Below are 144179 nucleotides of genomic sequence, written 5' to 3' on the forward strand. Positions count from 1 at the left end.
CCCTCTTTCTTTTTCCCCCTTCCCTAGTCCAAATATGGTACTATGCCTTTTGAGAAAACACGCCCTTCCTCCTTATCCCTGCCCTAGGATGACTACAAAACAGTTCTTTGATCTTTCCTGAAAATAGATCATATAGTCTCATATCATAAGCATCTTCCCCAGACTAAAGAAAACAGATGTTCTTTTCTCTGGTAATGCAGAGACATAGGGAACCGATGGAGTCCATCCATCTTAGGACTTTCCCCTGTTTTTGACCAATGTAGTTCACCAAACCTTGTGTAAAGTATACAGCTTTTGCCAGGTGCTGTGGGCACAATCCTGTTATACCAGCACTTGGGGAAGCACAATCAAATGGATCTCTGTGAGTTTGAGGACAGCCTGATTTACAAAGTGAACCCAGGACAGCCAAGGCAACTCAGAGAAACCCTGCCTAGAAAAAAAAATGCAACCTTCCTCAATTCTTTGGGTCTTAATATTTCATACCTTCCATGACATAAAAAGCTTATATTTGACATATTGGCCTGTTCCTTGACTTTCTTACGTGTATGATACTTTCCTATTTCCAATCAGTATATTTATTGAATATGAATTTTGATAGTGTAAATTGTCCTATAGTAAGAAAATATGAACCTCAATAGGTAAAAAACAAATTCTGATGATATTTATCTGCAAAGACAGTTTTTTTTTCTTTTCAAATATTCTTTTAGTATTTATTTTCTGTTTTTTTTTTTTTGAGTATGTGGCATGAACATGTTTTTTTCATCTTACTTACTTTTCTCTTTCAACAGTTAACATTTGGTGTGTATTTATTCATTACTTCCCTAAAGCTCTGTATTGGGGGGTGGTGCCAATTTTATGCAATGAGTCCTGTGAGAGTCCTGCAAGAGTCAACTCACAGAAAACTGTCTGTGTTGTGAACTGACTGAGACTCAAGGGATTAAAATCTACAGCTATAGCTTTACAGTTATTTTCTCTAGTGCTGACGCTTCCATACAATGCAGATAGTTTAAACTGGTATATCATAGCTACACTTGTGCTGAGTTCCTAGATTTCTGAATGGTGTGTGTGTGTGTGTGTGTGTGTGTGTGTGTGTGTGTTTGTGTGAAGTTCCATGGTACACATAGGGAAGTCAGAAGACAACTTTAGGAACTTGGTTCACTGAGAGTCTCTTTGTCTCTATTTTTAAATTATTTTACTTTATTAATTACAGTTTATTCACTTTATATCCCAGCTGTAGCCCCGTCCCTATCCCCTCCCAATCTCACCCTCCCTCCCTCTTCTTCTCCTATGCCCCTCCCCCAGTCCATAGATAGGGGAGGTCCTCCTCCCCTTCTATCTGACCCTAGTCTATCAGGTCTCATTAGGACAGGCTTCTTCGTCTTCCTCTGAGGACTGGTAAGGCTGCTTCCCCCTCAGGGGAGGTGATCCAAGAGCAAGCCCATGAGTTAATGTCAAAGATGGTTCCTGGTCCTATTATTGGGGAACCCTCTAGGATACTGAGCTACCTTGGGATTCTTCTGTGCAGGGGTTCTAAGTCATCTCCATGCATGGTCCTTGTTTGGGGTATCAGTCTCAAAAAAGACTCCTGTGCCCAGATTTTTTGGTTCTTTTGCTCATCTTCTGGAGCTCCTGTTTCCTTCAGGTCTTTCTATCTTCCCCTTCTTTCATAAGATTCCCTGCACTCTGCCCAAAGTTTGGTTATATATCTCAGCATATGTTTTGATACCCTGCTGGGTAGAGTCTTTCAGAGGCCCTCTGTGGTAGGCTCCTGTCCTGTTCCCTGTTTTCTCTTTCTTCCGATGTCTATCTCATTTGTCTTTCTGAATGAAGATTGAGCATCTTACCCAGGCTTCTCCTTCTTGCTTAGCTTCCTTAGGTGTACAGATTTTAGTATGATTTTCCTATATTATATGTCTAATATCCACTAATAAGTGAGTATATACTGTGTATGTCTTTCTGCTTCTGGGATACCTCATTCAGGATGATCTTTTTTAGATCCCACTATTTGCCTGCAAATTTCATGATTTATTTGGTTTTAATTGCTAAGTAGTATTCCTGAATGTCTTCTTGAAAGCACTTAGTGCTGTGAATTTTCCTCTTATCACTGATTTCATTGTGTCCCATAATTTAGGTATATTGTTTCTTCATTTTCATTGAATTCTAAGAATTGTGTAAATGTACCACAAATTCTGTATCCCTTCCTCAACTGAGGGACATCCCCTTGCTGACCAATATTAAAACGATAGTTAAGAGGCCAAGGAAATGGTTCAGCTGGCAGAAGCACTTGCCTCTCAAGCAGATGACCCTGAAGAAGGAATTCAATACTGAAGATCTGAAGTATGTTCCTAGAACCTGTGTTGGAATGAGAATGTTCTGATCCTTCTTGGATACAAGACCCCTTACTCCAGGATTTTGCCAAATGACTTACTCAGACCTACCCAGGAATCAATGGCTCTCTAAGCCAATAAGATGATCCAACTGTAGACCAGGGAGGCAGCTGCTCTCTAAACACATTGAAGTTTTCCTCCCAGTGACTGGAGACATTGTTTTCATGGTCAACTTTATGTCTGGCTTTATGTCCTATAAATAGCTCTGTCTTCTCCATGCCAGCAACAAGCCCTGCTGTGCACCAAACCCTATGGTAGGCCCACTATTTGAGTTACTTTTTCTGCATTTCTTTTCCTTACAAAGAAGGAAAGAGTGAATAGTTAATGTCACCATCAGATTTTATGAGGTACCCATGAAGCACAAGTCACAAACTGGGTATTCGAGGAGGAAGGTAGATGGTTTCATTTTCACTGTAGTCTTTAGTTTTGTCAATATGGTAGAGACAATTTAGATTAACATTAAAGTATTAATGCAAACTGCATTTTTGAAGTGTCTATTACCTGTCTCATCCTATTTATCACAGCTTAAAAAAATAAGGACTTTCCTGGCTTATAAAGCTGAAAGTACCGATGAAGCAGGGATGGAGGTCTGACTGCCCTAATCTCAAAGCTCTCTTGAATAAGTTCCCCTGTGAGAAGCTTTAGTCTTTGATTCCTCCTGAAAGAGTTTAACACAGCGATGCTATGCTCTTCGCTCCACATGTTTGCATGTATTTTCTAACTTAAAATTTGATATTCTTCATTTTTTTCTGTCACGATTTTAGCCACATGTTAAATAAGCCATTTCATTAAAGGAGATTAGCTTCATAATGTAAGAATCTAAAATTACATTTACATAAATTCATTGTCTGAGTTCTCACGCTTTTACTTGACTATTTTGTAACTGTATAGCTAGTAAAATACAGAGAAAGAAAGGCTTCTCCCTCTGTGGTTCACTTGATATTTTCATTAGTAAAATTTATTTTTTAAAACTCTTAGTGTCGACGTAGGGTATAAAAATTTATCTTGATTATGAAGAAGAGGATTTTTGCTTATAAGTCTCCAAAGTACTGATTATCAGAGGGAGGGAGGGTAGGGTTGGAAGGGGATGAGGGAGGGGGGATACAGCTGGCATACAAAGTGAATAAACTGTAATTAATAATAAATAAATAAAATTTAAAAATATTTATTTATTGGATGTGCCCTCACGCAGGCATGCACTTTAGTATGCATTTATGCACCAGATGGATGCAAGACTCTGTGGAGGTCAGAAGGGGGAATTGGATCTCATGGAATGGGGTTACAGGTGCTTGTCAGTCACCTGTGGATGCTGGGAAATTACCCCGGGGTTTCTGCAAGAGCCTTAAGTGCTGTTGCTGAACCATCTCTTCTGCATCAGATTACCTTTATTCGTCATTTTATCTGTTTCCTATTTATAGATGCCAATTTGTATCTATTAAAATTTACAATTTCTAGTAATGTCTTTCTGTCACTAGGCTCTTATTTTTCTTTTTTCTTTTTTTTTCTCCCTTTTGGTTCTTTTTTTTTTTTTCCTTAAACATCAGTTTTAAAGAAGGCATGGTATTTCATTTAACCACGACCATATTGAGTGTATTTTAGATTCTTTCCATATTTTTCTTATTTTAAGCAAAACTTTCATGGACATTGCTTTTTAGACACAGCTGTAATTCTTTCCTTGGGGTAAGTTTCTTAAGAGGGAATTGCTGGATCAAAGAGAAGAGGCTATGTGTGACTTTTGCTGTGTGTTGCTCATAAGCCCGCTGCAAAGATGTGGCAGACTTCTCCCCGCCCCCCATCAGCAGCTGTCTGATGAACTGGAAGGTACATTATAAGGTCCCCAGTGGCACTGCTGAACCTGGAGCTGTGGTGTTGTAGATTACCAAGGATATCAAGCCTGGACGACAGGAAAGCTGTGCACTAGTCCCGGTAAGCACAGGGTGATTATTCCTCAATTTCATTTTCCCCACTGTGTGCGTCTCAGCACTCGCACTAAAGAAGCGCGCTGTGTTGTCTAATTTTATGGCAACTTGACACAAGCTATAGTCATCCGAGAGAAGAAAACCTAAGTTGAGAAAATGCCACCATAAGACCAAGTAGCAGGCAAGCCTGTGGAGGCTTTGTTGTTGTTTGTTTTTGTGATTAATGTGTGATCGACTAGCCCATTGTGGGCACTCCCACCTTGGGACAATTGTCCTTGGTTCAGTTGAAGACAAAACCAAATAACAACAACAACAAAAACAGGCTGAGCAAGCCAGGGGGAGCAAGCCAGTAAGCAGTACTCCTCCATGGCCTTTTCAGCAGATCTTGCCTCCAGGTTGCTGCCCACCAATTTGAGCTCCTGCCTTGCTTTCCCGCAGCAGACTGGGATGCGGGACATGTAAGCCAAATAAACCTTTCCCTCCCCAAACTGCTTCTCACCCTTGTGTTTCACCCCAACCACAGTGACCCTAACTAAGATACACACGTTGACTGTCCCGAGTACACGTGCATGCGTTAAGTTACACAGAAATAGACTCACGTCAGTGCTTGAGCGAAGTTTAGTTTGTTTTCCGGCAGTGCTGTCCTGTTACATATGATGAGCATGAAAGGGCTCCGCTGGCTTAGAGTGAATCGCCTCAGGCTAAAAAGAAATTCTGCAGGGTTCAGTTGGACTTCAAGTGCTGAGCCGATCTGAATTGGCTTGTTGAACCAGAGGGTGAGATTTGTAAATCAAAACATCAAAATTAAAAAGGGGGAGATGGGGAGGAGGGAAGGGCACATCCTATGCATGACAAAGAAATTAAGAAATAGCAAACAGTTATATATTTCTAACCATGTTCTAATGTCTATTTTGACAGTTTTCTCAAAAAAGTGTTTTAGTAAATGTTATTTTTTCTATTTTAATCTAGTTAATTCACGTCTAAAGCACATGCATTTGTAATTCATAAAATATTGTCTATTCAAATCAGTAGTTTGTTCTAACTCTTGCCCAACTACTCTGTGATTAGTTTCTCAATTAAAAAAAATTCCTGTTTATGAGTTTTTTTGTCCACATATATGTCGATGTACTGCATGCATGCCTGGTGTCCAGAAGCCAGGCGAGTATGTCAGAAGCCTGGAACCAAAGTCACATGTGGCTTGGTTGCTGGAAATTGAACCCAGGTCTTCTGGAATAGCAACAGTGTTCTTCATTGCTGTGCCCTTGCTCTGGTCCCTAGCCTCTGGATTTAGTAATGACTTTTTTTCCCCCCTAAAATACTATAATCTGTATTTTTGGTTTATGGTAAAGATGAGTAATTTGATTTTGTGATGTTGCATAAAAGGGCCCACAATTTAAATATATGACATTTTATCGTGGACATGTCTAGTCTTTAAGGTGAGCATAAAATGTCAGTTATATCCTTGGGGCATTTAAGAATTCATGACACAGTTGCTATATCTTGTATCACAACTGCACTGTATCGCTGACTATCTTCTCCACAGCTGAACGTGGCCAAGTGTAAAAAGTCAGGCACTGGGGCAGCTGTGCTTAGGTGAGATGTCTCTGAGATGAAAAGATACCAGGGAGGCCTTTTATTTAAGTCACATTTACTGTTTCTACCAAACCAGGAGCCTGTCACTTAACACGACTGCTAGCAGAGTCGGCCTTGAACAGCCCGAGCGTGTTACACAGTCACGCCTCTGTCCATTAGGCTACAGCGAGGCGGGGGCGAGTCTGCAGGAAGCTGCACTTTAGGTGGCAGGATAAGTCTGGGCCAATTATCTTCATTGCAATAAAAGCCAGGATATTTCTTCAAAGCCGGAGTGTTAACTGAACAGTGGATAATTTAGCTGTTAATAGCACCTACTCCACAGGTGTAGAGACACGAGGTTCCACGAGGAACTACTGATGTAAGCCAGAGCTCAAACCCAGGTATGCAAATGCAGCCCCACACTCCTGTTCGTTATTGTTCTCTTCTGTGAGTACGCCAGTTCGACAGCCACAAAAGGACAGTGTTTGAGAGTTAAGGAAGACAACGTTGTAAAGTTAAACTAGGGCTACGTTATGGAGTCTTAAAAATTCTCACTTGTAATTTTTCAGACCTGTTTCATCTTGTGGAGATAACTGCCAGATTAACGTCACATCCTCTGTTCCCCAGCTCGCTTGATAATAAGAATTATATGGGTCTAGTTAAACGGATCCTGGATGAAATTTATGATTCATGAAGTTAGGCAGGAATCTTCAATCTGCTTTTTTTTTTTTTTTTTTTTTTTTTTGAGACGAGGTTTCTTTGTGTGGCTTGGCTGTCCTGGAACTCACTCTGTAGACAAGGCTGACCTTGAACTTAGAGATCTGTCTTTCTTTGCCTGCTGAGTGCACGAATCATCTCCTTTCTTCCAATCTGAATCTTTATGATGAGTTTCATGCTGTTCTTTGAAGAGTATGTCTGAGAAACTGGCTAAGTATTTTTCTAGCTACTTAATAGGAATCCCATCTATTTAGTTTGGAACAATGCATTAGGCAATTCTAATGAGGAAGGTTCCTCGGTGTGGAGAAACCAAGCTTCTGCCTTTAACACGTTTCCTTAGTATCTGGACCATTCCTGAGCATCTCTGAACTGATTATTGTTAGGCAGACACCTTTGTTTAAATATTATTGTGTGTGTGAGGCAAATGCTTTCAGTGCATGTGTGTAGAGGTCAGAGGACAACTTTTGGGAGTCAGTTCTTTCCTTGCATCATGGCATGTGAGTCAGGAAAGCCAGCAGTTTCAGCTGTAGAATCATTTTGATGTCCTTCATCTGATCTAATAGTACATTATGATGTAATTTTTGTTTTAATAAAATAAAGTTTTAAAAAATATTGATAATTATCACATGGTCACATGGTGTTTTTTTCTTGGCTTTCCACATTTAATGTGAATTTTCATTCTTTTTTGAGTAGGAAATGCCTTGTTAAAATGTAGTCATATATGACTCTCAATAGGTTTGCATTAAATCTCTGAAAAATCAATGACAGGTTCAATTTCACTCAAAGATGAACATTTTTAATGCTTGTGCATTTAAACAAGATATCTGAAGCTCAAAACCTCACTTTAAATGGTATTTTAGAAAGCAAGGAATTTGAGTTTTAAATTAAAAAATTAGGCCCCATGGTTTTCACCATTTGGTCATAGGAAAAGTATCCAGGATTTATTAAGCTTCTCAACTTTGCTGCTGTCCCTGCTCTCTAAATGCCTAGTAGCCTTGGGTTTCTACATGGAGTATTTGTTGTGGTAATCCCAACAAACTAAAAGAGTTCTTAAAGGTAGTGCAGGTTTCTGTTGAGACCTATCCACACAAGTAAAGGTAGAATTAAAAAAAAAAAAAACTGTACAGGGATATCTCGGCACCAAATAACTTGGCTGAAATACTTAGAGATTTGAAGCAATTAACACGTATCTATTACTCAGAGAAAAGCCACTATCTGCCGATCTTGGCTTTATTTTTAAATCAAGCTCCAGACATACCTTTTGCCTGAATACAAAGACATAAATTTATGGAGAACCTGTGATTAAGCCTTTAAAGCTTGAATTACCCACACAACATATTTAGTTTTTCACTTTAGTCTTCAGATCCTGGCCCCGTTTTAACGTCGGCGGCAGCAGCTTCTCCAGGACGTCTGCAGCCTGAATTGGGAGTGCTGTTTTTCTATCTTGAGAAACTGTGAAGCTTAGATTGGGCCTTCTGAATATAGTGTGTCATGTGACTCAGATCGCTGGCTGTTAAGCACCCACCTTTGAAACTTGTTATGCTCTCAGCCCTCACCTTCTCTTTCCTGATTTGAGCACCCTTCCAGTCTATTCTGCACCATTGGCTTTTCTGCTCAGTTTACTTCAGCCTAATGTTCTGATTTTTTTTTTTTTTTACTTCTACAGGACAAGAACTAATGCTCTAATTTTGAGGGCTCAAGGACCATTTTTGCCCATTCTTCATCAGAGATTGCACTATTCAAGTACTTTGCTTCTTTCAGATGAATGCCCTAATTTGTTCCTGTTATACAGACAGAGAAATCTGAGTTCTATATTAAAAAGGTCTCATCACCAGCTCCAGACACCTTGGGATATAGAATACAAAGAAAGTAGCATTGAATGAATGAAAGAGTCTTTGACATTAGGATGAAAGTCCCTAAGATAGAACATCAAGGTGAGCTATTTTTGAATAGACAATCACAGAGGATTTCCAAAGGTAAGCTAAGTCATGTCTTTGTGTCCAGTGAGAGCTAAAATTGAAATTACAGGAGACTAAACTCGAACAAATGAATATAAAGAACTATTTGGCAAACAAAAGATGCTAATAAGTAGATATAGTCCATGATCTATATAGCCCCTGTTACTATAATCAAACAAGTTTAGTTATAAGCCATATTGTAACTAGCAAATCCACTCACCATTTGTGATGAAATAACTAGCTACCCAGTGTCACTTATGAGGTAACAACATTTATGTCCCCTTCTAAGCCCCTTTCCCAGCTGCTTACCAGCTTAGTTCCCACAGCTTGCTAAGCCTGCTCTTATTGAACCTAGGCCCATCATTCCAAGAATAGTACCTCTCACAATGTACTAAAGCCTCTCCATTTGGTCAGTAATTGAGAAAATGCCGTACAAGTATATCTCTTTTTATTTATTTGCTTTTTATTGTTTGTTATTATTAGTTACATTTTATTAACTCTGTATCCCAGCTGTATCCTGTTCCCTTATTCCTTCCCAATCCCACCCTCCCTCCCTCAGCTTCTCCCTACCCCTTTCCAAGTTCACGGATTGGGGAGGACCTCCTCCTCTTTAGTCTGGCCCTGTTTTATCAGGTATCTTCAGGGCTGACTGCAAAGTCTTCCTCTGTGGCCTAGCAGGACTGCTCTTCCCTTGGTGGGTGAGGAATCAAAGAGCCTGCCATTGAGTTCCTGTCAGAGATAGTCCCTGTTCCCCTTACTATGGGAAACCAATTGGTTATCGAGCTACCACGAGCTTCGTCTGAGTAAAGGTTCTAGGTTAGAACCATATCCATACATGGTCCTTGGTTGGAGAAACAGTTTCAGAAAAAAACCCTGTGCCCAGATATATTTGGTCCTTGTGGGGCTCCTATCCTTTCCCTGTCATAGTAACTCCCCTTCTGCCGAATGTTTGATTATGAGTCTTGGTATCTGTTTTGAAACGCTGCTTGGTAGAGTCTTTCAGATGCCTTCTGCGGTGGACTTCTGTCATATGTCCAATGCACATCTCATTTGTCTTTCTAAGTGAGGATTGATCATCTTACCTCGTGTCTGCTTTCTTGTTTATCTCCTTTAGGTGTATAAACTTCATTATGTTTATTATATCTTGTAGGTCTATATAAGCGAGTATATACCATGTTTGTCTTTCTCCTTCTGGGATACCTCACTCAGAATGATCTTTTCTAGATCCCACCATTTACCTGCAAATTTCATGATTTCCTCATTTTTTGATTGCTGAGTAGTATTCCATTGTGTAAAAATACCACAATTTCTGTATCCATTCCTCCGATGATGGACATCTGGATTGTTTCCAGGTTCTGGCTATTACAAATAAAGCTGCTACAAACATGGTTGAGCAAATGTCCTTGTTGTGTACTTGAGCAAATTTTGGGTATATACCTAGCAGTGGTATAGCTGGGTCTTGAGGAAACATTATTCCTAATTGTCTGAGTAAGCGTCAGATTGACTTCCAAAGTGGTTGTACCAGTTTACATTCCCACCAGCAGTGGAGGAGGGTTCCCCTTTCTCCACAACCTCTCCAGCATGTGTTGTCACTTGAGTTTTTCATCTTGGCCATTCTGATGGATGTAAGGTGAAATCTCAGGGTTGTTTTGATTTGCATTTCCCTAATGGCTAATGACGTTGAGCATTTCTTTAAGTGTTTCTCTGCCATTCGATATTCCTCTATTGAGAATTATCTGTTTAGCTCTGTACAGGTATATCTCATGGAGGCGTTTTTCTCAACTGAAGGTTTTTCCTCTCTGATGACCCTAACTTGTGTCAAGTTGACACACAAAACCAGCTAGTATAGTACACAAGTTTCATGTTCACCAACAATAAACAAGAGCTCTATTTCCTCTTCATTCTTAACAAACAGAAGATGCTGAGACACATAGCCAAACTTTGGGCAGAGTGAAGGAAATCTTATGGAAGAAAGGGGAGATAAAAAGACCTGGAGAAGACAGGAGATCCACAAGGAAACCAATAGAATAAAAAAATCTGGGCGCAGGGGGTGAGCAGAGATTGATGACTCAGCCAAGTACCGTGCATGAAGAGGACCTAGACCCTCTGCTCAGATGTAGCCCATTGGGCAGCTGAGTCTCCATGTGGGGTCTCCACTAAGGGAACAGGGGCAGTCACTGGCATAAACTTGGTTGCTTGCTCTTAGATCACCTCCCCTTGGAGAGGTGGCCTTACTAGGCCACAGCGAAAAAGGATCCAGATAGTCCTGATGAGACCTGATAAACTAGGTTCAGATAATAGGGGATAAGAACCTCCCCTATCAGTTGACTAGGGGAGAGACCTTGTGTAGAAGAGAAGAGGAAGGGAGGGTGGGGCTGGGAAGAGATGAGGGAAGGAGCTGCAGCCAGGATACAAAGTGAATAATTGTAATTAAAAATAATAATTATTAATAATAATAATGAAAAAACCAAACATAAGGTATTTCAGTACTCAGTAGTCTCTTTGAGTGAAAAGGCAGGGGCATTTTTATTACATTTCATTAGAACTTCCCTGATGTCTAATGATATCTGGGATTTATTGATTTATTCATTGTTATTTATTTTTGCATCTCCTTTTGTAAAATTTTTAATTCATGTTTTATTCATTTTCAAATTGACTCTTAGTCTTCATTAGTTAGTGCTTGAAATTCCATACAACAGGCAGGATCTTTTAAAAATGTAAGTTCTATAAACATGGCTCTCCATATTTCATCATTCATTTGGTAAATGATTGATTTTGATGAGGAGGATTTTTAAACTTGTCATGAATCTCATTTCTTTCATTGATTCTTTTATGGTATTTTACATAAGAAAACCCTGACTATCCACAGTTACAATGATGTTTCTTTCTGTTTCTAGTGGCATTGATTTTTTTTTTTTTTACTTTTTTTTAAATTTTTCATCAATTACACTTTATTCATTCTGCATCCCCCCATAAGCCCCTCCCTCCTCCCATCCCAATCCCACCCTCCCTCCTCCCTCTGCTTGCATGCCACTCCCCAAGTCCACTAATAGGGGAGGTTCTCCTCTCCTTTCTGATCTTAGTCTGTCAGTTCACATCAAAAGTGGCTGTATTGTCCTCTACTGTGGCCTGGTAAGGCTGCTCCCCTCCCCAGAGGGAGGTGATCAAAGAGCAGGCCAATCAGAGTATGTCAGAGGCAGTCCCTCTTCACATTACTATGTAACCCAATTGGACTCTGAACTGCCCTGGGCTACATCTGTGCAGGGGTTCTAGGTTATCTCCATGAATAGTCCTTGGTTGGAGTATGAGTCTCTGGGAAGTTCCCTATGTTCAAATTTTCTTGTTCTGTTGCTCTCCTTGTGGAGACCCTGTCCTCTCCAGCTCTTACTATTTCCCAGTTCTTACCTAAAATTCCGTTCTCTCTGCCCAACAGTTGCCCATCAGGCTCAGCATCTGCTTTGATAGTCTGAAGGGCAGAGGCTTTCAGAGGCCCTCTGTGGTAGGTTCCTAGGTTGTTTCCTGTTTTCTTCTTCTTCTGATGTCCATCCTCTTTGCCTTTCTGGATGGGGATTGGACGTTTTAGTTAGGGTCCTCTCTCTTCTTTGTTTCTTTAAAAGCACAGGTTTTAGTGGGTTTGTCCTATGTTGTATGTCTATATGAGTGAGTATATACCATGTGTGTCTTTTTGCTTCTGAGACAACTCACTCAGGATGATCCTTTCCAGATCCCACCATTTACCTGCAAATTTCATGATTTCCTTATTTTTCATTGCTGAGTAATATTCCATTGTGTAGATGTACCACAATTTCTGCATCCATTCTTCAATTGAGGGGCATCTGGGTTGTTTCCAGCTTCTGGCTATTACAAATAAAGCTGCTACAAACATGGTTGAGCAAATGTCCTTTTTGTGTACTTGAGCCTCTTTTGGATATATGCCCAGTAGTGGTATGGCTGGATCTTGAGGAAGCGCTATTCCTAGTTGTCTGAGAAAGCGCCAGATTGATTTCCAGAGTGGTTGTACAAGTTTACATTCCCACCAGCAGTGGAGAAGGGTTGCCCTTTCTCCACAACCTCTCCAGCATGTGTTGTCACTTGAGTTTTTGATCTTGGCCATTCTCATGGGTGTAAGGTGAAATCTCAGGGTTGTTTTGATTTGCATTTCCCTAATGGCTAGTGAGGTTGAGCATTTCTTTAAGTGCTTCTCTGCCATTCGGTATTCCTCTACAGAGAATTCCCTGTTTAGCTCTGTTCCCCATTTTTTGAGTGGATTACTTGGTTTGCTGCTTTTCAGCTTCTTTAGTTCTTTATATATACTGGATATGAGTCCTCTGTCAGATAAAGGGTTGGTGAAGATTCTTTCCCAATCTGTAGGTGGTCGCTTTGTTTTGATGACGGTGTCCTTTGCTTTACAGAAGCTTTTCAGTTTCATGAGGTCCCATTTATTGGTTGTTGCTCTTAGAGCCTGTGCTGTTGGTGTTCTGTTCAGAAAGTTTCCCCCTGTACCAATGAGTTCTAGGGTATTTCCCACTTTTTTTTCAAGCCGATTTAATGTGTCTGGTTTTATGTTGAGGTCTTTGATCCACTTGGACTTCAGTTTTGTGCAGGGTGACAAGTATGGGTCTATTTTCATTTTTCTACATGTAGACATCCAGTTAGACCAGCACCATTTGTTGAAGATGCTATCTTTTTTCCATTGTATGGTTTTGGCGCCTTTGTCAAATATCAGGTGTCCATTAGTGTGTGGGTTTATTTCTGGGTCCTCTGTTCGGTTCCATTGATCCACCATTCTGTTTCTATGCCAGTACCATGCAGTTTTTAAAACTGTTGCTCTATAGTACAACTTAAGATCAGGGATGGAGATACCTCCAGAAGATCTTTTATTGTAGAGGATTGTTTTAGCAATTCTGGGTTTCTTGTTATTCCATATGAAGTTGAGAATTTTCCTTTCCAGGTCTGTAAAGAATTGTGTTGGTAATTTGATGGGAATTGCATTGAATCTGTAGATTGCTTTTGGTAAGATGGCCATTTTTACTATGTTAATCCTACCAAGCCATGAGCATGGGAGATCTTTCCATCTTCTCATATCTTCTTCTAATTCTTTCTTCAGAGATTTGAAATTTTTTTCATACAAGTCTTTGACTTCCTTGGTTAGGGTTACTCCGAGGTACCTTATGTCATTTGTGGCTATTGTGAAGGGTGTTGTTTCCTTAATTTCTTTCTCAGCCCTTTTGTCTTTTGTATACAGGAGGGCTACTGATTTTTTTGAGTTAATTTTGTATCCTGCCACTTTGCTGAAGGTGTTTATCAGCTGTAGGAGTTCCCTGGTAGAGTTTTTGGGGTCACTCACGTATACTATCATATCATCTGCAAATAGTGATAATTTGACTTCTTCCTTTCCAATTTGTATCCCCTTGATCTCCTTCAACTGTCTTATTGCTCTAGCAAGGACTTCCAACACTATGTTGAAGAGATATGGAGAGAGTGGGCAGCCTTGTCTTGTCCCTGATTTCAGTGGGATTGCTTTAAGTTTCTCTCCATTCAGTTTGATGTTGGCTATAGGCTTGCTGTATATCGCCTTTACTATGTTTAGATATGTGCCTTGTATCCCTGATCTCTCCAATACTTTGAACATGAATGGATGTTGGATTTTGTCAAAGGCTTTTTCAGCATCTAGGGAGATTATCATGTGGTTTTTTTCTTTCAGTTTGTTAATATGGTGGATCACATTGATGGATTTCCGTATATTGAACCAACCCTGCATACCTGGGATGAAGCCTACTTGGTCATAGTGGATAATATCTTTGATGTGTTCTTGGATTCGGTTTGCAAGTATTTTATTAAGTATTTTTGCATCAATGTTCATAAGGGAGATTGGCCGGAAATTCTCTTTCTTTGTTGAGTCTTTGTGAGGTTTAGGTACCAAGGTGACTGTGGCTTCATAGAATGAATTTGGTAATATTCCTTCTGTTTCTATTTTGTGGAATAGTTTGAAGAGAATTGGTGTTAGCTCTTCTTTGAAGGTCTGGTAGAATTCTGCGCTGAAGCCATCTGGTCCTGGGCTTTTTTTGGATGGGAGACTTTTGATGACCGCTTCTATTTCTTTGGGGGATATAGGTCTATTTAGTTGATTTACCTGGTCCTGGTTCAGCTTTGGTAAGTCAAATCGATCAAGAAAATTGTCCATTTCATTTAGATTTTCAAATTTTGTGGCATATAGACTTTTGAAGTAAGTCCTAATGATTGTTTGGATTTCCTCAGTGTCTGTAGTTATATCCCCCTTTTCATTTCTGATTTTGTTGATTTGGGTGGTGTCTCTCTGCCTTTTAGTTAGCCTGGCTAAGGGTTTGTCGATCTTGTTGATTTTCTCAAAGAACCAGCTCTTGGTTTCATTGATTCTTTGAATTGTTTTATTTGTTTCCAATTGATTGATTTCAGCCCTGAGTTTGATTATTTCCAGCCGTCTACTCCTTCTTGGTGTGTCTGCTTCTTCTTTTTCTAGGGTTTTTAAGTGAGCCATTAGGGTGCTTGAATGAGCTGTCTCGAATTTCTTTTTGAAGGCACTTAGTGCTATGAACTTTCCTCTTAGCACTGCTTTCATTGTGTCCCACAAGTTTGGGTATGTTGTGTCTTCATTTTCATTGATTTCTAGAAAGACTTTAATTTCTTTCTTTATTTCTTCCCTGACCCAGCTGTCATTTAGTAACAAGTTGTTCAGTTTCCATGTGTGTGTAGGCTTTTTGTTATTTCTGTTATTGTTGAGGTCCAGCTTTATTCCATGGTGATCAGACAAGATACATTGGATTATTTCAATCTTCTTGTATCTGTTGAGGCTCGCTTTGTGACCCACTATGTGGTCTATTTTGGAGAAGGTTCCATGAGGTGCTGAGAAGAAGGTAAATTCTTTTGTGTTTGGGTGTAAAGTTCTGTAAATGTCTGTTAGGTCCATTTGATTCATGACCTCTGTCAGAGACATTGTTTCTTTGTTTAATTTCTGTTTGGTTGACCTGTCCTTTGTTGAGAGTGGGGTGTTGAAGTCTCCCACTATTAATGTGTGTGGATCTATATGTGCTTTAAATTTTATCAATGTTTCTTTCACAAATGTGGGTGCCCTTGTATTTGGGGCATAGATGTTCAGGATTGTGATGTCTTCCTGGTGGAATTTTCCCTTGATGAGTATGAAGTGTCCTTCCCCATCTCTTTTGATTAATTTTGGTTGAAAGTCTATTTTATCAGATATTAGAATGGCTACTCCTGCTTGCTTCTTGGGTCCGTTTGCTTGGAAAGTCGTCTTCCAACCCTTTACCCTCAGGTAATGTCTATCTTTGTGTCTTAGGTGTGTTTCTTGTATGCAACAGATTGCTGGGTTTTGTTTATGTATCCATTCTGTTAATCTGTGTCTTTTTATTGGAGAGTTGAGTCCATTGATGTTGAGAGAGATTAATGACCAGTGGCTGTTAGATCTCTTGATTTTGATGTTGGCTGTGGTCATCAGGTTGTGTGCTTGGTTGCTTTTTGTTTTACTGAAGTGAGGTTATTTATTTCTTGTGTTTTCTTGAATGTAGCTAGCTTTCTTGGGTTGTATTTTCCCTTCCAGTGTCTTCTGTAATGCTGGATTTGTTTGTAGGTATTGTTGAAATTTGTTTTTGTCATTGAATATCTTGTTTTCTCCATCTATGAGGACTGAGAGTTTTGCTGGGTATAGTAGCCTGGGCTGACATCTGTGTTCTCTTAGGGTCTGCATGATATCTGTCCAGGCCCTTCTGGCTTTCATAGTCTCTGTTGAAAAGTCAGGTGTGATTCTAATGGGTTTGCCATTATATGTTACTTGGCCTTTTTCCCTTGCAGCTTTTAGTATTTTTTCTTTGTTCTGTATACTTACTGTTTTGATTATTATGTGGCGGGAGGATTTTCTTTTCTGGTCAAATTTGCTGGGTGTTCTGTAGGCCTCATGTATTCTAATTGGCCTCTCCTTTAGCTTGGGGAAATTTTCTTCAATGATTTTGTTGAAAATATTTTCTGGGCCTTGGAGAAGTGAGTCTTCTTTTTCCTCTATACCTATTATTCTTAGGTTTTGTCTTTTCATATTGTCTTGCATTTCTTGGACGGTCTGTGTCAGGAATTTTTCAGATTTAACATTTTCTTTGACAGATACATCGATTTCTTCCATTGTATCTTCTACACCTGAGATTCTTTCTTCCATCTCTTGTAGTCTGTTGGTTATGCTTACCTCTGTAGTTCCTGTTTTCTTCCCTAGATTCTTCCTTTCCATTATTTCTTCCATTTGTGTTTTCTTTAATTTTTCCAATTCAATCTTCAGGTCTTGAGTTGTTTTGTTTACTTCCTTCACCTGTCTGATTGTACTTTCCTGTTTTTCTTTTAGTTCCTTCAACTCTGTTTCTTTCATTTCATTCAGTGTTTTAAGCATTTCCTTTCTAAAGGCCATAAACTGTTTGGCTGCAGCTTCCTCTATTTCTTTACGGATGGCAATATTCTGTTTGAGTTTATCTTCCTCTATGTCTTTACGAATCTTATTTGTTTCCTCTGTTATCATCTTCATGAGCATACTTGTTAGGTCATCTTCTTGGATTTCAGTTATGGTGGGGTGTCCAGGGCTACTTGCCCCTGGGTAACTGGGTTCTGGAGATGCCATATTGCTCTGTCTTTTGTTGCTTGAGCTTTTACGCTGGCCTCTACCCATTGTGTTCTTAGGAGTTTGGGGTTATTTTCTGGTGGTTCCTGGGGATCCTGTGGTGGAGAGAATCCCCTTTGCAGAAAGCTGGATTTTCCTGAAGGATGTCTTCTCAGCTTTTTGGGTATAGTCCCTGGATGGCTGGTGTTTTTTCAGGAGTTGCTCACCTCAGGGATATAGACCTGAGTGGTAACTGTGGTCTTTGTTAGTCGAGAGGGTTCTCCTCTCACCCAGGGAAGTCCTGAGGGCAGCTGCCCTGTTTCTGGGTTTCTTGTTGCAAATTTAATGATCAGCTGCTGTGACCCAGTTGGACATCAGGCGCGCCTCAACTGTTTGTGCTTGTGTCTGGAGCACAGCTGAGTGCTGGCGCCTTGGCCCCACTAGACTGCTAGACTTTTTCTAGGGAAGGATTGGGTGATTTAGATCAGTACAGTTTCCTTCCTTCCTCGTGGATTCTCTGGAGACACGGACTCCTAGTGTCTTTTTTTGCCCTGGTGCACACTGCTCAGTGTCCGCCAGCTGGCTGGCCACAGAAATTGCCTGTGCCTAGAGCACAGCTGTGTGATGGCGGCTCAGTCCCTGCCAGCTGTCTGGTGCGCAGAAACTGCCTGTGTCTGCCTTTGTGGCTTTTGGGAGTCTGAGTGGCTCCCTAAGCTGGGTAATTTTCCGGGGATCTTTTCAGGTTGGGGGTGAGCTGAGTGCTCTGAGATCAGACCCGCCGTTTCTATCTCTGGCGGCGAATCAGGCGCGCAGGCAGGCAGGGCTCTGTGCTGGAACCTGGGTCCCCGGCTCTGGCTCCGGGCTGGCTCCTGGGGTGCCCGTGGAACCCGCCCGAGTCTTTTCCAGGGGATGTCTGGGTGACCTAAGGCCGGTCCCAATCGTTTCCTGTACCCTGGGGTTATCTCTCGACTGAAAATTCCAGTCTCTGATAGTGTGGTGCCCAAGGTTCAGTCTGGGACCGTGACCAGAGACACTGGCTTGTGGCTCTGGGCTGGGGCTGGGGCTGGGGCTGGCGGCCGGCAGCCAAGCGTCTGGTGGAACCGGGATCTCTTCCGCGGTTTAGCCGGGTGAGTTAAAAGCTGATTGAATCCCCCACCGTGGGGTATCCTCTCACCTGGGAAACACAATGACTGTGTTTTATGGCCGAGAGTTCTGATTGCTGTTCACTGTGCTGATCCTGCTGTGCTGCTGCTCAGAATGAGAGTCCTCCCGGCGCCGCCATCTTGCCCCCTGATTGGCATTGATTTTTTTATCTACTATTTGCATGCCAGTTTCTGTCGAGTATTCACAGGCTGGGATAGTGTCAATTTACTTTTCCTGCAGTACCATTTGATAAAAATAATTTTCACATTAAACTTGTTTGGAGGGCATGTAAAAAGATGCGTCACACCTGGAGCAGCAACAACTACTTGCATGGCAGGACAACCCTAATGGCACAATACCAGAGCGGCACACATACGTTGGTGGTAACAAACAGGTCTCTAATTGGAATTAAGACCCTATCAGAAAAAGAAAAATTGTGCTTGGTACTGGAAACCTAGTCAGCTGCTTAGGATTGGTGAAGTTATAGTTTTTGGAAGGAAACCAATGACCACCACAGTATTAAAACAGCACAATCCCTACCTATGTTATAAAACATTTGGCGTTAAGCTCGCAGATAGATGTAGTTCTCAATTCTCAGGAAGAAAACTTCTCGCAACAAATGAAGACATTATAGAAAACCCTAACTAATCAAAATGCAGAGTTTTGGAGCCCAGTCCTGATATACTTCCACACCTAAGGCTCAGGAAACATTGTGAAATAGAGGAAGGAAAGACTGTTAAGAGCCAGAGAATCAGAGTTTTATTATGAGGTTATGTTTTAGGAAGATAAGAAGCTAAATCCATAAAGTGTGACCAACATGACTGCCGAAAAAATGAGCTGAAACAGAACAACACTTTAGATATGATTAAGCAGATTGGGCAAAGCCTACCAGGTTTCAAACCTACATAAAGAAACATAGACAGCCAAGGAATGTTGAGAACAGGAAAAATATCCCCTCTCCGACCCCAAAGAGCACACTAGTTTGTCATCTAATCTCAAAGAGTCAGTCTTGAAACCAAAATATATACATACAACTAAACTCATAAACCAAACAGGTTATTTAGGAACGTATGTAATTAGGAATGTGTGTATGTAACAAGTAATCAATAAATAGTTCATGAATTTGAAAGAGTAAAGAGGGCTATAAAGAAGGGTTTGGAGGGAGAAAATGAAAGGAAAATGATTTAATTATGTTTTTATCACCCCCAAATAAACAAATAATCATAAAAGGAATACTATAACCTTGATTTGATTACAAAGAAGCTAAGTCAAATTTTTTTCATATTTCTGTTCAATTAAATTCTAGGTTGCATGAAATAACTACCAATGAATTAAAATTTGAATTTTCAATTTGGGAAAAAATGTAGAGTCATTTAATAAATGCAGATGTATTTCTATAACATTTATGGAATTTTTTCCAAAACTGTCTGGTAGACTGCCAGCAACTGATGTTTATAGCAGCTTAGTGCGAGTGAGCTCCCTAGTCCGTCCCCCCAAACCTCCATCTTCATCCCATAGAGGAATTTTAATTCAGCAACATGGCTGCTCTGACAAGAGATCACATTCAAAGACCTCCTAGGTCTGTATGATCTGGTTGGAATACAAACACACTCTGGATTACAGTATGATCTGGCTCGAATACAGACATATCCTTAGTATAGACCTTTAATCCTAAACAATGAAGGCATGGCTAGTTTGTAGAAAGAAGCAGCCATGTTTCAAAGTGATGTCTAATTGAGGGGCAGACAAAGTGACAAATCATAGAAAGATTTGAAAGACTGAGTCAGAGATAGGATAAGACAAACTCTCATAAGAATAGAGAGAAGAAATAGAGGTGAGTTAAGAGACCAGCACAGAGAGGGAGGAAGGAGACAGTTTTACTGAGACTATTTTACAGAGAGAGGTTGTAGAGAGAAAAAGCTGGATACAGGTGTAGACAGATGAGACAGAGAATGAGAAAGAGTCAACAAATTAGAACAGATTGCTAGGGTTTGAGGCCAAGCAGAGCAATTCAGTCAGAAGCTAAGAAGCCAGTTTGAATCAGTCAGCTTGGAGAGGTGTTGAACCAGCCAGCCAGAGTTCAGAAGAGCTAGAAAGGGTAAGCTTATTCAGCAGTAAGCCTACAGTGGACAATTACATCAGGTGAATGAGAGTTCCTTTGCCCCTCACCCCCCAACACCAATTTAGCCAAGACTGGCTTCTGCTACTAGGGTTTTCATTTTCTTAAAAAATTTTACAAAAAAACTTGTCAATTATGTTATAATTTTGTTGTGATGATGATTTTGACGGTTAAGTGTTTTGGGGCCAAATAGGGAAGAATTAGTATCATAGTAATAATGAGTCTTTCACTTCATTTGTATCATTTCACTTTTTGTTCTTTGTTTTTTTAAACAAATCAGCTTCCACTGATTTAATTTTATTTAATGAATTTTTAACATTTATTACCATCTGTTAATTGTATAAAATAATCAGTTTCATTATGACATTTTCATATATACAGGTAACATACTATATTCATAGTCTCATAGTTAAATCTATAATATATATTTTTTGAGGCAGTATCTCACTGTGTAGCTCTGGCTGTCCTAGACCTCACTAAATAGACCAGGTTGTTAAAAAACTCATAGAGTTCTGCCTGCCTCTTCTGTCCAAGTGCTGGGATTAAAGGCATGAGCATACCTGTTGATGTGATATATATATATTTTTTATTTTGCTATTTCTTCCTCCCCTTCCTCAATCTAATTCTACATATGAGAGAAAATATACAATTCTTGTATTTATGAATCTGGCTTATTTTGCTTAATACAATGTTCTCTGGTATCAACTTTCCCCTGCATTTTGTTATTTTATTATGGCTGAATAATGTCCCATTGTGATGTGTATGTTATATGTCATTTTTTTAATATTTTGGAGATACTAAATATCCATTTATGGACATTAAGACTGATTGTATAGTGTCATAGCTGGATCATGGCATCATTTTGTGTAATTGTCTGATGAACCTCTGTACTAATTTCTCTGGTGTCTGCTATAGTGGCACATATCAGTAGTTCCAATACCTGGAAAAAAGAGGAGTAAGTGTCAGAACCATGGATCACGGTCAGTTTGTTGTTCCTAGTGATTTCCAAGTCAGCTAGGACTGGGCAGTGAAACCTAAAGAAACCAAAAAGCAAACAAGAGAAAAAGTTTTCCTTCTTTCTTTCTTTTATAACTTGAAATAGTGACTGTGTAGTATTAGTATTCCTTTGAGTTTTGAATGGAATTTACCTTTGCCATCCTGTTGCCTTCGAACATTTATTCTAGGAATGCTCTAAAGCATTTTCTAGGGCGGAAGTAGCTCACTGGTTATAAGGTTTACTTAACATGTGCAAAGCCCTGAGTTTAACCGCTGGGCCCACACACAAAACAACAAGCAAAAGCTCTTTGCATCACATATTGAAATATGTAGATTCTCTGTTTCTTCTTATGCCAGTTTTAACAATTTGCCCTGATAGCTTGTGTTTCAAGCATGATGTCTATTTTCTGTAAGTCTCAGTTTTAATGCATGAATTAAACCCTGTTCAATCTCTGTAACAGCTATTGTGGTGGCCCCTTGATCAATTTCTAATTGATAATTTGCTCTTTGATCTCCTCTCCTGTAAGGCCACAGAGAAAGAGGATCCAGACAGCCCTGATGAGACCTGATAGGCTAGGATCAGATAGAAGGGGAGGAGAACCTCCTCTTTTTAGCAGTAAACTAGGGGAGGGGCATGGGAGGAGACGAGAGAGGGATGGTGGGATTGGGAGGAGATGAGTGCGGGGGCTGCAGCCGGGGTCCCAAGTGAATAAATTGTAATAAATAGTAAAGAAATAAAAAAAATATACCATACGAACATTGTTTCCCAATAGCAGGACAGCTCCGTCGCTAAATGGGTGATCCCCAGGTCCTAGCAGCAAGTCAGTCCAGCCTGGAGCCTCCCTGATTCTAACAGGTTAGGCAGGTCACCTTTTCCTTCTGGCTTTTCAAGATACAGATGGCAGAGTGGTGAGTGTGGTTCGCAAACTGCGCAGGCCTAAGATGGCCCTAAGAACCGGCCCTGCCTGGCACTCTAGTTACCCCGACCAGCCGATGGGCAGCATGCCACTCATGTGACATGATGACAGAGATCTGACAGATTCTTTTTGACCATTTTAACTTCCTATTTCGGCTCCTATGATTACTTACTTTTCATTTCACACTTTGAGTTGAATCTATTCTTTTCATAGCTTCTTAAGGAGGATACTTAGCATTCTTAAATTTTCTTTAAAAAATCCATAAAATTCCTGCAGTCCCACTCAGTTTTGTTATTCTATCGGCAGTTAAGATTTTCTTTTTCCTCAATTTTAAAGTGTTATTTATTTTGAAACATTTAAAATTAAAAAAATATTTAACTTTTTTTTATTCCATATCTAGTTTTGTGGACTGATTTGATTTCCAATTATTGGGGAGCTCCTGAAAGTACTCTTCTTAATTTACATTTTTAACTTCATTGGATAAATACAATACAATCCTTGATTTTAAATCTTTCAAATTTTTAAGTGCATGCATGCGTGTGTGTGTGTGTGAGTGTGTGTGTATGAGTGTGTGTGTGTGTGTAAGCATGCATATGGGTCAGGCTGTGGAGTAAAGCTGAGATGGACTATGATTCCTGACTTTACACGGGTTATTAGAGATGCAGACTCGAGTGGTGGACGCTTTAATTTCTGATTCTTCTCTTTCTATTACCATACTGTGTGATTTCCATGTCTACAACATACTGATATTTGTTTTACGGTACAGCCTATGGCTTTCGGTAGTGAATTTTTCAGTAAATTTGAAAAGATGGTATATTCTTTTATATATGTAAAACACGAAATGTCTCAGTGGGTGTTTTTTGATCTTCAACATCCAGTCGATTGGTAATGTTTTCAAGTAATATATTCTTTTGTATTTTTTACCAGTTATGATATTAGTTAATATCAGTGCCATGTCAAATCTTTGTAATATTAGATTCACTTTTCTTCTCTCTGGAGCACATTGTTCCTCAGATTTCCAAGGTCAGATATCACTGCTATGAGGCAAGTTTTCTTCATATGAGACCACACCCTCTTGTAGGCACTGGTTTTTCAAATACTCCTTTATTTGAGGGTTCCTTAAAGCTTATACCTCCCTTCCAACCTCCCAACCCCAGGTAGTGGATAAAGAAGGTTGTAAGGGAGAGGGAGCTTAGCCTGCTTTACTTCTTCCTACTGGGTAGGGTCTTAGTGTTCTTTTGGAGCAATACCAATATCCATCATCAGCAAATCCAGAAGTCCAGGTAACCAGCAAGCCAGCAAACCAGCAAGAGCAGCAAGCAGTCCTCCCCCATCTCTTCCAAGCTGCTGTGCCTTCTTCCTCTGGGCTGTCATATTTATACCTCTCAGAATCCTCAGAATTCAACTAATTCCAGCTGGTAAAGACCAGGCTCCACAAAAGACAATTAACAAGTGTGGACAAACCAAAACCCCTCAATTGGTGTGTTAACAAAAACATGTTTACACTCAATAAACCAAAATGTTCACAACACCCTCTTACTGTTATAAAATTTCTTTTGATTTATTTTACTGAACCTTATCTGCCTAATATTTATAAACTATGGAGAATAAATATAACCTATTTTGGCTTTCCAGTGTTTCTGAGTTTGTACATTTAAAATTAGTTATTTAAAAACAGTAGATACTTGCATAATTTTAAAGAGTTTCATGATACCTGGTGATGCATAGAGTGCTTGCATTATAGTCAAGAGACTTTGGATGGATTCTTTTTAGGACAAAGACAAACAAACAACAACAACAACAAAAAACCTGTCATGACAATTTCTAACTTTTAAAAAATTATCTGTATTTCATCAGCTTTCTGGAATTTTAATATGTATCTATTGGAGTTTCATTATGGCTGTTTTTTTACTCTACTGTTTCTATTTTCTCTTATCTTTGAAACTTGGCTTTTAAAATACTTAGTACTGTTGATGTGTGTGCACAGTATGTGAGTGGCTGTTTGCATGGCTGAGGGCCTGTGGCATCGGTTCCCTCCTTCCACCTTCGCATGGTTTTCTGAGAGAACTCAGGTCACCAGACTTTTGTGGGAAACACCTTGCCTTGCGATTTTGATAACCTCACTTGCTACCATTACTACATCTTTATTGCTTTACTGTGTCATTCCTTTCCTCAAATGAATTGTCCAATAAAACCCTTTAGACTTGTAAAAGACATTTTTAGCATCAGAAAACAATCTTTTGTTGGTTTTACACTTGAGTTTTGCAAAAAGTAAGTTATTATTGAGCTAAATAAAGCCCTTTTGGGATTCATAGATTTTATGGTTTATTGAACTCTTTAGTTTTTTTTAGAAAATTTGGACAACTTTTCACATTACTGCTTCATAGCTTTTGTTTGTATTTTCTTTTTGGTTAAAGAAGAAACAAAAGCTTCAACTACATTTTATGGTTGTTCTGCTTTACACTATTTCACAGGGCCTTTGTAATTCTGTATATGTCTGTCATTCCTAATATTTTTGTTATGTATATTTTTTGAGCCTATGAAAGATCCGGCACAGTGTCGCCCTGATAGCCTGCTTTGGGAGTCAGTTGGAACTTTGTGCAAAGCATGAATGTTTTTGTTAGGCCCCAGATTTTTCTCTCTCTGAAGTGGAAATATCTAACCATTCCTTATCTCATCTATTATTGTTCACTTAGAAATTTGAAATTACCTCCCATTGATGTTCTGTTTTTTGTCTTTGTCACTCAAATCTTCTTGCCTTGCCTGATTTTGCTCATTAAGAAATCCTAGAGTATTATATTTATCTCATTCTGAAACCAAATTACTGTGGATTGGGGATGTATTCATACCACTCTCAGTTAAATACCATTTTTGAGTCTTCATTTATATCCCATTTGCTCTTAGCTTATCATTGTCAGACTTGGTAAGTTACAACATAAATACGGGCCTGATACCTGAGAGTTTTCGTTTTTACTATTCATATTTTCCAACTTCTAAAAAGAATAGCATATGTCTTTATTAACTGGAAGTAGTCACTTTTCCTGTTCTCCCTCTAGTTTTGCATTTCTAGGTTAGAATGTTTAACTGCCTGTACTTTCCCCTTTCTTCTTCCAGAGAGGCCATTTTAAAACCGTTTACTCTGCTATCGCTATAACGTTACTTTTTACTTGTACGGTTTCTGAATTTCTCTGACCTGTGGCTGTGTCTACTCCACTTCAGACTTGGGTGATTCGTCATTATCTAAATCAATGTAGAGTGGAGCTCTGGACGGTCCCGCTGATTTCCCCTGGTCTGTGCTTCTACATCTGTCTCTAGGCATCACAGTGTCTTAAGATGCTCAGCTTTACTTAGAGGGTTTATCAGTGTCACCTTTCCTCTTAGTTCCTCCGCCCTTTATGGACTATTTTCTTGTTTATCCACTTCATTTTTGGTTTTGTGCTTTGAGAGTTTTGTGCCACATGTTTTGATCATATTCAGATACATTGTTTAAAAAACTTTTTTTATGTGACCTGGATTTGAAATCTGATAGGTTCAAACTGAAAGACGGCGAGTTGTTCCCCCCAACATATCTATCAATAGCCAATAGATCAGAAGTAAGGAACAAGGATTCACTGATTTTCCCCCCTTCTTTGACTTAATTAACAATAGGCTCAGTTTTGCTTGGGGCCTCATTACAGTGATTGTTAGTTAATAGTTGTAGTATTTGAATAAAGTATTGTTCCATGCTCCCCAACAACAGGATTTTCAATTCTAAGATTAAAATTTAAGCTTTCCACTCTGTTCAGCAGCCCTAAGTTACTTTCTTAGCTTATCAGTTTTCATTGAGTCCGTTTTCTAATCCTCGTGGACTTTTCTACTAAGCATCTTCCGAGGATTCATTGCACTTTAGTCCATTCAGTTGAACTGACTGATGAACTCAAAAGAATTATAAACAATTGTGCTAATTGCTCAAGATCATGTATTAACTATTTTTCTCAATTTTAAAATCATGTGATTTTTAATTAGCATTTTCCATATATAGCATAATCAATATGGTACAATGGTGATTATTTTCTTCCAAATGATAGATCAGAAGTAAGGGATAGAGACTGATTTTTTCCCCCTTCTCTGATTTATTTATTAATAGACTCAGTCTTATCTGGGCCCCATGTGCTAATTACAATGCTTGTTACTTAATAATTGTAGTACTTAAAAAGTATTGTCTTTCATTCTCAACACTGGGTTTTCAATTCTAAGATAACATTTAAGTTTTTTTCTCTCTGTCTAGTAGCCTTGTTATTTTTTAGCTTAATTTTTCAGTTTTCTTCGAGAAGTTCATTTTTGATTATTCAACAAAATATTGAATTAAGAATTTATCCCTACTTATCCCTAAGTAATGTTTTTAAAGAATTTTCCACGTGTATTTATCTGTTTTGAATTAACATACACAACTATGTCTATTTTTATTGTACGATATGATGGTTCAACTATTATTTGAAATGAGTAATTTGAATAATTAAAACATACATTACTTCATATTGCTATCACTTTTGTGGTAAGAACATTTAAAATCCTCTTCCCAACACTTTTCAGTAATTTATTTTTTTATTTGTAATTTTGTGTCCTTTGCCCAACAGCTCCCTAACTCACAACTCATTTTATTTTATTTGAACACAAAGTAAGTTGTTGCCCCTTGATTGTTGACTGGGGGAGACTTTAAGGAAAATAACATTCAGTTAATTCTGACTGAAAACATTGAAACACACAGCCTGAATCCATCAATCCACATCATCACCAAGGCCAGAAGAAATCAAGGCCATGGCAGGTTTTACTTTTTTTTTCTGTTTTTTAATATTTTTTTTTTATTTTTAAACAATTTTATACATTCACTTGTATCCCAGCTGTATCCCTCTCCCTCTTTCCCTCCCAATCTTCCCCTCCCTCCCTCATCTCCTCCCTGCCCCCTTCTGAGTCCACAGAGAGGGGGTGTCCTCTCCTCCGTCTGGCCCTAGCTTATCTGGTATCTTCAGGATGGTTGCAATGTCCTTATCTGTGGCCTAGCAAGGCTGCTCCTCCCTCAGGGGGGAGGAGAAGCTCATGCGTTCATGTCAGAAACAATTCCTGTCGCCCTTACTAGGGAACCCACTTGGATACTGAGCTACCATGGGCTATGTATGAGCAAGGGTTGTAGGTTATATTCATGCATGGTCCTTGGTTGGATAAACAGTCTCATAGAAGACCCCTGTGCTCAGGTATATTTGGACCTTGTGGGGCTCCCTGTCCCCTCTAGGATATACTAATTCCTCCTTCCTTCATATGATTCCTTACACTCTGCCGAAGGTTTGCTTATGGGTCTCAGCATCTGCTTTGATACACTGCTAGGTAGAGTCTTTCAGGTGCCTTCTGTGGTAGGCTCCTGTCCTGTTACTTGTTTTCTCCTATTTCCAATGACCATCCCCTTTGTCTTTCTAGAGGAGAATTGATCATCTTACCCCTGGACCTCTTTCTTGTTTATCTTCTTTTCTTATGCTTAAAAAAAAATCAACACAACTTCATCAAACTATTACTTTCCAAGTTGACGAAGTAGTATGAAAAGATGATTATCTGCCCTTAAACTTACAAGTACAATGTACATGATTTTGAGAACAATTTAATACATTAAACCCCAGGATACAACTATATTCTAAGACTATTATTTTAAAGGAACGGATCCTTACAAGACCAAAATGACCCACATACCACGAGGCTTGTTTAGCCTTTTCTTCTTCTTTCAACAAATGTGCACCATGGAGTTTCAACAGCAAGTCTGATGGCATGAATATGAAAGCTTCGATTTGCAAGGTACCAACCATATCTAGAACCCAGGAGGCCAATCAGACAGTGGGTGCCATTCTAATTAAATGATCAGGTGCCTTCACAACACGCTGGGGTGCAGCCTCGCAACTGTCTATTAAGTTTCTTCCTTCTTGATGATCAGAGGTCCTATGTTGTCTCCTGTCTCTTCGTTGTGTTTTGTGTGAGGCCTATCTCAGAATGGGAAATTTTTGGACCCCCAGCAGTGGCAGAGCATGGCTGTATCTTCTGGATCCTCCATGGTATGAACCACCTTTGCATTGTCTTTCTGGGCCTGACGGTTCACCATAGTTTTTGGTGCGATTATCTTTTAACATAGAACTCTTTGTAACTGAGAGCAGCTGTGTCAGTCGCAAATGTGAAGGCAGCAATCCACTCAACTCGTACAGCAGAGTCGGAGTTGAAGGCCACGGTGTGGGCAGCAGGAAGGCCGCGGCAGGACCGCGCAGGCGAGCTCTGTGGACCTTGGAGATCTGGGCAAATGTGACCTCGGGAACCCACTTACTCACAACTCCTTTTCTTAACCACCCAATCACTTGTCTCGAGTAATGATCAGTCTGCTATTAAACTATAAAACAGAAAGAAATATTGACAGTAGAATCAACAGGGATGAACCTATTGAAATGTAAAAGATTAATAGAAACAACTCTCATGCAATTTTATTCTTATGTGAAATGTGAAATAGATTGCCATAGATGTAAGATATGTAAGGAGCTATAAGAGACACAAAGATGACTGTGCCCAGAAATAACCAACCACTCTCCTGGAACCAAGATTTCTGCCTTGTTCTCCAGGCAGACAGTTTGATACAGAAAACTTAGAAGTCACAATAATAATGAAGCTATACAAATGTATCTCAGGCTTTGAACTAGGTCCAAATCAATTGCCAGATGTAGAATTTTAGTGAGAAAACCACTTAAGAAAATTCTAGCTCCCGCTTGACATTTCTTTTTGATATTATATATATATATATATATTGAAACACTACTAGTAACATAGTTAACTATGAATTTTAGTTTTGTCCTATCTGTAGAATTTTGAATTGAGAAATATTCTTTAGAATAATGTGGATAGTAACAATTCCTTTAAAATATCACTTGTATAATGGCCCTAAATACGGATAGTGTGACTGGACAGCGACTGTAGACAAATTGTGAAGTAAGAATAGGGTGACCAGTACTCTGAGTTTTGATCAAATTGTCAAGATCATTTCATCATATTTCATTTATCACAAACTTAATCAGCTTACCAAGGAGAGCCCCAGGGGTAGGTATTTGGATCCGTCAAACTTGGAATCTGATAAATGTGGGTAGTTCTATTTGCTTTGTCTGTCCCTGTTCTCTTTATAAAAACATAGGCTTTGTGATACTTCTCATTTCCATATATGACTTTATGAAAGCAGATTCTGGGCATGGTAACTTCCCCATTTGCTGCTACACCTCACACTGCCTGACATAATCAGCACTCAATAAAGCATTTTTAGAATGCTTATGCCAATTATCCATCCCTTCTGCTCACGATCAGATCTCAGTCATTCCTTGAGACTTGTGCAGTTCTAATTGACATTACTGTTGTTTGTTGCTCCTATTGCCCTTTTGGCAGGCTTGTCGATCTGCTTTCATGAGAAACATAATCACCTCAGGATTTATTCAGTACCCCACAGAAATACATATTTCAACTTGAGAGATGAGGTTTTGAAAGACAGAGAATGGAGAAAAAAAAGATATGATTTTCCAGCTTCCCGAACAGGGCTATTTTGTGATGTGGTTTCATTCCATATTTCCCAGTAGAAGGATAAGTTTGTTGCAGAACGTTGTCCTCCGAATATATCAACCCTTTACCATCTTAGTCATAGCAACTGTTATTGTATAAGAGAGTCTCTAAAGATGAGGCATGTTCACCATCAGAGGATGGGTAGAGAGGGTCATCAGACTCTCATCTGAGATTCCAGCCACTCTCTACTGCACCTATAGCCTCGATACATGTAATTTCAACTCAGTTGAACATGATCTTGAGAGATGCTGGAATATATACAGAGGTAAGATGGAGAAGTCCCATCTACAAAGAGAAATCATTATCCCTATGGGAGTGAGACTTCACTAGCATAAGCTGGGGCCAACTAAGCTTCTATAGTTCACCCCTCCCCATTTTCCTGTAAGTAAACCCAATAATATCACAGGTTTAGCAAACTGGATTTGGCTGGAATCATTATTGATCTTTTTATTGGTGACCTATCTAGGGAGTATAGGGTTTTTTGTTCACATCTCAGGAAAAGTTAAGCCAGCAAGCACGTAAGATGTAAGACTGCAAGAAGCTGACAATATAGACAATGAATCCAGTGAAAATCTAATCAACATTGTCTTAATATGCAGAATTTTTTTTCAAGTGACCCTAACCCAGCAGATGTGAAAATCCTTTATCTAACACTACTGTCAGAAATGACAGCCTATAGACTGGGAAAGGATCTTCACCAACCCTCTATCTGACAGAGGTCTAATATCCAGGATATATAAAAAGCTCAAGAAGTTAAAAAGCAACAAATCATGTAATCCAATTAAAAAATGAGGTACAGAGCTAAACAGAGAATTCTCTGTAGAGGAATATCAAATGACATAGAAACACTTAAAGAAATGTTCAACATCCTTACTCATCAGTGAAATGCAAATCAAAATGACCCTGAGCTCCTGAATCAAAATATCTGGGCACAGGGGTCTTCTCTGATACTGATTCTCCAACCAAGGACCATTCATGGATATAAACTAGAAACCCTGTTCAGATGTAGCCCATGGCATCTCAGTATCCAAGTGGGTGTCCTAGTAAGGGGAACAGGGACTGTCTCTGACATAAACTCAGTGCCTAGCTCTTTGACTGCCTCCCCCTGATGGGTGAGCAGCCTTGCCAGGCCACAAAGGAGGACAATGCAGCCAGTCCTGATGAGACTGGATAAGCTACAGTCAGATAGAAGGGGAAGAGGACCCCCCCCCATTCCATGGACTTGGAGAGGGGCATAGGAGGAGATGAGGGAGGGAAGATGATATTGGGAGGGGAAGAGGGAAGGGGCTACAGCTGGGATACAAATGAATAAACTGTAATCAATATAAAAATAAAAATTTAATTAAACAAACAACAAGAAAAAACGAACCTGAGATTTCACCTTACACCCATCAGAATGGCTAAGATCAAAAACTCAAGTGATGATGAAAGGAGAGGAGGTCCTCTAATCAGTGGACTTGTAAAGGGGCAGGGAGGAGATGAGGGAGGGAGGGTGGGATTGGGAGGGAATGAGGGAGCATGATACAGCTGGGATACAGAGTTTAAAAATGTAACTAATAATAAAAATAAAAAAAGAACATGATAAAAAAATTCAAGTGACAATACATGCTCCAGAAGATGTGGAGAAAGGGGAACCCTCCTCCATTGCTGGTGAGAATGTAAACTTGTACAATGAATTTGGAAATAAATCTGGTGCTAGTCCTTTCTCTTAAAACTAGGAATAGTACTACCTCAAGATCCAGCTGTGCCATTCTTGGGCATATATGCAAAATATGCTCAACTACGCAATAAGAACATTTGCTCAACCATGCTCATAGCAGCTCTATTTGTAATAGCTAGAATCTGGAAACAACGCAGATGTCCCTCAACTGAGGAATGGATAAAGAAATTGTAGTACATTTAAACAATGGAATATTACTTAGCAATTAAAAACAAGGAAATCATGAAATTTTCAGGTAATAGTGGAAACTAGAAAAGTTCACCCTGAGTGAGGTATCCCAGAAGTAGAAAGACACACATGGTATATACTCACTTATAAATGGATATTAGACATACGATATAGGATAAACATACTAAAATCTGTACACCTAAAGAAGCTAAGCAAGGAGGAGTACACTGGGTAAGATGATCAATCCTCATGCAGAAAGGCAAAGGGGATGGACCTCAGAAGAGGGAGAAAACAGGGGACAAGACAGGAGACCATCACAGAGGGCTGTTGAAAGACTTTACCCAACAAGATATTGAAGGAGATGCTGAGACTCATAGCCAAACTTTAGGCAGAGTGCAGGGAATCTTATGAAAGAAGGGGGAGATAGGAAGATCTGGAGAGGACAGGAGCTCTACAAGGAGAGCAACAGATCAAATACATCTGGGCACAGGATTTTTTTCTGAGACTGATACTCCAAACAAGGGCCATGTATGAAGATATCCTTGAACCCCTGCACAGATATGGCCTATGGCAGCTCAGTATCCAAGTGGGTTTCCTAGTAAGGGGAAAAGGGACTGTCTCTGACATGAACTCAGTGTCTGGCTCTTTGATCACATTTCCCTGAGGGGAGAGCAGCCTTGCCAGAGGAAGACAATGCAGCCAGTCCTGATGAGACCTGATAGGCTAGGGTCAGATGGAAGGGGAGAGGGACCTCCCCTATCAGTGGACTTGGGGAGAGGCATGGGATGAGATGAGGGAGGGAAGATGGGATTGGGAAGGAATGACAGAGGGGGCTATAGCTGGGATACAAAGTGAATTAACTGTAATTTATAAAAAATAAATAAATTTTAAAAATAATAAATGTTAATTTCAGATGCAAATGTTTTAAATTCATTTGTTGGGATAATCTCACCATTGGAAATATTTAAAAATATATATTTCTTTTTGAACCTTTGTCTTTTTATATTATTATTATTATTATTAATGATTCATTTGCTTTCTATCCCTGTTCTAGTCCCCTCTCTCATCTTCTGGTCCCACCCACCTTCTCTCTTTCTCCCCATTCTTCTTCCCTAGTCCACTGATAGGAGAAGTCCTCTTACCCTATTGTCTGATCCTAGCCTATCAGTTCCCATCAGGACTTCCTGGATCCTCTTCCTCTGTGTGCTGGCTAGGTGGCCCCACCAGGGAGAAGTGATCAAGAAGCAGGCAACAGAGTTCATGTCAAAGACTGTCCTACATGGAGACAGACTGTTTATGGGCTACATCTCAGTAGGGGGTCTAGGTCTTTTCTGTCTATGATCTTTGGTTGATGCATCAGTCTCTGCAGTCTCCACTGAGCCCTGCTTTTTTTTTGGGGGGGGGCTTTGTTGGTGTCCTTGTATGGCTCCTATCTCCTCCAAGTCCTTTTATATCCTCTTCCATAAGACTCCCTGCTCTCTGTCTAAGGTTTGGCTGTGAGTCTCTGTATCTGCTTTGATCCCCTGATGGGTGGAGTCTTTTAGAGGACATCTGTTGAGGCTCCCATCCTGTTCACTCTCTTCTACTGCTTCTGGTGTCTACCCTGTTTTCCATTCTGAATCAGAATGAAACATCTTCCTTAAGGTCCTCCTTGCTTTTTAGCTTCTTTACATATGTAGATTTTAGTATATTTTTATACTATACTATATTATATATTATTTGATATTATATAATAATAATATAACAATATTATTATATAATACCCACTTATCAGTGTGTGTATACCATGCATGTCTTTTTGCTTCTGGGATACCTCACTCAGAATAATCTTTTGTGGTTCCATCCATTTGTCTGCAAATTTCTACATTCTTCACATCATTTCTCCTTTACTCTAAGCTCCTCTGTTTGTTAGTGGTCAGTCCTAGCTATGACCTCCCCAAATCTCCTGGAAATTATCTATTTTCATTCTCCAGATTTTTCTGTTCTAGATGATTCATGTAGATAAAAATCATAGAACTTGTAGTTGTGCCATTTAAAAATCAAACATGAAGACATCAAGATTTATTTACATTTTACTTTTTATGAGTAGATTTTCATGTGGTCAAACAATATTCTATTTTTTAAAAAATTCTCAAACAGGATATCACTGTGTAGCTCTAATCTTCTTAAAACTCTCAATTATTCTTACTCTGCCTTCTGAATACTGGGGCAGTTGGCATGTGTCAATGAGCTGGACTGTTGCATTTTATTGATCTATCTATATCTATCTATCTATCTATCTATCTATCTATCTATCTATCTATCTATCTATCGAAAGAGGCCATTGTTTTGTCTGAGTCCTTATTTTTCTGTGTCATATTTTCACTAATTTAATAAAAATTGCAATAAAATCTGACACTTAAAATAGATAATTCTGTCTATTTTAGAGTACACCACTCAACTATTTTATTATATTTCCAATGTGTGATGATCACTGCTCTAACTATTTTTCTTAAGTTGGGATGTTTGATATAAGTTAACTTACAGTATTTGGCCTTCATGTCTAGCTTATTTTTCACTTTGCATACACTTTTGAAGTTCATTCATGTTGTAAAGTTTGCTGGAAGGAATTTGCAATACATTATGAAAATTTGATGACATTAGGAGAAAGGGGAACCCTCCTCCATTGCTGCTGGGAATGTAAACTTGTACAATGACTTTGAAATCAATCTGGTGCTAGTGCTTTCTCTTAAAACTAGGAACAACGCTACCTCAAGATCCAGCTATACCACTCCTAGACATATATGTAAAATATGCTCAAGTACACAACAAGGATATTTGCTCAACCATGTTCATAGCAATTCTATGTAATAGCCAAAGGTGGAAACAACCTAGTTGTCCCTCAGTGATGGAATGGATACAGAAATTGTGGTACATTTGAACAATGGAATACTACTCAGCTATTAACAATAAAGAAATCATGAAATTTGCAGGCAAATAGTGGGAACTAGAAAAGATCATCTTGAAGTGAGATAACCCAGAAGCAGAAAGACACACATGGTATATACTCACTCATAAGTGAATATTAAACCACATAATATAGGATAAACATACTAAAATCTATACTTCTAAACAAGGAAGACCCTAGGGGAGATGCTTAATCCTCATTCAGAAGGACAAACTTGATAGACATTGGAAGCAGGAGAAGACAGGGATCAGGTTGGGAGCTTGCCACAGACAACCTCTGAAAGACTCTACTGATCGAGGTATTGAAGCAGAGGTGGAGACTCATAGTCAAACTTTGGACAGAGTTCAGGGAATCTTATGAAAGAAGGGGGAGATAGAAAGACCTGGAGGGTACAGGAGCTCCAAAAGGGGACCAACAGAGCCCTAGCAACTGGGGCCTTGAAGAGAATGATACCCCAGCCAAGGACAATGCATGGAAAGGACCTAAAACCTCAGCTCAGATGTAACCCATAGACTCAGTGTCCAAGTGGGGTCCTTAATAAGGGCAGCAGGGACTTTCTCTGGCATGAACTCAGTGGCAGGTTCTCTGATCACCTTCCCCTTGGGGGTGCAGCCTTGCCAGTCCACAGAGGAAGACAATACAACCAGTCCTGATGAGACCTGCTAGGCTAGGGTCAAATAGACCTCCTCTATCAGTGGACTAGGGGAGGGTCATAAGGGGAGAAGAAGGAGGAAGGGTGGGATTGGGAGGAGAAGAGGGAGGAAGCCACAGCCAGGATACAAATTAAATAAATTATAATAAATGGTAATATTAAGAAAGCAAAAAAATATGCAGAGAAGCACAGTGATCCTAACATAAATGTGAGACATGAAGAAAAATTAACTCATAAATAAAAAACACAAATAAATATGATGTCATGGTTATAAAAATAATTCCTACTGAAGTAAATGTTGATTGGATAATATTTTGGATGAATGGTCAGTTCTTGATAGTAGTTTAAACCAATTCTTTTAATTAGTATGGTATTTAACATTGTACGGCTAAGAAGGTCGTGTAACAGGAAATGATGAAACCAGAAATGTGCAGATTGTAGAGAGCCTTAGGGATGAGACAATGCCTTTTTTTAGACGAATGAAGGTCTGACATTGTTCTCGGGGTATAGATTTCTTTTTGACTCTCAAGAGATGAATTCAAAAGAGCAGATCAAGAATGTTCAAATTAGTAGTAAATAACTGTTATTTTGACCTATTTAAAACAAGCTATTTTTGGAAATAGTGAATTTTCCCCCTGAAATATGAATGATTTCCTGTCAAAACTTGAGTGGCTCCCTTTCCAAAATTCTTTGGTAGGGAGTCTGGGTCGGGCTGTGGGGACAGACTGCATAATTTCCCACAGAATTTCGTGATTCAGCAGTATTTGCTTGTGTGGTTTCCACTGACCTCAGCTGATAGTTTATTGGCAAAGAGAAAGGCTGGCTGGTTTTGGTTAATACTCTTTAGTACCTCCAATATTGGTTTGTAGTAAGTTTCTATTAATTTGTGCCCTGAGAAGGCAGTTTCTGTGTCTTGAGAAAGGCATCGATCCCTTGAGACACAACATTTTCCTGGTCCACATTTGCTCTCAAAACAGTTCTGCTACCAATCACTTGTTCCATAATGTGAAACAATGTAAATGAGGTCCCTGAGGATTACTTTTCTTTTGGCTCTTATTTTAAAACAAAAACTTATATTTCTATTTCTGTGTGTATGATATATGTGTGTGTGTATGTGCATGTCTGTGAATTGGGCAAGTGTACATGTGTAGGCCTAAAGTTGATATATAGAATCTCCTGTACCGATTCCCACCTTATTCACTGAGCCATCTTTCCAGCCCTTTATTTCTTAGTAAAGAAATTTCTGGTGTGTGTGTTTATGGAAACAGTGATGTTATTTTTAATTGTTTGGTGTTACTTTTAACATTCATGTATACACACACACACACACACACATGTACACGCACACGCACACACATATATATATGATCCAGAAATTATTGGTATGTTCCCTTCTCCATCTCCTCGTCCTTGTCTTCCTCCTCCTCTTCTTCTTTGGACGCCATATAGGATAAATATTTTATTTAAATAGTAATGATAAATGATGTATAAACTATTTAAGTATTTCAGAAAGCAGTAATTTTCCTGTATTGTGCAGGGAAACTTTGCTTTCCTTTTGAGTATATAATGCTCTTCAAAAACTTTTTAATCACTAGATTTCTTTCTTTATGCTTCTAGTGAGTGTATTCTTAAGAAATGTTACATATTGTTTTATTGAGTGATATGGAAACTCCATGAAGGAATTATTAGTCAGAAAATGTAGGTGCCTATTTATAATGTTTTTCATATATTTTTAATGAACAAAAAGGGAAGCACATATGCCTTATTTGAATATTGGGTGTCCTATGTTGACAATCATTACTAATTTGAATTTTTTAAAATTTTCCTAAAAAATCAAATTAAAGTTCTATTAAGATATATTATGCAGGCAGGATTCCCAACTGGGATACTGACCTTACAATTATTATTTTACTATTACTCATAACAATGTTATAAGCCAAGTAAAATTATTCCCGTCATTTATTATAGAGGAGACTGAAGAAATTTAGAAGGAAACAAAGATGTTACTTTACATTGTCAACTTGACATAATCTAAAATCTCCTGGATAAGAGCCTCTGAGAATGTCTTTGAAGGGTTATCCTAATTACCTTATGTGATGTGATAACTGATAGCTAGCATGTATGAGCTCATGAATTAATTAAATAGGCTTTTTTTTTTTTTTTTTTTTTTTTGACAGAATCTCAGTACATATCTCTGGCTGGTCTGCAAATCACTACGTCGACCAGGATGGCCCCAAACTCACAGAGTTCTGCTTGCCTCCCAAGTGTGGGGATTGAAATTTCCTACCATGATGCCTAGCCTTTCTGCTTTTGGTTGTGGTTGTAATGCAACTAGCTGTTTGGAGTTCCTATCTTCATGATTTTTCTACAATGGGCTGCAATCTAAAACTGTCAGTCAAAAGTGCTTTCTCTGTTACATTGCTTTCATCAATGCATCTTATCATAGCAGCAGGAAATGAAACCAAGACAGGAAACTACACGTTTGAAGTTTCTCACAGGAAAACAGTAAATTCCTCAGAGTCTAGAACCTGAGAAATTAATTACTAACATGTATCTCTTTGGCCCTCTGTTTATGCTTTGGGTGTGGATCTCAGTGGAATGTTGCCTAGATCCTAAAACCTCTAGCAGCACAATACTGGCACCAGTTAGTAGTGTTTTTGAAGGTTCCTGTGATGGTTTATGTGAGAAGGGCCCTTATAGGACCTTACATTTGCATAGTTGGTCCCCAGTTGCTAGGACAGTTTGAGAATGATTAGGGCAATATGGTCTTATTTGAGGAGACATGTCAGTGTGGTCAGCTTTGAAGTTCTAAAAGACTCTTGCAATTGTGATACTCTTTCTCTCTCTCCCTCCCTCCTTCCCCCTTCTCTCTCTCTTGCTCTCTATTTGCTTTCTAATTGCTCCTCAAGATGTAAGCTCCAAGCTGTTGATGCCTCCATGATTTTGTTCTGCCATTTTGAACTCTGACTGTCTGAAATTTTAAGCTAATGAACACTCTTTTGTAAGTTGCTTTGGTCATGGTGTTTTATCACAACAGAAAAATAGCTCAGATAGTCTTCAATGGCCATGAGCCCTATTCATCCGAATTGCTAACCGGAATCCCATTAATGATATCCTTTACTAGCTTTTTTTTGTTTCTCTATTTCCCAATTCTTACTTCCTCACTCTTTCTTTTCTAGAGCTCCCTGGCCCAAATCAATCCATGCTTAGGCTTTCTTGCATGTTTATACCAATAAAAACAGTGTAACTATAGTTTATGGGTGCCTGGTTGGTAACTCTTGTAATATGTATTCTAAGTAATAATCCCTTTCTGCTTTTTCCACTTAGTTATGAAGACCTATCAATTTTTCTTCCAAATATCAATTTTCTATTCCCAAAGGCCACTTCACAGCTCAGGCCTTTATCATATTGTCCCTGAGGTATTATGTTAGGCTTCTCCTTAGCATACCCTCTTCTATCATCTAAGACTTCCTGCATACTGATGCTCCATAAATTTTCTTCCTGTGTTAGTTTCATCAGTCACTTCCCCATTCCAAAACCTACAATTACTATGAACAATTTATCACATCAAATCTAAATTCCCTCCCTCCAAGTTAAGATGCATTTTCTCCACAAAATTCTCTGAGCTTGATAAGCTCTATTGATTTTCTATGTGACTGAATTCTTACAGCACTTGTAATCTTGTCACAGAGTTTAACACGTTTATTATCTTATATTATTCACATATTTTATGTGTTTTTATCAGTCCACTAAAACTTCCACTCATTGATGCTGATGCTATATTTTGCATTTTCTATAATCTAGTCACATTCAAGGTAAACATAAAATAGTAATGTTTGTTAACAATTTTAAGCAGATTAACCATTTATTCTTCGAAACTTCCTAGAAAAAGTAAATTCATATCTGATTCTACAAATACATTTCCTAAAGAAAGAAGATGTCAGAAACTGTTTAATTTCCCCAAAGTGTCAGGCTCAACAAAAAGTTCTTTTGACTTGAAATTCTAGAGTTTGGATTGTTAATATTCATGTGTTGAAAATCAGATCCAAGAAGGAAGGACTTGGATGCATTTCCAAATCTGAGGTTACTGTTAAATATTTCACTGTAAAATAAAGAGAAAGTAAAATTACTTGGGGGAAGCAACCTGTTGAAAATTTAAACACCTTGTAGCAAATTACTTAGGTAAGGTATTATTAGCTATTTTCTAGGTTTAAAAAGATATCTCTTAGAAATAGCAAAGAAGCCCATTTTTATTAATACAAATGATTGGATAAACAATGAGTTTTCATTTCTAAAATTTCCCTCAATATTCCCAAAGACAAATTATTGGGGGTGGAGGGTGCTAATGGTCCCTCCACTCCAAATTTAAGCTCTTTTCAAATGCACATAAAAGGCACAAATTCAAAACTTTATAGCATGCAGTATTGATTTAGTAGTAATAAAATAATGTAATACAAAAAGTTATGATAAAAAGTTGTATCTATAACTTTCCATATTTAATGCAGCTGTTTGCTATTGACAAGAGGTATGTGTGTATGTGTAGTATATACAGAAGCATGTTTTTGTGTGTATGTGTATACATGTTAGTGTGTATGTTTAAGGAATAATTAGAGAAATACTTCTAAAAAAGGTCTAAAACTAGAAACTGAAAGATAAATTTAATTCCCATCAGAGCCTGTCCAGGTGTTTTTCCAGGCTGGATTTTTATAATTACTTAAGCATGCTCCATTGCAAAGGTCCTAATAGAAGCATCTAAATCTTACTGTGCAACCTCAGGGAACAAAGATATTCTCTTAAAAACTTGATTGCTTTTCTATGGAAGCAGTTAGCTTTGATTTATATGACTTCTGAAGGGAGCTTCGCGGAGGCTTTGAGTAATCCAATAAGGATCATATAATATACTCCCCTTTACATCTCGCGGAGTTGCTGTGTGCGAGGCTCTTTGTTTATGGTTCAGGAAATGGGCTAAAAGCTTCCTGGGCTCATCTCTGTTCACAAAATTTGTTCTGGGGGAAAGTAATGGCCTCCCACATTTTAATACACAGTAAATCTCAATAGTGCAATGCTCCAGCAACACACCGCCTTGATGGAGTGAGTGGGCCTCTCCCGTGTTTGGAAGATTTTTCCTATTCAGCAGTTTGCATAAGACAGTGATTTTTGGCTCATTCCTGGGTTTCTATGTAGAGACATTGCTCTGTGAGATGCTCTATATATGTGTGTGCATGTGTGTGTGTGTGTACGTATGTGTGTCTTGTGTGTGTGTCTCTGAACATAGTCTGAGTGGCCTCATGACTCACTAACAGTCATCTGAAAAATAAAGATATGGCATTCGGAATACCCACTCATTTAATAAAAGTTTTATAATTCATCTAAAAGTCAATTTTGTGCTATTTTATATCATTTTCTTTTTTAAATTAATTGCTTAAATATTTCTTGCCCATCTGAAAATTTTTAGGGTCCTAAGAATGATATGGAAGTAAAGAACCAGAAATCCTGGTTTACAAATGCTTAGCAAATCTTTATATGAATACCTTCTTTAGAATCCTTCAGAATGGTTCTATTTCCCTTTTAGGCTATTTGTTCCTTCTAAGTGAGTTCTTCAGAAAATTTGTTTATATATGTACACACACACACACACACACACACACACACACGTCTCCAATCACCTGATGTGTAAAAGCCCAACTGAATTCTGTTCTGTTTAGCCAATAAACTGCCAGAGATATCATTCCTATACACCTACGTTTAGAAACTTAAACGGGAGAACTCATAAGGATAGAGCTGTTTCCACTTGACACTTAGGTTGTTTCTGTGTGACCTTAAGGCCTGCTGCAGGGTGGCAGAAGGGTCTTGACCTTTCTAATTTGATCTGATCAACTGCCTAACAAACAATTAAGTTGTGGTTAATTTGATATTCCTAAGCTGATGCATTTCTAAATTCCAATTTAATGAGTAGGTTGATTTCTTTATAAGAGAAAAAAATCTCTAATGTGATTAAGATTGTTTCTTAAAATATTATATGTATTTAGGCAGCTTAAGAATATGGGATATTATGATGATTTAAAACAGAGAACAAATATTCATATAGTATTGTAAGAAAAAATGCACAGGAGCAAGTATTTTCTAGGTGTATCAAAATGGTTGTCTATTTCTCTTTGGTTCAAGCTTTTCTTAACTATATTGGAATTAGGAAGCAAAGGTAATCTTTTAACTCCAGTCTGAACTGGTTCTTTTATAAGCAAGATGGAGCAAGCCTAAGGATATGTCCAACAGAGAGGCAGAAATAGATAATGAACTTTGGACTTCAAATTTGATTCAAAGCAAACTTACTGAACTCATTATCAGGTGCATTTTATTTCTATGAGGTAGTTTTTCTAACATATTTGAAACTGTATGCACTGTGAGCAGTGGTATATGTCCCCTGCTTGCTTTTCTTCTTTAAGTATTTATGAAGTGCCTATTACTTGCTGGACAGGAATGGAGATGCAGATAACACAGCCACCAATCGAAGACAGATGAGGTCCCCGCATCATAGAACCCGAGTTCCGTGGGGGAAATGAATAACTGAGTGACTAAGTGGCGTGGGAGATAGGTGTACATGCACAGACATGTTAACTGAATGTTAGAACGAGGGTGTCTGTGTAGTGATCTGAGAGATGTAGCAGGGTTGAGGACATGCATGTCAAAATTTGATATACTGGACTTAGAGAAACAATAAAAGAAATAACTCTCCACTTCTTGTCCTTCTCTCACCAAATCATGAAACTTGATTGATTCATCCATAACCTTTTCCCTCCATTTTCCCTCAAGACCGAACTATACCAGGTATCCGCTCTCACACCTGTGGAGAAGGAATGTCACACTGGGAAGCCAAGAAGACCAAATAGACGGCCCCTGCTGGGTTCTCAATTTTCGTGCAATTAGATCTTAAGATTTGTTTTGCGTGACTGTCTAGAAAATGCGCAGTTGCTGTTTGCCCAACTCTTCATTTCCAAAGGTTCCTTTTGACAGAGCATTTGTGTTAAATAAGTTGTGATGCTTTTATCTTGTTAATCTGTCTTTTGCTGTAGGGATGTCAGCCAGGAACCTTGCATAAGCCACTACTTCCTTTTTTTTTTTCCTCCCTCAACTGGGATATGAGCAAGGAAGAACTGTGCACAGCTTGGAGAGTAGAATATGTGAGGCACAAAGGCTGGGTGATGAGAACGGCGCGCCCTCAAGAGGCAGGGGTGCGGGCAGGCTACTTTTCCTAAGGCTTTATTCACTGAAACTGTCTTTGATTATACAAGTGAAGTCAGCAAGTCAGAGCAGCACCTGCGCCCCGTGTTTACTGCAACACTATTTACAGTAACTAGGATTGGGAATCAACCTACGTGTCCCTCGATGAAGGGATGGATGAAGACAAGGCAGGGTCATTACATGGCGGAGTGAATAGTCACCCACAAAGAGGAATGAGATCCTGCGACGTGGGGCAGCACAGATGGAGCTGGACGACGTTACACTCAGTGAAGCAAATCAGGGACAGAGGAACAAAAACCGCATGATCTCACTCACATGTAAAAATCTAAAAAAGCTGATCTCAGAGAAGCTGAGAACAGAATAATGATTACCAGAGAAGAGAGACATGATGGGGAGACTGGGTGGGGGGAGCCTGGCCAGTGGGTAAATGCTGTGTTCGGGTGGAATGGACAAGATTTTGAGATCCATGGCACAGTACAGAGAACACAGCTGATGGTGGTGGCTTGGGCTTCTCAAAATAAGAGAGAGGACTTTGAATGCACTTATCCAAAAGAAATCATGGAAAGCTGAGCGGATAGAAAGGCAAGTTACCTTGATGTGATCCTTATATGCACAAGGTACATTGTAACGCATAAGTATTACATGTCAATCAATATCAGCAAAAAAAAAAAAAAAAAAAAAAAGTGTGAGTTGCCCAACATTTCAAAGTAACTAAACCACATGAGCTTGTGGTAACGTGGATACAGAAAGGTGTCTTAGTTATTATTATTCTGTTGTGAAAAAGACACCATGACAAAGACAATTTATAAAAGAAAGCGTTTATTTGAGGGCTTGCTTGCTTATAATTTCAGAATGTTAGGCGCATGGTCATCTCAGTAGGGAGCATGGTTGCAGTCATGGCACAGTAACTGTGAGCTTACATGCCAATCTGTAGGAGGGAGAGAGAGAGACAGAGAGAGAGAGAGACAGAGAGAGAGAGAGATTAGGCATGGCACAGGCTTTTGAAACCTCACAGCCCACCTCCAGTGAAACATCTCCAGCAGGACCATACCTTTTTATCCTTCCTAAACAGTCCACCAACTGGGAACTGAACATCAAACATGATATGAGCAGATGGGGGCCATTCTTATTCAAACTACTGCATTTCACTTTCTGGACCCCATAGGCCTGTAACAGAAAACATTTTAATCCAATTTCAAAATTCTCTGCTGTCACTCAGTCTCAATACTGTTTAAAAGTACAAAGTGTCTTCTGAGACTCAAGGCAATCTCTTAACTGTAATCCCTTTAAAACAAAACAAAACAAAACCCCAAATTACATACTTCCAACATAGAATGGCACAGAATATACATTACCATTCTAGAAAGGAGGAAGGAGGACCTAGTGTGAAAGTACTGGACCAAAGCAAGACTTGAAACCAGCAGCACAAATTCCAACTCCTACAACTTTATGTCTGATGTTAAAGGACTTATCCAATGCCCCCCCCACCAGTGACATACTTTCTCCAATAAGTCCACACCTCATCCATTCTAAATAGTCCAACAGGAGACTAAACATTCAACTATATGAGCCTGTGGAGGCCATGTAGGAACTGATGCTAGTTTGATGCTAGTTTGTTAAATTGAAATTGAAATTCAAGCAACCAAATGTCCTTAGTGACTATGGAGAGAGTGGGGGGAGTCTGAGAGTCAGAGATTTAGGAAGGAGCTGGATCTTACAGGACTTTGTAGAGCAAACATAAACACTTAGCCCCAGACATGCTGGCTGGCCCAAGGAGGTCAGAAGAAAGACATCCAAGAACCCATGCTGGGAAAGGCCAGAAAAAAAGACACCCACATACCTTCTTCCATAGGCACCATTATGATGGGTGAATGTTTAATAGCAGATGGGAAAGATGGAGTATGTGGTAGAGAGATGGAAGAGAAGTAAAGCTGAGGGGTTCATACACTGTGGAGAAAGATGGAGTTGATGTGAGGAGACCATGGTGAGGTCCTGCCCCAGGTTGCTATCAAGGGCCATTTCTAGGTCCATGGTTCTGCTGCAGCTGAGGTCTCTGTCACTGTCTGTGATTCAAGTTACCAGTCCAGGCCAATAGGAAGTCTGTGTTCTGGGCTTCCGCCAGAGACCATGTGGGTATCTGAGGGTTGTGATGCCATGGGGAGACATGCTGATCTGAGTGGCCTGTGCTGCCACCTGAGGCCATGGGAACAGCAGGACCCATGTTGCTGCTGCTGCTGGGGGACATGCCTGGGTTAGTTATGGCAGCTGAGGTATGGGTGGGTGTGTCAGGCCCATGTTAGCACCAAAGGCCATGCAGATGTCCTCAGTCTAGAGTGTCGCCCAAGGCACTGTGTGAGCTAACCCTGCCCCTTTCCAAATAACACGTTTGGGAGAACTGGCCACACCTCTCTCCTGGGCAGCACAGTGGAGCCAAACCTGATGGCTAGTAAGCAGGTGAACCAGCCTGCAAAGGCATGAGCACTGGCGAGCTGGTCCTGCCCCTTACCTGCTGTGGGCTGGCGTGGACAATGAAGAGATGCCCTCTCCAGCCCTGCTCCTGCAGCCTGTGGAGGTGAGTGAGCTGGCCTTGAGGTTGTGAGAGCTGGAGAGCTGACCCTGTACCTCTCCTGGACAGTAGAGCTGTCCACAGTGTCAAAGGCAGGTGAGTGGGCCCCACAGAAATGAGAGCAGGGGAGCTGACCCTATCCCTTTCCAGCTGTGGTGTTGGAAGAGCTAACGGGGGCAGCGTTAGAGAGCTGGGTGGTGAGGGCCCAGGAGAGCAGGTGGGCTTGCCAACTGGCAGCTACCTCCCAGGCCTAGATTTAGAGATTTGAGTTGGCACACTCCAACATGTACTCCATCTATAATCTCCTGGAGTATGTGAAAGAGCTGGTTACCTAGACCCAAAATTTTAGGATCTCCACCACACAGGGCAACTACAGAATACCCAGGAGGAGTCCCTACAAGCCCCCGGTCAGTGTTGATGAAGTAGCAGAAACCAGCGGCCTCTAAACCAACCAATGACTCATTGCAATTAACATTTGCAGGTAAAGATGTGTGAACAAAATTGTACACTGTGGGACACACTGAGACACCCTACAGCTTCCACAAGTTTTATTTCTTGTTTAGTTCAATCTTTTTGGTTTTCTATTGGGAGGGAGGTAGTAAGAGTGGAGGTCAGAAACGAACGGAAGGATGAGGAGATGAGTGGCATTGGTGTGCATGATGTAAAATCCACAAAGAACCAATAAAATGTAAAAAATAAAACAAAACAAATGAACACTTGACTAGTTTTCCAAGTGGGTTATGAATTATCTGAATATTTTACTAGGAAAATGACATGTTCAAGTTTTTATCTTAAGACAGTATCTTGATTGCCCAGAAGAGAATGGAACATATACAGTGAAGGAGAAAGGGGACCTGTTTGTTAGTGCAGCATCACCATAACTCATGGGGTTCATTATAGTGGCCAGAATTAGAATTGAACACATATGTTATAAAATTAAACACATCTAATGGATATATGTATACACACACACACACACACACACACACACACACACACATACTTTTTTTCAGTGCTGCATACCAAACCCTGGCCTCATGTATTCTAGGAAAACTCTTTATGGCTGAGCTATATCCTCATCTCTAATGAAAAGTTCGCTTGATCTACTTTTATACTGTTATTTGAAGCGACGCTCATTATGCTGTCCACATATGCACCAGTGGTCTCCTATTTCAGGCTCCGGAGTTGCTGGGACTAGAAGCATATGCCATGGCGCCTAACTAGGAATCTCTTTTTATGTCTTGAGTTTTAGAATGTGAAGACAGATTAGACATGAAATAAAGAACAAAACGAATCAAGAAAAACATTTAGTTTTTACTTAGATGAGTTGTCATTGTTGCTATAAAATGAAGAAGTTATGAAGTGATACTTATGTTTTATTTCTTTATTATTAATTTGATATTTCTCTGGTCATACTGTTGGAGATTCTTTACTTTATTGAAGTAAAAATGATAGATAGTCAAATATACTACATTTCTACCATCTAGCTTCATCAAGAGGATATAAGTGAATAGACCAGGTGTCATAATATGTATTTATCATTTTTATAGGTATATATATATATATATATATATATATATATATATATATGCATGTTATACTACAAACATGTGATCTATGTGCATGTACCTAAATATATCCATAACATTTGAAGAAGAGAAGATAAGCAATGGAATCCATTTCTGTAAAAGCAGGTTATGTCAGTATAGCTACTAAAGTCAGGACTAAAGTCAGGATTCGAGTCAGAATTATTTGCAAATGATAAAGCAGCACTTTGGTCTAGTTTGCTTTTCTATTGTTATGATTAAAACTTACCAAAGAAGGGGGAGTTAGTAAGACCTGGAGAGGACAGGAGCTCCACAAGGACCAAATATATCTGGACACAGGGATCTTGTCTGAGTCTGATTCTCCAACTAAGGACCATGCATGGATATAATCTAGAACCCCTGCTCGGTTGTAGGCCATGGCAGCTCAGTATCCAAGTGGGTGTCCTAGTAAGGGGAACAGAGACTGTCTCTGACATGGACTCAGTGCCTAGCTCTTTGTCTTCCCCACCCCCCAAGGGAGGAACAACCTAGCTAGGCCACAGAGGAGGACATTGCAGACAGTCCTGGTGAGACCTGATAAGCTAGGGTCAGATGGAAGGGGAGGAGGACCTCCTCTATCAGTGGACTTAGAGAGGGGCAGGGAGGAGACGAAGAAGGGTGAGATTGGAAGGCAATGAAGGAGGGGGCTACAGCCGGGATACAAATAAATAAACTGTAATTAATATATAAAAAATTAAAAAAAGAAGCAAGAAAAAAAACTTACCAAAAGTAAGTTGGGGAGGAAAATGCTTATTTGGCTTATAACTACCATGCCTCTCATTGAGGAGAGTCAGGCAAAAACCTGAAGTCAGGAACTGAAGCAGAAACATGGAGAAACTAACCACTTGCTTGATATACAAGTCTGACCAATGATGGCACCACCCACAAAGGGCTAAAATAGTCCTACAAAGGAAGGCTGAGCTCTATATTTACCTCGAAATTTAAAAAAACAGATATTGTGGACCTGTGGTCACAATAAAAACAGACAATTCAAGACTGACTTTGCCTTTTTCTCTCATTGCCTTTTTCTGTGCTCTTCCAGTTCCTTGCTACCCTTTACATATGTTGTAGCTGTACAGACATCTTGTAAAGAGAGACTATGATATAGATCCCCATGGTTCTATACCAATGATGGTCATAACCAAGACATTTTTTAATAGCTACCATCATTTTTTATTTCAAGAATTTTTTTTGGTGTTCTTTCCTCAGGGTTTAGTAGTGAATTGATCCAGGTTCTTCTGTCTACATAGTCCAAGGTTACCTATCCCAACACTGAAAACCACACCAACATCAACAGTAGGTTCTGGTATAGTGCAATGGCATTAAAAAGTTGAAAATGAGTAAAGGAAATTGTATTTTAATATTATAGCAAATTAGCTTCCTTTCACCGTAAATGATTAGTAAGTCTTCTCATTGGCTACAGTCTTAGAGACAATTGAACTTTCACTAACTGGCGAGCTGTGATCTGTGATTTAAAACCCAAACAGGAGTGTTGATAAAGTTACCAGAGAAGAAGGAACTGCAGTGTATAAAGAATAGGAAAGCCCAAGAATTAAGACATAATTCAACTAGCATCTTGGAAGGTAGGGAGCATTTCTCTAGAATATGTATGCAAAGTTTCTTGCAGTAAGGAAGCATTCATCGACAAAATGAGAACACATATATCCCTCAACTGGATACATCCAAGCCCTTAAATATAAGCTTACTTAACCTTCATTATAACCAGCCAGTTTATATTCAGGTCTGAAGATCTAGTGAAAGTGTTGTTCTTATACTTTCACCCTCACCTTTGGCGTCAACAGGGGTATAGCCTTGGCTAACTAGATTGTTATGTGGCAAGGACTCAAACACAACAGCAGTCTGACTTTGCTCTGATCAGAGGTAGCCGGAAAGCTCCTTAGAGGAGCATTTGTGTGATTGTCACTTGCAGATTCATCTGCCTCTTCCCTGCCTCCACTCTAATTCAGGCATCACTCTTCCTCTCCGGGATTATTACAGGTTTCCTAAGTACTTGTTTTACCCCACTTTGTTCTTCCTTCTGGATCATTGCTCATTTTGCAAGCAAATAATCTTAGAAAATGTGGTTGATGTATCTCTGACAAAGTTCTAACAAACAAACAGAAAACCAAAAAACCCAAACAATGGTAAGCTAACTAAAAGGAAAGTTACCGTTACAACACCTCCATTCATACTAAGCTGCTTGTGAGTACAGACTCTCTTTCTTCCTGGTTCGCGTACACACTCCTGGTCTTTATCCTTTCAGCTGTCACCTCCTTGGGGAGATAGATTACACACTACACAAAATAAGTTATCTACTAAGATATTCTGCCTTCTGTGCTCTCTCCCTCACCTGTGTATGCTTCATAACCAGCCCTTACATTTACTATTTGCTTACTTTATTGCTCGCAATGATCGTGTTCTTTTTGAGTTCCTTGAGTGCAGGGACACTGGCTGCTTTCTCCAATCGACCTCAGCACCCAGTGCAGGACTTACATAAAGTAGGTAGTCTATAAATGCTAGCTAACTGAATTAGCAAATCAAGCTCTGCATTTTGAAAAGGATTATCCTGTCAGTAAAAAGAAAATTACATTATGCCTTTAAAGACAGAAACACCTGTAGTCCTTTCAAGGGACCAACTAGCAAGTCTTAATCTTCAAAATTCACACAGTTACCTTTAGGATTTATCTTGCGGGCTTGTTAGAAGAGATTGTTGGACTAGCAAATGTCTAATAAAGTAGAAGTTTTAATTTTGACAAGTTCTTGCTAATGCTGATGTTAATCCAAACAGGAAACTCTGAAAACCACTGTCCCAGAATAGTCATCTCATTCCTAAAACACATGCAGCTCCAGTGCGAAATATCTTCAGTCTACATCCTGCTTTGTAGTTAAGAAAAGAGACTGTCAATCATTTCCCAAAATGTACTGAAGATTCTAGCACTGCTGTTCAGCAGTCTGTTACTCAACAGGTCTTGAATGCTAAGGCTATGCAAATGCTTCAAGACAAAGCAATCTAGGAATCATGAGATTGCTTCATAATATGGTCTATGATATAGCTCTTTTTTAAAAATTAGAGTGCTATCTGTAAAAAAAAAATTAAACTCAACAAAATAATTTCTTTTTAGAAGGTACATGATTTAAAAGTTAAAAGTTCTATACTTATTGAAACTGGCTTTTGATTTGGGGTTAAAAACCTGTATAAGTTACCTATGTAGAAGTTTCAAAATACACACATTTCTTTATATGTAATGTTAATTGCCCATTTAAAGAAAAACACAAAAGGGTGAGATGGTGTAGACAATATTTCTCTTTGAATTATGTTGAAGTAGAAGATGGTGGCGTGGGCCTCTATCCCACCACTTGGGAGGCTGAGGTTATACAGTGCCGAGTTCAAAGCTTGTGTAAAAATCTCCAAAGACAAACCCAACAAAAGTGTTTACCATTTTAGTTAGTTCTTCAGTGATGAAGTGGGTTATCTAGAACAGGGCCAAAAAAATGAATAAAAATGAAATCAAATGATGGAATATTGATATTTTTTATTTTTTTATTAGTTACACTTTATTTACTTGGTATCCCCCCTGTAGTTCCCTCCTTCCTCCCCTCCCAACCCCTCCCTTCCTCCTCCTTCTTCACACATGCCCCTCCCCAAATCCACTGATAGGGGAGGTCCTCCTCTCCTTCCTTCTGATCTTAGTCTATCAGATCTCATCAGGAATGGCTGCATTGTCTTCCTCTGTGCCTGGTAAGGCTGCTCCCCCCTCATGGGGAGGTGATCAAAGAGCAGATCAATCAGTTCATGTCAGAGACAGTCCCTGTTCCCATAACTATGGAACCCACTTGGACACTGAACTGCCATGGGCTACATCTGTTCTGGGTTATGTCCATGCATGCTACTTGGTTGGAGTATGAGTCTCAGGGAAGATCCCTGTGCCCAGATATTTTGGTTCTGTTGCTCTCCTTGTGGGGCTTCTGTCCTCTCCAGATCTTACTATTTCCCACTTCTTTCATAATATTCCCTGCAATCTCCTCAAAGGTTGGCCATAAGTCTCGGCATCTGCTTTGATAGTCTGCAGGGCAGAGCCTTTCAGAAGCCCTCTGTGGCAGGCTCCTAACTTGTTTCCTGTTTTCTTCCTCCTCTGATGTCCATCCTCTTTGCCTTTCTGGATGGGGATTGATCATTTTAGCCAGAGTCCTCCCTCTTGATTAGTTTCTTTAGGTGTACAGATTTTAGTATGTTTACCCTATATTATATGTCTATCTGAGTATTTCTGTGTATTTCTGTATAAATATGTGTATTTCTGCTTCTGGGATAGCTCACTCAGGATGATCTTTTCCAGTTCCCACCATTTACCTGCAAATTTCATGATTTCCTTATTTTTTTTTATTGCTGAGTAGTAAGATATTGATTTTCATCAATGTCAAACTCACTTACATCCTTAGTAATGATAATTTCCAGCCTGTATTTACTTGGACAACAGTCAAGACTCTTCCAACACAACCATAGTCTAGGTTTGCTTCCGATGGAAACAGATTGAAGCTGCCCAGTCATCAGTGACTGTAAGGCATCCTGCAGTGGCATCAGTGGAATCTGGAGGGTTCTTGAACTGCAAGTTTCTGTATAGGACTGCAGACTTTCTAATTAGCATGCCTGGGTGGGACCAGCTGATCTTCTGCCTCAGAGGACCCTATCGTGTGCTGCCGCGGCGATTCTGAGGAGAGGTATACATATGAGAAGCCCCTGGCTGCAGCTGCTCAGAGAATATTTGAAACCGCATATACATAGGAACAGAATCACTTTCCTTTAGCGTTCAGAAGATGCCTAAACATTTTCTGTTCTTATTGTAGTACTCCTTGAGTGAGGGGTGGACTTCCTAGCTTTGTTTTGTTCCTGTGTAGACTGAGATACTTCCTTACATATGAGAACAGGCTTTCTGCCTTATTAAATTCTCTTTGTAATTTGGCAAAATAACAAAAGATCTAATCTTTTCTCTTTACTTTTATTTTGTTCTACTCTTTTAAAGTTCATCATAAATAGAATTCAGAGCTGTCTATCATGCTTATAAGCTTATAGGCTGTATTTTTAATAAAGTGTACATTAACAAGGCCTAATGAAATGTTTGGATGGCCAGCTTTGCGGTGGTACCCAATCATTTCAGTCCATTCTCAGGCTCACCGCTCACTGGCAAGTTGATGTCTAAGAACACTGGCTTAAGTGTATTGAGATACATGGAAAGGAATCTTAGGACAGAGGTCAAATGGGAAAAGGCTTATTTCAATTAGGTAGAGAAAAAGTTAAGAAAACAACAACAATGAAAATCACCAGACTTTAATTAGTGTGGAAGGAGTTTTAAACTCTAAGCCTATCTGTGCTCTTACTCTGTGTGGTACTCAGTGACTCAGGCTCTACTTTAATCGCTTTAATTATTAGTGGCCTAGATCTCAGCTGCTAGTTTGCTCCGTGAATGTTACTTGTGGGTCTCTTAAAATCCTCTCATGATAACTCTTTTCCTCAACACAAGTATAAAAGAAACTGAGAGGCTTTCGGTATAGACCAAACTGGGAAGGAATTCTCTTTCCAGGAGGTGGGAGAGATAGACAAAGGGTATCTGTCTATAGACAAAAATAATGTAAAGCCGGAGTAACGCGTAGATTTCATCTACTCTTTATACTTGCCTAGTTTTTATTGGGTTAGGTATACTTATGATTAATTTGATTTTTTATAGTTTATTTTTCATTTATCTTTATTTTAATAAAGTGACATATTTGTTAATTTTCGTATGTACACATACATAGTGATTGAGATCAGCAGGATTTTTGGATTTTTGTTGTTTTGTGCTTTGCTTGGAATCCTTTCAAGCAGCAATATAATTATACTATTTTCACAATCTGTGACTGCTTCTTGCCTGAGGTTGTAAAATATATTTAGTTTCCCAGATAAGGTTGCGGCTCAGGAGCATGAATAAGAAAAGTCTTTGAAGTACCCCATTGTGCTTTCCATCCTCTCAGTAAATAAGTATCTTTTTCTTTATCTGTGGGATACATGGTACTGTACATATGTTCAATTTATTATTTCATTTGTTACTTTCAAATATAAAGAACAAGTTGAAGCCAATGAAATTATTTCTGGCAGCTGTCCAATCTGAGATGACACACTAATGTTATAGATACTTATGAAACCAGCATGTATGTCTAGCTTACCATGCTTCATGCTAGTCAAGGTTATTGTTATCATAATCAATGATCTTGTGATGGGTGACTTGGAATTAAATCCCACGAAGTCATTAAGTAAAGAAATGTATCATTTTGCAATGTGAGAAGGTTACCTTCTTTGGGGTTTTACATTGGCCAAAGATAATGCAGGTTTGGCTTATACAAAACAGTCATCAAGGTATGCAAGTGTGAGGTCATTTGAACGTTGAAGGGATGTTGAACACTTCTCCCAGTGCAGAGATACTTGTGAACTGCTCAGAGATGTCCGACTTTGTCCTTACAGTTTGAAGGATATCGTACAGTTTGCACATTTTTGCATATTTCACTTTATCAAACTCCCTGAAAGTGGAGTTAAACCTAATAGAGAAGTTCAGTTCTATGCTGTAGGTTGCTGTATTTTGGTCCTTGTTTAGATGTTTATTGGGATATATATGCCAATAAACATCTGAAATATAAAGATATTGAAGTCTGTTTTATTTTTTTTCATCTCTGAACAAACAAACAATTTGAAAGTCAGTAATGACAGTCATGGAACAACCGAGGCTTAATTGCATGCTGGTTCTATAGAGAACAAAGGGAAAGTTCCTACTGCTTTACTGCAGGGAGTTCACTGAGCACCTTACAAAGAGCCTGGTTGCTCAGAGTACATGGAAGTCAGTTCTAAACTATTTATTTTTCTTCTTCCTTTAAGAAGACAAAATCTGCCTGCATCAATTTAGCTAGCAACCTGATCCACAGCATTCAGTCAGCTCTGAAAGAACCTTGCTCTATTTCCTTTTCAGCTAGAGATGAAAATATAAGTTGTCAAAATATAAAAATTTCAAGAAAATCATATGGCCTATTCCAAAGTAAAACCAAGACATCCTTACGTTGTCTGTACAAGTGCTTCTGCTTATTGTATTATTTATACATTTTCCCCTTTACTTACTGAGATGGCAGGTTTCTCACAGTGACAAATCTATTGTTTAAAGAGTAGTTTCTAACCCAGAAAAGGAAAGGAAAGAGTGAAAATCCAGGAAGATATTTCTTCTGCCTCCCAGGTCATATCAGGTTCCAGGACCTAGACTTTCTTCATACATGGTTCAGAGAAAAAGGATTAAGGATCTATTTTAGTTGTATTTATGTGAATGTGTGCAGATGACCACAGAGGCTAGAGGATGTTGGGCTTCCTGGGGCTTGAGTTATATGTGGTTTTGAACCATGTGATATGATGTGATTGCTGGACCCAAATTCTCTTTTGGAAGGGCTCTTAACTGCTGAGCCATCTTTCCACCCCTCAGAGGAAAATGTTAACAGCTATCAACAAACTGATAAGCATTGAGTTTGGTTTTTTGCACCACGGAATACTGGTGGTGAGTTCCCCCTTTTTATATGTGCAATGTATTTAATTATTACCATACTGGAAACACACAGCTTGAGAATAATCCTTAAATCTGTGTTTAATATCAACACTCCTATAAAGAAAGCTTAAAGAGAAGGCACTCTAACGTGCAGTTGCTGGGCACGCTGTGGTTATTTAACCTCCTTGTGGTAGGTCTCTTCCCTCTCTTTAAAGGAAACACCTTCATAAATACTCCAAGACTAAATTATTTCCACTGGAGCATCTATTAACTGATTTTACAGCTTTACTCAGAAACTTTTTGAGGATTTGGAATTTTGAAATATCACACCATTTAACTTATGGTGTTACAGTAGAATTTATTCTACTGTTATTTTGATTTATGTCTCTGGAACTTTTTAATAGAAAAAAAAAACATGAAAAGGAGAGCCATCATACGAACCTAAAGAATTTGAACAGCAATTTTAAAAAAAAATAGCTTGGAAGCAGAAAGATTAACAAGGTAATAACGGTGTGTGGCCTTCAGGTCAGAGCAAAGACAAAACTTTTGTAAGATGAACACATTAAAATGATATTAAATTTTTTTTAGATAAAGAATATCATGTACATTAGAGTGAATGTGCACAGACTGTTTTTATTTTCCCACAAATGATTATTTCTCATAAGGTTCAAATCATTATTTTTGGTTTGTAGAGGACATAGACCTATGAGAATACAATTTCATAAATACCAATTAAGGAAGTTTGCAGCTCAAATTAAAGAACTCAGACAGATGTATTTGCAGTATTTGAAGACTAGGCCTGCTTCCCTATCCCATTTGTGGGTTATGCTTAAAAGTTGCTCCGTGTGCCTGCCAGGCTTTTGCAGTAGAATTAGCACTCCGTGACGTATTCATTGATATATTTTGCCTTTATGTACTCCACCGGCATGCAAAATAATTGCTATCGCTACTTTAGGGCTTGTGTACCATGAATGTGGCATGATTATGCACCAAACTGAAATCACTGTGCCCGATCTATTTATAAAGAACAGAAGTAAGTGGCGACAGCTCATCAGAGCCAAGTAGCCAGCGAAGAGTTGGATCTCATTCACTTATTTGCATTTAATTATTAAAGACTCCAAGACACATGTGGTCATCATATGCAGACGCATCTAAATTTGAAGTGACTGCTGGTTTTTTAACTTCAATCAGAGGAAAGCATATTCCTGGCAATTCTTCTGCATCTGTGAAACAGAGGAGACCGTTCCACTCATTCATCTGCAATACGAAAATCTAAGTGATAGCCTAAGAATTTCCCAGCCGACAGCTTCTCTTCACGCAGCACAGCCTCTCCCTTTTCCCTTGCCTTCTGCTTATTAGCTATCACTCCTCATATCTGTACACACTTTCGGTTTCAGAAATTCGTGATGATTTGCAGTATTACATGTTTACCAGCTTCTCGATCCGTGGCTTGGGCCTCACTGTATCCTTTGAAATTTCTATCAGGTTATTTTATTTATATAAAGTTTTCACATATTTAGTGGATAAATAAGCATTAACCACTGAAAACTATTCATTGGAGACAGTGTTGGGGAATAGTAAAGAAACTGAATTCTGGAAGTAGATCACTAACAGGAATTCTAGCCTCCCCACCGTCTGCCTGTACGGCTTTAATCATCAAATCCCATCTGAACCTCAATGACTTGCTATGAAGGGTCAGAATGATGTAATGCAGGGCAGTCTCACTGCTCTGTGTCTACCTTTGTCTTCCTTTTCTTCTGTAACTTACCTCTGACTAGAAAAATGTATGCTGATGGGTTTATGAAAATCTGGAATTTTAACTTGCAGATTTCAGCATAAAACTTTGGCATTAATACTACATATTTTCATATCATATTTCTGTTTAGCAAATAGTCTTTAACTCTGAATGTGCTTCTGATTTTCGTATATTTTATTTCACTTCACATTCAATATGGAGTTCTGAAAATCTTTAAAAACTGTTATTATTAAGAATTTTCTTTTTGTATCCTAATGAGAGAGAGAAAGTGTGTGGATTTGGGTGGGTGAAGAAATAGGGAGGACCTGGGAGGATTTGGGGGGAGGAGAAACCACAATTTGTATTTTAGTAAAACACTATTTTAAATAAAAAAGAAATAGGAAAAATATTCTATTTTCATAACTCTTTGTTTTTAATTAGAGGCTGTCACAATCTCATCTATGATCCATGTTGATAAATACCAAAGGGAATGTTATGGTAGCATGTCTCATCCTCTGGGAATAGATAATGTTCTAGCAGAAGAAGGAGGTTGCTCATCATTAAACAAAATACTTTCAAGTACACAGGTAGCCCATGGTAGCTCAGTATCCAAGCGGGCTCCCTAGTAAGGGGAACAGGGACTATTTTTTAACATAACTCAATGGCTGGCTCTTAGACCTCCCCCCTTCTCCCCGCTCTGAGGGAAGAGCAGCCTTGCTAGGCCACAGAGGAGGACATTGCAGCCAGTCCTGAAGATACCTGATAAGCTAGGGTCAGATGGAAGGGGAGGAGGACCTCCCCTATCAGTGGACTTGGAAAGGGACAGGGAGGAGATGAGTGAGGGAGGTGGGACTGGGAGGGAATGAGGAACGGGCTTCAGTGGGTATACAAAGTAAATAACCTGTGATTAATATAAGAAAATAAAAATTATATAAAATAAAATAAAGTAAAATAAAAATCTTGTCTTAAAAAAATAAACAAAACACTTAAAGAAGGCCTTAGGTTCAATGCCCAACATCCCCTGGACACCCTCCCCCACAGCTCAAGTGAAGTCTTGTCATTCATTTTTTATGAAGTTCTTACAGAAGCTGTGCACACCAGGCATACTTAGAGCAATGACGAATGAGGTGGCCTTGGCTAACTTGGAGAAGCTGGTCACCAGTCTAATGTTCTAAAGCTAAACTCTGCTCAACTTCGTTAGAGTGCTTGCCCTGGGGCTCACATATCAAACCTCTTATTGCATAATCTTTGATCTCATCCTCACTGAGCTGTAGAGTAAATATTGGTGGGAACTCCCCAGGGGTCAAGTTTTCATGTAGAATGAGTCAGAGCAAGACACTTGGCTTTAGGGATCTTGGCTTTGTTTTCTTATTCGATTCCATGGAGGTTTATATGTTGTAGCCCGCAGCTAAATGGACTGAGACTGTATGCTGCATATGAGTAACCAGAATAGTTTTCTGCTTTTCAGGAGGAGAAATGGAGCAGGGAAATGGGGGATGAGGAGGAAGCCATCTCTGGTCTTAGAAACTAAAAGGCATAATTTTCTTTTCAATAGTGAAAAAATGTGCATCTTCTTGAAAACACGCAGGCCTTAGATATAAAGTTGTTTAACTACGCATATTAAGTGAACAAATAATAGGTATGCACTTTAAGGAAATTGTGATGATTTAAGCTTTCTTTGGTAGTTTGTAATAATAATAAAAATATTTTTAAAAGGTAAGTGAAAGAATCTTTCATAATTCTTAATTCTAGAAAAATTTACCAGAAGGTACATTGACTTCAAATTTAACAACAGCATAGTGTAAATATCAGATGGGATATATAGAAGATTTTAAGTTTGTTTTACATACAAAATGACCTCCTGACATTGCCACTCTCTCATAGGGTAGGCACTTTCTCTGTTTTAGACGACTATATAAGATTGAGGATAGTTGAGTAACTTACCTATGATCACATTTAGTAAGTGTAACTATCAGGGTGTGAAACCTCTCAGGAAAGTTTCTTTTAAATAACTCTGAGAAGAGTTAGAACAGCAGGAGAGGTAAAACGAGAGGACATTTACAACCAGGATGGCTTGTCGAAAAATGTCCAGTCAAATTATGACCGTCTGCCACTTTCTGATAGGGCAGCCTTTATTAAAAATGATGGACTTGGTGAAAATACCCTTGGTAAAAGTTCAGGAAGCTTATAGATTATATTATGAAAGGGGAAGAGTTAAAATGAGAAGGGAAGTTAAAGCCAGAATACTGAAGAGAATTCTCAATCCAACATGCAGTGTCCAGGTTAAGGAGCGTAGAGAAGTATAGCACATATCATTTTGTCAGTCCATCCACTAGATTTCAGACCAGAAGAGTAGACATGTCTAGCATGATAAAAGCAATGAAATAACTCAGCTGTCATAACTCTGGATGCTTTGTTTTGGGCCATTTGAATTCTTGTGCCCTTTGTTGGTGCATCAGTCTCTGCAGGAACCCTGGACTCAGAGAGGACCTAAACCATCTACTCAGATGTGGCCTATGGGCAGCTCAGTCTGGATGTGGATCTCTGAGTGAGGGGAGCAGAGGCTGCCTCTATCATGAACTGAGTTGACTGCTCTATGATCACTTGCCCCTGGTGACACGGCCTTACCAGGACACAGAGGAAGAGGATCCAGGAAGTCCTGGTGAGACTTAACAAGCCATGGGCAGATGACAACCGTGGAGAACTTCCCCTTTCAGTGGACTAGCAGAAGGCGATGGGGGAAGAGGGAAGGAAGATGGGACAGGGAGAAGTTGTTGGAGAAGGCCTTAATCAGGATTTATAATAAATAAATTGTGAAGAAAAATTAAAATTAAAAAATAAATTCTTGTGCCCGATAGGCTTAACATAATTTTACCTAAATTATTACGAACAGATGTTCATGTCATGAATTAGCTATGAAATATTCACTTTGTCCCTCTTTCTCTGTTTTAATGGATTCAAAGTAGTATTGACAAAACTTAACAAGTTCATAACATACAAACGGCCGTGGTTTGCAGGAGGTAATCCCTGTGTTATGCAGTAAGAGCTGTCTCTAGCACAAGCATTTCAAGTCGAACCTTGCTTACAAGAAGGCATACATCCATCAGGCACGGCATCTTTGAATCATGAGTACTTTAATGTGTGTACAATGGCAGCCACATTCTCTGCTGAACAACATATTGGTAGATATTCTCTTAACCAATGAGTAAAATGACATAAACAAATTAAAAGTGCTGTCGTTTGACTTCACAGTCAAGTAGCCAGGATATAATTAGTTTGATTTAATCTGGAAACCAAATTCATTATTGCCAAGGCAGTGATTCAGGGCTCAGTGCTAAATGAACTAAATGTGAATGTTTGCCAGTCAATTTGCACCATGAAGTTTGTAAAAAGCAAAGGTTATATAGATATGTGTATGATACATACACATGTATATTACAAACACATTAAAGAAGAGTGCAAGTACTCTTTAAAACTTCAAAATAAACTTAGAACTATTGGTAACTAGAAAAAAAAAAGGAAACAGATTTTGTAGTAATGATGAGAACTGAATACTTACTTTATGAAAGTAGCTGTTCCTACAGTAGATTTGTCTGTCACCATTAGTTCACAATCTTCCTTGCTACATTTAAGAGACTTGCTACATTTAAGAAGTGTACCATGTGGAAAAACTTAATGAACTAGACATGTTTAATGGAAACAAATTCATTAAAATCTCAAGTATTTTAGAATTTCTAACAGGAACTATTCCACTACTGTGAACACATGTAAAACTTAACAAAATAAATTTTAACTAAAAATTTACATTTCCACAATAAAATGTGACAATAAAGACTTCTTAAATTTGTATAGCTCTTCATATTTTGATTATATTTATGTGTTCACACATTTGATTTTTGTTACATTAATCACAACATACATGGAGACAAAGAATTAAGAATTAAATACCTTGCTTACAGTCATTATGATAAAAATTAGAAAATATGGAAGAAAAGTTGTCTGGTTGGGGCAGAGCAATTCCTAAAATGTTTTATATTGCTTATTATTTTTGGAGTGAAATGTATTTTATGTTCATTTCATTTAATCACATAGAAAAGATTTATGAAATAAACTCCTAGTAATCCAATTAAAAAATGGGGAACAGAGCTAAACAGAGAATTCTCGACAGAGGAATATCAAATGGCAGAAAAACACTTAAAGAAATGCTCATCCTCATTAGCCATCAGGGAAATGCAAATCAAAACGACCCTGAGATATCACCTTACACCCATCAGAATGGCCAAGATGAAAAACTCAAGCAATAACACATGCTGGAGAGGTTGTGGAGAAAGGGGAACCCTGCTCCACTGCTGGTGGGAATGTAAACTGGTACAACCACTCTGGAAAGCTACCTGGCGCTTCCTAAGACAAATAGGAATAGTGCTTCCTCCAGACCCAGCTATACCACTGCTAGGTATATACCCAAAGTTTGTTCAAGTACACAAAAAGGACACTTGCTCAACCATGTTTATAGCAGCTCTATTTGTAATAGCCAGAACCTGGAAACAACCCAGATGTCCATCAACGGTGGAATGGGTACAGAAATTGTGGTATTTTTATACAATGGAATACTACTCAGCAATCAAAAAGGAGGAAATCATGAAATTTGCAGGCAAATGGTGGGATCTAGAAAAGATCATTCTGAGTGAAATATCCCAGAAGGAGAAAGACAAACATGGGATATACTCACTTATATAGACCTATAAGATATGGTAAACATAATGAAATCTATACACCTAAAAAAGATAATCAATTGAGCGGACATGGGGTAAGATGATCAATCCTCATTTAGAAAGACAGATGGGATGTGCATTGAACGTATGACAGGAGTCTACTGAGCGCATCTGAAAGACTCTAACTAGCAGTGTTTTCAAAGCAAAGACTCATGACCAAACCTTTGGCAGAGTACAGGGAATCATAAGAAAGAAGGGGAGTTAGTCTGATGGGGAAAGGATAGGAGCTCCACAAGGACCAAATATATCTGGGCATAGGGTCTTTTCTGAGACTGACATTCAACCAAGGACCATGTATGGATATAACCTAGAACCTCCACTCAGATGTAGCCTGTGGTAGCTCAGTAACCAATTGGTTTCCCAAAGTGAGGGGAACAGGGACTATTTCTAACAGGAACTCGATGACTGGCTCTTTGGTCTCCCCACCCCCGAAGGGAGGAGCAGTCCTGTTAGGCCACAGAGGAGGGCTTTGCAGCCAGTCCTGAAGATACCTGATAAAACAGGATCAGATGAATGGGGAGGAGGTCCCCCTCATCAGTGGACTTAGAAAGGGGCACGGTGGAGATGAGGGAGGGAGGGAGGGAGGGACTGGGAGGGAATGAGGGATCGGGACACGGCTGGGATACAGAGTTAATAAAATGTAACTGATAAAAAAAATAATAAAAATAAATAAATAAATAAATAAAGAAAGAAAGAAAGAAAGAAAGAAAGAAAGAAATAAACTCCTAAAATTCTGAGACAGAAAACAAATAGGGAGAGAGTAAAGCATGGGGGTTTTACATTGCCAAGAATGTTGCTAAACTTCCAATATTGCTTTTGAACACACAAGCTTTTTCATCTCAAAAAGAGTTTTCAGCAAAGAAATAAGCGTGTAACAATAATGAAAATTTAGGCCATAAAATTGAAAGACACTAAGGACAGGAATATGGAATGGTTTGGAGGAAGAGAGGGTAGATGGAAAAAAATGTAATTTTATTAAATCTTAAAAATGAAAGAAAAATGAGATAAAAAGTTTTTATATAAACTTAAAACAGATTTTAAAAACTGATGCCACTTTACAGATTATTATTTTTTCATTAGTTTATTCATTTACTCATGTTACAGCCTGATGACAGTTCTACCCTCCTCTCCTCCTAATCCCATCCTTTACTCCCCTCTTCCCCCCTCTCCTTCTCCTCAGAGAAGGGGAAGCTCCCCCATAGGCACCAACCCAGGCTGACACATGAAGTCACAGCAGGACTAAGAGCATCCTCTCCCACTGAGGCCAGAGAAGGAAACCCAGTTATGGGAAAGAAATCCAAAGGCAGGCAACAGAGTCAGAGACAGCGCTCACTCCAATTGTTAGGGGACCCACATAAAGACCAAGCTACATATCTTCTATGTATATGTAGGAGGCCTACATTTAGCCCATGCATGCTCTTTGGCTGGTGGTTCAGTCTCTGTGAGCCCCCATGGACACAGGTAGAAGTGGCACAGGCCTTTAACCCAGCACTGGTGAGTCAAAGGCAGGCAGATATCTGTGAATTTGAGATTACTTCTGTCTATGGAAGGAGGTCCAGGACAAGGGATACACAGTGAAACTCTTCTTTGAAACAAACAAACAAGCAAACAAAACAACAAAAACACAAAATAAAAACGGCAACCTTGTGCCACAACGGTAACAGGCTACTTTATAGATTCTAAACTGCTGAGTGTTTGCTCAGAGAGCAAACCCAAATGTTTACACATTTAGAACAGGGACGCAAAACATATAAATAAAGCTCTTTCTAGGAGATTTCAAGGATACCTCATTACACCAATATCAGACAGTTACTTTAGAGACAACAAACAAAAGGCAATCTATAACTGACTACCTCTTTCAGGTAAAAGTTTCATGTGAAGTAATTTGTGTGATTTGAATTTAGTGTTTTTATGACATGAAACAACATAACACTACAGAATTCACCAGAAGGTACTATTCAAATCAACAGTTTCTAAAACTTCTGCAGTATGACTCTTGATGACTTTAAGAGGAGCTTTTGTTTTATATCAGTAAGTCTATTAAAGTTGGTGGTGTACTATGATTACACTTAAAATATAAACTTAATTGTGTCCAATTTAGAACTCAGTTCAACACTTGCTGTAGAGATTTATTAAAAATTAGTCTATGGCAGTGTCTCTAGCAACATGGCTTGAAAATATGTTTGGCAGTTTGAGGAAAAGAATTAGGGTTATTTTGGAAAGCTAGACATAGGAGTAGAAATAATATTATTGAGAATTCCCAAATATCCGTAAAAATTCACACAGTCCAACTACAATCTGGTTAAGACACAAGATAGTCAATGTCATCACATGAAGGGTTGTCATATTTTTTGTTTTAGTTATTTTCCTTTTACTGTGAGAACACAACCAAGGCTACTTATAGAAGAAAGTGTTTAATTGAGGTTATGGTTTCAGAATGTTCGAGTCTGTGATAGTGTATGGCAAAAGGCATGGAGACAGGAATGCTGAGAGATCACATCTTGATCCACAAACATGAGACAGAGAGACAGAGACACATTCAGGATTTTGTGAGACTTTTGAGAACTCAAAGCCTGCTCCCAGTGGCACACCTCCTCCAAAAAGGCCATGAGGCCGTGGCTTGTAATCCTTTCCAAACAGTTCATCAACTGTGGACCTATTCTTCAAACATATGATCCTATAAGGCCATTCTCACTCATTCCATCACACTTTCCTTATATATTCCTTGTATTCCATAATAATAACCACATGTATTGTGAGGAGAACTGGAGAACTTCTTAAAATGCTGGTATTAAGTCAAAAAATATGAATTTCTTTACATACTACTTACCAAAATTAAATCAAGGTCAAATAACTTTTATGCAGGTTTAGAACCCTCAGTGAAATAGAAACAATATATTAAAAGTAAATTGAAAGCATCACAACCAAAATCAGCCAAGGGCTATATTATCTAACCCAGTGTACTAAGAGATCTTCTAGAAAAATTAATGCCAATACTCCTCAAATACTATAAAAAAAAAGAAATGGGTTCTTCCCCACTTTTTCTTCTAATAGGTTTAGTGTGTCTGGTTTTATGTTGAGGTCTTTGATCCACTTAGACTTTAGTTTTGTGCAGAGTGATGAGTATGGATATATTTGCATTTTTCTACATATAGACATCCACTTAGACCAGCAACATTTGTTGAAGATGCTGTCTTTTTTCCATTGTATTGTTTTGGCATCTTTGTCAAAAACCAGGTGTCCATAAGTGTGTGGGTTTATTTCTGGGTCTTCTATCTGATTCCATTGATCCACCATTTTGTTTCTCTCATTGGCACAGGAGATAACTTCCTGAGCAGAGCACCAACAGCACAGGCTCTAAGAGCAAGAATCAGTAAACGGGACCTCATGAAACTGAAAATCTTCTGTAAAGCAAAGGACACTGTCGTCAGAACAAAAAGACAGCCTATTGACTGGGAAAGAATCTTCACCAACCCTATATCTGACAGAGGGCTAATATCCAGTATATATAAAGAACTCAAGAAGTTAAACAGCAACAAATCAAGTAATCCAATTAAAAAATGGGGTGCAGAGCTAAACAGAGAATTCTCAATAGAGGAATATTGAATGGCAGAGAAACGCTTAAAGAAATGTTCAACATCCTTAGTCATCAGGGAAATGCAAATCAAAATGACCCTGAGTTTCACCTTACACCCATCAGAAAGGCTAAGATCAAAAACTCAAGTGACAACACATGCTGGAGAGGTTGCGGAGAAAGGGGAACCCTCCTCCACTGCTGGTGGGAATGTAAACTGGTACAACCACTTTGGAAATCTATGTGGCGCTTTCTCAGACAATTAGGAAAAGTGCTTCCTCAAGACCCAGCTATACCACTGCTAGGTATAGACCCAAAATTTGCTCAAGTACTCAAAAGGGATACTTGCTCAACCATGTTTATAGCAGCTTTATTTGTAATAGCCAGAATCTGGAAACAACCCAGATGTCCATCAACAGAGGAATGGATACAGAAATTGTGGAATTTTTACACAATGAAATACTACTCAGCAATCAAAAAGAAGGAAATCATGAAATTTGCAGGCAAATGGTGGGATCTAGAAAAGATCATTCCAAGTGAAATATCCCAGAAGGAGACAGACAAACATGTTATATACTCGCTTATATAGACCTATAAGATATGATAAACATAATGAAATCTATACACCTAAAAAAGATAATCAAGAGAGTGGACATGGGGTAAGATGATCAATCCTCGTTTAGAAAGACAGATGGGATGTGCATTGAATGTATGATAGGAGTCTACTGCAGAAGGAATCTGAAAGACTCTACCTAGTAGTGTTTTCAAAGCAGATACGAAGACTCATAACCAAACCTTCGTCAGAGTACAGGGAATCATATGAAACAAGGGGAGTTAGTATGATGGGGAAAGGATAGGAGCTCCACAAGGACCAAATATATCTGGGCACAGGGACTTTTCTGAGACTGACATTCAACCAAGGACCATGTATGGATACAACCTAGAACCTCTGCTCAGATGTAGCCCATGGTAGTTCAGTAACCAATTGTTTTCCCATAGTAAGGGCAACAAGGACTATTTCTAACAGGAACTCAATGGCTGGCTCTTTGACCTCCCCACACCCCAAAGGCAGGAGCAGTCCTGTTAGGCCACAGAGGAGGGCTTTGCAGCCAGTCCTGAAGATACCTGATAAAACAGAATCAGATGAATGGGGAGGAGGTCCTCCCCTATCAGTGGACTTGGAAAGGGGCAGGGTGGAGATGAGGGAGGGAGGGTGGGATTGGGAGGGAATGAGGGAAAGGGATACAGCTGGGAAACAGAGTTAATAAAATGTAACTGATAAAAAAAATAAAACTCAAGTGACAACACATGCTGGAGAGGATGTGGAGAAAGGGGAACCCTCCTCCATTGCTGGTGGGAATGTAAACTTATACAAACACTTTGATAATCAATCTGACACTTTCTCAGACAATTAGGAATAATGCTTCCTCAAGATCCAGCTATACCACTCCTAGGCATATATCCAAAAGACACCCAAGTATGCAACAAGGAAATCTGCTCAAACATGTTTGTAGCAGCTTTATTTCTAATAGCTGGAAGCTGGAAACAGTCCAGATGTTCTTCAGTTGAGGAATGGAAACAGAAATTGTGGTACATCTACACAATGGAATATTACTCAGCAATGAAAAATAAGGAAATCGTGAAATTTGCAGGTAAATGCCGAAACTGGAAAACATCATCCTGAGTGAGGTATCCCAGAAGCAGAAAGGCACACAGGGTATATACTCACTCATAAGTGTATATTAGACATATAATATAGGATACACCTACTAAAATTTGTATACCTAAGGAAGCTAATCAAGAAGGAGGACTCTGGGTATGATGCTCAATCCCCAATCAGAAAGGCAAAGAGGATGGACATTGGAGGAGGGAGAAAACAGGGAACAGGACAGGGGCCTACCACAGAGGGCCTCTGAAAGCCTCTACCCTGCGGGGCATAGAGGCATTTGCTGAGACTCATAGCCAAAATTTGGGCAGAGTACAGGGAATCTTGTGAAAGAAGTGGGAGATAGTAAGATCTGGACAGGACAGGAGCTCCACAAGGACAGCAACAGATCCAAAAACTCTGGGCACAGGGGGTCTTTTCTGAGACTGGTACTCCAGCCAAGGACCACTCATGGAGATGGCCTAGAACCCCTGCACAGTGGTAGCCTATGGCATTTCAGTATCCAAGTGGCCTCCATAGTAATGGGGACAGGGACTGTCTCTGACATGAACTCATGGGCTTGTTTTTGGATCACCTCTACCTGAGGTGAGCAGCCTTACCAGGCCACAGAAAACAATGCAGCCACTCCTGATGAGACCTGATAGCCTAGGATTAGAGGGAAGTGGAGGAGGTCCTCCACTATCAGTGGACTGGGAGAGGAACACAGGTGGGGAAGAGGGAGGGTGGGATTGGGAGGGGAGTTGGAGGGAGGTACAAGGAGGATACAAAGTGAATAAACTGTAATTAATAAAAACAAAATAATTAAAATAAAAAAATATTCAAAAACATTTAAAAAAAGAAACAGAACAAACATGCCCTGATTATTTTTGTGAGGCCATTGTTAGCCTGATGCCAAAACCACAGAAAGGCCCTGTTGCTCTCCTTGTGGAGCTCCTGTCCCCAACAGGTCTTTCTGTATTCCCCTTCTTCCATAAGATTCTCTGTACTTTGTCCAAAGTTTGGCTCTGAGTCTCAGCCTCTTCTTTGTTACCCTGCTGGGTAGAGTCAGAGGTCCTCTGTGGAAGCCTCCTGTCCCGTTCCTTGTTTTTCCTACTTCCAATGTCTATCTTGTTTGCCCTTCTGAATGATAATATATTATATAATCTATCTATCTATCTATCTATCTATCTATCTATCTATCTATCTTCTATCTGTTGTAAATATATATAGCTATCCATTCCTCAGTTGAGGAACATCAAGTTGATTTTTTTTTTTAAGATTCTGGCTATTATGAACAAAGCTGCTATGAACATAGTTGAGCAAATGTCCTTTTTGTATGGTTGACGATTTTTCAGATATGTGCCTAGGAGTGGTATAGCTACATTTTCAAGTATTACCAGTATTCCTAATTTTCAGAGAAAGCTCCAGACTGATTTCCACAACCTCTTCAGCATGTTTTGTCACTTGAGTAAAATATATGAGCACAGGGGTTCCTGCAGAGACTGATGAATCAACCAAGGACCATGCATGGAGAGGACGTGGACCCACTGCTCAGATGTAGCCCATGGGCAGCTCAGTCTCCATGGGGTTCTCTGATAAGGGGAGCAGGGGCTGCCTCTGGCATGGAGTCTCTAGCCTGCTCTTTGATCACCTCCCGCTGGCAAGGGTGACCTTACTGGGCCACAAAGAAAGAGGATCCAGACAGTCCTGATGAGACCTGATAGGCTAGGGTCAGATAATAGGAGAGGAGGACTAGGGAAGGGCATGATGGGGAAGAAGGTTGGAGGGTGGGACCAGAGGAGATGAGGGATGGGGTACAGCCAGGATGCAAATAATAATAATAATAATAATTATTATTATTTTAAAAAAGGATTATACACCTTGATCGAATTGGCTCAACCATAGAGATGCAGGGATGATTCAACATATGTAAATGAATCAACTCATTTGGCCACATAAACAAATTGAATGAAAAAAATAACATGATCATCCTATTGGATGTAAAAAAGGCTGTTGACAAAATCAAACACCAGATGAGTTCACAGAGACTGGGGAAGCATGTTCAAGATGTGGTGATTTAAGTCAGCTGTGGTCCTGGAATAGAGAGGGGGATGTAGACATGGGTCCCTACCCCTGAACAAGAAAGGATCTGTAAGAGATACTTGATGGAAAATGGAAAATTAGCTTCTCCAGTGGAATCTCACTCCACGGACCGCCCGTGGCCAGGAAGGGATGGCCAACAAAACAGAACTCAGCAGTGTTTCTGTGGATATTCTGGTTTTTTTTTTGTGTGTGTGTTTTGTGTTTGGAAAGTTTTTATCTATTTGGCCCTTTGTTAATTTGTTCTGATTTTATTTTTCTGTGTGTGGGATTGTGGGTTCTTTTGTTTCTTTTGGGGAGGGGTTTAAATGAGAGAGAGAGGGAGAAGAAGAGAGAAAGAAGAGAACATAGAATTGGGTGGGTAGAGAGGTGGGGAACTGGGAGGAACAGGAGGAGAGAAAAACATGGGAAAAATATACTGTATCAAAATATTTTTTTTTCAAATTATTTAAAAAAAATTTTTTTTTTCAATGCAGTTTATTCAGGAACATTGAACAATCCTCGGACCCCGGGGAAAGCCAGCCCACAGCTTAAATAGACTCTGGGTAGCCAACCCAGGCGTGCCACGGGGGCAATGCAGATAGGTCCACATACATGGAAGCAAGCCAGATCCTCGGCCTTAGCCAAATGTGGAGTTGTTCGTGACAGAGAGCACTCACCATCGGGAAGGTGGAAGGCGGAAACCAGCTCCATCTTTAAGGCATAGCATTCCGCAGCTCTCTACAGTTCCCCCTTTTTGTTTTAGACGCATCAGGCAAGAGTAGAGGTCTGATCTCTGATATTAGAAATAAATTGGGACTTTGTACAGATGTTCATTTAGGTGTCATCCACCCAAAGAGCATCAGACCCGTCTGATACCTTTTTCTCAGAGGCGGGACCTGGGGCATCAACCCGCATGCAATCAGACATGCTCTTCTCTGGGTCCAAAGCGGCTGACCCTGAGTGCAGTGCTTAGCCTCGCATCCTGAGCGTATCATTTTAGCTTTTTATGGTATCCAACCATGCTTGGGGAGAATGTCCTGCTTCAATGGCTGTAAAGGCCTGAATGATCATGGCTGCATCACACTGTTGTGAGACTCTAATCTTGCATATATACCACAGGCAAACCAAGGAGACCAACACCAGAAGGCCTGCTAACACTCCCATGCCTGCCCATTCCTTCAGATGATTCATGGCTGCAGCAATCCATGTTGATAATCCTGTGGCTAGTCCTGCATCCACTCCGGTAGAATTTACTGTGACAATGGCCACTCTCAGCTGCTCCATCGTAGTATCGAATTCTCCAGTCCAATTACCTAAAATATAGCTCGACAATTGTTTAGACAGATTTGCAGCACAGGAAAAATTCTCATGTTGTATGCTAGTGACACAAAGTCCAGCATACTTTCATTGACAGCCAAGTTGAGCGATTTGCCATAGGGTATCAATTTGCTCCTGCAAGAGGTCAATCCTCTGATTGAACACCATCAAGCTTCCTTTTAGTTGAGCATTAATTCCTTTATGTACAACTAAGGCATGAGCTACATTGGCTAAATGATTATTCAGGGTCTGAGCAGTCTGCCCAGTATGACTCATGGCTAATGCCCCGGTGGTAGCTCCAACAGCCACCAATGAGATGGTAGTAACAATGGTGGCTGTACTTCAAAGATCCCTTTTCTGTCTGAAGAGAGTCATAGCGTGAGGGGCATCAATGGGCACAGGCACCCAGTGAGGCTTGCGAGTAACCAGCTAGTAAATTTACTAGCATTCCAGCATTGGGCAAAAAAGCAAGTATCATTACCACAATTACTTGGCTCTATCTGGTTAATAATGAATAAAAATGGGGGATATAGACAAACAGGTGTGGGCTTATAGGAAATATTATGAGAAGCCTTAACCCCCTCGTTGAAACATCCTGTGTCAGTTCTAGAACTAGCAGTGGTGGTGTCCGAGGTCTGAGTAGGTTCAGGAGACCATTGCCCCCAGGGGCGAGACGTGCTCCATGCCAATTGACTAACTCCATGTTTTCCTCCACTTTTGAAAGTCATTTAAGGTTCTTAAATTATTTTTTCCCTTTTTTTTTAAATTTTTTCATCAATTACACTTTATTCATTCTGCATCCCCCCCATAAGCCCCTCCCTCCTCTCCTCCCAGTCTCACCCTCCCTCCTCCCTCTGCTTGCATGCCACTCCCCAAGTCCACTAATAGGGGAGGTTCTCCTCTCCTTTCTGATATTAGTCTGTCAGTTCACATCAAAAGTGGCTGTATTGTCCTCTACTGTGGCCTGGTAAGGCTGTTCCCCCCCCCAGAGGGAGGTGATTAAAGAGTAGGCCAATCAGATTATGTCAGAGGCAGTCCCTCTTCACATTACTATGTAACCCAATTGGACTCTGAACTGCCCTGGGCTACATCTGTGCAGGGGTTCTAGGTTATCTCCATGAATAGTCCTTGGTTGGAGTATGAGTCTCTGGGAAGTTCCCTATGTTCAAATTTTCTTGTTCTGTTGCTCTCCTTGTGGAGACCCTGTCCAAACCCTATCCATTTCTAATATTGAATTTGGGAAATTTTGTTGTTGTTTGTGTGAAACCAGGTTTCTTTATTATTTTAGCTCTGCCTATCCTGTAACTTGCTATGTAAACTGGCAAGCTGGCCTCAAATTCTGAGATTTTGCCAGCCTCTGCCTCCTGAGTGCTGATATTAAAGGCATACACCACTATGCCTGCAGAATCTGGGAAATTTTATTGAAAAAAAAAAAAGAAGAAGAAGAAGCAAAGCAAAACCATATCTGTGCATGAAGTCACACATACATCAGGACACGAGGTGTTCCATGAAGAGAAATGTGAGGCTTAGAAGTTGTAGTTTGAATCACCAAGGAAGAGCTGGTACTTTCACTTGAGTCTAGTTTCTGTGCTAAGAGATTGATTGCATTTTAATTTTTCATAATCAGTGATTTATACATGGAATTAAGTAGACTAATAATCTATTAGCCAGAATATTTGATTAAGCAGAACACATCATTTCCTGATACCCTAGATAACAGAGTTATTTATAGGCAAAAGTAAACAAATTGAGCTTCCACTCACAGCGGCTTTTGTTACCCTCAATTTCTTGGAGGATTAGACAGACGCTAAGTCAGAAAGCTGCAAATGTATTTTGAAGGCACAGAAATCTGTCCATTTTACTTTCAAGTTATAGACAGTTATCAAGTGCCTGTTTCCTTCCTCCGGACACTGGGGACTTGGAATTGTTAAATGTATTTTTATCTTTTCTCCAAATTTATACCAGTTCATGTGAAACATACTATAACTGTACAAGTTCCCATCAGTAATTACACTATTAGCTGCTTAAATGTGTATAGTTCTCAAGGAGAAAAAGAAACATTTATTTTCAATATCTATATTGGTAGGAGCAAAAGCATTATAATGCAAAATGAGGCTTAATATCACACATTTATCATACATTGGAATTATTAAATGTACAAAAGTACATAAAACCTGCGGTGGAGAATTCTCAAAAAAAAAAAAAAAAAACTACCTGTGAGTGACTTAATCTTAATAATATCTCTACACAGATGTTGGGCAGATCCTGGGAGGTAGAGCTAGTAGATAATAGAATTCCTAAGTCCCTTTCTGAGGCAGTCACTCCATCTCCATCATTCTCCAACAATACTGTATTATTATTGTATCACTTTATTGTGTATACAAACTGCCTCTCAATTATAATGACAGTGTTATAATGACTATTAGTGCTATGAATTACAGAGTGGACATATACTGCAGAAACCACTAGTGCCCAAACTCGCAAATCTTGTTAAGTCTGGAACCCAGGAGACTTCACGATGAGCACAGCCTTAAAATTGAAGATGGAGCAGTAGTTACCTTCATGTTTTTTTGAACCCACAGTCTATTACTTATAAATTATGACAGAAAAAAATGAATTTGGTAAGTTCAATGTCATTTTTATTGAATGGCGTTTCATGTGCATTGTCAAATCTAAAATCCTCATATATGGTACTTTGAAATTTAGTCTCTTGGTGTGTCAAGAATTCTACTAGTTTTTTAAAATAAAATATCTGCTTAATAATGGAAGCATTTATCTTTAGTTCAGCATTTAAATTACTACTTTGAAAGACTGCCAAAATTAATTTAAAATCAAGTATATATACCTTTATATATTTTTTATTTTGACAACACAACTTCATAAGCTATGATTAATTCAGGAATTTTGTAGGTGTAATGTACAAGATAAGCCAGTTGAAAAGTTTTTAACTTATCAAAGCCACAGATTGAGAAACAAAGGAAGCACAGCTCCCTTGACTGGCATCTCCATAATTATTTGCACAGTTTTCTGAGCTTTTTGACAAGTTATCATTTGTCTTTAAAACAAAAGGGCTACAAGGAGAGCAACTTTAGACCTTTGAGATATTTTCAAATTCTTTCATGAATAAACAGTGCTTTAGACTGAGGAGAAGAATTGACACCTTTTTGGTTTTTAGGTCATATCATAATGCTACTATTGGAAATCCATGAAAATTTGGCTTCAAGGGGCACTTTGACATCATTCTTACATACTCTGAATTAACATTTAAATATTTATGCAGTTTCTCAGTGTAGAAGAGGAATTGCAAGACTTTCCTGAAAGAGAGGTTAAGCAAAGGTTATGGTGTTACAAATTAGAACTAAATAGGACAGTGATACAGAGAAACTGAAATCCTGTTCGTTAAGCTAATAATGAATCAAGAAAATGAGACAAAGGGTCCCTCAAGGTGAGGTTTGCTAGACTTGGAATATAAATGGCATATTATTATTAATACATCCATTCACAAAAGCACTATAATACTAGTTTATTATGTCTTGAAAAAGACAGAATGGGTCTTTGTGAACATACAGATAAAAGAAAATTATTCACACCTCTCAATTTAAAGAGTTTAATAAAGAGTTAAATAATTTTTTTCTAATTTGTAAGGTACTTTCCCATAGTTTTCCCATGGAGAAGAATAGGCGCTTCTTTTTATTTCCTGTTGGCTGCTAATGTTCATGTATTTTAAAATGAAGGATTATAAAAATAAAGTTAAAAATTCTAAAACCCATTTTGGGTTCTTAAGTAGTAATATATTTTATATTTTAAAAGTTGTATTACGTATTATAATTATTCGGGTAATTTTCTACCCACGGAGTTGCAGAGAGAGATGTAATGTAGAGTATAATGATGCCTCTCTTCTCGACCCAAAGCTTTTACGCCAGCTCATGGGTGTAAGTGAAAATGCTGCTTTACCAATCTCACTTTATAGAGCTACTGCAAAGGAATACATAAGTAATTTTGCGTATGTTCATTATATTTAAAACTGTCTTTATTATCTTTCATGTTCATATTTCAAAGACTATCTTTGTGCAGTTAATCATTATAAAAATAATATACACTGATTAAATATATTGGGAGCCACATATCTAAGATTGGCACTAAAGAGAAAAGCTGGCAGCGAAGAGGACTGGTGTTGATGTAAGTGTATTAAGTGAAGTGATTTTGTATAGAACTTTAAAATAAACTTGCTTAGACCCCCAATTTGTTATGTCTGTAGTGCCATAAGAATTCACACTGAGGTGTGTGTGCTGTCAAAAGTACGCTCATGCGATGTCGTTTACTGAAACCGAAAGTTCGAAACTGAACTAGATTCACATTGTTCTGCTTCAGCAAACTTTTTCTGCAATACCATGCCACTAAAACGTCTGCAAGTGCTCACTTACACTTTCTGTTATCGTAGTAAACATGACTAGACACACCTGAACTTCAGTACATACCAAGTACTTGCCAAGCTGTTTGTCTCTCTCTAAAATAAAACAATTACATATATTCAGCAAGAGAAGAGTAAAAATGTACATGTAAATGAAGAGTACAAATGATTCAAGGAATGAGTTATTCATCACGCATTTGTTTCACACACATCTAGGACTTCATTCTGGGTCATGTTATATGAAACAAACACAGTACCGAACACAGAAGGTTTTTTTTGTTGTTGTTTTGTTTTTTTAACCTCCATTTAAAACATTGCCTGATGAGACTTGACAGGATATGGGCAGAAGGCAGAGGTGAACTTCCCATGAAGTGAATAGAGAAAGTGGGTAAGGGGGGAAGAGGAAGGGAGGGTGGGACTGGGAGGAGTTTGGGAGGGGGCTTGAATTGAGATATATAATGAATAAATTGTGAAAAAAAATTTTAAAAACTTTACCTAATATTCTTGTTGAAGATTCACTAGATAATTTGTTCTGGAGAGTATAAAAATTGTAGGATATATTTTATAATCAAACAACATTTACATATTCTTCCAATATCCTCATTAATACTCCCATTCTTTGAAAAAAAAAAGACATCAAAAAATTAAGTAATTTTTAACAATTAAAAAAAGTTAAACTATGTTAAGAAAAGCATCACCCCATTTGCCTATCTGAGTGAGGATTGATCATTTACCCAGTGTCCTCCTTCTTGCTTAGCTTCTTTAGGTGTTCAGATTTTAGTATGTTTATCTTATATTATATTTCTGATATCCAACGGGATGGACATTGGAAGAGGGAGAAAACAAGGAACAACACAGAAGCCTACCACAGAGGACCTCTGAAAGACTCTACCCAACATCATGTCAAAGTAGATGCTGAGACTCAGAGCCAAACTTTGGGCAGAGTACAGGGAGGGGGAGTTAGAAAGACCTGGAGGGGACAGGAGCTTCACGAGGACAGCAACAGAACCAAAAAAATCTGGGCACAGGGTTCTTTTCTGAGACTGATACTCCAACCAAGGACCATGCATGGAGAGAACATAGAACCCCTGCACAGAGGTAGCCCATGGCAGCTCAGTATCCAAGTGGGTTTCCTAGTAAGGGGAACAAGGACTGTCTCTGACGTGAACTCAGTGGCTGGCTCTTTGATCACCTCCTCCTGAGGGAGAAGCAGCCTTGCCAGGCCACAGAGGAAGACAATGCAGCCAGTCCTGATGAGACCTGATAGGCTAGGGTCAGAAAGAAGGTGAGGAGGACCTTCTCTATCAGTATACTTGGAGAGGGGCATGGGAGGAGAAGAGGGAGGGATTGTGGGATTGGGAGGGAATGAAGGAGGGGGCTACAGCTGGGATACAAAGTGAATAAACTGTAATTAACATAAAAATTAAAATTAAAAGAAAAGAAAAGTATCACCAAGAAAACCGTTTGGAAGAGGTGGAGACCATTACAGAGAGCCACAAAATATCAAAATGCAAAGTCTGGTACATCTACAAGGCTCTTTCTACAACTGAGGCTCAAGAATAAATGTGGAAGAAGGAATGAAAAGCTGTAAGAGCCAGAGATTCAAGACATTTGTTTGAGATTGTGTCTCCTATAAATGTTGACCGCTACACCCAAAAAGTCAAACAAACACAGCAGACACTACATGATCACACACCCACACACCTATTCACCCCCCCCTACAGTCACCCCCAACACACACAGTCAACAATAAAAAAAAATTATGAATTTGAATGGGAGCAAGAGGACAGGGGTCTGGTAGACAGAAGAGGTTGAAAATAGGAAAGGGGGGGATCCAAGATGTTTCTGAGGCAGAGGATTTGAAACTCTAAAATTGGTGAGTGGAGGGGCAACTGAAGCCAGAAAATTGACATTGTGGCTCCCTGAAAGAGAGGGGACATCACAGGAGAGAACATTTAGGTTCAGGTCAGTTGCAGAATTCTCTAGGAATGGAGAGGGGCACTTCCTTTTTACAGGCCTTCCTCCTCCTCAGGGGAGCCAACCCAAAGTGCCAGTGACACCAAGCACAGATCTCACTGCCTGGGGATCAAGAAAGCAGAGGCTGGACTCTAAGATCCTCAGCCACCCCTGCCAGCTGTATCTACCTGCCAAGTCTCAGATCCATGGTACAATCCTTCCCGGGTCCCATGTCTGCGAGCAGCCATACCAACTCTGCAGGGCCCCCCAACCAGTGACTGTATGGGCAGACCAACCCCTCAGTGGCGGACAGCAGGCTGTAAAGCCACCAAAATCCAGCAGAGCTGCAAAACCACCCAGGTACACCAGGCGCTGGGTCACCTAGGTCTGTGGACCACTGCTGTGGCTCCCCAGAGCTTCCCAGCAGGCACCTGGACACTCCAGTTCTGCAGCCGATGCAGCTGGACTCCCTAGTTCAATGGCTCCAGCACCACTGAGCTGACTGAGCTCATCCTGCCACATTTGACTCAGCAGGTCTAAAACAGTAGAGAACAGGAGGAAGCCCTGTGCTTTGTTGACCTGCTAGAGAGTGAGTGTGCCCTCAAGCGCCTACAGTGTCCCAGATCCAGGGTGCTTCTAAGCTAGAGCCAGACATCAGACCCCTCCCATCCACACACCCACTGTGGGAAACGGGGTTTCTTGGGACATTGAAGCCCTTGCTCTGTGGATCTACCAGTGCAGTTCAGGCAAATAACTCCTGGAACTCAGTTAGAGATGAATACAGTAGTCTGTAGGCCACTGAAGTACTCAGGGAATTTGCACCCATGATCATCACCAGTGCTTGTAATACCTTTAGCGCCTACAACCCCTTAGGTGCCTACAAGTTGCCCCTCCCTCACACTGAAGGCCTCTACATTCTCTAGCCCCCTGTCCCTCAGGGCACACTACCATGCACACACTTTCTTGCATTTGTCTTTCTGCGCCCAAGAACTTTCCTCCCACAGGTACAGCTGAAACACCAACACACGTGCTGAAATCACTGAACCCCTCTCATCTTCCTGAAGAATAATCCAGACAACAGAGAAAGACAGTACCAGTCTGAACTGTAGAATTCAAGAACAAACAATGAAGGTTACAGCTAAACAAGTCGCCAGAGATTGGCAAAAAAATAAAAAATAAAAAAACCAGATCCAACAAAAATCAGGAAATCAATGCTTCACCAGCAACACCCAAAATCAATGGATACTCCAATTCATTGGAAATACAAGAAAATGACTTAAAGATATGCTTATCCAGTTATTAGAGACACATAAAGAGGAAACAAACAAATCTCTCAAAGAAATTGCCACACAGATGGAAGCAAATAAAGAGGAAATGAACAGAGCTCTCAAAGAAACACAGGCAAATAGAGCCAAACAAATACAGACAATATGCCAATTAGTGGCATATAGAGAAGAAATTAACAAAAAAATAGAGGCCAACATACAGAGGCAGGAAGCCACATTCAAACAGATGAAGGAAATGGTGCAAAGCAAAAAAATGGAATGAGAATCAACAAAGAAAACACAAACAGAGAAAACCCTGGAGCTGGAGAACTTAAAGAAAAGAGAAGGAACCACAAGAGTAAGCATCATCAACAGAATACAAGATATGGAAGAGAGAATCTCTGATGCTGATGATACACTTGCAGAAATTGATACTTCTCTCAAAGAAAAAGTAAAATCAGAAAAGTCCCAAACACAAAACATCCAATAAATCAAAGACGCCATGAAAAGGTGAAATCTAAGAATAATAGGAATAGATGAAAAAGAAGAATCCAGGCTCTGAGGTTCATAAAATATCTTCAAGAAAATCATAGAACACTGAACTGCCATGGGCTACATCTGTGCAGGGGTTCTAGGTTATCTCCATGAATAGTCCTTGGTTGGAGTATGAGTCTCTGGGAAGTTCCCTGTGTTCAAATTTTCTTGTTCTGTTGCTCTCCTTGTGGAGACCCTGTCCTCTCCAGCTCTTACTATTTCCCACTTCTTACATAAAATTCCATTCACTCTGCCCAACAATTGCCCATCAGGCTCAGCATCTGCTTTGATAGTCTGTAGGGCAGAGGCTTTTAGAGGCCCTCTGTGGTAGGTTCCTAGTTTGTTTCCTGTTTTCTTCTTCTGGCTTTCAATAGTCCTCTGTAGAAGGTTCCTAGGTTATTTCCTGTTTTCTTCTTCTTCTGATGTCCATCCTCTTTGCCTTTCAGGATGGGGATTGACCGTTTCAGTTAGGGTCCTCTCTCTTGTTTAGTTTCTTTAGATGCACAGATTTTAGTGGGTTTGTCCTATGTTGTATGTCAAGGTCCAAGTGGGTTACATAGTAATGTGAAGAGGGACTGCCTCTGACATAATCTGACTGGCCTGCTCTTTGATCACTTCCCCCTGGGGGGGGAGCAGCCTTACCAGGCCACAGTAGAGGACAATGCAGCCGCTTTTGATGTGAACTGACAGACTAAGATCAGAAAGGAGAGGAGAACCTCCCCTATCAGTGGACTTGGGGAGTGGCATGCATGCAGAAAGAGGAGGGAGGGTGGAATCGGGAGGGGAGGAGGGTAGGCCTATGGGGGGATATAAAATGAATAAAGTGTAATTAATAAAAAATAAAAAAAAGAAAATCATAGAAGAAAATTTTCACAGCTTAAAGAAAGAGATGTCCATAAACCTACAAGAGGCTTACAGAACACTGAATAGACTACACCAGAAAAGAAACTCTTCACATCACATCATAGTCAAAACACTAAATCTACAGAAGAAAGAAAAGATCTTAAAAACAGCAAGGGAAAAAGGCCAAGTAAGATATAAAGGTAGACCTATCAGAATCACACCAGACTTCTCATCAGAAACTATGAAAGCCAGAAGGGCGTGGGCAGATGTCATACAAACTTTAAGGGACCACAGATGCCAACCCAGACTATTATACCCTGCAAAGATTTCAATCAACATAGATGGAGAAAATAAAATATCCCATGACAAAACTAAATTTAAGCAATTTCTACCCAGCAAAACAGCCCTACAGAAGATACCAGAAGGAAAACTCCAATTCAATGAAAACAACTATACCCAAGAAAACATTGGATACAGATAATTTCTCTACAAAAATTAAAAGAAAACAAGCAATGAATCACAGTAAGACCACCGACTCCACAATAAAAATAATTTAACATTCATTGGTCACTATTATCTATCAACATCAATGGACTCAACTCTCCAATAAAAAGACACAGACTTTCTTTAGGTGTATAAATTTCAGTATGTTTATCATGTCTCAGAAAGAGGACCCGGGGTAAGACGATCAATCCTCACTTAGAAAGACAAATGGGATGGTCATTGGATGTAAGAGAAAACAAGTAACAGGACAGGAGCCTACCTCAGAGGGCCTCTGAAACAGTCTACCTAGCAGTGTATCAAAGCAGATACTGAGACACATAACCAAACCTTCGGCAGAGTGCAGGAAATCATATGAAAGAAGGGGGAGTTAATATGATCTGGAGAGGACAGGAGCTCCACAAGGACCAAATATATCAGGGCACAGGGGTCTTTTATGAGACTGTTTCTCCAACCAAGGAACATATATGGATATAACCTAGAACCTCTGCTCAGATGTAGCCCATGGTAGCTCAGTCTCCAAGTGTATACCCTAGTAAGGGGAACAGGGACTATTTCTGATATGAACTCAATGGTGGGATATTTGACCTCTTATCCCCAACCCCCTGAGGGAGGAACAGCCATGCTAGGCCACAGAGGAGGACATTGCAGCCAGTCCTGATAAACCAGGGTCAGATGAAAGGGGAGGAGGTCCTCCCCTATCAGTGGACTTGGAAAGGGGCAGGGAAAAGATGAGGGTAGGAGTGAGGGATTGGGAGGGAATGAGAGATCAGGATACAGATGGGATACAAAGTTAATAAACTGTAACTAATATATAAAAATTAAATATTTAAAACAAAATAAAAAAGACAGACTAACAGAATGGGTACGGAAACAGGATCCAACATTCTGCTTCATCCAAGAAACACACCTCTGCAACAAATACAAACACTACCTCAGAGTAAAAGTATGAAAAAATGTTTTTCAAGCAAAAGGACCCAGACAAGTAACCCCAAAGAAGCTGGGGTTACTATCCTAATATCTAACAAAATAGACTTTCAACCAAAATTAATCAAAAAAAGATGAGGAGGGGCACTACATTCTCATCAAAGGAAAAATCAACCAAGAGGACATCACAATTCTGAACATCTATGCCCCAACTACAAGAGTACCTACATTCGTCAACAAAACACTATTAAAGCTTAAATCACACATCGATACCAACACCTTAATAGTGGGAGATTTTAACACCCCACTCTCACCAAGCAACAGATCATCTAGAAAGAAACCAAAAAGGGAAATAAAGGCACTTACAGAAGTCCTAATTCAAATGGACCAAATAGATGTCTACAGAACTTTTTACCCAAACTCAAAAGAGTATACCTTCTTTTCAGCACCTCATGGTACCTTCTCCAAAATAGACCATATAGTTGGTCACAAAGCAAACCTCAACAGATACAAGAAGATTGAAATAATCTCCTGTATTCTATGTGACCACCATGGACTAAAGCTGGACCTCAACAATAGCAAAAATAGCAAAAAGCCTACTTACACATGGAAACTGAGCCACTTGCTACTCAATGACAACTGGGTTAGGGAAAAAATAACGAAAGAAATTAAAGACTTCCTAGAATTCAATGAAAATGAAGGCACAACATACCCAAATTTATGGGACATTGGAAGTAGGAGAAAACAAGTAACAGGACAGGAACCTACCACAGAGGGCCTCTGAAAGACTCTAGCTAGCAGATGCTGAGACTCATAACCAAACCTTGGGCAGAATGCAGGGAATCATATGAAAGAAGGGGAAGTTAATATGACCTGTAGAGGACAGAAGCTCCACAAGAACCAAATATAACAGGGCACAGGGTTCTTTTATGAGACTGTTTCTCCAACCAAGGACCATATATGGATATAATCTAGAACCTCTGCTCAGATGTAGCCCATGGTAGCTCAGTATCCAAGTGGGTATCCTAGTAAAGGGAACAGGGACTATTTCTGACATGAACTCAGTTCCTGGCTCTTTGATCTCCACCCCCTCAGAGCCACAAGTTAGAAGCAGTCTTGCTAGTCCACAGAGGAGGACATTGCAGCCAGTCCTGAAGATACCTGATAAACTAGGGTCAAATGGAATGGGAGGAGGACCTCCCCTATCAGTGGACTTGGAAAGGGGCAGGCAGGAGATGAGAGAGGGAGGGTGGTATTGGAAGGGAATGAGGGAGGAGGCTACAGCTGGAATACAAAGTAAATAACCTGTGATTAATATAAAAAATAAAATTATAAAAAAATAGAAAAAGGATTAGAAAAATTATATAATTATAATACAATCTCAATAAATAATTATAAAAAAATAAAACCATAAAAGAAATTTGCTAGGAAAATTTAATAACTAGTAAAATGAATATTCTGAGGATAATGATTCCATTATTATTACAAACATTATTTGCACATATTAAAATTGATGAAGGCTTTTACTGGACGAACTTGTGTTATGTATTTGGAGGTTGTTCTTAAACTTCAGACAAAGTATTGCTTGTAAGCTCTCAGCTCTTCTGAGAAGCGGCCCTCAGATCTGTTAGCAGATGTCTTTGTAACTTTCACACATCCCCCCTTTTTTGGTAGAAATATTATTTATCCTAAAATTGCTTACTTCTGCCTCAAATGCTCCCCAGTATTGCAAGAGTATAACTGAGTTATAGGGAATATTTTCTATTCCAGCCATTCTTAACCAAATGTGAGTTTTGCTACTGGGAGTAATCAGTCCCTACTCTCCTACCTCTCTTCATGTAAGTCTGATACTGGATTGAACCAGGACTTTGCATATGTTAGACAGATGCTCTACCACTGAGCTGTACTGTACCCAGCATCACTTGAATAATTGTTTTCTCACATTCATTACGCTTACTCTTGGATGTGTACGTGTGTGTGTGTACATGTGTGTGTATACATATACAGTGGTATGTTCATGGAGATCTGAGCGCAGTCTAATGGAGTTGGATTTCTTCTTCCACGATAGAGTTTTCTGAGGCAGAATATAATCATCAGACTTGGTAGCAAGTGCCTCTACTTTCTGAGCTATCTTGCTGGCCCTATCTTTTTTGAAGCATGAAATTCAACCCATCCCAACTCCTAATACATTGTCTGGCTCTGCTATAGATATGGAAGACACCATGGTACAAGGAGAAACCTTGATTCTATAGAAGTGAATCTCAAAGTGGTATAAAGAGCAGTCTCCTTTAATATAGAAAAAGATTCAAGGTAATAATCCTTTTCATCCCCTGTTTGATCCATTGCCTCTAATATGGCCATGGTGACATATTAATAGTGTTTAAACACTGAAACTTTGACCTTTGTGAATGTTTTGGTCTATAGAAACTAGAGAGTCCAAAAGCACTTATCTCTGCATCTCTATCACACAGCATATGACCTAGGACACAACAATGTCGTCATTAAACTTTGTTGAATGAATGTGTATTGTAATCACTACTGTAACCCATGAAGCAAACTCAAATAGGAATAACAGTCGAGGGGATTATCCTCACTGATAGATGATGTGTTTTGGTTTATCAGGCTGTCAATGAAAGTATGCTGGACTTTGTGTCACTAGCATACAACATGAGAATTTTTCCTGTGCTGCAAATCTGTCTAAACAATTGTCTAGCTATATTTTAGGTAATTGGACTGGAGAATTCGATACTATGATGGAGCAGCTGAGAGTGGCCATTATCTCAGTAAATTCTACCAGAGTGGACGCAGGACTAGCCACAGGATTATCACCATGGATTGCTGCAGCCATGAATCATCTGAAGGAATGGGCAGGCATGGGAGTGTTAGCAGGCCTTCTGATGTTGATCTTCTTGGTTTGCCTGTGGTGTATATGCAAGATTAGAGTCTCACAACAGCGTAATGCAGCCATGGTCAATCAGGCCTTTACAGCCATTGAAGCAGGACAGTCTCCCCAAGCATGGTTGGCTACCATAAAAAGCTAAAATGTTATGCTCAGGATGCGAGGCTAAGCACTGCACTCAGGGTCAGCCACTGTAGACCCAGAGAAGAGCATGTCTGATTGCATGCGGGTTGATGCCCCAGGTCCCGCCTCTGAGAAAAAGGTATCAGACGGGTCTGATGCTCTTTGGGTGGATGACACCTAAATGAACATCGGTACAAAGTCTCTATTTATTTCTAATATCAGAGATCAGACCTCTACTCTTGCCTGATGCGTCTAAAACAAAAAGGGGAACTGTAGAGAGCTGCGTAATGCTGCGCCTTAAAGATGGAGCTGGTTTCCGCCTTCCACCTTCCCGATGGTGAGTGCTCTCTGTCGCAAACTCCACATTTGGCTAAGGCTGAGGATCTGGCTTGCTTCCATGTATGTGGACCTATCTGCATTGCCCACGTGGCACGCTGGGGTTGGCTACCCAGAGGCTATTTAAGCTGTGGGCTGGCTTTCCCCAGGGTCAGAAGATTGTTCAAGGTTCCTGAATAAACTGCATTGAAAAAATAAATAAATAAATAGATAAATAAATACAAAAGTTGTAAAAGAAGTCAAGATACCTGCTTAAATATAACACAAATTGTTCATTAACTCTGGGCTTTGTGACATTAGAGAATCCCTGAAGAGTTTGAACTCTCACTACAGATAGGGTACGGTTCAGTAGTGATATTTCAGAGTTAGTTATTTAATTAATGTGTTCTTGTATTCTGTATGACAATTTGTTTTCCTTAGTAGGAATTTGTGGAAAAAACTGTCATATGTGTTTAGTGAAATATTGTCTCTTATAGTCCATTTCCTACTTCTTTTATTGGGTTTTTCTGGTATTTATGGATGCTTGGTATTTATGTACATTTGGACTCTCCCATGATAATTATGAAACAGTCTCTAAATGTGCTCAAGAATTTCCTTCACTCGTTGTACATGGTTATAACAATGGCATTTCTAAGTAGTCGTTACTTCATTCTGATAACTGCAGTTAACTTTTTTCTTTTTTGTATAAGGTGAATATTTAGCCTGAAAGAAAAAGTGATTTAAGAATCACCTTCATAAGAGTTAGAGCCATTCCATTGGGCATTGGGTAGAAACCTAAGCCTCTGCTTGTGCCTGTGTCTACTGAGATGTCTTGGAGCCTCTTTCTGCAAGTATAGACCTTTCTCTCTCTCTCTCTCTCTCTCTCTCTCTCTCTCTCTCTCTCTCTCTCTTTCTGTGTGGCATACTATATGGCTTTCCTCCTCATGATCAGTAAATGGCAAAGGAAGAGCTTGAGGAAGTTAAGAATATTTTACAAGTGGAAATAGTAAAATGAGTGGGATGTCTTTCCTAGACTGAAACACTGAGAAAGAAGGAGAAGGTTAACCAAAGGTCAACCAAAACTTCACCCCAAGAGACTTATCTGTTGGTATCGATCTTGTGCATCTAAATAGTCGTAATAAACAACATGACTGTTCTTTTGTTTTTAGCTTCTGATCACCCCTTTTGAGATTTTTTTTTTTTTTTTTTGAAATACAGTTAGGAAAGATTTAACGTAAAAATGGAAGATGATGTGGTGTGAACATTAAGGACACTAACCTGGGCAGAGGAAAAAGAAGAGAGAATGGGAGGATACTGTGAAACTTTAGAGACAAAGCTAATCAAAATCACACAGTTTTTTTGGGTCAAAGATAGACTTGTCCACTAAAGACATAAATCTCGGGACAGGAGATTTCATTATGAATATTTGTCAAATAGGCTTCAATGATGCTTTAAAATTTGAAATAAATACTGGGTTTTATTTTCAATTGTCTTATAGCTGAATCTTGCCTCCTTCACTTTTACTCCTTGCCTGGACGGTACCGTCTGAGACTCCATATTATGCTTCAGTTAAATAAATACATAAAGAATATGGCTTTTGCTAAGAATCAAATTGCAGAGTCAGGCATATGAATCGTTCACTTTCATCGTACCTACCTGAATTCTCTCAGCTGATAGTCATATGGATAATAATTGAAATAGAACAGAATAGAGCAGAATTGGGATTCTAACCCCCAACTGGTAGATCTATCACTTCCACTTAATAAGAGCTACCCAGTGAAGGAACATCTAGATATAAATTTAGGATATGGGGTAAGCATTACTGCTTGCAAGTTACACCCATGACAGGTAAAATCTTGGTTGTCAATTTGACTGCATCTGGAATTAAGTAAAACAGTCTCTCAGACACTCCTGTGCTGGGCTTTCTCACCATAAACCTGGCAGCACCTGGTGGCAACCCAGACAAAAGAAGGAAGGACACTTTGCTTTTTGTCCTCCCTCTCACTGGTACGTCCATCTACCTACTCTGTTCTGCAGCATTCCTTCACTGATATGAGAATTAGTGGGATCCCATATTCTTTGGGATTTCAACATAGAATGAAGACAGGAATCTATCCAGGATCTTCAGAGGCACTTCGTGCCTGATTGGGATAGCCAAGACAGTTAAGTTCTCAGACTGAAGAACTGGCAGGCTCTCAGTACCTCTAGTATGAGAAAGACATTGTTTGACTACCTATGCCACGTCTTGTTACACAGTCTATTAAGCTTTCTTTCATTCGTTGTATTCATTCCATCGGTTCTATTCCGTTACAAAATCCTGATATCAATTATTAGTCTCAGCAGTGTGCTGACCTCTGCCCTTCTGAGGAGTATTTGTGTTGATTAACATCAGTGAAAACCTACCTTTCCTTGCCAGCAGTGACTATAGGACCAGCCACTAATACACAGAAACCCTCCTTCATAATTTCCATCTGAAATCAATCATTGGCTGTGATTTTTAAGTAGAAATTCCCTTTCCACACCAGAAATAGGAAGGTGTCCATAAAGATGATGTGTGACAGGAACTTGTCTGCAAATAGCTAATTGGAAATGCTAAATAGCCTTTGTCCTTACTTGATCTTAGATATATATATATATTTTTTTTGGAAGCGCTGAATTTCCCAAAATGACTTCACATTCCTGGGTATAACTAGTTTGGCCAATGGTAAATGCAATTAAATATTGTTGGAACAGTAACACATTTTGGTGTCTTAATAAGGCTCATCTTAATTTGCATAATTTTAACAAATCACCTGGGCTGATTCAAGACCCCCTGAAAATACAAATGGGAGGTAAGCTCAAAGGTTAGGAACCTCGAGGAAGAAGAGAGAAAAAGAAAGAAATGAATGTCTGTGTTAGGTTAGTGAGGAGGGAGTGGGGGAAAAAAAGAACCTTTCTCATTTGATGTAGGATAAATCTCATAAAACTATCAATCCTACAAATAAGTGGGAAAACATCCAGCTTATTTTTCTTGTAAATTAGTGACATAGAAATACTTTTACATTATAAACAGTTTTAATATGAAATTTCCTGTTTATGACACATAAGTTCTTTGAAGATAACAAGAAGATAGAAACAAAAATCACTTCCCCCACCCCAAATTCCTGAAGTTTATAGTTTGTATATTGATAGGTAGACTTTATAGAATTTATTTCACTAGTTTCTTACATTTTTGAAATGTCTGAAACTAGTTTCTCATGTTTTAGTGGAATGAATGGCAAAACAAAGCATATATTATGTTATTTTTTTTCACACAGAGTTCATTTTACACATATAAAAATTCAATGTTAAGCTCTGGTATTCCAATTGAAAATAGAATCTTAGAATGCATGGAAAAGAAAGCCACACATTTTATTTAATTTGATCTGAAACCCATATGCTGTCATTTAGACAGATCCAGCCTAAGAACCTGTGGGTATAAAATGTGCTCCACATGGTCTTATTTAGAAAGACGCCTCGAATGCGAGTTTTCACAAGTTCCACAAAGCACATTGTCACACTGAATTTGATACACACATGTATTACAAGATTTCCCTGTTGCTATTTGAATATAGAAGGGAAAGGTATCCCTTGCATTTGCGTTTCCTACACCAGAAGGAAAGTAGACACTCTGTTAACACCTGGCATTGTATGGGAATTAAATTTTCTGAAGGATTGTAAGAAAAAACGCGACTTTCCTTAATGTACACACAATAGAGTCTTTAATAGGTCCTCTCATTAATTCCCTAAATAAAAATGACTTTAGCTGTGTGTGCATTGCTCTTATCCCTGTTGAACAGGATCAGGAGGGAACAGGAAGGAGTGGGTCTTGTACCAATATAGACATTTGTTCCAGTTGTATGATTTCGGGAAACCGACACCTATGTGACCATGGGTTGCAACCTACACATAATTCAGGTTATACAACCGTGTATGGCGGAGTCTCAGGCACTCTCGGCTGAGTGCTGGAGTACTGGCAAGCCCTGCTCAGCAAATGCGTTTCTACACCAGTGTTGGTGTATTTGTTTCTGCTACATTATTTGGGCTCTTATACCTACCACCCCTCTCTACCCCAATCCCTTCCAACCACTCCAAGACCAGGTAGAAGAGACAGAAGATTAGTGGGGAGAGGTGGCGTTGAGATCTTTTTAGACTCCTTCCTGCTTTTTAGGGGCACTGAGTTCCTTGAGGTAAGTCCAGTCTTCATCTCAATAGGCTATCTCCACTGTCTTCTTATCATCAGCAGGAGCAGAAACCGGCAGGAGGAACAGCCATGCCTGTTCTCTTTGGGCTCTGGTCTTTTTATAGCCTCTCTAGAATCCCCAGAATTAAACTATCTTCATCTGGCAGAATCACGCCCCCTCCAGAGCACGAACGATGCAAATAGTCTGCTGCTATGGACAGTCAGACTGTCCATTAGATTAACACAGCTGTGTGTAGAGTGTAGAACCACCACTCTGATGTGAACATGACTCAAATGTTTCACTGATAGTAGACTTTGACATAAATCAATTAGACCCGAGGGTACATGCGATACAAAGCATAGGACCGTGTCATGCACAGGCAGGTGTCTGTGAAATCATGAAGCTCTCCAAGGCATTCCGGAGGAGAGGTACATCTGTTGCAGTGTCTAAGGTTTCCTCAATTACATCTTGGTTAACTAGTCAGTCATTCAGCAAGTAGTAATTTAACATTCACTGGATATCAGGAGGAGAAGTGGCTGGCCCAGATCCAGACTTTTACATGGCTCACTCTGGATATTTCTCAGCCTTGTCAGTAACCGCATTTCCCTCAGGATGGAGATGAGCATGCTGTCCGGCCAGACAGCTGCTCTGTCCTTCACGGCACAGGTGGATCTCATTCCAGTGCTAGGTCCAAGCCACAGGCAAGGAGAAAAGGAAATGGCTTCCAGAATAGCACTTATAAATGCTTTCAAGATATTTTCATACCGAAACAATTAAGGATTTCATAATAAAGGTCCCTGTGGATCGCACTGGGAATTTGAGGGCCACTAACTCCTGGAGAGGGTAGATTAGTGTGCAGAGTGGGTGGGTCTCTCTCAATGATTTGTACTTTAAGTGAATCTATACTTGTGGATATATTATAAAGATCAGAATCAGTGGCACAAAAAGCAGAGATCATTTCTAAATAAAAGCTGTTACTAAAACATACTGGAAAACCAGAGTATAAAATAAAACACACCCTCATTCATAAGACTTTTAGTCTAAAGTATGATGAGTTTTATACTGGAAATATTATCTATGTAGTCCTCTCTGTATAACATACCTGTTGCTGTCTTTTTTAATAACATCAGAGTTTAAATTCTCTAACATTAAAGTTCATGGAGATACTGCTAGTCATGCCCCTGCTTCCCAGATTGGTATAGTGATGACTCTTATTTGTAGGGTGGTCCCTGAGTCTAACCAATTCTGTAAACCCTGAGAAGAGATGCTCTCAAATTCTACTTTATGTACTTGTCAGATCCAAATATTTTTTTGCAGTAACATGCCACATAAATATATGTATAATTGTATACCTTATTTGTAGACATGTAACACACATATACAAACCAGCTGAATATATATATACATATATATATACACATGTATTATATATACATATATACACACATATACTTATATAATATAAATACATACATGTCTATAAAACAGGCAGCTATATTCCACCTTTTCTTCCTCATATCTCAAGATGTACCCACCCAGGATGGAGATCTTTTGGAATAGTTCATTTCCCTTGGAATTTGGTACCCAGCAGGCTCAGATTGCACTGGGCTTCTTTTAGATCAGCAGTTGGCATAATAGCTAGTTTTATTTTAATAAGGCATGTTCCCATGGAACGAGTGTGCACTTTTCCTCCCAGAGGCAGAATCTCCAGTTAAATGATTGTGTAGACAGGGAGAGAATGCTTTTCTTTGATCCTAAGGTGCTGTTCATATCAGGAGCATAGACATTCACATTGTGGAATTTACCTTTGTTTGTACTAGGATTGGCAAAAACCTTATGTAAATAGGTAAGTTTCCTGGACCTACTCTCTGAGTCTTCAGGTAAACGATGAATCCATGTCTTACCACTGTGAAAAGATCACTCACTGAAGCCATGCTTGTGAGGCTGAGTACATGACTCTCTCTCTTCTGGTCTAGACAGTTTCTGATCTCAGATGACCTGTAGCAACCATTTTCTTTGAGGTCAGATTTATTTATGTATATCCTTTTCCAGATTTTGAGTTAAAACATATAGTCAAGACCACATCCTTCACATATCGGCTGCTGGGTACTCTGTACAGAGGATCGAATTTACTGTTTATTTTAAAGTGTATTCCTATTACACTTCATTAAAAAAATAATCTAGACTACCTTGCAGAACACCACAGTCAAGCATGCGGCCTCTCTCAGGAGCCTGTCTATTCCTGTCTAAACTGTGCTGATTTAGGCTGTGATTTAAGTTCCCTATCAACTTAATCCTCACAACTATGCAACTGTAAGGCTTTGTTCTCCATGCACATGAGAGCGGTTGAGGCTCAGATGGCTCACACATACAACACATATAAACATACAATAACTTTGTGATGAGATGACTCAAATAGCTTGGAAGAATGGATTGTTAATTATGAAACTAAACAATGTTATTACTTCTTAATGAGGTTTTATTTTGATAGCACCCTTGTCACAAAACAAGAGTGATCTCAAGGGCCTCTAAGCAAAAAGTGGGGTGACAAGGATTCTACCCAACACTGTGTAGATGGCTGCTAATCTGACGCCAGATTAGTGAATCTGAAGCTAATGTGCTAACATGAAAGGAGTCGCTGGGGGGTGCATCCAAACCTGTAACTATCCCTTGGTTATTTATAGGACGTGCACATGGTTGTGAAGTACTGCAAAGCCTTAAGTCTGTTGTCCCCTGTGGGAATACATTTCACTTAGACTGAGGAAAGAAGAGGAATGAACCAAGCTACTGTAACTCATCTTTCCAAAGAATCAAGATTATTTTCTTTTTTTCCTTTTTTAAAATGATTATTATTTACTACAATTTATTCAATCTGGGTTCTGTCTGTGCTTCCCCCCTCATCTCTTCCCAATCCCACCCTTCCTCCCTTTTCTACCCCTATGCCCTTCCCCTTGAGAGAAGTTTAGAAATAGGATTTTGTCAAGAAATTTACCTGTTACAATACAGTATGATGGAAAGCAGGGTTTTATACTTTTGGACATCCTTAAAACAGAAGAAATATATTTTTCTATATAGCATAACTTGTTTCACCATAGTTCTTGAATAGTCTATTTTTGGTAACATTGCACAGTTTGCAAATAGTGATACTTTGACTTCTTCTTTCTGATTTGTACTCCTTTAATATCCTTTAGTTGTGTTATTGCTCTAGCTAGGACTTCAAGAACTATGTTGAAAAGATAAGGAGAGAATGGGGCAGCCTTGCCTTGTCTCTGATTTCAGTGGGATTGATTTAAGTCTCTCTTTGTTTAGTTTGATGTTGGCTATAGGCTTGCTGTATACTGCGTTTTCTATAGGTTATGTGCCTTTTATCCCCGGTCTATCCAAGACTTTAATCATGAATGGGTGTTTGATTTTGTCAACTGTTCTTTTACCAATCCTACATCTGACAGAAAACTAACATCCAGAACATACATACATACGTGTGTGTGTGTGTATGCAGACTTCAAGAAGATAAACACCAAAAGAACAACTAATCCAATTTAAAAATTTACTGAAGAGTTAAACATAAAATTTTCAACAGAGGAATAGTGAATGGCCAAGAAACACTTGGAGAAATGCTCAATGTTCCTAGTCATCAGGGAAATGCAAATCAAAATGACTCTGAGAGTCCATCTTATATCCATCAGAAAGAATAAGATCAAAGTTTCAAGTGACAACACATGCAGGAGAGGATGTGGAGAAAGGGAAAAACTCCTCCACTTCTGGTGAGAATATAAACTTGTACAACCACTTTGGAAATCCACCTGGTGCTTTCTCAGAAAATTCGGAATAGTGCTACCCCAAGGCCCAGCTATACCCCTCCAGGGCATATATCGAAAAGATGCTCAACTAAACAACAAGGACATTTGCTCAACTATGTTCATAGCAGCTTTATTTGTAAAACCAGATTATGGAATCAACCTCGATGTCCTTCAACTGAAGAATGGATAAAGAAATTGTGGTTCATTTACACAGTAGAATAATTATCAGTTAAAAACAAGGAAATCATGAAATTTGCAGGCAAGTAGATGGAACTAAAAGAGATTATCCTGAGTAAGGTAACCCAGAAGCAGAGAGAAACACACAGTATATACTCACTTATAAGTAGATAATAGCCATATTCTATAGGATAAACATACTAAAATCTACAGACCTAAAGAAGCTAAACAAGAAGAAGGGCCCTAGGGAGGATGTTTAACTCTCATTCAGAAAGGCAAACAGGATAGACCCCAGAAGTGGTAGAAAAGAGGGAACAGGATGGGAGCCTACCACAGATGTCCCTTTAAAGACTCCACCCAGCAAGGGATCAAAGCAGATGCAGAGACAGCCAGACTTTGGGCAGGGAGTCTTATAGAAGAAGTGGGAGACAGAAAGAACTAGAGGGGACAGGAGCTCCTCAAGGAGAATAAGAGAGTCCCACCCAGTTGTGGGGTGGGGGGTGCAGAGACTAATTCACCAACCAAGGACCATACATGGAGAGAACCTAGAAATCTAGTCTCCATGTGGGTTCCCTAGTAAGGGGAGTAGGGGCAGTCTCTGACACGAACTTGGTTGCCTGCTCTTTGATCACCTCTCCCTAGCAGGATGGCCTTAATAGGCCACAGAGGAAGAGGATCTAGATAGTCCTCATGAGACCTGATAGGCTAGGGTCAGATCGTAGGAGAGAAGGGCTTCCCCTAGTAGTAGATTAGCAGAGAGATGCAGGAGGGTGGAAGAGGGAAGAAGGGTAGAACTGAAAGGAGAAGAGGGAGGAGGCTTCAGCCTGGATACAAAGTTAATAAATTAAGACAAACACACACACACACACACACACACACACACACACACACACACACACAGACACTGATCAAACAATTTAACCATGGAACAGGACTAGCTCAATTGAAATTATGATGGTTGTTAGAAAAAAATGTCTTCCCTTAAGGAATCTCTTCGCTGTGGAGTCTATGAGATAAAAACATTAACCATATTTGTCAAGGTAATATATTTTACACTCAAAATAATGTTAAAATAGACTCTAACTACCTTTATTAATAATGAACCAGACCTGGACACATTGCAGATTTCAGGTAACATATTTCATAATTTGAATAAGCCAACAACCTTCTAGAAATCTGTTTTAAAACCATCCTGTAATGCTAAAATTGGCAATGCTTTTCTATAGGCTAAGTTTAACAATTTCACTATTTTTGGTTGTAATAATGATATAAGCTCATTTTAAAGACATAGACCTATGATAAATACTAAACCTTTCTCACCAGGTAAACACTGTCCTGTGAACAATATATGTGCATAGATCTTTTTTTTAATCTCAAAAGATGGCATCAGAGCATTTTCCCCATTTCTTCTGTAAATCATTTATGCCTTACACACCACCAAAAATTATTCTTTGAATAATTTTAATGTCTTTAGAATTTGCTGCGTGTTTCACTTTTATTTTGATAGCACACGTTGTTGAGCATCTAATTGTCTCCCTAAGCTTTTTCATTACAGAGAAACTTAAATGAACACTTTTATGGAAAACTTTTATAGACCTCTGTGCATATTTACTAGCAAGGAATTGGCTGGGTCTGAAATTTATGTACATTTTAAGGCTTTTGAATCTGGATGCTAAATTTTCCTCCATAATTCTTTGGTCCGTTCTTTGGGCATGATTATCTTCTATCAACAAAGAATAGAATTTTGTAAAAATGGCACAGAGCTTATGCCAGAATGGAAGTAAATAGAAGTCATGTTAGAACGCTGAGTTACATGGTTGAGCTGTGATATTCCTCGGATACTCAGTATGTGCTGAGCACTATGTTAGCGCTTCAAATTCGCCATCCCATTTGTTCCTGTCACCAACTTTACGAATCATGATTATGTGTTTTGTATAAATGAGATATCAAGACACAACTTAGCTGATTTATGTGATAGCATTTAAAATTGCTTATGTAGGCTTTGAACCCAGTGATACTTGATTGATTGAAAAGTGTATCCCCTCAACAGTACATCCACTACACTCTTCACAATGAAGAGAAACTTGCTTAGTATAAACAGTGTGTATTGCCAGTGTCAGGTTGACCTTTGAGTGAGACAGGGGAAGTGAGACACTGAGAAATCATTGCCAGCTACAACATAGTTTTTCTAAGGACAAACTTGTGCTTTATGTGAGACAAATCCACTCTTCAGTATCAAATTCATAATCTATCACCTCAACTGATCACGGCTTAAATTTGTTTATCATTTTGTGTATATAGAATATGTAAGCTTTAAAATCCATGACCAAACAATAGGCTGTCACTAATGCTAAATAAACATCTCAACGTAATTGTAATGTATGAGGGGTCCCCAGGGGACACTTATGCTCACACCAATGTTCCCTTAGTCCTTTCTGAGGTGATGATTAGAATATGTCACTTAACAAAGTAATTGTTTGGATCCAACAGACTTGATAACAAGTGATTACTGGCAGTGAATATGGATTCTTACCATACTTTGTCTCCTGATTATGACTGCTCAGTGGACAAGTTTAGTGCTGACACCATAGTTTTTTCTACCCTTTTCCTTTTCTGTATCCTCACTCCTCTCCTGTATCTGAGTGATTTATTAGCCTCTTGGAGTAAAATACTGTTTACAGTGGAAGGTTTTGAGTTTGCGTGGAGTTTGACTATCCAAATGTAAGCACGCACCTTTAAGAACATCATTTAAGTTGAGTGCAAACTTGGCATGTAGTGGATGTTTTACTCAAAGCACACATCATGCCTCCTTATCTACTGCTCCTTGACATGCTTTGAAAATATAAACCAGACATGGAAAATGAAAAATTACATGACTCTAAAATTGCTTTTGGATACTACTCCCAGAAGACAATCTACACTCATTTAGTTTTAAACTTGTTAAACCATAGCTTGAAGTGTACTATTAGTTTTGAGCATCTGCCAGTCATTAAGTGCTTTAGTGGCCAGTAAACCATGTCTTTGAAACTTGTTTAGTTCACTAATTATTTGATAAGATTTTAAGGTAGCAGCCTTAGAAAAAATATTTATAAATATGAAATAGTTTAACATGCATAGTTTATATGAGTGACTAAAATTCGTGTAGGCTGTAAGGCAAATCTGTCTGATTTTTGTCATTTGGTGTTTTCATAAACAATGAATATGCTGATTTGGTTGAATTTTTTGAGACAGGATCTAGAATTTTAGTTTATGCTGACCTCAAATTCTTTCTGTGTAACACAGAATAGCTTTGGACTTTGCAACCCTCCTGCCCTTTCTGCCTTCGTGATGCAATTATGGATAGGCATGCATCACTACGCTAGTCTTAGCTGATGCTTTAACGATGGGTTATTCATAATTGAATGGAATAAGAACATTCCTGTTGCCTGATTATAAACACTCCCAGACCCATTTTATTTCTCTAGCAGTCAATATGGATCCATGCTTCCCTACACTGAATGTCTGAATGTTTTTTTTTTTTTTTTTAAATAGTAAACTACACTTATCTAAACATAGAGAACTTGTCCTGCCTGGTAATAGGCAGTGGGTGTGTGAGCCCTAGTCTAGCAGCTGTTTAGCCTAGGTAAAATAAATGATTGGTAACTCTTTGATACCAGCTTTACGGACAAGTTTTAACATAGTAAAACTGAGAATAATAATATTTATTTCCATTGTCCTCTTAGTTGCTCCACTTAGTACAGTGTGCACCACTCAGCATTTATTTGTGATCAAAGGAATCAAGATTTATATAATTAAACTGTTTTTCAGTTTCCCAATTAGCTGTACAGGTCCTAGTAGCAAGAAGCCCAATTATGTTCTTTTTAATGCTTTTGCGTGAAAATTCTCATTTGTTTAAGAATTTCTAATTTGTTTAAGAGCTGCAGGAGCATACTTAATTGGGGGTAGGTAGGCAAAATTTTGTCTTAAAAATCAGTGCTGTAATAGGTAGCACATTGAGACTGTTTGGTTTCTATTTCTGCAGATGCACAGGGTATGAAGTGGCACAGTTTGTGAGTGCTGGCTTGCTCTGCTGTGGCAAGTACAATGGTCCTTCTCACTGTAGACCAAGACTATAGATCTTTGTTCAAATTTCCATCTTAAGAGATGCCTCCCCATAGAAACAGAAAGGAAGATCAATGGAACCGCATAGAAGACCCAGAAATAAACCCACACACCTATGAATACTCGATATTTGACAAAGAAGCCAAATCCATTCAATGGAAAAAAGCATCTTCAACAAATGGTGCTGGACCAACTGGATGTCTACATGCAGAAAAATGAAAATAGATCCATATTTATCACCCTCCACAAAACTAAAGTCAAAGTGGATCAAGGACCTCAACATAAAACCAGATACCCTAAATCAATTGGAAAAAAAAGTGGGGAACAGCCTAGAACTCATTGGCACAGGAGACAACTTCCTGAACAGAACACCAACAGCAGAGGCTCTAAGAGCAACAATCAATAAATGGGACCTCATGAAACTGAAAAGTTTCTGTAAAGCAAAGGATACCATCATCAAAACAAAATGACTGCCTACAGATTGGGAAAGAATCTTCACTAACCCTTTATCTGACAGAGGACTAATATCCAGTATATACAAAGAACTAAAGAAGCTGAAAAGCAGCAATCCAAGTAATCCAATTAAAAAATGGGGAACAGAGCTAAACAGAGAATTCTCGACAGAGGAATATCGAATGGCAGAAAAACACTTAAAGAAATGCTCATCCTCATTAGCCATCAGGGAAATGCAAATCAAAACGACCCTGAGATATCACCTTACACCCATCAGAATGGCCAAGATGAAAAACTCAAGCGATAACACATGCTGGAGAGGTTGTGGAGAAAGGGGAACCCTCCTCCACTGCTGGTGGGAATGTAAACTGGTACAACCATTCTGGAAAGCTATCTGGTGCTTTCTAAGACAATTAGGAAGAGTGCTTCCTCAAGACCCAGCTATATCACTGCTAGGTATAGACCCAAAGTTCATTCAAGTAGACAAAAGGGATACTTGCTCAACCATGTTTATAGCAGCTTTATTTGTAATAGCCAGAACCTGGAAACAACCCAGATATCCATCAACGGAGGAATGGGTACAGAAATTGTGGTATTTTTACACAATGGAATACCACTCAGCAATCAAAAAGGAGGAAATCATGAAATTTGCAGGCAAATGGTGGGATCTAGAAAAGATCATTCTGAGTGAAATATCCCAGAAGGAGAAAGACAAACATGGGATATACTCACTTATATAGACCTATAAGATATGATAAACATAATGAAATCTATACACCTAAAAAAGATAATCAATTGAGCGGACATGGGGTAAGATGATCAATCCTCATTTAGAAAGACAGATGGGATGTGCATTGAAGGTATGACAGGAGTCTACTGAGCGCATCTGAAAGACTCTAACTAGCAGTGTTTTCAAAGCAAAGACTCATGACCAAACCTTTGGCAGAGTACAGGGAATCATAAGAAAGAAGGGGAGTTAGTCTGATGGGGAAAGGATAGGAGCTCCACAAGGACCAAATATATCTGGGCACAGGGTCTTTTCTGAGACTGACATTCAACCAAGGACCATGTATGGATATAACCTAGAACCTCCACTCAGATGTAGCCTGTGGTAGCTCAGTAACCAATTGGTTTTCCAAAGTGAGGGGAACAAGGACTATTTCTAACAGGAACTCAATGACTGGCTCTTTGGTCTCCCCACCCCCAAAGGGAGGAGCAGTCCTGTTAGGCCACAGAGGAGGGCTTTGCAGTCAGTCCTGAAGATACCTGATAAAACAGGATCAGATGAATGGGGAGGAGGTCCCCCCTATCAGTGGACTTGGAAAGGGGCACAATGGAGATGAGGGAGGGAGGGAGGGACTGGGAGGGAATGAGGGATCGGGACACGGCTGGGAAACAGAGTTAATAAAATGTAACTGATAAAAAAATAATAATAATAAAATAAAAAAAAGAGATGCCTCCCACAAGCAAGAACACTATCCCAGGAACTCTACATCTACCTGACTACCATCATCAATTGCCCAAATAAGACAATGATTTATATGAACACATAACTATAGGCTTCATACCTTCTGGTTAATCATTTTTCACTGTTTGGGACCTTTTCTCAGGTCAAAGTGACCTGTGTGGTGGCTCCCTTCGTTTTAGTCACTGGAATTAGACCCCTTTTTCTGATGGCCTCATGCCTTCCTCTAAGTCAACTCAAGGCTGTCTTTGTATTCATCTTGCATATCATTTTTGTTTCTCTAATGGGAGTTTCATATGCTTAACAGTCTCATTTTTTGGCACAAAAGGAATAAATGTGAAAAATTTTCAGTGCTTGTTCACAAAGAAGTCATTTTAGTGTCTTCCTTGGCAGTTGCGTTCTCACAAAATGAGTGGGGTATCTGGAAAGACCCTACAAGTCTCACAACACAATGGTCAACAAGTATCTTCAAAGTTCCATTTCAAAGTGTTTCATTTCTTAGCTTCGTCTTACCTTATCTTTGCTATCTGTATCCAATGTCCCTATGTGTGTATCCTCTCATTAGTATCCCACTCACTTCATTATTTTCACTGTTAAAACTAACAGAGTATAAAAATATCTTATTGATGGCTGCCAGCTTTGTGTATTTCTGCAAGTGTTTCCTAAGAACACAAGCGCAGGTTCCCCTCAGGCTGCTTGTCTTGTTGTGTTTTTTTACTATCATTTCTTACACCCAGACACACTGAGCATGCTTGCATTTATGAACAGGGACTCTCCTGGCATTTATCTTTCATGCATTTAAGTTGAAAAGTATCTTTATCATAAATACTAAAACAAAACAAAACAAAACAAAACATTGGGAGGTCCATAGAATCCTTCCCCAGGAGTAACATGCTTGTGAAATTTTTCATAATGGTTATGAATAACATGTCAATTCAAGGATACTGATGAAAAATCTTAGCTAGCCCTGTTTATTCTGCTCTCTGAAAGATGTGCATAAACAGGACACAGAGTATGCAGTTGGCTGAAATTTGTCCTTTTCAAATAACAAACTGTTGATCAAGAGCTTTATCTTTGCTTGAAAATTTGCTAGAAAACAGAAAATCTGAGACTCCATCCCATACTTCCTGAGTCAGTCTGAAATTTTAGATAAATCTCATGAATTTCTCATACTTCCTAAAATTGGCAAAACAGTTGCAGAAAAAAAATCCCATACACATCACTTTATCATTTTTGTCTTGTATATGTAAGCATTAACCCTCTGCTATGCTTGATATTTGGGGAATTGATTTGTAAAGAGTTCTATCTTCAAGAGAAATGCTTTCTGCCTGTCATTTAAGCACAGCATGTACAGTTTTCTAAGGACTCATCAGGATGAAAAAAGAAAAATGAAATGCAATACAGTTCAAATGATGTAAAAGAACATTATTGTTGCTCATACTGTGTTGCCTTCTACAATTCAATATGTTACTCAAAAGGTCAGAATATAGCCAACACATTCCCTAATGTTCTGAGGGATGATAATGGCACTGGCCAGAAACCAATTCCAATACTCTCTAGTGCCATTTAATCAAAGAATCTCAGATAAGGTAACACTTTGTGTAATGTGTAGGCAAAACATTTCATATTAAAAATTCATTTTCTGCTCAAATTAACCAAATGTCTTCATTCATGCTTCTTAGCGTCAATTTAACATTTTATTTTAATTGTAATTTTTCCACAGAAAAATGGAGTTGTGGCTTCTCATTCAAATCAGGGGAGCTGGTTCGAAAGTGTTTCTGCTATAGTCTCTGGACAAGGTGCGGCTCACATGCCCTGTTCTTCAGTCGTACTTACCAACATTTCCTCTACGGTTAGTGTCTGCGTTACGGAAACCACCAGATTGGTATCACATTCGTTGGAACATAGTGTTATCATGATAAAAAATATATTTAAGCTTATTGTTATGCGCCAATCATAAATGCCTGACCCTCCAAACCATTGAATTTTAAGGCAAATGTGTTGCACACTTAACACCAGAAAGACCGTTTCTCAGTGTGCAGCACCTAGCCTTCTTGAAGAGTGAACATCGCTTTGAGTGACTTGGCCCATCAAAGTGAGAATATGTAGATCTAAAAGGATGATGTAAACACATACTTTATTTCTGTGAGATTTCATCTAAAATTTCAGTAAGTAAATTTCAATGTCTGCTACGGACATAACACAGTTTGTATGTGTTTTCTTTCATAATTTTGTGAGAATTCACTGATGAAATACTGTTGCTTTAATATTTTCTTATTTTTTTTGATGACTTGGAAGGATGGAAGCATGGGTTTTATGTGGCTGCTTTAATAAAAAGTATGGTGCGCATTTACTGTGGTGATGATTTTATGTCAATGCTGAAATAATTGGAATACTTTCATCTACATTTGCTCCCTTCCTCATTGTTTATACTGTATGCCTGACACAACTATCTGATACAAGTCTGGACTGCATCCTTTTTTGAAGACACTGTGAGCCTAACCTAACTGCTTTCAAGAAGCTTTTGCTCAACCAGAACTCCAGGGCTCAAGGTGCAGCACTTCCGAACAAAGGCGCTGGAGTAGAACGTCCCCCTCCTCAGCACTCTTATTCAGTTCAATAGTTCACTGCACTTTTACCGTGTTTTCATTTGCCTAGCATTGTTCTCAGCTCCTGCTCTATTTTGGAGTATGGCATCTTTTCAAATTAGTGAGTATTTATTTCTTTTATTATACTTATTTTACACTCACCTGATTTTAATTTATTTGTCATAATTTAAGAGTTGTAACATTTGCATATTTTAAAATTAAGTCTTATAAGATATGTTAAATTATTCAAGTTACAGTGGTGGTCCCCATTTTCTCCTTGTTTAACAAACAGGTCTACAGCTTCACTTGCTGCTAGTTGAGAGGTTCTGAAGGCTGTTTACTCATTCGAACCTCTTTGTTGTCTACTTTCATTCATTAAGAGTTTTGCAAATACAGTCAACTCTAATTCTCAGCTGTTAGTGTGTTTCTCCACCACAGTTATGGTCCTGATGGACTGTGAGTGTATGTTCTCCGAATTAACTGTCTCATCCTTAAAACTCTTGGGTTGTGTAGAAAATAGACACCTTGTCCCCTGTCTTGACCTAAAAAGCTTTGGGAAGATCCTTCACGTGGACTGAGCAGAGTTTCATCGTTCTTAACTTCTGCTTTCTTAATGTTACATACAGGATTTCATTCACAATAAATATGCAAAAGAGAAAAAAAGGACAACTGACATTCCATACTCTTCAAAAATAGCATGTTTCTAATTAAATGGGCCACACACACTTTTCTGATTGCTGTTTTGTAGTGCAGAGGATTGAAATCAGTGCTCACACATCTTAAGCAGGTTCTCTACACTGACACAAGGCAATTTTACTGTTTATTCAGTGATGAGTTTCTAATATAATTTGGGAAGCACTGAAATGTGCTTTTCTCGGGGCTAGAAGACACTAAGCAAATAATTTAAGAAACATTATTGTTTCTAATAGTGGCATGTTCTTTGAAGAAAAATATAGGTTATTATATCAGTGATGGGTAGTTGTATTTGTTCTAAAGTTCTCGCATTCTTTCTCATATTGTTTGACTTCCAAAATTGCATAATATTCCTTCTGCATGTCTAGAGCATACAGTATTTTTTTTCTAAGTGTATTATAAAAAACATTCAGTACTGGAAGATCTGCTAGAATTGGGATTTAGATATGTTTGGCTGCAATTAATTGCTTACCTTTCCATATTTGTTTATGTAAGATCTCTTCATTTATGTAAATATTGTACTACCAAAACACTCTTGAATAATTTATTCAAGTAATAAGTAAAGGATGATGTGTTACTAAAAGGTACATTTAGAAAACATTTTTAAAAGGTGCTTAAACATTCTAGAGGAGCTGGTGAGGTGTTCAGTGGGAAGCAAAGGAACATAGCCCGACAGCCTGAGCTCAGCCCCCAGGTGCCTACATAGGGGAAGGCAAGAAATGACTTCCGCAAGCTGTCCTCTGCTCTCCATGTCACACAAAGGCCCATAAACAAACAGATACAGATGCACACATACATACGGAGACATAACTAATAAATAAATTGCCATTTTAAAATTAAGACAATCTGGAGTATTTAAAACTACTGATGAGATACGACCCATCTAAAGTAGCCACAAACAACTTTGGAAGAAAGTTACCCAGATTTCTTTCTGTTGGTCTTTAGGTAGGGTTTCAGTGGTCTTCTTTCTCAACTCCAACTATCTGAACACACACAATTATAAACCTACCATTTTAGCCTTCATTATCTATTAGAATAGATAGTTGGTGATAGTTTTATTATTTTATGTGATTAGATGCCAGTGATGACAATGTTACATGTGTTTAATTTATTCTAGATACTGGTCACCTTCTCATGATTATTACCATTAGTTGAATATAAGTGAAAAAAAAAACATGCAGGATTTTTTAGCCTTCCATACAAGCCACTTGTGCTGTTCCTTAATATAAATATTATGCATTTAGTGGGCATTACAGATGAATGACCAAGTGTGCTCGTTCTTTCTTTTTTCTTATTGAAGAAACATACCAATAAGTACAAAGGATATTGAATGACTTGACCTAACTGCAAAAAAAAAAAAAAAAAAAAGACAACATCATTTAAAAGTGTGAATTATTAAGTCGGCTGCAATCTAAGGTAGTTGTGAAAGTAAAATCATATGGATTCCAAACTAGCTTCTAGAGTATAAATAAAGATAGGAAGAAAGTGGCAGGAAAACTGTAGGAGGTGTTGGGCGAAGTGCAGCAGAAGGTGGTATTTAAACTGATCATATCTAATATTTATCATTTATTAAGAATTCAAAAATATCTGTGAATAGCACATTGGGGGAACTGAGCAGCTTATGCTAAATAGGGAGGCATTGCAAACAAGTTAATAAAAATTATAACTGACCCAACAAAAACATCATAGGCATAGGAAACTTTATGAAGATTATGATGATGTACATAGCAGAGATAATAAACACTAGCTTTTACATAAACAAAATGCAGAGAATGATGAACAAATTTGGGGGAGACAGATGGTACTTAGTATTCCTAAGGTGAGGGTTCAGTGGTATTCATGGTGTCTTAACTTGATCCTTCTGGTTATCTTCTTTGCTATTTAGGCTGTGAGAGTGTTTGTCTTAAACTACCTCTTCCCTTATAATCAACTTAACCAAAAAGGAATGAAGATTGCAATGTTAGAAGTATTTGTATTTAGATATTTATTATATATTTTTGTTTCTGGTACCAGATTGTGTGTTTGATTTTTGTCTCCAACACTTAGCTATTGAGTTTTGGCCAGATTCACTCAACTTTTCTGTGCTCCAGTTTCCTCAGACAGAAAAAATACTAATAGTGTCTGTGTTACTGCTGTGAAATATATATAAAGTGCTCTGTACACGGAAATGCTGCATACTACTGTTAATTTTGCTTTTGCAAATTTGCTTTCTAGAAAGCAACATTTGTCACAAGTTCATGTGATAAGAGGAATGATGTGGCGAGTGTTAATTTTTCAGGCTTGGTAAAGAGTGTCCTTTGTGTACTAAACTTTCTTAGTGATACTTTGAATTATTTCCCCTAAGTACCTCTGGTTGAATTAAAATTCATTTTGGAATTAGGACACTTTAAACACTGGGTTCTCTCTCCCAAGCAGATAAAAACTATCATCTAAGGGAAATTTGGGTCATGCTAACAGGGTAAATGTCAAGGAGTTCATGCTGTTTTGAGCCACGCCAGAGTACAGTTTAACCTGCCATCGTTCAGATAGGTATGTAGCTGCCCTGACACCATCATAACAGGATGACTGGACAAGTAATATGACTTTTCCTTGTGAGCATTATACACAAAATATAAGATTCCTTGTCCTATTATCACTGATCATAGTAGTAAAGGGAAAACCCAACACAAAATAAATACAAAGATGAATATGTATTCATGAGATGTCATCTCATGAGATATGAATGTTTTGTTACATCAAATAAATGCTGCCATGAAATAAAGTTTAAAAACAGTGTCGACCACGCTTTCAAACTATCTTTTAAATTCATGTCTCTCTCCCCACAGATAAGTACAACTCTCAGAACTCATCAGAGAAGTTTCTTTTTCTAGCAGAAGGTTGTTGACGCTGCAGAGACTGAAAACTGGCCGCAGAGCAGGAGATAAGTGAATGAGTGCTAAGCCACAAATGTGATGTCTACATCACCTTCCTGTTCCAAGGCTGCAGCTCCTCCACAGAGAAAAGGACAGGGAAACTGTGAGAGTCAAAGTCAGGGAGACCAAGACGAAGTGGTGTCATCTGGACGTGACAGGACCACTGTACTCATTGGCGCACAGCGGCTGCGGTTGCGGGGAGAAGGCTTGCACAAAATCAAGCCAGACAGTAGCTATCATGGAGCTGGAGGGACTCACGAGTCCCTGCTCCTAGCTGAGGAGCTATGGATAATTTGTGGCTTTTGAGGGAGGAATAGTCATTTTCCTATAAAGGTATAGTTGCTGGTTGGTAGACCACGCTCCAGTAGCTGGTCCCACACCCAGGAGTATATATTAGGAGCACTAACTGAACTGGACGGGGTTTTAAAGTAATAGAGAAAGAATGGGTAGAAAGGTAGGTAGATCTAGGAACAGGTAGAGAAAACTGTGGGGGATGAATATTCTGAAAATGCATTATATGTTCCCTCAAAATGTCGTCAACATATTCATTCATTCATTCATTCATTCATTCATTCATTTTATATCCCTGTTGTGGCCCCTGCTTCCTTTCCTCCCGGCCTCCCTGTCCCACCTTTCCTCCCTGTTTTCCCTATCTCCTTTCCTCTCCTCCTCAGAGAGAGGGAGCTCTCAACCCCACTCATCTTTTTCTATCAAGATGCACTAGGACTGAGTGTACCCTCTTTCCCTGTGGCCTGCCAAGGTAACCACACCAGGAGAAAATGAGAGAAAGGCAGACAAGAGTCCACGTCAGAGGCAGTCCCTAGTCCCCTTACTAGGGAACCCATAGCAGGGCCAATCTGCCCATTGGATAAATTTAAATTGTTAGCTCCCCCTCACCACACAGTCGATATAGCCCCTTTTTCGGGTGCTTATTTCAGATGCAGATTAGAGTTACTGCCTCTCAGAGTTCTGCGTAGGTAGCCTAGAGTTTAGGCTCTGCTCTTCACTCTGTCTCCTTTCTGCTCATTGGTATAAAGTCACGACAGTGAGAAGGGTAGCTTGAGTCCCTGGAATTAAAACCTTAGGTTCAAGAGTATAAAAGAAGACCGAGAGAAGCCGATCATTTGTCAGGTTTGTGGGTGAGAACATCCCATATCATCATATACTTTTATGTGAGAGAAAGAAATAAGCTTTCATCTTGTCATCAGAGTGACATCATAAACAGGTATTTCTAATTCATTACGGTCTATTCTTTCCAACACAAAACCAGGACAGCATGCTTCCGAGAGCAGTTAAAAGCACATGGGATGATCTGTCTAAGATTCTCAGCCTCACGTCCGTCATGTCTCACCCACTGATCATATGCTGGTGTGTGTTGATCATAAGCGTTCAAACGAGCATCTTATTTCTCTCCTGTCTTGTGTGTTTAGGCTTCTAACTCTGAATGCGAGTCATACCATCTAGCTCTGTGATGCTGACAATGTGGACAGAATAGCTGAATTATACAAAAGGACAACTCAGCCTTCAAATGAGTATTTTGGACAGTTGTGCTACATATCAATGTCTGTATATGTTCTTGAGGCTTTCTTTTATCAAAGGCACTGACAGAAATGTTTATCCATCAGAAGGAAGCATGTCATGAAAAATCCTTTCATTTCTTTTCTTCTTATTCCCTGCTTAAATCTGTACTTGCTGAAACCTATTCTCTTTTGAGTCAGAGTTTGATTACGTAGACACAGTTTGCCTTGAACTTGTGATCCTCCTGTATCTCCAGTGTGCTGAGATTACAGGCATACCCTGTCATTTTGTCTCAATTTGGATGCAAAAGTCTTGTCCTGTGTCCTTGACCTCTTCATTTATTTATTTCTTTATTCATTTATTTATTTAATTTATTCATTCATTAATTTATTCACTTTACATTCCAATCGCAACTCCACTCTCTTCTTTCTCTCAGTCCCACTCTCCCACATACTTCCCCCATACTCCCTTCTCTTCACCCCACCACCCCACCCCCAAGGGGATCCAGAAAGAGACAACAGAGTACAAGTCAGACAGCCCTTGCTCCAGCTGGAGGACACACTTGAAGACCAAGTGCCTCATCATCTTTGTATGTGTAGGGGGACTACGACCATTCCATGCATATTCTTTGGTTGGTGGTTCAGTGTGTATGAGCTCTCACAGGACCAGGTTAGTTGGCTATGTAAGTCTCCTTGTGGTGTCCTTGACCTCCCCAGCTCCCACAATCCTTCCTCTAACTCTTCCATAGACTCTTTGAGTTCTGTCTAATGTTTGGCTGTTGGTCTCTCCATCTGTTTCCATTATCTGCTAGTGAAGCGTCTCAGATGACAGTTATGCTAGGTTCCTGTCTGCAGGGATAACAGAGGATCATTAACAGTGTCAGGGATTGGGTCTTTCCCATGGGATGGGTCTCAAGTTGGGCCATTCCCTCAATCTCTATTCTATCTATTATTCCTGCACATTTGTAGGCAGTAAAGTGGACTCAACTCCCCCCCCCCCCCCAAAAAAAAAGACTAACAGAATGGATGTGAAAATAAGATCCATCATTCTGCTGCATATAAGAAACACACCTCAGCAGCAAAGATACACATTATCTCAGAGTTAAGGGCTGGAAAAAGATTTTCCAAGCAAATGAACCTAAGAAGCAAGCTGGAGTAACTATTTTAGTATCTAATAAAGTAGACTTTCAACCAAAATTAATCAAAAGAGATGGGGAAGGACACTTAATACTCTCAAAAAAAAAAAAAAAGTCCACCAGGAAGACATTTTAATTCTGAACATGTTCTTCCTATGTTCTTGAACACTTCCTGTTTACTGAGAGCAGTGATTCTATCATGACTGCATTTTCTGCCTTTGTCTTTTCTCTCTGTATCTCAAATAGTTAAGAAAAATATAACAAAATCTTACAAATGGGTATGTTTCCATTTGTGGAAATTATTGCCTTTCTTATCGCCTCCCACCTTTCGCAGTCTAGCATCATGCTATCTTTTACTTCATTTCTTCCAGTTCATTTTTCCCCATTTTTACCTTACAATTTATTTATTTTATATCCATATTTTAGACCCCTCGATCAACTTCTCCCAGGCCTACCCTCCTCCTTCTTCCCTCATCCCCTTACCTTATTCCCTAAAAGGGGGAGTTCTCTTTCCTTGTTTTCTGTCCCTAGTTAAGTTTCATCAGGACTGCCTGTATGCTCTTCCTCTGTGGCCTGAGAAGGCCACATCACCATGGGGAAGTGATCAAAGAGCAGACAACCCAGTTCATGACAGAGGCAGCCCATGCTTCCCTTCCTCTGGGACCCACATGGAGACTGAGCTGCCAGTTGGCTACATCTGAGCAGAGGGTGTAAGTCCTCTCCATTCATGATCTGTGGTTGCTGCACCAGTCTCTGCAGGACCCTCTGGACTCAGATTTTTTTGGCTTTGTTGTTCTCCTTGTGGAGCTCCTGTCCCCTCTGTGTCCTTCTATCTCTTGCTTCTTCCATAAGACTCCCTGTGCCAGTTCATTTTAAAAACACCTGCTCTATGGTTTCTCCTCTCTCTAGTGATACTTCTATAATAAAGGATATATATATATATATATATATATATATATATATATATATATATTCATGGTAGCACAAAAGTTAGAAATTTCTTTCCTGAAAATGTGTATGTTTGTGTGATAAGCAAAGCATGAGCTACTTTTTTTTTCTTCTAGAATTTTTTTTGTTATCATTTCAGTCTTTTATCTCTTCTTATCTTATATTCCTTAAGTATTGGTATTTTTGTTTTTGTTTTTAGAGAGCATCTCTTCACTTCCTTGCTTACTACTCTTTCAATGCCTTATGTTGTTTTTTTTAACTAGTATACACAAGACTTCCTTATTCATCAATTTTAACCTCATACTACCTCATGACAGATTGACATACTGAAAACCATTCCAAACTCCATTTTAAGAGGCTCTATTTAGAGGCTGAAAATAAGAAAGCCTATTTCCCAGCCGTCTTTGCAATACTTGGCACTTGCTGTAGCTTCTGAGATGCAAATACACCCAATGCAAGCTTCAAGGTCAACACGAGAAAGAGTTTACATGTGTTCTTCATCAAGAATGCTGTACTTCTGATTTACTAGTGGTGGATTTGGTATTTCATCCTCAACTTCATGGATGTCTAAAGGTAAGAGAGAGAACACCTGTTTTCAAGTAATTGCTTTAGAGTGAATTGGCAGAATTCTTCATCTGATATATATTCTGGCAGCTTTCTCTCTCTATTTCTTCCTCATTTTAGGAGATTAAACAGCTCCACCAGTTGGCTTTTTCCCCCTCGTTCAGACTGTTGTTTTTAGAAGCTCTGAGTATAGGCTCTCCTGTATGTCTGCTCTAGTTCTCCGTGTACTCTGGAATTCTGCCTGGATGCATCACTTTCTACTTTTAATTGTCTTAGCTGAGTGGATTATATGGTCTTCAATAACAGCTTTGTCCAGCCTAACTCCTCAGTCCATTTGTAGCCTGTATTTGTTTATAGTTTCTTGACTCCTTAGATAATACTGATACAGAGTAATTCACCGTGACATATCCGTAACAATGGTAGAAACAAGGAACTGAAAGCTGGGCATGTTGTCTCTCCTTCAAATACTGATCCAGGTTTCTGAGTTTTGCACATTTGATTGATAACGATGTCTACAGAGTCATGGAATATGTAAATCCATGAGACAGATGCCTGTAGCCCTTGCCTAAATTTTGACTGTTTTCTGTGCCTCTATCCCTTATTGCTCTCATATTCAGCTCCATATTTCTTACCATTATTATTTGTTTCAGGTTCTGGTCCTGTTTGCCTTCCAGTTCCTTTTACCTCCATTGTTGGTCTTTTCTGCTCCAGCAGTCTCAGCGCTCTTATGATCTACAGACTAGAGTCTAAAACCCAAAGCAGAGAAATGCAATGTGCTCCTTGAGCCTGTTCATTACTGTATGCCTAAAGTCATCTTTGGCCTTCAAAACAGCAAATACAAACTGTTATAACTGATGACACCCCATGTAATCATCAGGGCTTTCCAGTACCCATTTTTTCTCTTCTGTTTTCCTTTTTTCATCACCTTTCTTGAACTAACAAGTGAAACTCTAAAACTTTATCATATACCAAATCATTTACAGGCAAAACCATTAATATTCCTCTTAATATGTGGAGGAAATGTATTATTTCAACAAAAAATTACCAAGAATTATATTATCCATTTTAGAGTTTTACAGTTTTTAGGTTGTCCACCATGGAAAAATCTGCTATGGGCTATGAGTTCAGGTTTTCTTATTCAAACCTAAAACTTCTCTTTTTAGAGGAACTAAATATGAAGACAAAAGAGGTGAGGAGGGATGAGCCTTTCTAATTAAGGAATTGAATACACAACTCTTGGGGTATATAAGCTCTTGAAATATGTAACACTTGCCTCTTTAAAATATTCAGAGTAGACTTCTCTTCCAAACTGCATATTATACAACTGCATCTATTTTCCAAAGTAAAGACAAAGCCTCCAAAATATATTATCTTAAAGTTTTCTTTTAATACCTGATGATGTTTTAATTCAAGGACAGACAAGTAGATAGCTACTGTCACATTATCTTTGTTTTTTTTTTTTTTTTTTTTACTGAAATGGAGAAATTAAGAGAAAGATAAATGACTTGTTCAAGGTTACAGAGGAATAGTAGACAGTAAAATTACTTTTCTTCAAGAACACTTGTTATTTGCCTTTTTAAAGAAGTGAAAGCAACAGCTTCCCATCAGCCACTGATCAGGTACCAGATGGCTAACCCTTCTCAGTGCTACCACCTAGGGCTATGTTCAAACCAATGAAAGGCCTGTATCTCATTATCTGTCCCCCGAGTGCTCCCTTCTCCCACATGGCACTGTCCTTTTCAAGTAGAAAAGTGACATTATTTTAAAAACTGCCCTTGTTTTAGAGAACCAAAAGATTTGATAATTTAAACAGGTTTGTCCTTTCAGTTTTCCTTTTTCATCTTCCCCAGAACTATCAGGCTCATATTCAATACCATTGCAACAGAAATTAACAACAAAATTCCACAAATGAAACTATAAGCTATCACTCTAAAATCTTGCTTCAGAATCAAGGATTAGGTGATCAAAGTACATCAAATAAAATGTAGAATATTTATTGGAATTTTCAGTCTAAGCAAACAACATTTTTAGTGTGAGTATGGCTCAAATAATTGGATGAAGTACACACTATCAATTCTATGGATGAGTAAATGATAGTTCAAAAATATTTTGCATAGATGAAATTACAAGAATTTGTAAGTTGCTCATAAAAGAATGTTATGGTGTCCATGAAGCCATCTATTCAAAACAATAATGTCTTGTAATGATTTTAAGTTTGAAAATAAGTGTAGAAGAGAAAAAGTTACTATTGTTCAAAATGGGATTTTATTATGTTTTGCTTGTATGAAAAAGAATTTAGCAATTGAAAAGGATTGTGGTATTTTGTCAGTCCATGCTATAGAAACACATGAAACTGATCTGAAATAGTTTCTGGTTTTTCCAAATAGCAAAACATACTTGTCCTAGTTGGAAAACAACCAGGTAAGTTTTAGGGTGAGCAGTTTGTTCACTAAACAAACAACTCAGAACTGGTGTGTATTTACCTACATTAGTCTCTATCAGGCACCTCTCTAAGAGAAATGTACATCTGACCATAAGAATGTTTCATAGTAATTTATAATTAAAAACCAATATACATACAAAAGAAACATATGGATGCTCCAGGTTTAATTAGTTGTTTTCTTGATGTTCAGTGTTTTTAGTTGTTTATATATTTAAATACTAGTTCTCCATTGAATGTGTAATCGGTACAGATTTTTTATTCCTTCTATAGCCCACTGCTTTGTCAAAATTATGTTAGTTTTGTCATACAGAAGGTGTCAGTTTCATGAGATCCCTTTATTAATTGTTCATATTAATGCCTGGGCTATTGCTGTTCTCTTCAGAAAGTCCTTTTCTGTCCCAATGAGTCCAAGACTGTTTCCCACATCCTTTTCTATCTGATTCAAGGTATCTGCCCAGATGTTGAGGTCCTTAATTTTGACTAATTATAAATATAATATTTAATATATATTTTTATTTCAAGAGCAGTGAAAGAGATGGCATGTTATCTCACTTGTAATACATACATATAACCTCAAGTCACATAGACATGGTAAGAAGTTACTTATGGTAACTATAAAAGTACATTAGTATACCCTTGATATTTACATTTTTATCTTCATCCATAGAGATTTGTACATCTAACACACTCCAACATTGATGAATATAAACTGGCCACTGAGTAAAGAGCATAAACACTTGTAATTCAATATATAAATGTCTCTACTTCTAGATGTTTGTTTTATGAAACCAACAAAAGCAATAAAATGGAACATCCAGGGAGCTGACATTATGTTCTTAGCCCAAGATATTTCAGTCCAGATAGCAAAAGATCTTGAATTTAAGCTAACCATTCTACTAATTGTTTTGTGGATACTGATCCTATGAATTATACTCTAGAGCCATAGGTAATATTTTGACTCAACAGTTATTTTACAAGTGAAGTTATTTTATTGTACTTTATTTTTCTTTTTGATGTACTTGTGGGAATTTTATTTTATTTCATAGGCATTTGTATCATATTTAAAGTTAACTGTGTTTCATTTAAAGGTCAAATAATTTAATTTATATCTGTAAGTTATGCTAATATTTTAAAATTATAGTTTTATTAATTCTTTGAGAATATTACCCATGTATGCAATATGTACATGGTATAGAAGCTGAGTCAGAATGGGTGGCTAGTTACAGTTTAGGAAAGAAAGGAAGCAGAAAAAAAATGTATCACTTCACTGCTTCTGTAGTCACCAACTTGACTTGATCATCACCCCCTCATGCTCATCTTACCAAGAGAAATTACTGTATTTCCGGAAACCTTTGTTGTTTTAGAAATAAGTGACATTAGCAAGGTGGGGACAAGAATTTGTTCAGGAAGTAGCAATGATTTGTTCTGTATTGAATTGCCAAAGAACCAATGGTATGATTTGAATAAATCCTCCCAAAAACCTACGTGGGAATTTAAACCCCAGTTCAGGAGGTGGTTACTAGAGGGCCTTCTAGGACTGTTTAGGTTGTGAGGACTGATCCTCATAAATGGATAATGTTTTAAAAGGGGCATATGTCTTCCCTAGTCTACTGACAGTGGAGGTCCTCCTCCCCTACTATCTGACCCTAGTCTATCAGGTCTCATCAGGACTGTCTGGATCCTCTTTCTCTGTGTCCCAGTAAGGCCGGAGGTATGGGGGGGGGGAGGCAGGAAGGGAAGTTGGGACCAGAAGGAGATGATAGAGGGGGCTACAGCTGGGATACAAAAATGAGTAAATTTTAATAAATTAATAATAATAATAATAAATAACAAAAAGCTCAACCATGTAGATACTCAAAAAAAGGTGGGGGGGAGGTGCATGAGGCTGAATTCAGCCTGTTGGTTGGTTTCTTCTTGGGACCTTCCCTCTCTACCTTCTAACAAAAGATGATACACTAGCATGATACTTTCCATATTACAGTAATCTTGGAGGTCCAGGCCCTAGAATTGTGAAAAATAAATCTCTATTCTTTATGAACTACTTAGTCTGTGCTGTTCTAGAGACAGCCATCAAAGAGGACAGGAATTTCCTGTGACATGTAGCTCAGGCGGAAAAGAGGCAGGACGGCAGGACTTCTGTGAATACTTCAAAATAATAAAAAACAGTTATTGGGAAAATGTCATGTCTTCACAGCGTACTCTACATGATGCATTTAATCTTATTTGTACAAGTACAGGCAAAAATTCACTAACAACATGTATTGTCTCTTTCTTTGGTTACAATTTAGTATTGATTACTGTGCAGGCAGGTTGACATGAATCCCAGAATGGGTTTAATTACAAGTATACACTGAGAAGTAATTGACAGGATGAGTAAGGTATTAGGAAGGAGGTTTAACAGAACCACAATGTACTACTTGATCGGCAGGAGTAATAAAAATGAAGAAATGAGAGAGAGAGAGAGAGAGAGAGAGAGAGAGAGAGAGAGAGAGAGTTCAGTTCAGTTAAAAATTTATCTCCTCCTTCTCCCTTCACTGCTTCCTACATAAGCATTTCAGTGGCACCTCTATTATCTCACTACACATCAGCACTGACTCAATAAATGCCTAGCTGGAAAATTAAATTGAATGAGTCATGGAAGAAGAGTGAGCAGCCATGGTTTCCCCACTCAACAGCACGAGGAGGCTGCCTCCCAAACGTACCTAAGTATGTCATGAAGGGTTTTGGGATAATGAATGCTGGGATTTTTTTCCATTGGTACAGTTTACAAACAGCAATTATAGTTTATCTCAGTGAAATCTTTTTGTACTGATGTTTTCTATATTGAAAAGAATGTACACCCCAGTAATAAGAATCAGAAACCTCATCTCACAAAGTTTCTTTGTCATCACTGGTCAGTTACTTCTCCACTCTCTCACTTTCTTCCTTGGATGAAAATTGGTTTCTTGGGTCATGCTGTTATTAATAAGATTTTTTAAAAATAATTGAATTGAACACCAAAGTCAGTTGGGAAAACAAGCAAAATGAAAATGATAATTCTCTGTGTGAAAACTTCAAAACATGAAATAAAATACAGTGCTCTTTTCTTCAAAATTTACTGGATATTTGTGCTTATTAACAGCATAATATCGCAATAGCTGGGTTTGTATGGGTGTTGCTGCCCATGAGAATGATCCATTAGGAAATATGCTAGGAAAACAAAAGCAGTTCATTAGTTATATTTAGTTTTCACTTTTTTTCTGAGTTTAATGTTTTGTTTTTTTTTCAGCTATGAAATTCTTTCCTCTAATAAGTTAGTGTAGTACTTTGTTTTAAAATCAATCATCTTTTGGCTGTTGTTTACTATCTTTCTCCTCTTCCTCCATCATGTGTTTCCTGTGGCATTATATTTCCCTGTGAATTTAACAAGTCATAAGTAGTCTAAATGGGGATAGTGGTTATAATCTCCATTTTGAACAACTAATGCAATCTGTGAATCCTTATAAAAATGGAGATACTTTCTTATAAATGTTAAATTTCATGGAAAGCATAACAGGTATTTACAAAATTCTTGATTTGCAAGTGGTAATAATGAGAAACAAAGGACTTGCTTTTTGCATTTTACCTGTATTGATATGATGACTTGGGAAACAGAGTACATGTAAGCTACTAGGCATTTTTTTCTTTGAATACATAAAAACTTAAAGAAAATGCTCTTCACTTATATTTTTAAACCTATTGCCTGAGAATTCCATGAATGTATGCAGTGTGTTTTGATGAAACCCACACATGGTCTTCTTCCTTATCTCTCCTATTTTGCCCACCAACTTCATCTACTGTTTTTATTAACACAGTGAAGCCGTTGAGTACTGCCGGAATAGACATGTTAAAGGGGCCACCACCGGAGGACCTGGCAGAGGATAAGTCATTGAAGGACACTGCCTTCCCCTCCCCAAAAGCAATCAACCCCTGAGAGCTCCTCATTGAAGACTGGGACTTCATAAGACCCTCTCTCATCCATGCTGGGATCTTGGCCACCTTGACCTTGGGCCGGTCTTGAGTATGCACTTTGAAAATTCTCCCCTGTGACTCAGAATAATGGATGAGCCTCATCGATATTCATACTTCAAAGGCAGATAAATTTTCTCTGATGTTTTTTCTTTGTTATTGTTTTTTGTTTGTTTGTTTGTTTGATTGATTGTAGTTCCCAAATCTTGTCCACTATGATCTTGGAGACTTGGAGAGAGAAATGTGCTACACATTTGATTTATGGCTAAATACTCCACAGTCGCTCATTCTCAGGACTCCATCCAGGAGGTAAAACAAAATGAAGCTTCTTTGATAAAGATTGAAAACTGCAATAATTGGTGCATATAAAGGAAACTATTCAGGTGGCAGTTTGATACTGTATCCATTTGCAGAAAAATAGTAGTAGGTTCTGTTCTTAGGCCTATGACATACTGAGCTGTGAATTCTTGGTCTAGTTAACAGTACCAGGCATGAGTTCTGTCTTGTGGAGTGAGACTTAAATTCATCCCCAAAGTTGGTTTTACTCCCACAACATTCATGCTACTATTGCAACAATGGACATACCTTGCCAGGGCTGATTGTTGTAGCTTACAAGATTTATATCTGAGCAAGATTTGGTTATTTTCTTCCCAATCATCCTTATAGCACCTTCTGGCACTATGAAAGCCAACTAGTAGAGATAAAGGTCCCAGTCAGCTCCAACTTGATTTCCCATTGTCCTATGACTCATGTATGTCAAGACTATTAAGCAATAGTCTTACCATCAGTTAATGATGGGTAATTAAGAGCTATGGCAGTAGCTTATATTGTTTGGTGGGTGGATCAATGGGACCCCTCAATTTGCATTTCCCTACCAACTGTGAGATTATATTTTTTTTCCCTTTACTTTAGGCTATTTGTATTTCATCTTTTGAGAAATGTCTGATCATTTCATTAACACATTTATTGACTCTATAGAATGATTTCTTTTTGTTTAACCTGTTGAATTATTTCCATAATCTCTATTTTAATCTTTGGTCAGTTGTAGAGACAACAACCACAGAAAATTATTTTGTTAGTATGCATTAATTGCACAAAAATAATGGGATCCATGAGGGCATTTTTATAATTTTTCTATATGCTACATATAAATCTTTTAAAAAGAATTTTGAAAAAAGTTTAAGCAAATAAGCAAAAATAAAAATAATGACATAATGCTTTGTTTAAAAAAATCAAAATTATAGTTTTACAACCCTAAGATGTACATTTTAGTTGTCACAGTGGGCAGTGTTACTTGACTTTAATTCAAAGAAATCTGAGAGAAAAACGGTTGCACTTTAGAATTTGGGACACTGATAGGAAAGAAAGCAAATATCTTCTACCCCGTGTGATGCAGATCAGCTAGAGGGGCCTCTTCCTGCTGGAGGGCTCACTGCTGAAATCCGGCAACTGAACAAGAAGTTTGTGCTGAGTAGACTGGCAAGCTCGTGACAACAGGGTCCGTAAAGCAGTATGTGCCCCTTCTGCTTCAGGAGCAGCGATCCTGCGGCCTGCGCACCGTGGGCCTTCTGCGAACTCTGACTGCATGCTTTGGTGTAGTGTATTCAGCGATTAATCCAATTTTACACAGGAATAGCAAAACGAGCTTCCTAAATTTCAAACTGAGAAGGAAGCCTGGACAAGATATCCTTCTCTGAAGGTGCAGCAATCAAACAGTTTAAAGGCACAGCCCAAGAGACTTTGGGTTATATCAAATGACAACTTCCTGGATTGATTAGAACAATGTAATTTTGAAACACAATTAAGGAAAACATGACTCAATCTCATCCTTACAGCCTGGTGTATTTGTAGCTCACCAGGGCTTGCACTGACCAAAGACAAACTGCAACATTAGCTGTCAGGAATGTTTTTATAACTACACCAGATAATTGTTTGAGGCTGCTCCTCCTGTGCAAAAGAATATTCAACACTGTGGCTTTTTAAAATGTATATAACAATAAATTTATATCATTTTTATATAATGTAAATAAAAGGTAATAGAAATGTAATTTGTGTAAAATTTTGTATAATATACTTACAGAACTCCAAGTTACTTTAACTAACAATAGAGAAATCTTGATCATTCCAAATCTCAAGATATTGAGATGTGGCTTTGCTACCTAGGAGGGATTGCTCTCTTTGCATATCGAACAAACTTTGTTTTCAAATGTTATATTTAAATTGATTGTTTAGACCTACACTAAAAATATATTTTTTAAAGGCAAAGAATACATGCATATTATTTTTTTCGGAATTATAGAAAGTAGTATGAAACGATCTTTAGAAAACATGGATTCCTCCTGTGGTAGTAAATCCAGTACAGTGTCCTTGTACTTTGGACAAGGTGTTATGTGTCACAGATAAAACAAACAAACAAAACTAATGTAATTTATAGTTTTCCTGACTATTTAGAAAGCTAGTGTTTTTTTTGTTTTGTTTTGTTTCTATTTTTTTTTTTTAGTGTATAAACATGGGGATTTCCTACCACCTTTTTTCTTTTAAGTAGAATATAGATTTTAAACTATAGACAGTGCAAAATGGGTACCAGTGAGACAGAGGGGACAGAAGATGGGATTGGGAGGCAGAATTTAACCAGTCAGCAAAGAACATGCAATGTCAAGCACATGCAAAGCACATTCAATGCCAAGATGAAATCATTGTTGTGCTAACTAGCTACTGAACCTAGAAAAGCTAGATTTTCAGAAAGCTTCAAGAGGGAAAAGACATTCTGATCATTACTTGAGAAAAGTAAGGTTATTCCATTCATAAAGGATCGTTAAGTGGAAAGATTTGTGGAGTGGAAATAAGGCAAATTAAGGCTGGGGAGATGGCTCAGCCGTTAAAGGCTAGGCTCACAACCATAAATATAAGAAACCAAACCTTAAACACATTGGCTCTTATATAGGCTCTAAGCATACTTGTTAAGACTGTGATTCACAGGTGCCATTTAAGGTTTGCCAAACAGTTTTTGAAAGATTTGAAGGAGGCCAATTTAAGACAATTTTCCTCTTGTAAAATAAGTCTGTAGGGACTTTAACAAAAACAATTGAAAGAACAAGTGTTTTCATATGAACTTGAATTTACTTCTTGACAAATTCAGGCTTCTTGGACATTTTGTTTTTGCTTTTGTTTTCTGTATATGTGAAATTCTGGAATACTAGACAAAATTCTACATTGCCGGACAGGTAATGTGTCTGGGCTGGATTAAATCTCGACAGTTTCAGATTACAGCTGACCCTATCTTTCAGATTTATAAACTCCAATTATCACAACTGTTACTTAAGGTGAAACACAAGAAGAATATCTCTCAGGTTGTTTTTGTGTGGCAAGAGAGCCCACAGAAATAAAATGATTTTTCAACACTCTGAATTGTACCACTCTCGGAAGAAAGAAAACTTGGGTAGGGTCAGTCTTGAAGTTTAACAGTTCATCAGCCTGTAATTGCACTCATTGTTACTGTAGCCAGCTCTCTATTGGAGTATGATTAATAATGATATGCACTACAGTAAAGCTTCCCATTAAGTGGCGCTAATTACACTGTAACTGCTGTTCAGCAACCAAGCAAATGTAACTACAATGCCGTTTCTTTTTCGGAGGCAACTTTTGCTCTTACGCTGACAATGCTAACGTGGAAGGGAAGTATCAAAGTAGGGTGACGAAGCTGTTACTGCTTTAAATTTTACAGACTTAAAAAAACATGGCATTCTGAGGTTTCCATTGATAGGAGAAACTTGATACAGACTCCCTGAAGCCCATTGAAATGTAATTAGTGCCCATTACTTGCTGGGAACTGCTTCCGGAACGAAGAAGCCCAGTTGTAATGTAATAACAGCATTTAATGGAAGGACTGAGGTCCAACCTTTGCCAGAGTCTAGGCAGATTACTTATCTCTTTGCTATTACTGCATATGCTTAATGATGTCGATGTCTTCTCCTATATTTGTGATGTTAGCCCCTCTTGTAATGCCCAAATTAGTTCTTCATCCATAAAGGGACTCTTTCAGTCTCCCATGATAGAGTGCTGTCATTCCACAGCTCAAGAGTTAAGAATGGGTTCTTTCTCTTTTAATACACTTTCTACAGGAATCAAAATTAGGCACAAATTCTTCACAGGTAATTTACAGCACTTACAGGCATAGTGCTGTAAATTACAAAAGAGCTTGTGAAGTTGTAACACAAAAGGATGCAAATTTATCAATATTGGAGAACAGAGATGAAGAGTCATGACAAAAACCCAACCTTATTCTAGCAAGCTCATGTTCATGTTTCCTTCTTTCTTCTATCCGTGGTGTGGATGGGGACAGGACCTAGACCTGGCTCAGTGTAGGCAAGCATCTTACTATTGACCTACATTCTCAGCCTGATCATGCTCTTAAATACCTCTAATCCTTTGTGATATAGAACACAAATCCTGTTGGGATGTATAACTATACTCATAAACAGCTATAACATATGTGTGTTTACATATAAACATTCCATGTAATTAAATTTACTTTATTTGTATCCAAAAAGGAAAGTACACTTATGTACTTATGGAATGTATTCCATCTAGTTAAAAATGAATATTGTAGCTATGTACTATTCATAGAAGGCAGAGGTTGAAAAAAAAATATGTCTTGGACTTAGGAGATATATGCTCCAAAATACATCCAAGGGTTACATGTTCACATAAGTGGGTATTCAAGCCTGTCTCTGACAAAAGAAGCCCACTTACAGTTAGATAGATTCATGCTATTTAGCGAATAATTCCAATTTTAAGCAATCAACTTAATTGTATTTGCCTTTATTGTTTTTCCCCAAAGACTTCCATTATATCTTATGTTACTTATGTTCATTTTCATTAGTGGAATATTTATCATGGATCTCCCATATCTAAAACAGGAAGCTAGACATGAGATATAAAAATGATGAATAAGATAATCCCTTGTTCTAATGGGTTTTAGTCTTTTAATGTGGTCTGAGCACAAAAAGCATAGCCTCAGGGTGAATGCTTTAAATGAAACTTAAATGAAGGATAAACATACTCATTTAAGTTAAATAATATAATTAAACAAAATCTTAAAGGAGATATGAAAGTAACCATTCAGTAATGAAACTGAAATGCAAGCAAGTAAACAATTAAAATATATAATCCAATATTTTCCGAGCCTTAAGTGCACATATTTACACACACACCATTGTTTTGGATAGTGTGTGTGTGTGTGTGTGTGTGCGTGTGTGTGTTATATATACCCACACATGTGTGTGTTACCATGGCGGACCAATAACAATACTGAAAGATTTGAGTTAAAAATAACAGAACAAATGGTATGAGTACCTAGAAGAGGCCATGCCAGGTGTGCACTTAAACGGTGAATGTTTTTTATTTCGATAGAAAACAGACTCTTGTTAAGATGTAAACTGAATTGAAGAGGGCATGGAAAACAGTCTTTGAAGAAGAAGTGAGAGCATGCTTTGTTCCCTGAGCAGGGCAGGGTGCGTGAACAGTGGCTATCAGCCCTTTCTTCTCCCTGTGCTTCTCTGTAACTCCAGAGGCTGTAACACTTCCCCTAACAGGGACAGGATTATCTTACACAGAATATTCTGATTGTCCTGGACTGGGTCCTCTAACAGACATCCAAGCTTCCATGAGTGTGGCCTGTTTATCCTGTAAGTATTTATATGTGGCATGTAAAGATAAAGGTGGTATATACTCACTTATAAGTGGTTATTAGTCATTAAACATAGGATGAACATATTAAATCTATAGTACTAAAGAAGCTAAACAACAAGGAGGACCCTAGGGAAGAGACTGAAACTTCACTCAGAAGGGCAAACAGGATAGGTATAGGAAGTAGAAGAAGATAAGGAACAGGACAGGAGTGTTCAACAGGGGCCTCTGAAAGACTCTACCCATTAGGGTATTGAAGAAGATGCTAAGACTCATTGCCAAACTTTGGGCAGAGTACAGGGAATTTTATGGAAGAATGGGCATATAGAAAGACCTGGAGGGGACAGAAGCTCTACAAGGAGAAGCAACAGAGAAAAATAAAATCTGGGCACAGGGGGCCCTACAGAGCCTGATGAATCAGCCAAGTACCTTGCATGGAGAGGACCTAGACCCCCATTGGCAGTTCAGTCTCCATGGGAGTTCCCTAATAAGGGGAGCAGGGGCAGTCTCTGGCATGAACTTGGTTGCCTGATCTTTTATGACTTCTCCCTGGTGATGTGGCCTTACTAGGCCATAGAGAAAGAGGATCCAGACAATCTTGATGAGACCCGATAGGCTAGGGTCAAATAGTAGGATAGGAGGACCTCCCATATCAGTAGACTATGGGAGGTATTTAGGGAAGGGAAAGAAGGAGGGTGGCTGGTACTGGGAGCAGATGAGGGAGGGCACTACAGCTGGGATACAAAGTGAGTACGCTGTAAATAATAATAATAATAGAAAAAAGATAGAGGTATCATTTAGGAAGAGCAGTGTATTACAAAACTGAGTTTTATTCAACAAAGACAGTGTGTGGGTGTATGAGAGAGAGAGAGAGAGAGAGAGAGAGAGAGAGAGAGAGAGAAAGAGAGAGAGAGATTTTAACCCAACTGTCAGCTTGATGAAATGAAGAATCACCTGGGATATAGACCTCTGTTTATGCCTATGGAGTAGAGCAGTCTTGGGTACATCAATTGTTGTGGAAGGACCAAGCAGGTGAAAACTTGCTCTAACTAGGATTCTTTTTTTTTATTTTGGAATGCTAATTTATTTATTTCCAAATTTATACAAAGAATCTCCCCTCCTTACCTTCCTCCCTCCTATATTTCTAAGTCAACATTTTGGGCCTGGTCATTGAAGCTAAGCCTATTGACATCCTTTTCTTTTCTTTTCTTCTTTATTAACTAACTTTTCTTGCTTTATTAACTACACTTTATTCACTTTGTATTCCCCCTGCGGTTCCCTCCCTCCTCCCATTCCAATCCCTCCCTTCCTCCACCATCTGCATGCATGCCCCTCCCCAAGTCCACTGATAAGGGAGGTCTTCTTTTCCTTCCTTCTGATCCTAGTCAATTAGGTCTCATCAGGAGTGGCTGAGTTGTCTTCTTTTGTAGCCGGGTAAGGCTGCTTCCCCCTCAGGGGGAGGTAATTAAAGAGCAGGCCAATCAGTTCATGTCAGAGACAGTCCCTGTTCCTATTACAATGGAACCCACTAGGAGACTGAACTGCCATGGGCTACCTGTGTGCAGGGGTCTTAGGTTATCTCCATGCATGGTCCTTGGTTGGAGTATCAGTCTCAGGAAAGACCCCTGTGCTCAGAATTTTTGGTTCTGTTGCTCTCCTTGTGGAGTTCCTGTCCTCTCCAGATCTTTTTGTTTCCCACTTCTTTCATAAGATTCCCTGCACTCTGCCCAAAGGTTGCCCATAAGTCTCAGCATCTCCTTTGATAGTCTGCAGGACAGAGCCTTTCAGAGGTCCTTTATGTCAGGCTCCTGACTTGTTCCCTCTTTTCTTCTTCTCTGATGTCCATCCTCTTTGCCTTTCTGGATAGAGATTGAGCTTTTAGCAAGAGTCCACCCTCTTTATTAGTTTCTTTAGGTATACAGATTTTAGTAGGTTTATCCTATATTATATGTCTATTTGAGTGAGTATATACCATGTGCGTCTTTCTGTTTCTGGGATAGCTCACTCAAGATGATCTTTTCCAGATCCCACCATTTACCTGCAAATTTCATGATTTCCTTGTTTTTCATTGCTGAGTAATATTTCATTGTATAGATATACCACAATTTCTGTATCCATTCCTCCACTGAGGGGCATCTGAGCTGTTTCCAGCTTCTGGCTATTACAAATAAGGCTGCTACAAACATGGTTGAGCAAATGTCCTTATTGTGTACTTGAGCCTCTTTTCAATATATGCCTAGGAGTGGTATAGCTGGGTCTTGAAGAAGCGCTATTCCTAGTTGTCTGAGAAAGTGCCAGATTGCTTTCCAGAGTGTTTGTACAAGTTTACATTCTCACCAGCAGTGGAGGAGAGTTCCCCTTTCTCCACAACCTCTCCAGCTTGTGTTGTCACTTGAATTTTTGATCTTAGCCATTCTGATGTGTATAAGGTGAATCTTAGGGTCATTTTGATTTGCATTTTTCTTATGACTAAGGACGTTGAACATTTCTTTAAGCGTTTCTCTGCCATTCAATATTCCTCTATTGAGAATTCTCTGTTTAGCTCTGTACTCCATTTTTCAATTGGATTACTTGATTTGTTGCTGTTTAACTTCTTGAGTTCTTTATATATTCTGGATATTAGTCCTCTGTCAGATATAGGGTTGGTGAAGATCCTTTCCCAGTCTGTAGGTAGTCGTTTTGTTCTGACAACAGTGTCCTTTGCTTTACAGAAGCTTTTCAGTTTCATGAGGTCCTGTTTATTGATTGTTGCACTTAGAGCCTGTGCTGTTGGTATTCTGTTCAGGAAGTTGTCTCCTGTGCCAATGAGTTCAAGGCTCTTCCCCACTTTTTCTTCTAAGTGGTTTAGTATGTCTGATTTTATATTGAGGTCTTTGATCCACTTGGACTTAATTTTGTGCAGGGTGATAAGTATGGACCTATTTGCATTTTTCTACATGTAGACATCCAGTTAGACCAGCACCATTCATTGAAAATGCTGTCTTTTTTCCATTGTATGGTTTTAGCATCTTTGTCAAAAATCAGGTGTCCATAAGTGTGTGGATTTATGTCAGGGTCTTCTATTCGAGTCCATTGATCCACCATTCTGTTTCTATGCCAGTACCATGCAGTTTTTAAGACTGTTGCTATGTAGTACAACTTAAGATCAGGGATGGAGATACCTCCAGAAGATCTTTTATTGTAGAGGATTGTTTTACCAATTCTTGGTTTCTTGTTATTTCATACGAAGTTGAGAATTTTTCTTTCCAGGTCTGTAAAGAATTGTGTTGGTAATTTGATGGGAATTGCATTGAATCTGTAGATTGCTTTTGGTAAGATGGCCATTTTTACTATGTTAATCCTGCCAAGCCATGAGCATGGGAGATCTTTCCATCTTCTGATATCTTCTTCTAATTCTTTCTTCAGAGACTTGAATTTTTTTTCATACAAGTCTTTGACTTCCTTGGTGTGGGTTACTCCGAGGTACCTTATGTCATTTGTGGCTATTGTGAAGAGTGTTCTTTCCCTAATTTCTTTCTCAGCCCTTTTGTCTTTTGTATACAGGAGGGCTACTGAGTTTTTTTGAGTTAATTTTGTATCCAGCCACTTTGCTGAAGGTGTTAATCAGCTGTAGGAGTTCCCTGGTAGAGTTTTTGGGGTCACTCACATATACTATCATATCATCTGCAAATAGTGATACTTTGACTTCTTCCTTTCCAATTTGAATCCCCTTGATCTCCTTCAATTGTCTTATTGCTCTAGCAAGGAATTCAAGAGCAATGTTGAAGAGATATGGAGAGAGTGGGTAGCCTTGCCTTGTCCCTGATTTCATTGGGATTGCTTTAAGATTCTCTCCATTGAGTTTGATAATGGCTATAAGCTTGCTGTATATTGCTTTTACTATGTTCAGGTATGTGCCTTGTATCCCTGATCTCTCCAAGACTTTAAACATGAATGGATGTTGGATTTTGTCAAATGCCTTTTCAGCATCTAAGGAGATGATCATGTGGTTTTTCTCCTTCAATTTGTTTATGTGGTGGATCACATTGATGGATTTCCATATATTGAACCACCCTTGCATGCTTGGGATGAAGCCTACTTGGTCGTAGTGGATGATATCTTTGATGTGTTCTTGGATTCGGTTTGCAAGTATTTTGTTGAGTATTTTTGCATCAATGTTCATAAGGGAGATTGGCCTGAAATTCTCTTTATTTGTTGGGTCTTTGTGAGGTTTAGGTACCAAGGTGACTGTGGGTTCATAGAATGAGTTTGGTAGTGTTCCTTCTGTTTCTATTTTGTGGAATAGTATTGGTATTTATTGGAATAGTAATAGTATTTATTGGAATAGTATCTTCTTTGAAGGTCTGGTAGAATTCTGCGCTGAATCCATCGGGCCTCGGCTTTTTTTGCATGGTAGATTTTGATGACAGCTTCGATTTCCTTAGGGGATATAGGACTATTTAATTGGTTTACCTGGTCTTGTTCCAGCTTTGGCATGTAGAATCGGTCAAGGAAAGTGTCCTTTTCATTTAGATTTTCAAATTTTGTGGCATATAGACTTTGGAAGTAAGACCTAATTATTTTTTGGATTTCTTCAGTGTCTGTGGTTATATCCCCCTTTTTGTTTCTGATTTTGTTGATTTAGATAGTTTCTGCCTTTTAGTTAGTTTGGCTAAGGATTTGCCTATCTTGTTGATTTTCTCAAAGAACCAGCTCTTGGTTTCATTGATTCTTTGAATTGTTTTATTTGTTTCTAATTGATTGATTTCAGCCCTGAGTTTGATTATTTCCAGCCATCTCCTTCTCTTTGATGTCTGGTTTTTTTTTTCTAGGGCTTTTAAGTGAGCCATTAAGTTGCTTGCATTAGATGTTTCGAATTTCTTCTTGAAGGCACTTAGTGCTATGAACTTCCTCTTAGCACTGCTTTCATTGTGTCCCATAAGTTTGGGTATGTTATATCTTCATTTTCATTGAGTTCTAGGAAGTCTTTAATTTCTTTCTTTATTTCTTCTCTGACCCAACTGTCATTTAGTAGCAAGTTGTTCAGTTTCCATGTGTGTGTAGGCCTTTTGCTATTTTTGTCATTGAGGTCCAGCTTTAGTCCATGTTGATCAGATAGGAGAGAAGGGATTATTTCAATCTTCTTGTATCTGTTGAGTCTTGCTTTATGACCAAGTATATGGTCTATTTTGGAGAAGGTTCCATGAAGTGCTGAGAAGAAGGTAAATTCTTTTGTGTTTGGGTGAAATGTTCTGTAGATGTCTGTGATTCATGACCTCTGTCAGAGACATTGTTTCTTTGTTTAATTTCTGTTTTGTTGACCTGTCCTTTGTTGAGAGTGGGGTGTTGAGGTCTCCCACTATTAATGTGTGGGGGTCTATGTGTGGTTTAAGTTTCATTAAAGTTTCTTTTACAATGTGGGTGCCCTTGCATTTGGGGCATAGATGTTCAGGATTGTGATATCTTCCTGGTGGATTTTTCCCTTAATGAGTATGAAGTGTCCTTCTCTATCTCTTTTAATCAATTTTGGTTGAAAATCTATTTTATTAGATATTAGAATGACTATTCCTGCTTGCTTCTTGGGTCCATTTGCTTGTTAAACCATCTTACAGCCCTTTACTTTCAGGTAATGTCTATCTTTTTGACTTACGTATGTTTTTGTATGCAACAGATTGTTGGGTCTTGTTTATGCATCCATTCTGTTAGTCTGTGTCTTTTTATTGGATAATTGAGTCCATTGATTTTGAGGGAGATTAATGACCAGTGGCTGTTAGACCCTTTGATATTGATGTTGGCTATGGTAGTGTTTTTGTGTGTTTGGCTACTTTTTGTTTTGCTGTAGTGAGGTTATTTATTTCCTATGTTTTCTTGAAAGTAGTTAGTTTTCCTGGGTTGTATTTTTCCTTCTAGCATATTCTGTAATGCTGGATTTGTGTGTAGGTATTGTTGAAATTTGTTTTTGTCGTTGAATATCTTGTTTTCTCCATCTATGAGGAATGAGATTTTGGTGAGTACAGTAGCCTAGGGTGACATCTGTGTTCTCTTAGTGTCTGCATGATATCCGTCCAGGCTCTTCTGGCTTTCATAGTTTTTGTTGAGAAGTCAGGTGTGATTCTGATTGGTTTGCCATTATGTGTTACTTGGCCTTTTACCCTTGCAGCTTTTAGTATTTTTTCTTTTTTTCTGTATACTTACTGTTTTGATTATTTGTCACAGGAGGATTTTATTTTCTGGTCTAATTTATTAGGTGTTCTGTAGGCCTCTTGTATTCTTATTGGCCTCCCCTTTAAGTTGGGAAAATTTTCTTCAATGATTTTGTTGAAAATATTTTCTGGACCTTGGAAGAGGGAAACTTCTTTTTCTTCTATTCCTATTATTCTTAGGTTTTGTCTTTTCATGTTGTCTTGGATTTCTTGGATGGTTTGTGTCAGGAATATTTTAGATTTATTATTTTCTTTGATAGATACGTCGAATCTTCCATTGTATCTTCTACACCTGAGATTATTTCTTTCATCTCTTATAGTCTGTTGGTTATGCTTACCTCTGTAGTTCCTGTTTTCTTCCCTAGGTTCTCCCTCTCCATGATTTCCTCCACTTGTGTTTTCTTTAATTCTTCCAATTCTATCTTCAGATCTTGAACCATTTTGTTGATTTCCTTTACTTGTCTGACTGTATTTTTCTATTTTTCCTTCAATTCCTTCACCTGTTTCTTTGAACATTCCTTTGTTTTTCCTTTTATTTCTTTCAGTGATTTAATTATTTTCTCTCTGAACGCCACAAACTGTTTGGCTGAATCTTCCTGTATTTCTTTACGGATGGCCACAATCTGCTTTATTACACCTTCCCCTAATTCTTTACACATTTTATTTACTTCCTCCATTAACCTCTTCATAAGCATAGATGTAAGGTCATCTTCTTGAATTTCACTTACGTTAGGGTGTCCAGGATAACTTGCCCCTGGATAACTGGGTTCTGGGGATGCCATTTTGCTTTGCCTTTTGTTGGTTGTGCTTTTAGGCTGGCTTCTACCCATTTCTCTATCTCAGGTGTTGTTTGTTAATTTCTGGTCCCTGCTGGGTCCTGGGGTGGGGAGAATCTCCTTGGCGGGGTTCTGAAGTTCTCCTCTGCTTTTTGGGTATGGTCAACTGAATGGTGGTGCTTCTCAGGAATTGTCACAGTTCACCGCAGGTGTATGGACCTGTGTGGTAACTGTGGTGTTCAGGAAGGCTCTCCTGTCATCAGGAGAGGTCCTGGTGATGGCTGTCCTGCTGCTGGGTTTCTTGCTCTGAAATTAGTGAGCAGCAGCTGTTGCTCTGAAGTTGTAATTGTTGGGTGCAGCCCTCTGGGAGAACCAGGGATTCCCACAGTTTTGCCAGTTTAGCTAGGGATGACTGGTTCATCCTTGGAGCAGTATCTGAGAGCTGCTGTAATGGCTCTCTGGCTTTTGTAGGTCTGAGGATGCAGCTGTGTGCCCCAGTGTCCTAGCAGTACTCAATAATGGTGGGTGAGCACAGAGCTCATGCCTGCAGTAGAAGGCAAGGGCCTACAGTTGAGAGACCAAAAAGATTAAAAATTAGCAGCTATTATTAATTAAGGCCTGAACTATGTGAGTGAAGAAGTCTAGTAATGCCCTGAGGGGATGGACCTCCTTACTCCATTCTTTCCCCACCTACTAGAGATAACAGTTGCTAGGAAACTGGTCCATCCCTCTAGGGAGGGACACAAGGTCATTATGGTCTGGGGACCTTCCTATAGACAATCAATTCAAAATGTAGCATTTTAACCAATAGATGCTTGCCAGGCAGGAATCGCCCCTGCCTTGAGCATGCTGGGAGGGACCAGAATCTATATATCACCCAACTAACCTGGGCGCAGTGCGCTCACCTCCCACTGTTTCGGCGGTGGGTGTTGTGGGCCCAAGCTGCAGCTTGTAATTTACAATAAAAAGACCCTCATGTGTTTTGCAACGGAGTCAATTCCTGTAGATCTTTTGGGGGCTCGCGAACTGGGTATAGCACAGTCTGCGTGAATCCAGAACATCTTTTGGAGCTGGGTGTCCTCAGCATTGGACCTGATGATTCTCCTGCTGTGGGGTTTCCTCCTGACAGGGATACCCAGTCTTTGCTTTGGGGATTGCCGTTTGGTCTGTGATGACAATTAGAACCTGCAGGCACTGACTTGCATGGCTCTGCTTTTCTGCCTTTCTGGCGATTGGGTGCCTGGGTGTCTACAGAAACTGGGTAATTTTTCCTGAGACCTTTTCAGGGTGTTGGTATCAGCTGAGTGCTCTGAGATCAGACCAGTGGTTCCCCTCCCTGTGTTTTTGCACCAGACAGAGAAAGTCAGTCTCTGGTGCCCTGGGGCCCACAGTTCTATCTGGAACAGCAAGTCAGGTGCCCAGGCAGGACTCTGTGCCGGCGCCTGGGTCCCCGTGTCTAGCTCTGGGCTGGCTCCTGGGTGCCTGCAGAACCCCAGGTCTTTTCCAGGGAATATCTGGGTGACCCCATCGTTTCTTGCACCATGGGGTTATCTCTCGATTGGAAATATCAGTCTCTGATGTTGTGGTGCCCACACATTAGTCTGGGACAGTGATCAGAGCATGCTGGCATGTGGCTCTGGTCTGGAGACCAAGTGCCTGGTGGAACCAGAATCTCTTCTGCGGTTTAGCTGGGTGAGTTGAAGGTGATTGAATCCCCCACCGTGGGGTATCCTCTCACCTGGGAAACATAATCACTTGTGTTTTAGGTCCACGAGTTCTGACTGCTGGTCACTGTGCAGATCCTGCTGTGCTGCTGGTCAGAACGAGAGTCATCCCGGCTCCACCATGTTGCTGAATCCCGGGATTCTTAACTATACAAATGGAGAAATGGCCATAATCTTAACTATACAAATGGCCATAATTCTTAACTATACAAATGGAGAAAAGGAACTGAGCAAAGTCACCACATTCATCCTTTGTTTCCTTATTGTGGTTATCACGTGAACAGCTGCTTCCAGCTCCTGCCGACTTGTGGTCACTATCTTGACCTCTGAGCCAAAAGAAACCAGTTATGTCTTAAATTGCTTTCATTTGAATAGTTTATTGTAGCGATAGAAAAAAGAAATTAACAGTGCTGAAGACACAATCCTTTTAATGTGTAATTAAAAGGCAAGAAGCATTGAAAGTTTTGGATATAGTTCCCCATTCATGTTAGAAAAGAGATAAGATTAAGGAATATGGAAATGGTTTCTAGACTAAGGTTTGGGGCTCATGCAGAAACAAGAATAGATTACAGTGTATGGTGTAGTTAATGGTGGGATTCTGGGACAGAGAGCAATGACATCATCTTTCATGGACACTAAACTTGATATGGCCATCAGGCAAGCAGGTAACAACATTTACTGGTTACTCTGTTGTGGTGATAAAATACCACGACCAAAAACATTGCAGAAGGAATGGTTGTTTTTGGCCTGTGTATTTTCTTTCTAGGGGGCATGGTTCATAATGATGAGGGCAAGAGAAGGAGGCTAAAGGACCACAGCTCTGTGTCAACACTGGAAGCAGCATGAAAGTTGACAGGAAATGGAATGAGACCATAGAGTCTCAAAGAGCACACAAAGGCATACTTGCTCCTGCAAAACTGTTCTCTGTTCAGCTGGGGCTGGGGTTGGGGGTGGGGGAAGTCCAGGAACTAGGTTTCCGAACAGAGGCCGGTGTTCCCTTTTGCTCAGGAGCAGCTCGAGTGCTTTAGGGTGAGGCCTGAGTTTACTAATGTGGGTGTGGAAAAGGTTTTCTTTTTCTTTTTTTTTTTTTTTTGTGGAAAAGGTTTTCAACAGAGTGTTATAACTTAGCTCTTTTTATGAGATCAAAGGTGGAAATGGAAGCTTGGTCCTTCCAAAGCAATGCCAAAGTGTCCAGCTGTTGTGCTTGTAGGCCAAAGCTTGCAGCCAAGACACAGACCTGTTGAGGCCCAGGCCGGGCCAGGCCCAGGCCCAGTGGCTGGAAGGCATGCCCACATGAGATGTGACCAGGTGGAGGATAAACGATGAATATCAGAAAGTCTTGAAGTGAGAAAGCTTTAGCCCTTATTCATGTGAAACCAAGGGCACAAATAATTGGCTATCCAGACAACTGAGCCACACACAAGACTTCCCCTCTTCTGAGTTTTATAACCTCCCCACACATGGCTACCAACTGAGAATGAAGACACCAAATACCTCAGATTATGGAAGATATTTATTACTTTATTTATTATTATGGAAGATATTTAAATTAAGGAGAACCATGTTCTGTAATTCCACATGAGGAGAGTGACAACCTGGGTGTACTCAAGCAGATAAGAGGAACAGGTCCTTGATCAGAGGATTGGCCACATGAGAAAGTGGGTTAAAAGTTTTTCTAAAATTAATTACCTTACCATACTTCTACTCTACTGGAAGTCATCTTTAGCAAGAACATGGTGAATTCTTGTTAGTTCTTAAACATCTGTGTCTTTAGTGGAAGAGAATTTGACTAGTGCAGACACCTGTCATATTGTAGTGCACATTTTAATGTTGCACCTTCACAATTAATTGTTTTTCCTTATGCAGAGGAAATGCCCTGAAGGCCCCTCAGCTTTTTATCTTGGGAAAATTCAATACTTAATTATCCTATGGGAGACAAGGGGATCTCTAAGTACAGTTGAAGGTCACTGCTGGAGCAGGGTGGGGCATTTCTAGGAAGGGTCTGGCCTGTAATCTGCCCTGATGGCTATGTGAGGCTCTTTACAGGACCTGAGATCACTCCAATCAAGGGAGACATATATTTTATCTTGGGAGTACTTATATTTCAGCAGAAGCATTGAATGAGAATTCATTGCTCATTTTTTGTTGTTGTTGTGGTGGTGAAAATAAAAAAGTAAAAAGAAATAATCTTGATGAGAACAGTGTTCCTCATAAACAATGTTTCCAATATTGAGCATCTGGAAAACACCTGGAAAGCACCAAGGCTATCCCAGTCCATTTAAGGGCATTGGGAGGAGCTTGAGACAGCCTTTTCCATGGGATCCTACTGACTATCATTCAAATGTTTTTCTCCTTCTGGTCCGGACTGTTTTTCATTGAACTGGATTATGCTACTTTCTTCTCTATCTATCATTAGATCGCTTCCATTGTGTTTCACATCAGTGCCCGATTCTTCATGTTCAGCATTCTTCAGCTCATTGTTCCTGCCCCAGACAAGGGTTTCCGGAAAGGGACATTGCTTGGTAGCTCCTATTTGACCTTTAATAACACCCACCCAGCGCTGCCTACCTGATGCTTTACGGTCCTTACCATCTCTTGTGCACCATCAAATGGTCCTTACCATCTGCCATAGATTTTCTGTGATCCATAATACTATCAATGAAGGTGAAGCAATGAATACTCACAAACATTTTAGGGCCAGGAGGTAAGAAAGTAATGGTAACTTGTTTTCATTCTTAAGTTAGGCATACAGAGAAAAGACTGGGATAGAATGGGTGATAAAGTTTGCAGTTGCTGCTGTGAAAATATGGCAGGGAATCAACTAGTGATGAATAAGGAAATTGGAATACTTTCTTGAACTGATGGATAGCATGCATTATCACAGTGATTTGCAGGGTGTTTTTCCCCCTGAGTCATGACCAAATGTCCTTTTGCAGAAGTCCATGTACAAGGATGGAAAAATTTGCATCTTTATTTTCAGCAACCTTGAGCGGAAATTTACATTTCTTTCAGTTGTGAATTTAGTTCACAAAACACATTAGTATTAGTATCTCTTTTGACATTTTACCCAACTGAAATATTAGATATTTTATATCATATTAGAGCAATAGAATCTCAAAATATCATTATTGTGCTAGAAAGGCATTGCCTTTTTTTATTTAATATATCAAGGCAGAAGCACATGCATTACTGAATTACAGTTTCAAATATTTTTTAGTAATTTTATTTTAATGCAATTGGTTTTCTTTGTATTATACGAAATTATTTTCTGCTTGAATTTAAAATATTTTTAGAAATGTTTTATGATATCAGTAGTCATCACATGTCTGCAGAGATTCATGGTACTTGAGAGGTTAACAGTGTCTATACTTTGGTGTGTCAGTATTTGTCACACTCTATATAAAACTTGAAAATATGAGAAATATAGTACAATTGAGTAAAATATATTATTGAAATGGTCAGAAAATGCGGGCAGCTCCCTGAGTTTGTTAGTTAAAGTGAGATGCTGCTTTTGGTCATGTCATGTTTTCAATATTATGACTTAAGTGGTATTTTTTTCTTTACATTTGTCTAGGACTTTTTGTTACAGTCAATTAAACCTGTCTCCTTAATCCTTTCTAACCTTCAGTTTGAATGTGTACATAATGCAGCATTCATATTTTAGCATTGTACATCCGATGGCATGATTTAAGGCTGATGAAGGCTTTTCTATATGGGTAGGCTGCTGAATATCCATTGCTGCCCTTTAGAAGTCCTGTGGTTGCTTGCACAGGGATTTTTGCAGATGAATATTGATTGCATGCCTTTGGTTTTCTTCTTTTCTTTTTATATGTCATGGCGTTGATGAACGAGTGCCTAGGGGAAATGATGGGAGAAGACTGAAATTTTAGCATCAAAGCAAGGAGGGATCCTACAATTGCAATGGGTATCTGTTCTTGCTCTTTCAAATTAGAAAAAAAATTCAGAATTTTATCCATGAGTACCCTGCCTGTATCATTTCTACCTCTCTCCCTTCTCTAACTCCTCCTTTGTCCCCACTCACTGTCTCTCAGATTCGTGACTTCTTTTGTAATTATTTTATACACAAATATACACGTATTTACACAACATGCTAGGTCTATTTAGTCTCTCTTTTACATACACCTGTATAAGGGCTGACTACACGGGACTGTTTAACCTATCACAGTGATAGTCTGTAGAAAACAGATTCTCTATCTCTTGGCAGCAAGTGTTTGCCTGTCGCTCTTTATCTAGGGATGGGACCTTATCTGATTTCTCCTGTCCACATTGGTATGTTGACTGGTGTTGTCATTATATAGCTATTATTTAGGCAAACACACCACTGAGATTTCACAGGTGCCACTTTTTTGTCATTTCTAAAAGATACATCCTAGCAGCAGGGTTCTGGTCCTCTGCTCTTACGATCTTTCCATCTCCTCCACAATGTTCAGTGGCCCCTTAGGTGTGAGGTTGCATTGTAGATGTACCAATAGTGGGTAAATACCCCATAGCTACTTATCAGCACTTTGACCACTTGTGGATTTCTGTAGTAGCCTGTGTTTGTTGCAAACTGAACTCTGCTTCATGAGAAATGAGAGGTTCATTTAACTGTGGGTATAAGGATTAACATTTAGAATGCTTAGAATATATACTGGCTTAGGAAAAGTGGCAATAGTTGGTTCTCCTCTAGAGTTTACATCCTCTTTCTTGTCTCTCTTTCTCTGTGTGTGTCCCTCTCTCACCTTTTCTCAAGGCAATACCCCCTTCTATCATTTATCTAGAAAGAAAAACAACTTTATCAAAACACTCCACCTCTTATTAATTCCCATGATTCAGATGGGGTTGGACTGTTACTCAACTTCAGGGTTAGAACATAATCCAGAGCAGGTCAGTCACTGGGACTTTTGTGGAGAAAAATGATCTTGAGCCATGGTATTTTGCTGGACTAGTCAATTCCTTAGATTCCTCTGCGCCTAGGTAGTGTGGGCACTCCCATTTCTGTACCCGCACATTTGACTCTATGAACACTGAGTCATGTTGACATTAGGCTACTTATAACAAAAAAACATTGCGGAGGAGCAGAGTAACATTTACCAAACTCTAAATTCTAATTAGCCTGAAAAATGATTATTAACCATGAAATACTTATTAGTGATGCATGAAACAGTCAAAATAAGAATAACAACAAAATAATTATTTCATACTGTTGAAAATCTTGCTTTAAATTAAGCCACAATTAAATATGGAAGAAAGAAAAAAAACCTGAAGATTTCAGGGCATAAATAAATTTTATACATATGAGTTATTTATTTGAGAGTAGTTTTCATCTCTTTTCTCACATGCCATAGTTTCCAAACTGGTAATTCTTGATCATTTTCACACTTTAAAATCATTCTCATCAATCTTCCTTTTGGGTTTGTATTCATACAGAAATGATGGCCTATGCTAGAATAGGCAGTATTGCCTGGCCTATTGTCCTAGAGAATAAATGAATAAGAGTCTTGATTACCTTACAAATAAATCTGGTTAACAGTTATATTAATTAAAATGCCTGGTTCTGCGGCTATTCTGAACTATTTATACGTGATTTAATTCATATCAGCAGCTAATTTGTATTTAATGCAAACTAATGGGCTTTATGTAAATGGAGCATGTGGCAGTCTATTTAAAAAACAAATTATCTCTAGTTTCATTTCAGTTATTTTAATTAAATTTAAAGTGTGTATGTGTGTGTGTGTGTGTGTGTGTGTGTGTGTAGTGGGGGAGTGAAGGGAAAAGGGATGTGTTTTATATGAAGTAATGATTAAATCCAATTTAAGTCTACAGAAAAAGAAACAAGCAAATCTCTCAACAGACACATTAGCCTTTTCATGAAGTTCAGAGAGGTCAACAGGGTTGGTAGAAAGAGAAGCTAGTGAGAGTCTAGCCGTTGTGGTTTTCCTCGGATCATATTCTTGTACTATTCACCGGAAGCTACCACAAGTTTCTGAACAAATAAAATTTGATACTTTAAATTTTTTGAATGGAAATTATGATATTGATGTATATATACACACATGTATTATATTTTTATTTTTTCTTTTGGAATTTTGAAAGCACTGTACATGTTCATGCTGAGAACCATAGCTAAGCCTTTGGCAGAATGTAAGGAATCATATGAAGGAAGGAGGAATTAATATATCCTAGAGGGAACAGGGAGCCCCACAAGGTCCAAATATATCTGGGCACAGGGGTTTTCTATGAGACTGTTTATCCAACCAAGGACCATGCATGGATATAACCTACAACCCTTGCTCATACATAGCCCATGGTAGCTCAGTATCCAAGTGGGGTCCCTAGTAAGGGGGACAGGAATTGTTTCTGAAATGAAATCATGAGCTTCCCCTCCCCCCTGAGGGAGGAGCAGCCTTGCTAGGCCACAGATAAGGACATTGCAACCATCCTGAAGATACCAGATAAGCTAGGGCCAGACGGAAGGAGAGGACAACCCCTCTCTGTGGACTCAGAAGGGGGCAGGGAGGAGATGAGGGAGGGAGGGGAGGATTGGGAGGGAAAGAGGAGAGGGCTACCGCTGGGATACAAGTAAATGTATAAAATTATTTAAAAATAAAAAAATATTTTAAAAAACATTTCTGTATTTTGTGTTTTGTTAATTCTTCAAAACCATATAAATTAATATTTTAACTACAACAACTCATGGATTATTTCTATAAATAACCTTTAATCTTATTTTTTCAATTTTACTTGTTAAAAGAGCCCTTTAATTTTATTTCTATGAAAGGAGTGATTTGAGATTCTTTTGGACATAAGGATTTTGGCATATAGTTTCTTCCATTTCAGTCTACTCTGAGAACCATTTTTTAGCTTAGGAACCATCACATTTGGTCTGATTATCACTTTCCACTGTTTCTGCTCTTACCTGGGTTAGAAACTATTGGCGAGAACGCCGCACAGTTAACTCACCTTTGTTGTTTGTGGTAGCAATAATGGCTCAGACACTGGATGTCGCTTTCAATCTTTTACCAGATGTTACTCTTCCCCTTCCTCCTTCTCTGACTACAGGTTATATAGTAAGGTTTCCCTAGTAAGGGAAACAGGGACTATTTCTGACATGAACTCAAAGGTGGGCTCTTTGACCTCCCTCTCTCACCTCCCTACTGAGGAGCAGCCTTGCTAGGCCACAGCCAATCCTGAAGAGACTTGATAAGCTAGGGTCAGACGGAAGGGGAGGAGGTCCTCCCCTAGCAGTGGACTTGGAAAGGGGCATGGAGGAGATGAGGGACGGAGGGTGGGATTGGGAGGGAATGAGGGAGGGTGCTAAGGCTGGGATACAAAATAAATAACCTGTGATTAATATTAAAAAATGAAAATTATTTTAAAAATAATGAAAATATCTAACAATAATTTTAAAAAGATGGTCATAAAAGAGAAGGGAAATATAATATCTCCCCAAAATAGATTTTTAAAAAAGCTAAATGTAGCAATTTGTTTAACTTATAACTAATTTCCAATGTTATCTTAAATATTCACTCATTATTGTATCTCATACGGGGGGTGTATGAATCTTATGGGAGGATAATATAGCCTCAGCCTCTGGGATATAGAATGACACTAAATGCAGGCAGAGACTTGTGTCTTAATAGTACTTCCTAAGCAAACATGGAAAGACTGGATTTCTATGATATAGAAAGGCAGTGTGTTCCTTATGGGATATGCTGTAACATTAGTCTCCCCCTAATTTTTCCCTCTAGAAAACAGGAAATCATACTTGAATTTAAATCTTTCCCAATTTTACTTTTGTTAAACCTCTGCCATTTCAAAAGCCCCTAAAAATTCCTGCCTTTGAGTCATACACCTTGTTATTAATATCAAATCCTAGCTGATATTTGGATACTGCAGCATGAGAATATATTTGCAATTACAGACTGTTGTCACAACCTTGTGTATGGTTGTGTATGTATGTATGATTATGTATGGAAAGACATAATCAGTGTTTAAATTTTATTTTTGTCACGTAGAACAACAGAAAGCAAATCCTAACAATGGTTTGTGGATGTTCATCCTACTTGCAGCCTCTCCAGTTCCACCTGTCCTCCAGGGGGTACAGACTTCTCTGCACAGCCAACTTGGTAGCTTCTCCTTCAATGTAGCTGCTGCCAACCTGGGGCCACACACCAACACAGCGACACATGGTCAAAGAATGTATGTGTGTATGCATGTGTGTGTATGTATGTGGAGGCCAGATGTCTACCATCATACATTTCCCTCAAAGGCCCTCTAACTCAATTTGTTTATTATCAAGCCTGGAGCTCAGAGACTGACTAGATTAGCCGCCAAGCAAATGCCAGCAACTCATTTCTGTCTGTCCCAGAGCTGAGAATATAGGCATGCGTTGTCATTCTCAGCTTTTATAGGAGCACTAAAGATCTGGGCTCAGAATCTCCTCACTAAATCATCTCCCAAGACCCCACAGAGAAACTCTGATAAAACGAGCAATATTTAAAACAGGATTATCCAGTCAGTCAAAATGAAAATGGTTGGAAGCCCACTTTTTTTTTTTTAAACAACAGGCTGATAGTTTAACGAGCTATTAATTTCATCATACCTTACTTCAGAAATATTATAACTGTTCAGATAGAATAACCACTGCCCTGCTCACTACTGTGTGGCAACAGATATTCCAAAGTGGGGCGGCCATTGTTTAATGCGATATCCTGGGAAGTTAGTGTGCTGCATAGGAGAGTAACAGCACCATATGTGCAAAATGTACATTGCATAAAAGATAAATTTAGGGATAAGTTTATAAAAGGATAAATTCCAAAGAGAAGTAAGAGAAGGAAAGAGCGTGCTTCAGAGAGCTTCATGCTACCTTGCTTTTGTAAGACAAAAATGCCCCAGTCATATGGTCTGATTTGTGTAGTTGCCAAGTCTTAGTTTCTCTCTGTAATCACCTTCACACTCTGGTCCTGGTCTTCGACTAAGCTCCATTAATGTATACATTCTACATGGATTCAATTGGCAGGTGATTTATCAGGCCAGCATTTCATCTTCCTTACAAAGCCAAATGTGCTACAAAGGCTGCTACAAGGGGGAACAGACGGATATTACTCTGATGCCACACGGACACCAAACTGATAAAAATTTCCCCCTGCATTGAACTGGATGTGGGAATAGAAGTCCTTAACATTGAGAAGTCTCCTCTGTGACTAAAAACGGATGACCCTCATTGATATTCACACTTCAGATGCAGATAAATCTTCGCTGAGGATTGTTTGAGTCTAGGTTCAAAAATCTTTCTTGCTATGCCTATGTACTCTGACAAAATTCCATACTTGCTGAGTCACCCTCTCCCGTTATTTATTCATATTTTTATTCCACAGGCAATGGGTGTAAAAGCATTGTTATTTAAACCAAAGTCACCCGCTTTTTGGCCCACTTGTCAGTAGAGTGACTTACAACTGACGGAAAATGCTTTGTTTAGAAAAGTGGCAGCATGGTCCTCCTTTGCCACAGTGAGACAATAGAAAATGCCAAAAAAATAAAAATAAAAAAATAAAAAAGGAATGTGGTGCTTTTGGCATCACCATAGAAACTAGAGAAGGAGCTCACAGAGCGCCAGTTCACAGATGACTGAGCTTTGCAGCTGTTCAGGGCTGTGGATTAAAAAGGACCCCAGACTTAGTTCAAATATATACTGTTTCTACCTAAAAGTGCCTCATTTAAAAAAAAAATGTCTATACATCCATATTATACTAGACAATACGTAGTTAGTGCTTGTGGTGGTTTGAAGAAGAATGGCCCCCATTGGCTCATGCATTTGAATGCTTGGTCAGTACAGAGTGGTACTACTTGAGAGGGATTAGGAGGTATGGCCTTGTTGGAGAAAGTGTGTTGCTAGGATTGGGCTTTGGGTGTTGAAAGCTCAGATCAGTCCTATTTGTCTCTCTCTTCCTGCTGCTTGCTGATCTGGATGTTGAACTCTTGGCTCCTTCTCCAGTGCAATGTCTGCCTGCCTTCTGCCGTGTCCCCTGCCATGACAATAGACTAAACCTCTGAAACTATACGCAAGCCCCAGGTAAATTCTTTTCTTTGTAAGAGTTGCAGTGGTCATGGTGTTTTTCCACAGCAATAGAACTCTGACTAAGACAAGCCTGAAATGTTAGACTTCTCTTCAACGTAGCTGAAACCTTGAGTTCAAAACCCTAACATACCGCCAGTAAAATGTTTTAAGTTCCTTTGGTTTCAGAACGTAGGTACCAAATACTGCAGACCAACTGAATCAGGACAATTACTCATACCCTGTAACCTATGTCCATGTTTTTCTAGACACCAAGGATGCTTTATTTCATAAAACTGATATCTATATAAATAATTACCATTAACTTAAATAAATTGGAATAATTGTTTAGTGTAGTTCTATAAGTCAGCTCAATTTTTTTCTAGCAAACTTATTTTTGTAATGAAAGTTGCTAGGGAATAGGCTGACAGCATGGAGCCTGTTTTTATTTTGTTTTTGTTTTTATTTTGTTTTGCTGTGTTTGTTTCTCTTTTTTTGTTTTCAAATTGGATGTTTTGAGGTCAATATGGAAGTTTGAATATGGATGGCTGTAGTAATGTTTCAAGATACCTATTTGTGCTCCTCCCTGTTAATTTTAGGTTGAGAAAGTCAGTCATCAAATACACAATCCAAATGCTGTATATTCTTTCACCAACCTCCCTTAATGCAAAGCAGTGGATAGCAAATCTTGAGTAATAAGAGGTCAGGGGCAAAGACCCTAAGGGAGTATGATGAAAAGTTTTCTTTAATGATGGTTCATCCAAATTGCTTGCCATTGGGTGTTGTTTGTATGAACACATGAGACATGGAACTTACAATATCTATCATGTGGCAGTAAATGGAAAGTCAAAGAAACAAAAGACAGGCAGATATTACAAAGGCAGTAGGATGTCATTGTGTTTTGGAACTACTTAGTACTAAAGCCTCTCACCTCTAGAAATTTTACTAATTTACTACTTCTTTTTGGTGTTGTTATCTTGGACCAGTAGCACCTGCACTCCATAGAAACATATTAGAGAATGAAACATTGGCGCTCTACTTCAGGGACACAAAATCTACAAGTTTGCGAGGGAGAACAAACATTCTTCGTATTAACAGAACATTCAGATGTGCATTCTGAGCGATTCCACTCATTACAGCACAAACAATTCTGATCAAACTATAAGGAATCATTATCATTTAAAAGTTTACATATTCATTTGTTAATAGGTGACAACACAAGTTTCTTCAACAATAAGAAGTAACTGATCTTAGTCCTTGTCGTACGATTTAACTGAGCATTTATATTTTTGTGGTCCAGTCTAACCGTCCTAGAAGGCCAGTCTAGTGGAGAATGTCCTTTTCGGTCTCTACGGTCTCTGCTACTAGGAGTCTCTGCTTGACTCCCTGTCATATCGTCCCAAGGGCCTACCCTGACACAGTTCTCCAGCTTGTCACAGAGATGTCCTCATCCTCAGTTTCTCTCTTCTCTACAGGCTTTCTGTCCACAAAAGCTTCAATCCAAAATTTTCCCTGTCTGTAAGCTGTGCAGGGATAAAGATAGAGCAGATAGAACAGAGATGGAGGGAAGGCCCAACCAATGCCTGGCCCAACCAAAGACCCACCCTATCAGAGAGTGCCAGCCCCTGACACTATGAACGACATTCTGCTAAGATTGCAGACAGGAGCCCGTCAGAGTTGTCCTCTGAGAGGCTCTACCCAGCAGTGCCGCAAAACAGATGCTGAGCCTCACAGTCAAACATTGGTCAGTGCATAGGGAGTCTTGGGGAATAGTGGGAGGAAAAAGAAAAGGATCTAGAAGTGACAAGAGCTCCACAAGAAAAACAATAGAACCATTTAGCCATGGCCCAGAGGGATTTGCTGAGACTAAAGCATAAACCAAGGACCATGTATTAATTGGACCTAGGGACCTCTACAAAGATGCAGCAGGCAGGCAGCTTAGGCTTCAAGTGGGTCCTCCAGCAAGGGAAGTGGGGACTGTATTGGCTTTATTTAGATCACTTTCCCCTGGTGGGACTTCCTTGAAAGGCCACAGGAGAAGAGGACACTTTCAGTCTTTATGAAACTTGATGAGCTGGGGTAGATGGGAAAGGGAGCTCCCTTCTTCTGAGAAAACTGGTAGGGGAGAGGAGAGAGGGTGGTACTAGGAGGGGAGAATGGAAGGAGAGAACATAAAGTAAAAAAAATAAAATTATTAAAATCTAAAAATAATTTTTTTTGTTCAGAATACCAAACTATAAAAATTATTGTTGCCAGAAACAAATTTGATTGACAATACATATTATTTACCACATTTTCAAACTTGTTACAATCTTCACTGCTATCTAAAGAAGTTTTTTTTATTTGAATGGAAAAAGGGTAGGATAAGGAGAAAGTAGTTGGATCAATATCACAAAATTTCATATAAGCAACATTAAAGGATACAGCATTGCTGAATTAAAGTTTAACCCTTAGCTATCACTTTGCAGTATATCCCATTCTTACTGGGGATCTGTAGGTATTCCTGTCAGCCTCCTGTCGTCAACCACAGCGTGACGTGTCTTCTCTTCAAAGACTCCCCGTTGGTTCCTCTCTGTCTACAGGAATCTTCAAACAGAGAGCATACAGCCTGCAGATATTTTCAACACGCTTTGTTGAAGCATAGGGAGAAGCACGAACAATTCTTGTATTTTGTTACCTAAAAATAGCAAAGAAATCTTTAGTAATAAGGTAGCATACAATTAACTGGAGGATACAAATAGAACCATTCATTTTTTACTCAAGTTAGCAAAATAGGTGAGAATTATTGTAAAGAAACTATGAAAATGGCAGATTGAGCAGAAGAGAATAATAGTCTCCCTTGTTTTTCTCATGAGTACACTGCAATGGGCAATTATTTGTGCCATGATGAGTGATCGATTATATCATCCAGTTTTAGCAAAAGAGATTTAACATTTCATGAGAGAATTAACATGCAACCACAGGGACAGGAGGCATGACTCAGCAGCTGAGAGCATTGGATATTCTTCCAGAGTACCTGGGTCTTATTTCCAGCATGCACATGATGGTTCGTATCAATCTCTACCTCCAGTTCTGGGGTATTTGACACACGAATTTGACATCCAGGGACACGAGGAGCAGGTGTGGTTTGCAGACATGGAGGCAAATAACCCGTACACATAAGATAAAGTTAATCTGAAAAAAAAAATGAAACTAGAAAAAGATTGTGTGTTGAAGGAATCATAAATAAAGTTCATATGAAAATAATAGTGTTGATGCTTCCAATAATTTTCATGAGAATTTTTTTTGCCACTTTTAGAAGATGAGAACATTTTCTAATGTGACATCTCAAGTTGCCAAATATTTTAAAATGTGATCAATCAATAAGATTATTATTAAATGAATATATATAAAACCCTTTAAAATGACAACCCAGGTAACCTCTTCAGGATATTTACCCGTGGCTACTAGCGAATAACGGTCATGGCCATAATCATTCTCTATCATTGTAAGTACCAAACGTACTACTTTTTAAATTACTTTTAAAGTTTCATCAGTCTTTTAATTTTATTCTAATGTTCATTTTAATTGAAAATACTTATTGAGGGTATTTGGTCAAAACTCTGTAGGCTCTTGACTCATAGGATGAGGTCAGAGTTCCTTGGTTTTCCGTGTTTCTGGTACTGGAGCCTAACTTGATTTTCAATTACAGTGTTCCTTCCCTCTTCCTTCACGCTTTGTGAGCTTCTGCTCCACAGAAAAAGCTGCTGGCTCTTTAGCTTGCCCAACTCTGTACACTTTCTGAAACTAATCTCAGCCAGGAGTCATTTCACCTTCTCTGAACCCTCATAATGAGAGTTGATACTTTATAGCCCTTTATGTTCTTTGAGGGCAGAATTCATTATCCAATTCATTTTATGTCCCCTGTAATGCATGGGATATACATTCCAAGGAAATGTGTTGAAGGAAGGAAGAAAGGAAGAGAAATATCAAGTCTGCGAGAAAAAGGACATTTCCTCACCTTTGCTGTCTGAAGTTTCAGGCTGATGGGGAGGCACCAAGCTGCTCAAATTAATTCTTTTAATAATCTCATTTGAAAATGTGTGTCTTTTGACACTTATTTCATGGCTAGAGATAGCTTAGAGTAGCAGAGTCATATTTTTCTGTGAATCAGGAACATGTGGAATTTTACTTTGGCCAAAAGAACATCCTCAGATTATAGAATGCTTAAACTACAATAAACAAGGAACCTGGAGAATAGGCATCAGACCTGGCTGTCAGTCCCTGCTCTGATCTTTATGTGCTGTATATTTGCAGCCTTTCTGTTATTCCAATGTTTAAAATTATTATATGAATTAAACAGAATGAAACATAAAAAATATTTGGGATAGTGCCTGTCTATAATGAATGTAATATACATTTCTTCTTATTAATCTATTTCATGTCTTCTGAAGGTCTAATTACAATAACATAGAAATAATATGTTTATTTTTATGTATGAAATTTCAGCTCTAATTCTTAAGGTTACTTGATTAACTTTGATATAATTACCATGTGTTTTATCCATAATTTAATAACTTTCTACTTAGTTTATTTTTTCATTTTTTAAGACTTTCAGATCTGAAAAACAGTGAGAGAAAATTTGTACTGAATATCAGTAAGATAAAGCAAAAAAAAAAAAAAAAGCAAAAGCAAAAAAAAGGCTTGAAGTTTTTTCAAACAGGTCTTTCACTTGCTTGGTTAGAGTCACCCCAAGGTACTTTATGTTATTAGTGGCTATTGTGAAGGGAAGGGTGTTGTAGCAGTCCTGCTAGGCCACAGAGGAGGACTTTGCAGCCAGGCCTGAAGATACCTGATAAACCAGGGTCAGATGAAAGGGGAGGAGGTCCTCCCCAATCAGTGGACTTAGAAAGGGGTAGAGAGAGATGAGGGAGGAAGAGTGGGAATGGGAGGGAATGAGAGAGCAGGATACAGCTGGAATACAAAGCTAATAAACTGTAGCTAATATTAAAAAAATAAAAATTGAAAAAAGAAAAGCAAAAAAAAAAAAAAAAGAAGAAGAAGAAGAAGAAGAAGCATACTTTTGCAGCCGTAGAACTATAGAGACAGTTCTAAAAGATCCATGGGAAAGGAGGATAAGGTTCTGTTTGTGTGGCAAGAATCAGGTCACTTATTTCTTAGTGTTAACTCATATCCCTAAATTCCTTTAATTATGCCTCTAGAATTCCTAAAGAAGATGATTTGTAACGTGCAAGCTACTAAAGCAATTGAGAGTGTCAGGTCAGACATGTAAGTCTCATTTGCTTTCAAGTATTTTGCTGTATGAGTTTTTAAAGAACATACTAGGAGAGACATTTAAAAATACACACCCCGAAGATACGCTATTCAAAAAAGTCCAATCAACACAGGGTGCAGTTGTTTTCAAGTTCTGTGGTGAGAACTGTGTTTGAAGGCCAGATAGAAGCAATCATTCTTGAGAGCTGCCCGTGAGAGACCTGTGA

At 38.9% G+C, this 144179-nt stretch overlaps 1 pseudogene; it reads right to left on the reverse strand.

The window, feature by feature from the left end:
- Positions 1–28286: 28286 nt before the first annotated feature.
- LOC110564498 (CDGSH iron-sulfur domain-containing protein 1-like) lies at positions 28287–115859 on the reverse strand (annotated as a pseudogene).
- Positions 115860–144179: the final 28320 nt, after the last annotated feature.

This window comes from Meriones unguiculatus, chromosome 15, assembly GCF_030254825.1.
Source record: "Meriones unguiculatus strain TT.TT164.6M chromosome 15, Bangor_MerUng_6.1, whole genome shotgun sequence".
Taxonomy (NCBI): domain Eukaryota; kingdom Metazoa; phylum Chordata; class Mammalia; order Rodentia; family Muridae; genus Meriones; species Meriones unguiculatus.